This window comes from Muntiacus reevesi, chromosome 2 (assembly GCF_963930625.1).
Source record: "Muntiacus reevesi chromosome 2, mMunRee1.1, whole genome shotgun sequence".
Classification (NCBI taxonomy): Eukaryota; Metazoa; Chordata; class Mammalia; order Artiodactyla; family Cervidae; genus Muntiacus; species Muntiacus reevesi.
In genome coordinates, this window is record NC_089250.1 from 39,319,981 (window position 1) to 39,441,954 (window position 121,974).

The window sequence follows — 121,974 nt, forward strand, 5'->3', positions numbered from 1 at the left end:
TTTGTTCTTTAAATTTATTTTCTACAGACTTCCCCCCACCCCACTTTCAAATCTGTGAACAGGAATTTGGTAAAGTTATCAAGTTCTCTTTACTCTTTCTGAAACTGCTGGGTCCAGGCTTCCTGACAAATGACTAACTGAAAAGGCTGAACAAAGCCCCTTGTTTAGAGTGCTTTAGTTCCGTTAAAGAGTCAATGGAGAGATGTTTGCTCCACCAAGTGTTTAAGGACACTGCAAACTCTAGTGTCATCAACCAACAAATAGCCTAGGGAAGAGAAGATGATGGGAAAGATTACTCTGGATTTATATTTGGAGACATGATTGTATGTGGAAGAATTTGGGCAAGGGAAAAAGACAGAACAAGCAGGACTGTTTACCAAGGTTCCCATCTGAAGGGGTTTCCCTGGTGGCTCAGACAGTAAAGCATCTGCCTGGAAGGCAGGAGACCCGGGTTCAATCCCCGGGTCAGGAAGTTCCCCTGGAGACCCACTCCAGTACTGTTGCCTGAAAAATCCCATGGACAGAGGAGCTTCGTAGGCTACAGTCCATGGGGTTGCAAAGAGTCAGATACCGCTGAGCGACTTCACTTTCACATTCCCATCTGAAGAACAAATCTCAATGTGGTTGGGATTCAGAGGATGCCAGAAAGGGATGGCTCTTAATAATCAGAGTGATCCACCAGGAAAGGGTTTCTTTGCTCACTTAGAAGAGGTTGTAACAGTGAAGCAGTGTGAGTGACCAGTCAATGGGCGATTGGGAGTTGAATGTTCTAGACAGATGGAACAGCTTCATTCAGGGGCTTCTGCTAATTTTCATAACCAGCTCATTTCTTATTTCCACCATAAAAAGAATTCCTTTCTGTTATGGCTTTAACCCCTCATCCTCTCTGTGAATCCCCCAAATGGGCATCAAAATATTCCCTTCAATTAACAGGATGACCAGAAATCCTAGATCCTCTGAATTTCTCCCCCATCTTTAGGAATCACACATGCCTACATATTAACCATTTTCTGATGGTTAGCAGAAAATGCAGACACAGGCTGTAAGCACAGTGCCATGGTGAAATGATGAGATGGTAAATAACACAAAAAAAAAACCCTTGCTTTAAAAGTCATTTATTAAATATAGTTTTGAGCCAGGGAAAGTTCTAGAAACTTAACATACACTTACTCATTACTCACAACAATCCCGTGACTTGGGTGTGGCTATTCCCATTTTCCAGATGAGGAACACTTTTCCCACATTCAAGTTTCCAAATGTCCCAAGGTCACCAGGCTAGTGACAGAGGCAGAACTGAAACTCAGGTGTGACCCAAGTCCATGCTGTACTACTCTGCCTGTCCCAGAGTCGGTGTCCATGACAAAGTCACCAGGCCCATGAAAGTACATTTTCTGCGTGTCAGCCAACATCAACACACAAAAAACTGCTAGGCATGATAATGTACAGACACATCTGATATCCTTAGCCATGAGGTGGGCTGCAGCAAGCCTTCTTTAATTGACAGAACAGAGAAAGTTTTGATCCAAAAAGACAATTCAAGGCATTTAATTAAAAAATGACTTGAGGTTGCATATAGGAGCAACCATGAGAGTCTTATCAATTTTCAGCCCTGATGCCCACCCATCCCGGTGGTCTGCTGATCTTCTGTTAATGGTTCTACTAAAGGCCCGACTAAAACACAACAACATTTATTTCACTCACTGCAGACACGCTGAGTCAGTTTTCCCACAAGCTTCCCCTGCCTTTGGAAACCTAGTGACTAAGGGTCCTGTCACATCGTAGAAGATTGGATCCCAGAAATGGAGGGGTTGTCCACACGGCCATGTTCACAGGTTCTGGAATCTTCCTCCCACCCATATTCCCATTTTTCTCAGTTGTCCATGAGACCACTAGCCACTTTTGAATGCTCAGAAAGATGCATTATTCAGAATGTCTCCAGCACACCTGGCCTGGCTGATGTGAGCAAGGTGACTTGTCTGCAGGAACCTCCCTCCTTGGTTCTCCTTTCAGCATCAATGGCCTCCAATCTTCTAACACATTCATGCTGCTGTCCCAGCTTCTTCTGCAACAGAAAAAGAAACACGTTTATCCGATTTTATCAGATAATTTTCACTAAGACATCAGAGATTCAAATTTTCATCCCACTTCCCACCACTTCCCATCCATTGCCAACAGGTCATACTTGTATTTTTACAAGAGGGTAATGCTTCCCTGGTGGCTCAGTGGTAAAGAATCTGCCTGCAAAGCAGGAGATGCAGGTTCGATCCTGGATCGGAAAGATCCCCTGGAGAAGGAAATGGCAACCCGCTCCAATATCTTGCCTGGGAAATCCCACGAACAGAGGAACCTGGCAGGTTATAATCGTGGGGTAACAAAGAGTTGGGCATAACTTAGTGACTAAACAACAACAGCAGTGCTTGGGGCTTCCCTGGTGGTCCAGGGACTAAGACTCCAAGTTCCCAATGCAGGAGGCCTGGGTCCCATCCCTGGTCAGGGAACTAGATCCCACGAGCCACAACTGGAAGATTCCTCATGCCTCAGTGAAAATCAAAGATCCTGCGTGCCACAACTAAGACCAGGTACAGCCAAACAAAGACAATTTTTAAAAAAGGAGAGGGGGAATGCTTGACACAGGAAATATTGCCTCCCAGGGAGGGAAGTCTTCTAGGCACCTTCCACGTGATCCCGTCCAGTTACAGACCTGGTGATTTCTGCCTGCAGGGGTCTGTGTTACCAAAGCCTCATGTAAGCTGGGAGGAATTCAGAATGATTAGGTTTTCAGAATAAGCAGCTGAAGATTCTTGATTAATCGACTAGAAATGAGCTCTACTGATCAAGATCGTAACCTGAGGGGTACACATCACTGCCTCCATCCAGCCCCTACTTCTCCGTCCTCCCTTTGTCTCTGTACAAACACACATTGAAAGCCCATCATGTGCTCCCAATAGTACAAAGTGTTCTCGGACTCTAACCTGACTTCTCTGTCCTCAAAGAGCCCACGATAAGTAGTGACAAAGTCTCACAAGACAGTAAACAATTAAGGACAAAATAAAAAGTGTGTCTAACAAGAGGTGCCCTTAGTTGTTCGGGTGGACTAGTGTGATGGGAAAGGTTTCCTCCATAAGGCAGGAGTCTGACTTGGGGCTCTGAGTAAGTAGAAGAGGGAGAGGGCAGGATGGACCATATCCAGTTGTGGCCAGGTCAGCTCCTCCCACTCCCTAGAGGAGAAGCCTGTCTCCCACCTTCTTGAATCTGGGCATGCCATGCGAACTGCTTTAACCAACAGAAAAAGGCGGGAGTAACATCTGCAGACTTGCAGTGCACAGTTCTTACAAGGAGCAGCTTGCATCTCCTCCCCTGGGAGCCCAGCTGCCTCCTGTGGGCAAGTCCAGGCAGAGCTACTGAACAATCTGAGACCATATGGAGAGAGTCCTGGAAGATGAGCGGACACCTGGGTCATTCCACGTGAATAAGCCCAGCTGGCATTTCATGGAGATGTGCCCAGCAAGCCCTGCCTGAATTTCTGACTCACAAAGTTGTGAAAAAGAATAAATTGCTGTTGTGTTAAGCCCCTAAGTTTGGGGTGGTTCATTAGCAGCAATAAATAATGGACACAGGGACTTCTGTATCCCTTCTGTATTCACTACTGGTGGTTCAGGGGTTAAGACTCTTTACTTTCAATGCAGGAGGCATGGGTTTGATCCCCGATCAGAGAATGAAGATTCTGCATGCCCATGCAGTGCGGCCAAGAAAATTTTTTTTTAATAAATAACTAACAGGAAAAAAAAAAAAAAAAACTAACAGATACAGTGGGGGGAAAGGGGAGGACACAGTGCTGAGCTGTTTTCCACATATGAAGAGCACAAATAAAATGAGAATGAATGCACAGAGTGTTTGGGGGGTGCCCTAAATTGAGTAAACCAATCTGGCTAAAGCAGCCATTTCAGATCAGAAATTAGAAGAATGTAGATCCATAAACTGGGCCTGGGTAACTTTAATGTGGGAGGGGGATCTTCTAGGCCCTTCATCAATGCCCTCTGTAACAGATGCTGTCAATGCCCCATCGGCAGACCCCTGTCCTTACGCTTCATTGTGCACCAGCTCGACATTCAGCCACCAGTACCGGCATTTCATTACTTGTGTGTCTTTTTGTTGTTTGGTCCCTGAACCCTACCTGCTTGTGCAACAGGTCAGAAATACTGGGGAAAAGAGACCCTGTGAGATGAATGACTGATGGGAGTTGATACATAAACATCTCAACTCAGGTGGACTCACTCTAAGGCAGTATTCTACACTGGGTCCCAGAGTTCCCTTGGAAGAATTAAATCTCAGTTGTCCACAGTGGTAGCTTGGTTCATAATACACTCTAAGGGTTGTCTTTCCTTCCTTGTCATTCAACCCTGCTTCCTGCTAGTATTTCCTGAGATCATCTCCCAATAAACTGCTTGCCTTTGGAGAAAGTCAAATGAAGATACTCTCATTTTACAGTTAGGAAAAATAAAGCCAGGATGCAGATTCCTCTGAGTGAGTGCTATAACAAAGTGAACCAAAATATGCAGTTTTTCAAACCAAATAGAAATTTATTTCTTTCCAAGTAATAGTCCAGGGTGAGAGAGCTCACTCTGCTCTACAAAGTTATCTTACAAACCCAGACCATTGGCGGAGCTTGGTCACCCTCGATATGTGGCTTCCATTAGCATCATTCCCAGCCAGCCGGATAGAACAGGAAGGTGCAAGTATGAGATGATGACTATGCCCATCACTTCCGCTTGCCTTCCATTGGTGAGAACTTAGTCACATGGGCCAAGTGCAGCTGCAAGGGAAGCTGGGAAATGTAGTCCAGATGAGCAGCCATATGCCCAGCAAGAAGAGAATAAATTTGTGATTTGTAGCACACAGGAATCTCTGACAAAAGGGTATTGCGTGATTGCCCAAGTGCCTGCACCTAGTTAGTGGACAGCTAGAACTACAAGCCTCTGCCCTCCTTTCTTTTTTTTCCTTTCTGCCCCCACACTGATTCCAGCCCTGACTATGGCTGGTCTCAAATGTTCTGCTTAATAAGAGTCTGATGTGCTGCAGAGTCCACCTCCCCATGTCACAGAGTCAGGAAAGCAGAATAAGTTTTTGGAACCCCTCTCAAGTTCAGTCCATACTGGGCTGCTAGATTGAACTTTCAGGACAAGTCAATCGGCACAGGGTCCACAGTCTCTACTGCCTGTGACCCTCCCTTCTAAGCAGAGACAACCAGCCTCACTGTAAGTCCATGTTGGCCCTTAGTACAAGTTTTTTAAAATTAATTTTTATTGGAATATAATTGATTTATAATGTTGTATTAGTTTCAGGTGTGCAGCAAAGTGAATCAGTTATGCATATGCAAATATCCACTCTTCTTTAGATTCTTTTCCCATAGAGGTCATTACAGAGCACTGAGTCGAGTTCCCTGTGCTCTATAGTAGATTGCTCTTCGTTATCTATTTTATATATAGTAGTGTGTATATGTCAATCTCCCAATTTACCTGTCCCAAATTTCTAAAAGTAATGACAATGGTCCTCTCTCTTCCTCAAGGAAATTGATTGCCTGCCATTCAGCATAACAATGTCTTAAAAACCATAGAAGTCTGCAATGGCAGTGATGTGAAGAGCACCCCTGGAGTTAGGTGAGGTTTTTCAAACTGTCAGTTGAATCACAAGTCCAGGCTAGGGAGAGAAAAGAAATAACCGTGAGTCTGGCTGACATCCATGATGATCAGGGACATTTTACAGTCATCTCTGAAGAACTCAGACTTGTTCTTGGTTTGCCATTATCCACACACAAGCTAAGTGGTGAAGTTTTTTCCTCTTGAGCATAGTATCAGCTCATTGCAGCCCACCCAGCATCAACACCCAGCACAAGTCATTGAAATATTAAAACAGAAGAAAAATGAGAGGAGACGGTACTAAGTGAATGCTGTTCACAACTTTCACATGCTAACCTGTATTTTTTGAAATTCAGTTTTTCACTAGAATTGGGTCATATATGTAAAAATTTTCTCTTTTTTTAAGGGCAGTGGAAGCGAATGACTTGAAAGAATTTGTTTGATGGCTCCACGCTGTTCTTATCCCTCAAACTTAAAACGTAAACCTTTTATTCTTGATAGAGCTAGCACTGAGTTTTTAAATCATTAATCTGCCCCTTGGCCATTCTTTAAGTTCTCTTAAGAATATTATAAGAATATATATATAACATGAATATATTCATATTACAGTTAGGTTGGAAATAACCAGGGTGTGTGTTGTTTAAGTTATTGACCATCACCTGTTACTGTACATCCAATATTTTCAGTGCAAGTATACATGGGTGCAGTTACCTTTGAATTGAACTCTACAAAGTCAGGTGGTACTCTGGATTTTTTTTCCCCCCTAACAATTTCCCATGGTGCTCAGCAAAAGCCTCCAAATGCAAACCCCAGTCTCATTTGTGGTGAAAGTATGTGTCTAATCACCAAGAAGCCAAGCATTTATCAGGATAATCCTTCCAAACTCATCAACTTTAATGGTATACAGACGGCTTTTCTGGAGAGGGCTCATTAGTTTAAAAAAAAAAATTCTCAAAATGTCAGTGTTCTGTGGCTTTACTTAGAGAGTTAAAAACATAATCAGAGTTCCCTGCCTTCCTGTTTAATAGCCATTTTCTGCCTATATACTGCTTTGAAAAATAGTCAAACAAATGTAAAGAAGATAAATATCAGGCATAAACGAACTACCGCCAAAGCGGATAGGTTGGATGCATAAAAATGAGTAACATCAGAGCTACAGATTAAGAAACTGAATATGTTGGTGTTTAAAATTAGAATGGTTCCCCAAAGAATTGATAATGTTCCATTTAAGAAAAGAAATGTTTTCAAATCACTCCGCTGACTAGAGAAGTCTGAATCAAAGTCAGAAATTAATAAAAAAGATGCAGACAGAGACCCCTCCCCTCCAGTCATAAATAACAGAGCCGATTTGTATGCTTATAAAAAGCCTGCAAGGCCTGGAGGTGTCTATAGTTCTAAGAGGGAAAGAAATTAATGAAATGCAAGAAGAAAATGGTAAAAAAAGAAATGAAGGTACTTGGTAGTGGTGCTATTGTATTCTTGTGACACAATGACTTGTTTTCTTGGAAAGTAATTCCTCCATTGAGCCCAGGCAAGCATTGTATTCATTGTAAAGTTGTATATTTAGACCTATAATCTGAAGGGTTTGCCTGTATTTAAAGCTCAGTGCTACCCTAGGCTCATTAGAGTACAAGGACAAAGCTCTGTCATATTACTGCTTTGACACCACTCAGAACTTCAGAGTAGTTTTCAGTGGCTTTAAGTACTTATATGGTCAGCAATGCAGGAAATAGAAAGTAGAATACTGAATGGGTGCGGTGTATACATCAAATGTGTAGGAATGTATAGACAGAGATAAGGATCCTGGCAGAACACCCTGTTACAGTGAAGTTGGCGCAGAACAATTCCAGGATATAGACAGACATGGAGTAAATTGAGCTGCAATGCACAGCTTGCAAAAATTAGAGTAGTCTGGGTCCCATTCGAGATCAAAGGGTTCCTTTCTAGACCCTGTATCAGGAACAGGGCTCTGTGATGGGTGGCAGAAAGATAAAGGGACGTAATCACAGCCATGATATCTTTAGTGTAGAGACAGGGGAAGAGGAGGCAATGTGTCAGTTCAGGTTTGTTTCAACAAGATGGCATCATTCTGCAAGTGTTCTTTTTGTTGTCATTTGTTTTTTAATTATGGGCCAACTCAGTATTTTGGCTGACATGCTTGTGCCTTGTGGAAAACTGGTTTGGGAGGGGACTGGGATTGGATGTGGATGAAGGTAAGAAGAAGACAGTGTGGTCAGGAGGAGAAATGGGAAGAAGTCAGGTAAGGACTTACTCCAGTCAAAACAACTCACTCCTGCTGTGAAAACTCAATTTGTGGCTTATGTATTTTATTTTTGCAGTAAATAATATGCATAGATAAGGAGACCATTGAAAGGTACAAGAAGCGATATGGTGAAAACCTGTCCCCTTCCCACCCACCTTCCTGGTTCCCCCACCATGACTCTCCCCTGCCTTGTAAATATTTCCATGCACAAATCCAATTGCTCAGTTTCAATCCACGATATTAAAGGAAAACAGTCTCCACCACCAGCCTCCTCACCCCCCAGCCCCCCTCCAACACTCACATCCTCCCTTCACTCTATCCGCCTCCCCAGGACGTCTTTCCATCTCAGGGTCTTTAATACACGACCTACCCGTACCCTGACGACCCAGGCGTTTTTATTTTTTATTTTTTTTAAGGGGCAGGGTTATTACTTAATGATAATGACTTATTTTACACATTGTCGTCTGCTGATGTTTGAAAGATAAGAAGACATTTGTCTAGGCGGACGCCTGAAGCCCTTGGAGAACGCAGGAAGACCCTGCCAAAACGTTTCCAAACAATAGTCATTGGACTGCCAGATAATTCAGAAACTATTTGTATGAGCTGTTTATCAAATTATTAACCGCACAGATGTTGTTTGGCTGAAGACCAGCTGAATCCCCTCTCTGGCAGCCGCGGAGACAAAGGTCTCCAGGAATAATTGGAGATGTGCATGGAATATTAAATTAATTTACTGCTCTTAATTCTTATGCAAATTTTGACCTCCGATGGCGCCTATCAATTACCCTGCGCGCAATGAAAGCGAAGGCGACAGTTTCTTTTCTTCTCTTTGCTTTTTTTTTTTTAAGAACTCGAAAAAAGGAAATATTTGCAATAAGCAGGCGGTAGAAGCACCGCGTAACTGGAATTATTTAATTGAATCTCCAAGTTTTCAGGGTTGTCCGTAGAGGATAAAACCCCAGGACTCGGAGGAGAGGGACGGGAGGGATGCGAAGGGCGCAGGAATTTGTGGGTTTGGCTGCACAACTGCGAACGGCGGGAAACACGGCCATGGGTAGAGACGGGTGCTAGCAGATGAAACACGCGCCTGCAGGCGGACGCGGACCTTAGCGATTCCGCGTGAGCCCCACGCATTTGGCAAACCCGGGTCAGACATGGAAGCGCCCTTACGTCGGTGGACCGGTGGCTGCTAGGTCTCCATCTGAGTTCTGGCTTCCTTTTACTTATCTTGTAAAGGTTTTAACCCGTGTCTAACCCCCAACCAAAAAACAGACAAGCAAAATCAACCAACCATCCAAAAGCAAACAAACAAAATCAGATTTTATTCTTCGCTTGAAAAACCAAACCACCACGCGAAGCGCGCCCGTCCAACTCCTACTGAAATCCCGGGTGGGCCGAAACGCATTTAATTGTCTCCTGCGTGGAGAAGTGAGCTCACTTTTCTCTCTGAACTGAGCAAACGCCCAGGCTTTGTTTGCGCTTGTGGCTTCAGCTCTGTGCGGCTTCTCCGCCCGGGTGGTGGGTTGTAAACCTGGGGTCTCTGAGTCTTTCATCATCTTTCTAATAAGGAAAAACAAATCGGGCGCATAATGTCATCGGCCCCGGCTCGACCTCGCCGGGACCCCGGCGGCCCGACGATGTCGCCAGCGGCCCCCCGGCGCAGTCACGACGCGCCGCCTTTCAGCTCCTCACGGCCCCCACAAAAGCCAGACAACAATATCAATTAATCATGCAGCCGGCAAACAAGGAGATTTATCCCGCGACAAACAGCCCCACCGAGAGCCGCTGAATGGGCGTGATTAGCATGTGAAAAGACGAGCAAAACTCCGCGGTTCAACAGCTAAAGAGCAATTTGATGGGGCTGGGATGGGGAAATTACTTGATTAGCGTCCGTCGGAGGAGAGCACGGTGACAGCCCCTCGGCCCGGAATCCGAAGGGGAACAAAACGCGCTGGTAAACTCGGCGACGTGGAGGGACAGCGCGCGAGGGAGGGGAGCGCGGGGCCCCGCACTGCGGCCGTGAACCCGGCCGGGGCGGGCAGGGCTAGCGAGGGGATGACCCGCAAGACGCGGCCAGCACCCGAGGCCGGAGCCGAAGTGAGCCACGCGACGACGGGGGTCTCATCGCCCTCACCTCGGGCCCCCAAGCCGGCACAGGGAGGACTCCAGTCATCCCCACCCGGGGCTGGATGTCAACCGCGCTGCCTTGCTCGGGTCGGAAAGAGGTGCGCGCGGAGGGAAAGGCCCACCCACGCGGTCCCGGGGTCCCCTGGTCCCGGGAGTCCCCTGCGGGGGCCTCAGAGACACAACCCGCGGGCAGCAGCCTCCGCCAGCTCTAGGGCTCCGGCCCCGGGTCGGAGTGGCGCAGACCGTCCTGCGACCGTTCCCCGCAAGGCTCTCCGGTTCCATTCCCGCCGACCGCGAAGATGGGAGCCAGCCAAGACCTGTTTCCCGGCTGTTATGAATTTCATCACTTTGTTCCTGTCTACTCGAAAAGATGTCTCATTTGGGCGATTTTTTTTTTTTTTTTGGCCGAGAAAAGGGTTCCTTGGCTGCATTCCTTCGGGGAGGACGTGGGGAGCTGGGGCAGAGTGCCGCGCGCAGTGAGGACACGAGCGCCTCGGGGGAGGGACCTGGATGGAGCAGATCCGGGGGCTCTTCCTGGGCTCGGGTGGACAGCCCCGGGCCTGCCTTGGACCCGCACAGGCAGGGCCAGAGCTGGAGACGTGGGAAGCAGCTTCCGCGCGGCCTCCTCCCAGGCCTGGAGTGCTGGTCGGGAGGCCCACGGCCCATTCGCGGCCCGGGATCTGGGTTGGGTACACTCGGGCCTTTGGGGAGGCGCTTTTATTTTCTGAGGAGATGGGTGATTGGGTTACACACTAAGGAGCAGGTAGTCTCAGGGCTCGCAGGACAAGGACCAGTGCCAGGTGCCGGCAAACTCGGGCCCCCATCACTCTGTCAAGGGTGGGCGCCCACACTTCGCCCTCAACACCCCAGTCGGTTCCGGAGCTAAAGTCTGCACCAATCGCAGCGTTTCCCCTTAGCTTCCACTTTCTGGGCGCCCATAGCCTTCCCTTTAGACGCTGGCCCACAACCCCCTGCTCCTGGCTCCTCCCTGCGCCAGGGAAGGGAAAAAGTCCGACACCCCACCCGGGTCACCAGTCCCTAAAAGCCCAGACTAACTCCTTCTCCGTCCCAGGAACCCATCAAAGGTTCCTTCCAGCTCACGGCCCAGATCTCAGTGTACAGGTGTCTCTGGGCACTCCTGTGATGCGGCCTCCAATTTACCTGGGGGCGGGAGAATCTAATTCGGCCTTCGGTGAAGTACATTAACACAAAGGTATTAAAGACTTCAAAAGACAGATTCTCCAAGGCCCCGGCCGTATTAAATTCACCCTGTCCCTTGGCACAAATGAACCGAGCACCGAGGAGTCAAATCTTGTTGTATGTGAAAGGGTGGGGGCGTATCGCCCCCAACAAGCTGAACAATTGCCACCCAGTTGAACAGAGTGTCAATTAAACCGCAGCTCGTGGCCAACTTCAGAAAGCTCAATTCTTATTGAAACGTCTCCGGCGGCGGTGCGTGGGCAGCCAACTGGATCTCGCCCCCTTCTCCCATTTCCCTTCGTCCTCGCTCTCTCCCTCTCCACTCCGTGCTCAAGTCAGAAGAGGCCCCTTCTTCTTTCTGTCCCCAGTCGGACGCCGAAAGTCAAGGCTCCTAACTGAGGACAGAGAGAGGCGCCGCGGCGCGCAGGGCGCCCTAGGGACCAGGGCGCGGCGGCAGTGACGCTCCAGCCAGGACCCCTAGACCCGTGAAGCTAAGGGCGCACACCAGCCGCGAAGTCCCAGACCCCCGGCGTTCTCCCAGCACGTCGGGCCGGGCGAGCAGAGATCTGGGCTGTGCGCCTCTGCCGACCTTTCTCCGCTCGACACTATTGTGCCGCGTGGCCCGAAGCAGTTTCTCCGCGCGGCTAGGGATGCGCATTTTAATTCCAAAGCCAAGAGGTTGAACCATCTCTAAGTTGGCGGGCGGAGGGGGCGGCGGCCGGAGACCGGTGGCTACTGAATGCCTTTGCCTGCGAGGTGGCAGAGCTGTTGACACCAATAGTGACGGCTCCGGGCTGGCTCTATAGTTCTTTTTACGGGTTCTGCCCGGCGCCCAACATACTGCCCTGAAAAGCAAAAGAGGCCGCCGCAATTTATTCCAATGGGCGGCTTTTAAGAAGCTGGCAATTTGAACCGGCTGGGTGTTATTTAGTGCAATATGAAATCAAACGATCCTATTTCTCAAATAACAGTGTCTGTGTGGAGAAGCGAATCCTCTGAAAGGGTAATTGTCTGCTGATAGTGTGTCCCATTATACCCGATCTTGGCCTAAATGGTGTTCGGCAGCAGGGCTGAGAGCCAGGGGTGAAATGAATGCGCAAACTCGCCCTGGAGAGGCCGCGAAGAGGCCGCTAGACTCCCGTCCTGGCACGCTGGACCGACAACGGCCACCCGGTGCGCCACCAACTTAGACATCATTTTGCAGGTGGCCGACATCACTAGACACGAGTCGTCTTGTGGATGAAAGAATGAAAGTAACTTCCTCCTCTCGAACCTTGGGGAGTCGTTTGAAATTGGAGACTGCCCTCTCCCTCGCAGTGTCCTGGCTTCCTTTAGTCAGACAACAGATTGACCGTAATGTGCGAAGGAGAACCTAGCTTGGCTCTCCTCACCGCCACCACCACCCCCAGGTTAATATTAATACTGAGGATGCAGAGTCCTTCTTTCCAAGGACACACATGTCTAGGATCTTCTGAGTGGGGTTTCCAGAACTCAAATTTAATACCTGGGGATGATGAGGGTATCCAGGAAGTGCCCATTATTCACTTGGCATGTGGCCTCTTTTGGAGGAAAAAGTTGGCCCTGAGCTTTTAAACTGTTCTCTGTGGGCCCAGCCACTATGTTTGGTGGCAGCCAGATGCAGGGGTTCAGCATGTGTCTGAGAGACGCACGGACGAGGAACAGATTTAAGGAATGATTTTATGAACAGAGACAAAGGGCAGCCCACAACCTCCAGGTCCGACCTTGGAGCAGGTGGGTCCCTGGGCTGGAGCGCCAGGGCTCACACTGGTGGTACCTGAGGTCACCTCTCTGCAGAATGACTCCCGGTGGCAGAGGCAGGCACCTCTTTTTACTCATTAAGCCAGCCCTAGGAAGGCAGCAGCCTCCTCTGGAGAGCCTGGGGGGTCTGAAGAGAGAGCATTCAAGTCTGGACCAGTTCCACCCCAGAGGAAGGCACCTCCAGGGCCACGCCTGCAGCCAAGGAAGAGATAAAGCTTCTGGTCTATTCCTTCACCGCATCCCACCCTTTGGACTTTTTTTTCTTAAGGATTTTTTTTTGGGGGGGGGGTGTCCCAGATAACCAGGAATTGTAGGTACACTGTGCTAATAGAGGCGTTTCAGGCTGAGCCTACCAGAACCAATTTGTGGATTGTTTCTGCTCTGTGCTGCGCTGTGCTTAGTCCCACAGTCCTGCAAGACTCTTTGCAACCCCAAGGACGGTAGCCCACCAGGCTTCTCTGTCCATGGGTTTCTCCAGGCAAGAATACTGGAGCAGGTTGCCATGCCCTCCTCCCTGGGATCTTCCCAACCCAGGGATCGAACCCAGGTCTCCTGCATTGCAGGCGGATTCTTTACTGTCTGAGCCATCAGGGAAACCCAGGAACGCTGGAGTGGGTAGCTTACCCCTTCTCCAGGGGAACTTCCCGATCCAGGAATAGAGCCGGGGTCTCCTGCCTTGCAGGCGAATTCTTTACGAGCTGAGCTACCCGGGAAGTTTTGTTCGTTTTTGTGTTTTAATATTCTCTTGGGGTGTTTTGACACAAAATAGGTTATCTCCTTTCACCCACCCGGTCCTGTGATCTCTGTTTACACGTCCATTTGGTTGTTCATCATTCCCTCCCTTTCTTGGCGCTGCCTCCGAGTATCCTGAGAAGCTGAGGCCGGATGGCAATTCCGCAAGTCGGAGCAGCCACGCCGAGGAAGCTCCCACCCCATTCTGGGAGGCGGTTCGGCCACCGCACCTGGAGCCCGGGCCACCGGACCCCAGGCGGTCGTACTGGCGCAGTCTCGGGGCTCTCCGGCAGAAGGAAAGCGGGAGCCTGGGTTCAGCCCGCGGCGTCCTCTCCAGGATTCGTCGTGAGGCTGAAACTCCAGCCAGCACCGGTCCTCCGGCCAGGCCCCGGACACGACCTGGACGCCCGGGCCCTCCGGAGCCGGATCATGGGGCTACCTCCTCGCTCTCCTGCTCAGCGTCTGTATCGCCCCAGGTGGAGATTCCGAGGGGCTCCTGGGAACACACATCCCGCCTCTCGAGGGCCTCTCCCGGCTAAGCGTGAAGCCCCCACGACGCGATCGTGAAGTGAGAGGCCACGCTTCCAATGCCTGTCAGTGGCCTCTTGGGTCCCCCTCCGAGACCGCGGTCCCCGCTCAGCCCCCGGGCGCTCTGCCTGCCTGCAGCACTAGCAGCTCCTGCCTGGCTCGGGGCAGGACCCCGCCTGGGCGCCAGCGACAGCGCTAAGACCGCGGGCCCCTTCCCCGCGCAGGTCAACGCAGGCCGGTCGCCTCCAAACCTGCGCTCCCACTTCCCCCGCAGGTGAAGGGGGTGACAGAAACGAGTCCCCCCCCACCGCCCCCAGTAACCTCGAAGAAGGGGCTTAGATCTCATTTCCTCTCCTCCTTCCCAGTACGTGAAGCCAGGAACCCCGAGATGCGCCCTGCGTTTTTTGGTCAGCCTGGAGGGGGTCTCCTGCAGCAGAGGGCTCCTGCGCAGCGTGAAAGCCCATCTGTCCTGGACGCGCCTGGACCCAGGGGTGCGCACCCCGCCCGGTACGCGCGGGACGGCGCTGGGGGCCTCGGCTGGGGGAAGAGGAGGCTCCGATGGCTCAACCCGTCGTCCGCCACTGCCCCGCCGGCAGGGAAACCCTCCCCAAACCCAGGAGCCCGGGGCGGGGGGGCAGGAAGAGACCCCGCGGGGTCAGTCGCCACCCCCCCCCCCCTTTTCCCAGTGGTCGCGGAGTTCCAGGGACTCCCCAGGCCCCTGGGACCGAGGAGGCGGGAAGGTAAGAAACATCTCCGCTTGACTGGGGCCATTTCCCGACCCCTCCGCGCCTTTGACCGGGGAAGAGCAGCCTGCTCGCCCAGCTCTCCGGCTCAGACCCGGGCAGCCCGGGGCGCAAGCTCCCCTCCCCTCTACGAGCCACCCTCCCCCGAACCCCGCCCCTCCGCGCTCCCTCCCGAGACCCACTGACCTTGGGAAGGCGCGGACCAGCCTCTTGCCGAGCCTCGCCGGGCGCAGCGCGGAGGATAAACGCGGTTATGTGCGCAGCCGAGACCCGCTCGCTCGGCGGCGTCGGCCCAGACTCCCCTCCCCCACGCCTTATAATTTAATCACACGCGATATTAAATGATCAAGCCGCTCATTAATCATCTTGCGAGTTATTGGGACCCAACACGCCGCCGCGTGTTTTGCCAGCCTAGAGATCCTTTCGCGGGGTCGGGGTGTGTCTGTTTGGGGGACGGGGGAGGGTGTGGAATCACTCGAGAAACACTGCGAGCCCCACGCGGGCTGGTGGGGTCTCTTCTAGCCCCACGCGGCCTGGAAAAAGGTTTGGAAAAGCACCGGCTTGACTTCCGAGTTTGGTCGAGGGTTTGTTTAGAGCCCAAACGCAACCCTGCCGGGCCCCTTTCCTGACTATTTGGATTTTGATCACGACGATTAAGACAGCCGATGGCGTTATCAATCAACAGCATCTTAATTTGCAGTTTTTCCGGAGGGTGAATTTGACCTGAATCTATGCATCTTCATTACCTCCTGTGGACGGTCTGAAATTAATGCGTTTGAAATACAGATGAAATCATATCCCTGAAGTCATTTCAAAGAACAACTTTCTCTCCAACTCAAAGGGGGCTCTCTCTTGCCTTTTGCATGATTATAGTTGCGAAGAAAAGAAAATAAAGGATTTTTTTCAATTAAATCCTTAATTTGAGGTTTTCTTTTTAAAAATAATCCATGTGTTTCACGCTAAAGTTTTTAGAAACTGGTTTTATTTTCTAGTTTTCTTCCTCTTCCCCTATTTCTATTAGATGGATTTTTTTTTTCAAAGGAATAAACCAATTAAATGAGTTCATATGATTTGATTCCATACAATGAAAGAAAAAAAAGGCTCATAAGAAGTTGGCTTAGTGGCACAAAGGAGGGTAATTAGTTCTCAGCATTCAGGATCGAAAACACCCGCAGAACAAGAAACAAAAGAGCGCCCCCCTGCCTCTAGAGGGGGTGGTGTAGGTAGGAATCTGTCAACCAGCATTTAAAAATTTTTCAGTTTGAAACTAGTCTTTGAAAGAAAGGAAATTCCCGAATGAAGTCCTTCCCCCTGTGTTAGCATCAGCTAAGGCAAGTGTGTATCAAGAGAAGGCCAGTTTCTGTAGGAAATGGCTGTGAATATAGTTTAGTTGGCAATTTTCTAAACAAATCTTAGATACATGAAATTATTTCCCTTTTAAAAATATAAAAACAAATATCAAACGCAGGGCATGTTCAAAATCCTTAGCAGATAAATTGCGTTTCACTTTTTCTACCAGAATTTGTGATCAATTTAGTAAGCAAATATGTACATACATCTTGATCCTGCAGTTATATTTTACCATAGAATATTATCGATATTATTAAATGTGTCCACGACCTTTCTTGAGGTATTTTCTCTCCTGTTAATACATTGTCTGCACATTTCTACCCTACCAACATGAAGAGATAGGTATCAAAAACTCAACACACACCAACACATACACACACACACACACACACACACACACACACACACACACTGCTGGGTGAAATTCATAAATCTTAAAGAAACTAGTAAAGAGAAAAATGCACCATAATATGGTGAGAGTTTTTTTAAAAAATAAGCCAACAGAGGGAAAAATTGTCTTGAATATCTTTATTCAGAGAGTTCATGCCTACCTATATATTCTGCTATTGAGATAATTATTGTCCAGGCTGAAAGCTGGCCTTCTGATCCAGGAGCTCTTTCTAGCTAGAGTGGACCATTGGCAACTGCCTGCTGAAAATCAAATCTGAAGACTTGGTTTTAAAACTGGAGACTTCAGTATAACCTGAAATGATCCTGAAAGTGTGGACGGGTGGACTGGGCAATTGACTTACTTTTGAAACACAGCAGGTGATCAAAGAGTACATAGGAGCTTGCGAAAAAAAATTGAAACAAATATTTTCTTGAACGGACCCACCGGAAATGAGAAAAATGAATTCCTTCCATTTATTTGTGTATTTTTATTCACGAGAGCTCTTAGCTCAGTCTGTAAGGAATCTGCCTGCAATGCAGGAGACCTAGGTTTGATTCCTGGGTCAGGAAGATCCCCTGGAGAAAGAAATGGCAACCCACTCCAGTGTTCTTGCCTGGAGAATCCCATGGACAGAGGAGACAGTTCATGGGGTCGCAAGAGTTGGATACGACTTAAGGACTAAACCACCATTCACAAAACTGTTCTTGCAGACATGATCCCATTTGAATCCCATGGGAATGCACGGATGAGACTGGGTTCCTGCCCAGTCCCACCCACTCTCCAACCTCTGTGCATCCACCAAGTTCTTTCACCAAGACGGTGGCAGGGGTGGACGGGGGGGAGTTGAACAGTTTCCTTCTGAGCAGAGTCATGGATGATAAACCCTGTAATAAGTCCTGAAATCAGTCCGACTTCAAATTTCTTCTTTTTAAAGTTATTCTGGCTATTCTAGGTCCTTTGCCCTTCTATATGAATTTTAGAATCAGTTTGTCAATTTCTATTTTAAAAAAAAGCCCACTGGAATTTTGATTGGGATTCCACTGAATCCATAAATCAATTTGGGAAGAGTTAACATCTTAAAACTGTTGAGCCTCCTGACCCATATTTCTCTTCATTTCTTTAGATCTTCTTTAATGTCTTCTTGCAAAATATACAGTCTTCAGTCTACGGAACTTTCACATCAATTGTCAGATTCATCCCTAAGTATTTTATATTTTTATGCTGTTATAAAAGATTTTTTTCAATTTTTTATTTCCTATTATTTGTTGCTGGCATATAAAAATGCAATCATTTTTTGTTTATCGATCTTTTATTCTACAACTTTAATAAAGCTCACTTGTTAGTTGAGAGGCAGGAGAAACCAAAGATCAGACACAACCTTAGTCTGATGAGAGGGTATTTGTCATGTCGATGACCATGGGTGCACCTCTATTTCTCTATCAGCTGTAGGACAAGAGAATCAACCTCTCTGAGCTTCAGGATAATAATGCTTACCTTGCTATACTCTCTTAGGGTCCACGGATCATGTGTGTTAAAGGGCAAATACTCAGTGCCTGCTGCATATTCTAAGCTCTCTATGGAAACTTGCTTTGTGCCTCCAAGTGCTAAGCACTCCTTAGGCCCTAAGTAAGTGCTTGAAAAGTCCTTATTTATTTACCGATCAAGAAGTACTCTCCATTAAGAGCCAAAGGCTCAGTTCTTAGTCAATGTATATGCTGTTTCTAAACATGGAAGAGTCTGTCAGAGTCCATTTCCCCTTGGTCCACCCTGGAATTTACCTTTATGGTTTCTCTCCAGCCAAAGGCATCCTGCATCTCTTTACCTGAGGATGTTCTCTGGTTCAGGGGCTACTTGGAAGAGCTCATGGAAGATTGAAACTAATAGGCAGCTAACATCCCAGTGGCAACTCTATCTCCACCCAACAGCATGATTTTGTTCTATTCTACACAGTCCCTTAGGAGTCCCTGTTGAATTGTGCCCACAGTGGTTACTGGTTGATATAGGCACATAGACCTGATTTCTTCTCTCCTCTGTGTCACAACCTCTCTTTCTCAATCACTTCCAGGAATCAACTCCCAAATTAGCAAATTGTGCCCTAAAACATCACATGAGATCTGCTTTGGGGAATGGAACCAAGGCAGGTCATTTGACTAGTGAAGAAGCAAGTTAGAAGCAGAGCTAGAGTTAGGACCCAGGTCTTGTGAATCTAGACTGTATCCTCTAGTCCTAGTGGATATGCAGTAATACACTTGACACAATGATAACACAATGTCAAGACGCATTTACCTGGACACCGACAGAGCAGCACTGACTCCGTCTACTTGCCTCCTAAGGTTGATTTTACCAGGTATGAGCCTGACTGTATGTGGTTTCAAGCAGTAACATAAACAGTTAACAATTGAAGGAGGGGCTCAGGTTCCAGTCACTAAAGCTGAGGAGGGAAATTTCTCTGAGGGAAATTTCTCTAAGGTAATGGAATAGTTGTGGTAAGGGGTATTTTTTAAAATCTAATGAAAACTGAGAGAGGGGGCTTAAGACAGTAGAGCACATCTGGACATGTGACTTAATAATGCAGGTTTTCAAAATCCCAGAAGTAGGTATCAGCAGCATCTCCTGGAGCACATGTTTCCAAAAGCAGGGCACATGCACCCATCTGACTCATCAGTAACGGTGGGTGTGGAGTTTGGTGGTGTTCTGGGGTTCCAGAAAGATGCCTATCCCTATAACATTATTAAGTCAGTTTTTAGAAAGTAAACAGAAGGTGCTACATTAAATATCACCACTGTCAATATCATAGTATACTAAAAAAAGCAGGAGAGAAGTGATGGATTTGCTTCTTATGCAGTACCATATGGCTGCATATAGAATGAGGTAGAACTATGGTCCTATGGCTACTGATACAGAAAGATCTCTAAGACACATACTGAGCATAAAAAGAAGATGCAGAAATGTGAAAAGAATATTACCATTTATATATTAAGTGATACAGTAGCTAGAGATATAGAAATGGAGGTAGAGAATAGTATTAAAATTCCTGAAAAATATGAACATAGTTATGTATGATCCAGCAGCTCAACTCCTGGACACATATCCAGAAAAGACAAAAACTCTAATTTGAAAAGTTTCAGGCCTGATGTTCATAGCAGCACTGTTTGCAATAGCCAGGACATGGAGGTAATCTAAATGTCCATGGACAGGTGAATATATAAAGAAGATTGTATACACACACACACACACACACACACACACACAAATATATACAATGGGATATTACTCAGCCATTAAAAAGAACAAAATTCTGCCATTTGCAGCAACATGAATGGACGTAGAGATTATTATACTAAGTGAGGTAAGTCAGACAAAGACAAATATCATATGATATCACTTATATGTGAAATCTAAATATATATATAAATGAATTTAATTATAAAATAGAAATAGACTCATATACATAGGAAAACTTATAGTTACCAAAGAGGAAAAAAGGAGACAAGGGGATAAATGAGGAGTTTGGATTAACAGATACACACTACTATATATAACACACATAATCAACAAGGCCCTACTGTATAGCACAGGGAACTCTACTCAATATTCTGTAATAACCCACATGGTAAAAATCTAATAAAGAATGGATATATGTATAACTGAATCACTTTGCTGTATATCTGAAACTAACATAGCATTATAAGTCAACTATACTTCAATTTAGAAAAAGAAATACAGAAACATACGTGAGTTCCTGATGGAAAGGAACATGGAAACTGTTATGGGCTGAATTGTGTCTTCTAACATTCACATGTTGAAGCCCTAAGCCCTTATACCTCAGAACGTGACTGTATTTGGGGACAGAGTCTTTAAAGAGGTGATTGAGGGGCTTCCCTGGTGGCTCAGTGGTAAAGAATTCACCTGCCAATGCAGTGGACCCGGCTTTGACCCCTGATCCAGGAAGATCCCACAGGCCGTGGGGCAATGAAGCCGGTGCACCACGACTATTGAGCCCATGCTCGAGAGTCCAGGAACCACAACGAATGAGCCCACGTGCAGCAGCTGCTGAAGCCCGAGTGCCCTAGAACTGTGCTCAGGAAGCCACCTCGATGAGAAGCCCATGCATCCAACTAGAGAGTAGCCCTGCTAACCGCAACTAGAGAAAAGCCCGAGCAGCAGTGAAGACCTACTGCAGGTGACACTAGGTCAGGTGTCCTTATAAGAAAGGAGATTGGAATACAGATGTGCACAGATGGAAAATCACGTGAAGACACAGGGAGACTATGGCATGTCTGTGAGCCAAGGAGACAGGTCTTAGAATAAACCAACCCTGCCCAATCGTTGATCTCAGACTTCCAGGCTCCAGAACTGTGGGAAAAGAAAGTTCAGTTCTTTAAGCCACCCAGTCTATGGTACTTTGTTATGGGAGCCAGAGCAATTAATACAGGGCCACCAGACAAGCCAGCTTCCACATTGACCATCTAGTCACACGGAGAAAATAATATCTTCTTCAACAAAAGGTTCAATTCAGTTCAGTCGCTCAGTCATGTCTGACTCTTTACGGCCCCATGGACTACAGTACACCAGGATTCCCTGTCCATTACCAACTGCCAGAGCTTGCTCAAACTCATGTCCATCAAGTTGGTGATGCCTTTCAACCATCTTATCCTCTGTTGTCCCCTTCTCCTGCCTTCAATCTTTCCCAGCATCAGGGTCTTTTCAAATGAGTCAGTTCTTCGCATCAGATGGCCAAAGTATTGGAGTTGCAGCTTCAGTATCAGTCCTTCTAATGAATATTCAGGACTGATTCCTTGAGGACTGACTAGTTGGATCTCCTTGCAGTCCAAGGGACTCTCAAGAGTCTTCTCCAACACCACAGTAAGCATCAGTTCTTCAGCACTCAGGTTTCTTTATAGACCAACTCTCACATCCATACATGACGACTGGAAAAACCATAGCTTTGACTAGATGAACCTTTATTGCCAAAGTAACGTCTCTGCTTTTTAATATGCTGTTGAGGTTGATCATAGTTTTTCTTTCAAGGAGCAAGCATCTTTTAATATCATGGCTGCAGTCACCATCCTCAGTGATTTTAGAGTCCCCCAAAATAAAGTCTCTCACTGTTTTCATTGTTTCCCCATCTATTTGCCATGAGGTGATGGGACCAGATGCCATGATCTTAGTTTTCTGAAAGCTGACCTTTAAGCCAACTTTTTCACTCTCCTCTTTCACTTTCATCAAAGGGCTCTTTAGTTCCTCTTCGCTTTCTGCCATATAAGAGGTAACATCTGTGTATCTGAGGTTATTGATATTGTTCCCAGCAATCTTGATTCCAGCCTGTGTTTCATCCAGTCTGACATTTGGCATGATGTACTCTGCATAGAAGTTAAATAAGCAGGGTGACAATATACAGCCTTGATGGACTCCTTTCCCAATTTGGAACCAGTCTGTTGTTCCATGTCCAGTTCTAACTGTTGCTTCTTGATGTGCATACAGATTTCTCAGGAGGCAGGTCAGGTGATCTGGTATTCCTGTCTCTTGAAGAATTTTCCAGTTTGTTGTGATCCACACAGTGAAAGGCTTTGGTGTAGTCAATAAAGCAGAAGTAGATGTTTTTCTGGAGTGCTCTTGCTTTTTGATGATCCAACAGATGTTGACAATTTGATCGCTGGTTCCTCTGCCTTTTTAAAATCCATCTTGAACATCTGTAAGTTCACAGTTCATATACTGTTGAAGCCGGGCTTGGAGAATTTTGAGCGTTACTTTGCTAGGGTGTGAGATGGATGCAATTGTGTGGTAGTTTGAGCATTCTTTGGCACTGCCTTTCTTTGGGATTGGGATGAAAACTGACCTTTTCCAGTCCTGTGGCCACTGCTGAGTTTTCCAATTTTGCTGACATATTGAGTGCAGCACTCTCACAGCATCATCTTTCAGGATTTGAAGTATCTAGACTGGAATTCCATCACTTCCACTTGCTTTGTTCGTAGTGATGCTTCCACAAGGCTACAGATTGTGTAATTGTATTTACAGGAAATTTTCAACAATAGGCAAATCCACAGAGGCAGAAAGTAGGTTAGGGAAAACCAGGGACTGGGGGGCCCAGAGGAGGGAAGAGTAACTGCTGCTAATGGATAGAGTTTCTTTGTTGTTATTCAGTCACTCAGTTGTGTCCGACTCTTTATGACCCCATGGACTGCAGCATGCCAGGCTTCCCTGTCCTTCACCATCTCCTGGAGTTTGCTCAAACTCATGTCCATTGATTCAGTGATGCCATTCAACCAACTCATCCTCTGTCGAACCCTTCTCCTCCCACCTTCAATCTTTCCCAGAATCAGGATATTTTCCAATGAGTCAGTTCTTCACATCAAGTGGCCAAAAGTACTGGAGCTTCAACTTCAGCATCAGTCCTTCCGATGGACATTCAGGACTGATTTCCTTTAGGGTTTACTGGTTTGATCTCCTTGCTGTCCAAGGGACTCTCAAGAATCTTCTCCAACACCACAGTTCAAAAGCATCAATCTTTGATGCTCAACCTTCTTTATGGGCTCAATCCATGCATGACTATTGGAAAAACCATAGCTGTGACTAGATTGATCTTTGTTGGCAAAGTAACGTCTCTGCTTTTTAGTATGCTGTCTAGGTTTGTCATAGTTTTTCTTCCAAGAGGCAAGTGACTTGTCCCCACTCAACCAGAGTTTCTTTCAGTTCAGTTCAGTTGCTCAGTCGGGTCCTACTCTTTGCGACCCCATGGACCACAGCACGCCAGGCCTCCCTGTCCATTACCAACTACCAGAGTTTACTCAAACTCATGTCCATTGAATCAGTGATGCCATCCAACCATCTCATCCTCAGTTGTTCCCTTCACCTCCCACCTTCAATCTTCCCAGCATCAGGGTCTTTTCCAATGAGTCAACTCTTTGCCTTAGTGGCCAAAGTACTGGAGTTTCAGCTGCAGCATCAGTCCTTCCAATGAACACCCAGGACTGATCTCCTTTAGGATGGACTGGTTGGATCTCCTTGCAGTCCAAGGGACTCTCAAGAGTCTTCTCCAACACCATAGTTCAAAAGCAGCAATTCTTCAGTGCTCAGCTTTCTTTATAGTCCAACTGTCACATCCATACTTGACTACTGGAAAAACCATAGCCTTGACTAGATGGACCTTTGTTGGCAAAGTAATGTCTTTGCTTTTTAATATGCTATCTAGGTTGGTCATAACTTTCCTTCCAAGGAGTAAGCATCTTTACGGGGTGATAAATGTTCTAGAATTAGATAGTTGTGATGGTCGCACAACTTGATGGATATGCTAAACACCACTGAACTGTACACTTTCAAATGGTGAATTTTATCATCTGTAAATTATACCTCAATTTTTGGGAGGTTTTTATTTTTATTTTTAACTACTATTTTCTTATTGAAGTTGAGGTTATTTATTAATACAATGTTGTGTCAATCTCTGCTATGTAGCAAGATGACTCAGTTATACACCAATGTGTTATTTTCTTTAATATTCTTTTCCATTATGGTTTATCACAGGATACTGAATATAGTTCCCTGTGCTAATATACCTCAGTTTTTTACTCAATAAAAATTAAAGTAGAATTTAATTTTTAATTGTCTATTTCTAGGCTCTTTTTACATTAGAAATTAGTTTATTACTTATTAAATTATAGAATTTATTAAATAAAAATTCAGTACTCTCACTTTAAATCAGCAAACTGAAGTATTTAAGATATTAAGAAATGTCACAGAGCTGCATAGCTGATGGGAGGCAGTTGTTGTTTAGTTGCTAAGCCGTGTCTTTGCATCAGGTGGCCAAAGTATTGGAGTTTCAGCCTCAGTATCAGTCTTTCCAATGACTATTCAGGGTTTATTTCCTTTAGTATTGACTGGTTTGAGCTCCTTGCAGTCCAAGGGACTCTCAGAGTCTGTCACTATCACCATTTTGCAAATGAGGAATTTGAAGCACAGCAGGGTTAAGTAAGCTGCCTAAGGTCACACAGCTTTTAAGAGGAGGTGATAGTATACCACACAGAGGAGAGCCCAAATCCTCAGCCTCTGTATTTTGTGTCTTTTCTAGGACACAATAGCAAGTGTTTATTGGCTCAGGGAGGGTGTTCTGGGTGGTGGTCACCAGCCATGTGCCCCAGGAATGAATAAAGCTGACATTTCTATAAAGACACAAGCCATAGATAATTGCAGATGTTGTGAAAAGTAGAGCATTCTACACCCGGTGCTCTGTCATCTGGTAAACACGATCACATAGTCATCAAATTCAATGATATTTATTATGGAGAATCCTTTGGTTTCAACCTGTCTTCGAGTTTTAAGAGCAACGCACCCCTTTGTTTCCAATCCTTGTAGTTAGGAGTATTGTTGAACCTTGGCAAGAAGTGCATCCAAGTGGCATACAATTATGAAATTCACCAAATGAATTTTGAGGACATTCTCAGAATTCAAAGATAGTTTACATGCGCAACCAGGGATCCAGATAATCCTCGGCTAGGTGGAACCAAGCCACCATCCAGTCCTATGGTGCAGGGTTTGTCATTCCAAGTCTGTTGCCTCTGATGACTCATTTGTCAACAATGGGAGGATCCTAGAAACCTCATGGAAGCACAAATTCAGGGATTTCAGGGTAACGCTAGGTTCGCAAGTGCTATGGGGCAGAGGGAGCCCAGTTCCTTTAAGTACCAAGTCTCTAGTACAGCCATTCAGTGACTCTGTTTTTCTAATTTTCAGTTGTTATTTAATTTCCATAGGATTTACATAATTTAGAGATTTACACATTAATTGTTGGTTGACATAATATGAAGTCAAATGAGGAAATCTATGTTTTCACTTTACTGGAATTTGAACACAATTCTTATTTTTTTAAATTAGCTACTATGAATGCCTTAGAACCAAATGCTCTTACTAACTTCATGTCTTTCTGTATTAATTAGTCAGGCTTTTCCAGAGAAACAGACCCAGTATGATAAATATATAGATACACAGACATACTTCATTGTTTTGTGCTTCACTTTGTTGCACTTTGCAGATACTGGGTTTTTTACAAATCAAAGATTTGTGGCAGCCTTGCACCAAGTAAATCTATGGATGCTATTTTTCTAGTAGGACTTGCTTATTTCATGTCTCTGTGTTACATTTCAGTAATTCTCTCAATATTTCAAAATTTTAAATTATTGTATTTGTGATGGTGATCTGAAGTCAGTATTTATTCATGTTACTATTGAAAAAAATGACTCACTGAAGGTTCAGATGATGGCAAGCATTTTTTTTAGCAATAAGATATTTTTAATTAAGGTATGTACATTTTTTTAAAGATATAATGCTGCTGCACACTTAATAGACCCCAGTAAAGTGTAAACATATGTACTGGGAAACCAAAACATTTGTTTGACTTGCTTTATTGCGATATTTGCTTTATTGAGGTTGTCTGGAACTGAACTTGCAATGTCTCCAAGGTGCACTTAAATATATATCTAGACAGAGAGAGAGAGAGAGAGAGATGAATATATTTTAAGGAATTGGCCTATGCAGTTATCGGGACCAGAAAGAGCCAAGTCCATTGGGCAGGCCTGCAGGCTGGACATAACAACAGGAGATGATGTTGCAGTCTTGAGTCTGAACGCAAGCAGTCTGAAAGCAGAATTCCTTTTTATTCTGGGGCCTTCAGTCTTTTCTCTGAAGACCTTCAACTGATTTAGATGAGGCCCACCCACATTATTGGAGAAGGAAATGGCAACCCACTCCAGTATTCTTGCCTGGAAAACGTCATGGACAGCGGAGCCTGGCAGGCTACAGGGCATGGGGTCGCAAAGAATCAGGCACAATTGAGCAACTAACACTTTCACCCGCATTATGAAGAGCAATCTGTTTTACTCAAAATCTACAGATTGAAATCTAAAAAATACATGCACAGAAACATCTAGACTGGTATGTGACCAAACAAGGAGCACTACGGCCTAACCAAGTTGACATATAAAATTAATGACCACACTTCCCCTCTTGATCACTATTACCTTCCACCAAGGATGGCATCGCTCCTTCTACTTTCTACTTTCTGATGAGTTATGACCTCCACCTCTCCCCCACCATGCTTGACCATCTTTCTACTTTATTTCTAGATCTTTACTGTTCTATGTAGAAGCCATAGATACATGATCCCTAAAATATTAATTTTAACAAATTAAAATAAAATGAGATTCAAATTTCAGTCCCAGGTTTGCACTAGCTACATTCAAGTGCTCAATAGTCACATGTGACTGGTGGCTACCACATTAGACAGTACAGTGTAGAACATTTCCATCATTGCCAAAGGTCCCAGTAGGCAGAGCTGCTCTAGATGTTTCTTCATTCTACCTTTGCCTTTGCTATCTAAGCCTCTCTCCTCAGCCATTCACTCTCATTGAATCTCAGAGTTCTACTTTTGCCATCTCCTTTTTCATCTGGAGAGTCACATAAATTCTCATTGAGGATGTTGCAGAAAAATAGTTTGATGCCTTTGTGTAATTTTTGCATATGGAATGTTTGTGTATTGATCAGGATGAGTAATGCTAGCTGCTGAAACAAATAACCCCAAAAGATCAGTGACTCAACACAATAAAGGTTTACTTCTTGCCTAAGTTACAGTCCTATGCTCTTTATAGCCATTCACTCTTCTTCCAGGGCCTCTGATAGCTTCTTTTGCATCCAACTGTCCACCTAGTGAAAAGTGGGGAAGATAGTAGAGGATGTTCAGGTCTGGAGGTGGCTGCATCTCTTTTGCTCAGTTTTATTGCCCAGATTGGGTCAAATAGACCTAACTAACTTCTAGAAAGAATGAGAAATGTAGTCTTTCTGAAGGCTAAGGAGGAAAATTAACACAATAGCAACCACACAGTGATTTATCACAGTATGTAGAAGAAAGCATTCTACATCAAGGCATACTGCTTTCCCAAACAATAGACTATGTATATATAAAGACCCTTCTGGGTCACATAGTATATTCTTTACACACCTCTTTCAAGAAAAATTTAAAGAGACCAGTAACTAAGGTGAGTTTCAAGGCTATATAGAATGGAGGCTAAGAAAGGAAAGACTTGGGAATTGAAAAAAGTCTGTCTTTGAATTTCGACACTACCACTCTCTGGTCAAGAACATGGTGGCAGTGTGATGTTAGGCTAGTTGCTTAAACTTGCAGGACACTCAAAGGACTCTCATGGGGTTTAAATGAGGACTCTCATGGGTTTGCCCCTAATCCAACATGACTGGTATCCTTATAAGAGGGGAAATTTGGAAACACACATACACACAGGGGGAATGCCATGTGAAAATAAAGGCAGGGATTCAGTGATGCATCCACAAGCCAAGGAATGCAGAAGATGGTCAGCAAGCCACTGAAGCTAGAGGAATGGCATGGGATAGATGCTCCCTCCCTTCTCTCAGAAGGAATCACTCCTGCCAACACCCTGATCTCAGACTTCTTACCTCCAGAACTATGACACAATGAATTTCTGCTATTTAAGTCACCCAGTGTGTGGTACTCTTATCACAGTAGCCCTGGGAAACTAATATAATGTCCAAGCAGTTATTGACTCAAATACAGAGAATTTAATTTTAAAATGTTCGCATGGTGTTCACATTTTAAAATGTATAATGTTAATTTCAGCATATTTCTGAAATCAATTTTCCATCCATCAATTCAACCGTTTCAGAGCTACAAAAACGGCAACTTCCTGAGTCACTCTAAGATCCATATGACTAGCAGGATTAGAGAGTGGCTTTTTTTGCTGTTTGCTTAATGGGACTATTAGGGATCCATCTTTTGAACTAACTCATTAATATTACATAAGTGACTGACTACATCACCTTTGTCAAGTCCCTTATCTGATTCGTATCTTCCTCCTCCTCTGAAAAATAAGAACCTGAGGCTACATTCCTCAACTAATTTCCAACTAAGAAATTCTGTGGCTTTCCAACAAGCCATTCTGTGGCTTGTAAGAAACCTTGCCCATCTAGGAAGATATGATGGTCTGTGGTCCATGTAAGCTAAGAGCAGAGCTGCTCACAGAAATCAGCTCTCCTAATATAAAGGGACTTCAGAGCAATATTAAAGGAGAGTGCTCCAGAAAATTAAATATTCAAAGTGAAGAACGGTATATTAAAAGTCTGTCACCATTGAGAATGCAAAATTTTAGCATAAATACTCTAGAAATATTCATTTAGTTTGCTAGGTGTTATTGTTAATAAACAGATCCCGCACCTAGGTTTGTCATATGTCATTAATAAATCAACCCAAGAATGCAAATTACAATTATTTTGAATTATCTATTTACTGTTTAATTATATTTAATTTTAGACTCTCCTAAAATGGCCTAATAAAAATCTGGGATGCTAAAAGACTTCTTCATCTGCTTACTCTGTGTATTTGCTGAAAATACTTAATTATATTAATTGCTTGGGGACTTTTTTCCTTAAAAAACTATTATTGGTAGGGATGGACCTGCATAGAGTATTGTCAAACATGCATTTGGTTTTCACTAGAGTTGTAGTAGAAGATTGTTTGCAGTAAAATTTGTAAGGTAAACCTTTGTTCACTACCATGGGATCAACTTGGTATAATGATTTGCTCTAACAACTAAATAAAAGTACTACCCTTAGATTCAGGCAGAAGGCCCCTGCTCTGGCTTCTATATGTTACAGAGCCTGATCTGGCCTTTGTCTGTTCATGCCACTCCATCCAAGGTGAGGAGGCCCCAGGGCCAGGAGACATGCTTGCCTGGAGGTCTCATAAACACATATACACACACCTTTCTAGGACATATTCTAGGTGTCCACCACTCTGACATCTCCTGGTCAAGGGGCCTAAGCTTCTTTCCAAGGACTTAAAAGACCCTGCAGGAATTCTCCCTTTTATGAAAGGAACCTTGGATAAGGTAGGAGAGAACATATTTTATCTACAATTTGTCATCTTAATTTATAATTGGTTAGTATTTGGACAGATGGCATGAAGGTCTCCATTCATGCTCTTGCTCTGGACCTAACATATGTGAAAAGGAGGCTGAGTAACATCATCATTTTATTTTATTTATTTTTAAAATTTTATTGGAGTATAATTGCTTTACAATGTTGTGCTAGCTTCTACTGTACAGCAAAGTGAATCAGCCATACGTATACATATATCCCCTCTTTTATGGATTTCCTTGCAGACCTTGGAATGGTCCATCTCTTCTGCCGATGATTTATTTCCTAGTTTAAGTCACACCTGGCACACAAGTAAGTGAAATTAATGGGTGAGAAAAAAACAAAAGAAGTGAAGAATAAGAGACTAAAGAAATTCTACAGCTTCTTCTTTCCTGTGGGTTTTAGAGAACAGTTATTGTTCTTCAGGAAGCTTTCCCCCAAATGAGTGATGATGATGATAAAAATGGATTCTTCTTCCTAAGTCCTGGGCCCCCTTCTAAACACTTATACACACTAATGAATCTTATCATTATAGAAACAACACAGGCAGATCCTGCAGTAACGGCCTCCCAGTTTTACACATGAGGAACCCTGAGCATGAAGAGGTGATTTGTACGTGGTCACACAACTGGACAGTGGAAGAAGCAGCAGGCTCCAGAGTCCCAGATGAAGTATTGTCCACCCAGTTCTGTGCAGAAATGTCAACTTTGCAAGCAACTTGTTAGCAAGCTCCCGTCTTCACCAACCAGTAATGTGACCTGCAGCCTTTGCCACAGCCTGAGGGGCAGCACAGACTTTCAAGTAACAGAGTTTTACTGTCAGGGTTGAGCACGGTTGCTGAGGACTGAGCATTTTGTCTTTTTCTTGTTTTGTTCTGCATTTAAGTACTGGTATGGGAACAAACCCTTTCATGGATCACAGCCTTGTCATGGCAAAGGGGATTGTGTAATTCAGTGAAGCTATGAGCCATGCCGTGCAGGGTCATTCAAGACAGAGGCGTCATAGTGAAGAGTCCTGACAAAACACGGTCCACTGGAGGAGGAAACAGAAACCCACTCCAGTATTCTTGCTGTGAAAACCACGTGAACAGTATGAAAAGGCAAAAAGCTATGACAGTCACTAATAGCCCCAGGAAGAATGAAGCAACTAGGCCAAGGCAGAAACAACACTCAGTTGTGGATGTGTCTGGTGGTGATAAACAAAGCCTAATTTTGTAAAGAACAATACTGCATAGGAACCTAGAATGTTAGGTTCATGAATCAAGGTAAATTGGGCGTGGTCAGCAGGAAATGGCAAGAGCAAACATTGACATCTTAGGAATCAGCACACTAAAATGGACGGGAATGGACGAATTTAATTCAAATGACCATTATATCTACTACTGTGGGCAAGAATTCCTTAGAAGACATGGAGTAGTCAACAAGAGTTGATCCTTGTAGTCAACAACAGTCGGAAATGCAGTACTTGGTTGCAACCTCAAAAATGACAGAATGGTCTCAGTTCATTTCCAAGGCAAACCATTCAACAACACAGTAACCCAAGTCTGTGCCCGAACCACTGATGCCAAAGAAGCTAAAGTTGACCACTTCTATGAAGACCTACAACACCTTCCAGAACCAACACCAAAAAAAGACTTCCCTTTCATCACAGGGGATTGGAATGCAAAAGTAGGAAGTCAAGAGATATCTAGAATAACAGGCAAGTTTGACTTTGGGGTGCAAAATGAAGCAGGCAAAGGCTTACAGGGTTTTGTCAAAAGAACATTCTGATCATAGAAAACACCCTTTTCCGACAATACAAGAGATGACTCTACACATGGATATCACCCACTTATATTCTTTGCAGCTGTCTGTGGCTCAGAAAATTAGTTCTTTACTGCAAAATTCAGGCTTAAATTGAGAAAAGTAGGGAAAACCACTACGCCATTCAGTGAAAAAAGAGTCACTCAGTCCCATCTGACTCTTTGCTACCCCATGGACTACATAGCGTGCCAGGCTCCTCTGTCCATGCGACTTCCCAGGCAAGAAAAGTGGAGGGGGTAGCCATTCCTTTCTCCAGGGTATTTTCCTTACCCAGGGATCAAATCTGGATCCCTGCAATGCTGGTGGATTCTTTACCCGCTGCGCCCTTAGGGAAGCCAACACTCAGCAAATTCTGGGAAGAAGGGAGGGAAGGAGTGTATGCACCTAGTCAAATTAAAGCAGTTTGATGCCCACCCCCCAAAATACACCCATCACGGGATTACTCTAACCCAGCCTCCATCCTCTCTACCCATGGAGGGGCGAGGATCAGGGGTCATCCTCGGACCTGGCCTTCAGAGAAAGGCCCCGCCCGAAGGACTGCCAGGGTCTCTCCCACGAGAACTCCGAACGGTTAAGAGGAGAGGAAAGCCCCAGTCTCCCGGCGGGGAGGTGCGGGAGGAGGTGCAGTGAGGCCACGGACCCCAAGCTACAAGCCCACCTCTCCACCACCAGTGTGCAGACTCGGCCCGCCCTCTTCCGGGGCGTCCCGCCCCTACACAGCTCCGCGCCCCGCCCCTCTTGGCTGTCTGTCCCGCCCCTCTTGGCCGTCTTCCCCGCCCCTGCATGGCGTCCCGACCCCGAGGCGTGTGCCCCGCCCTCCACAGCTCCGCGCCCCGCCCCTCCTAGCCTCTGCCCCGCCCCTCCACGGAGCCGCGCCCCGCCCCCTGCGCGGCGTCGGGGCGCCGTATCGGCTCGCGGTGCATGTTGGGGCCGTCGCCTGGGACAACCAGGACCCTAGCCGTCCCATGGCGGAGCCAAGCGGCCGCGGCGGTTGGATGCGCTGGGCCTCCGCGCTGCCGAGCCCCGACTACTACGAGCGGGTGGCCCACCTCCAGCAAGGGCTGCGGGACAGGTACGGCCTAGCTGGGGCGGGGGCGGGGAGTCGCCCGGCCGGAGGGTCCGCGGGAGCCCCACCCCCGACCAAGGTTCCCATGGGCCGGAGTCCAGACCCACCCTGTCCCCCGAACTCCCGGAGGACGGAGTTTACCGGAGACACCTCCCGCCCCGTGGGAGGTCCCCCGCGGGAATGTCCCTGGATACGCTCAGAAGTGAGAGCCGGAGTCTCCTGCCTGTCACTCTCAATCAAAGCGTGCGAGTTTCTCTGGTCTCCTTCCACACGCCCCCTCCCCGGCCCTTCAGGTTGTCATCCCGCCCTGACAGCTGCGCTGCCTCGGTGATGACAGGCCCAGGAACGCAGGCGGGAGAGAGAGAGAGAGAGAGAGAGAGAGAGAGAGTGAGTGTGTGTGTGTGTGTGTGTGTGTGTGTGTGTGTGTGTGTGTGTGTGAAAAACATGTGCCCCGTTTAAAGGCACGAGACTTTTACAGGGCCAGATTTCCAGCGGGAGAAGTCCCAGCTTTCAGATGGTTCGTGATACCTTGCTTAAGACGTGAAAAGATGAGAACCACTGAAAACCGCTTTATCGCTGTAAGGAGAGAAAATTACAAAGCAATTTACTACAAATATCTACATAAAAGATTGGTTGTTGAAGCTATTATTTAGCTGCTAAGTTAATTGGAGTTGGAAATCTCATTAGTCGACAAGAAAGAAAATAGATTTTTGGATCTCTTGATAAATAGCACCTTTAATGAGTGTTTAAAAGTTACAGAGTTATTTTACTGAAGAGGGGTGCTGCACACCATGATGATTCTGAAATGACAATAGTTACATGTAAGATAAAGGTAGAAGTTACTGGATTTGAAAAGGAATTGTATTCATCCTATGCTAAATTTAATTCCTGTCAGATTGTTTATAGAGCATCTGCAACAGGCCTCCTTAATCTTCCTCACCTTTTAATTTATTATTATTTATTAATTTTGTTTAACTCTTAATCCTTTTCTACCTCCTGTTTTCTTTCTGACATACCACTGCTCACCCACCCACTCACCTCTCCTCCAAATTAAAAAAAGAAAAATCACTTCTTGCAGTGCCTTTCCTGTGCCAAATATGAATCAACCAATTCCTGATTTATGCACATTCTTTGAGACTTCTAGGTAATGCGTCAAGTGACTTGTATCCTGCCTACACTGAGAATTCCAGGAGGACAGGAACCATATAGCGCTGAACCTTCAGTTCATGTTAGAGTACCTGAAATGGCAGAGGGACTGGATACATGTTTATTGAATGAGTAGAAGTGTCACCCAGCTAGTGTCCCCCAGCTAGTATCCAAAGTCAACCAGCTAGTGTCCAGGAGTTGTGAATGTGTTATGTAGAACTGAGTAGCCACTCATTTACCATTAAATAATGACCATTTTCCGGTCAGTCAGGAAAACTGGCATCGTGATATTTCAAAAATGGTATTAAATGCACACAACTGACAATTAAGGGACAAAACATTGCTCTGTGCATCGTACACTTAAAGGGCTCATTGACTCTATTCTGTTAAAAGAGTGGCTTCCTTACCCCAGGCCTTGAGTTATTTGTATCTCTTAACCCATGTTCTAGTTTTATTTTATTTTAATTTTTTGGTCTTTCCATGTGGCAAGTGGGATCTTAGTTCCCTGACCAGGGATCAAACCTGCAACCCCTGCATTGGAAGTGCAGAGTCTTAACCATTGGACCACCAGGAAAGTCCCCCTTAACCCAGGCTCTAATTTTAAAATGTTACTAGTTTGAATGGTAGCATTAAAAAAAAAAAAAAGACGAAGTTAATTGTGAGTTATCATTCTTGTTTCCTGTGCTCAAAACACCTGGCTGTTTATAGTCCTTATGGTATAATAATTGTGCAATGATTATTACTCACTTTATGTTTAACACTTAATGCTTTCACTGTTAAGCAAGGTGAGGCTGTTGAAATTATATAAGGAATCTGAGTCAAGCTTTATAGCCTATTCATGGTTCTGCCTTTGGAGGTTATTTTCATTTTTGAGTCAGTACAAATCTGTTACTATGTGTATTCATTTTTCATTTTAAAAGTCCCTAACTAACTCTAATGCATAGGTAATAAACACAGAGGCAAATAACTTTGGATACAGAGAAAACTACAAGAGAAGTGTAGGAACCAAGATTCTAGTCCAGGAACAGTTTTGTGACCTTGAGCTGGTCATTCAGCTTCTCTGACATGTTCATCACCAGAGATAGGGGCCTTGAGGTAAAATAAGGCCAGGAATTTTTTTTTGTCTAGTAGAGCAGTGAGATTCTGTTTTGTCTAACAGAAGCAGAAGACATTAAGAAGAGGTGGCAGGAATACACAGAAGAACTATAGAAAAAAGATCTTCATGACCCAGATAATTGCAGTGGTGTGATCACCAGCCTGGAGCCAGACATCCTGGAATGCGAAGTCAAGCGGGCCTTAGGAAGCATCACTACGAACAAAGCTAGTGAAGGTGATGGAATTCCAGTTGAGCTATTTCAAATCCTAAAAGATGATGCTGTAAAAGTGCTACACTCAATATGCCAGCAAACTTGGAAAACTCAGCAGTGGCCACAAGACTGGAAAAAGTCGATTTTCATTCCGGTCCCAAAGAAAGGCAGTGCCAAAGAATGCTCAAACTACCGCACAGTTGCATTCATCTCACACACTAGTAGAGTAATGCTCAAAATTCTCCAAGCCAGGTTTCAACAGTACGTGAACTGTGAACTTCCAGATGTTCAAGCTGGATTTAGAAAAGGCAGAGGAACCAGAGATCAAATTGCCAACATCCGTCGGATCTTTGAAAAAGTGAGAGAGTTCCAGAAAAACATCTGTTTCATTGACTACACCAAAGCCTTTGACTGTGTGGACCACAATAAACTGGAAAATTCTTCAAGAGATGGGAATATCAAACCACCTGATCTGCTTCCTGAGAAATCTGTATGCAGGTCAGGAAGCAACAGTTAGAACTGGACATGGAACAACAGATTGGTTCCAAACTGGTAAAGGAGTATGTCAAGGCTGTATATTGTCACCCTGCTTATTTAACTTATATGCAGAGTACATCATGAGAAACGCTGGGCTGGATGAAGCACAAGCTGGAATCAAGATTGCCGGGAAAAATATCAATAACTCACATATGCAGGTGACACCACCCTTATGGCAGAAAGTGAAGAAGAACTAAAGAGCCTCTTGATGAAAGTGAAAGAGGAGAGTGAAGGAGTTGGCTTAAAACTCAACATTCAGAAAACTAAGATCATGGCATCTGGTCCCATCACTTCATGGCAAATAGATGGGGAAACAGTGGAAACAGTGACAGACTTTATTTTTTTGTGCTCCAAAATCACTACAGATAGTGACTGCAGCCATGAAATTAAAAGATGCTTGCTCCTCGTAAGAAAAGTTTTGACCAACCTAGACAGCATATTAAAAAGCAGAGACATTACTTTGCCAACAAAGGTCCATCTAGTCAAAGCTATGGTTTTTCCAGTAGTCATGTATGGATGTGAGAGTTGGACCGAGAAAGCTGAGCACTGAAGAATTGATGCTTTTGAACTGTGGTGTTGGAGAAGACTCTTGAGAATCCCTTGGACTGCAGGGAGATCCAACCAGTCAGTCCTAAAGGAAATCATTTATTCATTGGAAGGACTGATACTGAAGCTGAAACCCCAATACTTTGGCCACCTGATGTGAAGAACTGCCTCATTTGAAAAGACCTGATGCTGGGAAAGATTGAAGGCTGGAGGAGAAGGGGACAACAGAGGATGAGATGGTTGGATGGCATCACTGACTCAATGGACATGAGTTTGAGTAAACTCCTGGAGTTGGAAATGGATGCTAAGGAGGCCTGTTGTTTTGCAGTCCATGGGGTCTCAGCGTCAGACGTGACTGAGCAGCTGAACTGAACTAAGAGCAATGAGCCTTAAAGTAAAAGAAAGTTGAAAGCTGTTAGTTTTGCAAAGCAATGAGCAATGAATATTATTGTCTGTATCCTATTTGAGTGTTTGGCTGTACCTGTTTGACCAATCCCAGTGACCATGAGGACCTTTGTCTCCTAAAACTGGAGTCATTTTGATGTCTGCAACCCCAGGTAGTCACAGCTGGTTTGTCAGTCTGGAAATGTCCTGGGGATGGGAGAGAAAAACAACTTGCCTTTTCTCGGTCCCCTTAGTGGTGGGTCACTGCAGTGTTTAGTTCAGTTCAGTTGCTCAGTTGTGTCCAACTCTTTGCAACCCCATGGACTACAGCATGCCAGGCCTCCCTGTCCATCCCTGATTCCTGGCAGTTCACTTCATAAGTGGTGTATTTCTAACCCACATTGTCTTAGCTATTGTCACATAGAGATGTAATTTCATATTTTGAATTTTTTCCTTTTTGTATAAGGTGTTTTCTCAGCATTGTGATGAAAGCCAGTCACTGAATCTAAAAGAGCCTAATGCACTGATTTGTTACAAGGTATCTAGTGCCACAAGCATGGTAGCAGCATGAATGTGGAATCAACTCTTAGAATCCTATGAAAACATCCCTTTGAAAGGCTATTAACCAGCCCATTTTTTCAGTGCCAGTATTGATTCAGAGTGCGATGCCATAATAGTCTAGAAATTGATGCTAAGATATTTGTTGAGTAAAGCTGAAAACAGAATTACAAGTGGCTTATAAGGAGAAAACTAAAGCTCGTGGCTATGCTTTGAGGACCACCCAGGTGTGTAAAACTTCAAAAGGTCCAGGTCTGGGATGAGGTGATGGAAACTGAGACCTGTGAGTATATATCCCAGGGCTGGATATTTAAAGATTTTGAAATAGAGATTTAAGGTGCAGAAATTGCAAGATGATCCTCCCAATAAGCCTTTCTTTGGCTTTTTTGTTGGGGTAATATCTTAAGTCTGAGATTTAGAAGAACAGATAGGAAAGTCAGTGTCAGGAGTGCTGCCATGTGGATGGGTTTAGAAAAATGAGCCTGTGAGGAAGAGTTAATGAAATCGGCATCATTTTGTCTGGAATTAGAAGGCCAAGAGGTGGTTGACTGTGATTTTTCAGTTTTTGAAGTGTTACAGTAGAGAAGTGTGACCGGTGGATGTCTGTGGGTAGTGAAGATAGAGTACGAACAAGGAAGTTTTACATTCTTTATTGAAAAGAACTGGTTGTTTGAGACGTGATGGATTTCCATAAAGAATGTAGTCCTTTTCCATGTGAGGTCATAGGTGAATTTTTTACATTATTTTAAAAGAAGGTCAATCTTACAGAAAAGTTGCAGGTATTGGACAAAGACCTCTAATATTCCCCTCGCCCAGATCCCTCAGCTCTTAACATGTTATTACATTTTCTTTCCCCCTTTCTATTTGTCTCTCTGCCTGTCTAAAAGCACGAGACTTGTCCGAACCATTTGAAAACTGTAGGTATGTGATGCCCCTGACACGATTACCATATAACCCTTCTTGTCAGGAAACTAACATCGATACACCAATCCACAGACCCCAATCAGATTTCAGCAGCTGTCCTAACGCCATTTTTTCCCTGGTCCAGGATTCCACCTGTGAACCTGTGTTAATGTGTCTCTCCAACCTCTCCTGGAGAAGGCAATGGCAACCCACTCCAGTACTCTTGCCTGGAAAATCCCATGGACGGAGGAGCCTGGTGGGCTGCCATCTATGGGGTTGTACAGAGTTGGACATGACTGAAGTGACTTAGCAGCAGCAGCCAGCCTCTCCCAGTCTGGACTCATTCCTCTGTCTTAACCTGTCTTTTGTGTTCCTTGCAGTTTCATAGGATACACCTCTCATCCCAGAGGATAACCCTCTAGCTGGGCCCGTCTGATGGTTCCTCGCAGACAGACAATGATCACGCTTTCCTGGCAGGAGCACCACAGGCCTGAAGCAGGACATCAGGGACAAAAGTCATAGCCGTGTTTAAGGATCTTCTGCCCTCGTCATTTAGTGTCAGATTGCTTACACTGTCCAGTCAGCCACTCCTTGTTATCATGCTGATAGTGAAATCTTAGACGGGGAATAAAAATTTCTAAAATGGAAGTCGTTATTGCCATATTTATTACAAGTTCACTCTTAGTAATGAGAAAGTTAAAATCTGTTTGAAACTACTAGTTTAAAAATTTGTGATTCTATGACTTTTTTTCTTTTTTAAACATAGTTACTTCCCAGGTAAGGAATGGGTTGTATTCCACAAGCAGAGATTACGTGTTTGGATTTTGGACATCATTTTCCCTTTAAAAGGATTTTGGCTAAATGGTGGTTTTCATTCTAGATTACACTGAGCAGAGAAATTTACTTATAATAAAGCTAACAGTATAACCTTTGGGGGTTTTAAGGGAAAAAAATGACTGAAGGAAAATAGAAACTAGCAATCAAGGGCTCCCAAGTGACCGTGCCTCAGCCCTTTCCCACAGGAAGCCACTGAGCCCTTCCTTTGCCGGAATCCTTGTCTTTGATTCAGTCTTTTTTTCTTTTTAAAAGACATTATATGATTTCTTTTTCAGCCTTAGTTAATGTTAGCTTAAATTAGCAGCATGGCTTCAGTTGAAGCTGTTACTCTGGTGGTCATTGAGCAGAGTCTGCGGTTGAACCTCCCCAGGGCTCTTTTTGAGGCTGAAATGGCTTCCTGTCCAGCGGTTGTCCCCTCCAGCCACTGGGTTTTGGCCACTGCCAGCATTTCTGCTGCCCAGTTTCCCCTGCTTTTCACCAGGCCGGGTGTGCAGGTGGGCATGCCCGCTCTGTCCTCCAGCTTCCTGCCAGCACTCATCACAAGCTCAGAAGCCTGTGTGGCGTAGATCCTGGGAATGGCAGTCAGTGACCAGTCATGATGGTGTTTCCAGGTTATACAAGGATATGCCCCCAAATTACAGTCGTGGTGTCAGGGACTTGGTCTCCCCTAAACGTGAGTGAGGCAGGTCTGCTTCTCAGAGACCCCTTCCTGACTCAGCCATGAGGCCCTGCCCAGGCCCGTCTGGTGGAAAGCAGAATGAGTCCCCATCCTGCAGTCCAGGATGGATTTAGGGTAGCCTCGTGTCTAGACCTGACAGAATCCTCATAGCTCTCAGAGATGCTGGCCATGTTGTATTTTACATGTTTATCTTATGTGTTGTCTGTCCTTAACTCTTGAATGTCACTGCCTTAGGATAGGAGCCTTAGTTGGCTCATTCACCAAGTCAATCCCCAGGACTAGAGCAGAGCCTGGCTCATGAAGGCACTCAAGAAATAATACTTGTGGAGTGAATGAACCTGCTTTCCAGGCTTTTCTCACTGCATTTCCACATTTACTTCGAAAAGCTTGTTCATCTTGCTTCATACTGGTGTCCTTTCTGCTTTTTGACTTCCCTCGTGACTGCTAAGTTCTTTTGTGTCTTGAGTTTCAAATGCAGCTGGCATTTTCTGCTTCTTAGACCAGAGAGGGTTTCCCTAGTAGCTCAGCTGGTCAGGAAGATCCTCTGGAGAAGGGTTAGGCTACCCACTCCAGTATTCTTGGACTTCCCTGGCGGTTCAAACTATAAAGAATCTGCCTGCAATGCGGGATGCTTGGGTTCGACCCCTGGGTTGGGAGGATCCCTTGGAGAAGGGAATGGCTATCCATTTGAGTATTCTTGCCTGGAGAATTCCATAGACAAAGGCACCTGGCAGGCTACAGTCCATGGGGTCACAAAGAGTCAGACACGACTGAGCGACTTTCACTTTCTTTTCGCTTCAGACCAGAGAGGCATTTTCAAAAAGGAGATCATGTTCTAAATTTGACTGCCTGTTACTGATCAGTGTAATTTATTCATAAAATATTTCTTTATTATAGCGAAAAGAAGAGATTGGACCTGGAAAGGAAACTTTATGAATATCATCAGTCTGATATATTCAGGTAAGATATGACAGCAGAAAATTTTAAGACCAGTTTGCTTGGCTCAGATGGTAAAGAATCTGCAATGCAGGAGACCCGGGTTTGATCCCTCTATTGGGAAGGTACCATGGAGAAGGAAATTTCCAGTATTCTTGCCTGGAAAATCCTATGGACAGAGGAGTCTGGCAGGCTACAGTCCATGGGGTCTCAAAAAGTCGGACATGACTTAGTGACTAAACAACAATCAAAATTTAACCCTAATATATGTTACAAATACCATAGTTGTAGTCCTGTTACCATTCCTTATTTCTACTTTTTTTTTCATTCCTTATTTCTAATGTATAAATGTTTAAAGTAAATACTGCAATTTAGTATAATCACTATCAAGTCTAAGAATAAATTTGATTAAAGTAGATTTTAAAAACTATATTTCCATTATTTGGTATTTGTGTAATTTCAGTAATCTATTTTGCTTAAATATCTTAAAAATTAGACACATTATAGTCTTATCTTTTTTGATCACAATTTAAACATAGTGAATCTGTGAATGATTAAGGCATAGTTATTATAGCTGACCTTTCAACAAAATGGTAGGCAGGGTTATGTGGTATTTCATTTTGGAGTTTCCAAACATTTCTTTATTTTGGGGGGCTCCAAAATCACTGCAGATGGTGACTGCAGTCTTGAAATTAAAAGACACTTGCTCCTTGGAAGAAAAGCTGTGACCAACCTAGACAGCATATTAAAAAGCAGAACACTACTTTGCCAACAAAGGTCTGTCTAGTCAAAGCTGTGGTTTTTCCAGTAGTCCTATATGTGGATGTGAGAGTTGGACTGTAAAGAAAGCAGAATGCTGAAGAGTTGATGCTTTTGAATTGTGGTGTTGGAGAAGATTCTTGAGAGTCCCTTGGACTGCATGAAGATCCAACCAGTCGGTCCTAAAGGAAATCATCCCTGAATATTCATTGGAAGGACTGATGCTGAAGCTGAAACTCCAATACTGTGGTCACCTGATGCGAAGAACTGACTCATTTGAAAAGACCCTGATGCTGAGAAATATTGAAGGCAGGAGGAGAAGGGGACAACAGAGGGTGAGATGGTTGGGTGGACTTATGGACATGAGTTTGAGTAGGCTCCGAGAGTTGGTGATGGACAGAGAGGCTTGGCGTGCTGCAGTCCATGGGGTCGCAAAGAATCGGACACAACTGAGTGAGTGAACTGAACTGAAACATTTCTTCACAATTTGAGCAGAGTTACAATCCATATGCTGTTATAAAATATTTTCATAATACAGTGCATTGTTGCAATTTCTAACAAAAATTTAAAATATCTGAATGATATTTGGAGCATTTTAAATTTCTAAAATTTTTTTAATGTTTATGGGTTATAGTGTATAGTTTGATTCTATTTCTATATGAGCAAGTAGTTTTGAAGCTGTCACATAAAAGAATGCTGATGGGCTGTTCACCTGCACAGGGCCACATAGACCCTGCTGTTGACACCACACTTAATTTTGTGAAAGAAATCCAGGTAAGTCTTTATGTGTGAGTAGTGTAATGTGGTCTTGTATCCATTTCTCAGGAAAGTTATGCCTAGAGTTGATACTTTAGTGATGTTGCATTAATTTCCTCTCTAAAGATGCATATACATTCTGTCCTTTAGGCTGCAGCATTGGGTAAAATATCTTAGAATACACTGTCTCATTAACAATTTTGTTAAAGAAAATCCTTAGATTTCTCCAAGTGTAACTCCATTGTTTAAAAATCTGCTTTTACTTTTCTAGAGCTAAGCTGAAGTATACAAAACTAAAGAAATACCTGAAGGAAATATGTGAATCAGAAAAGAAGGCTCGTATTCGAAACCAAGAATGTTTAAAACAGTTCGAACGGATCCAAACTGACATTACCGCAAGTTTAGAGAAGGTGCAACAACTGAAGGTGGTGTTTTGTACTGTTTTTTGTTTATGTTTTTGGGTTTTTTTGTCCTTTTTTGCTAAGATTGGGAATGGTGAGCAATGTTTCAGATCTGTGACAGTCACTAATGTTAGGTTGTTTATCCAGAAGATTAACTGTCAGTTTTTTCTGGGAATTAATTACCATATGGTCACATTTTGATTAGACAAGTTGAAATTGCATGTTCTCAGATTTCTGCTTTGTGAGTAACTGGAATGTCTGTAATTTGTTATACTGCACAAGCGGTTAACTTAAATAGGCATGGCCACTAGCCATACCTGGCCCCTCACCTGGTACCTGGTGCCTCTTGGCATCATCAGGATATTTTGCAGAGACTGGTTCCTACTTCAGCGGGTTCTTTTTCTCTGGCGTGGGCCCCTCTGTTCTGGGCAGGCCAGGTGTCAGAAGGAAACTGAGGGGGAGAACTGGTCCAAGGACTTGGTCCTCATGTCCATCGACTCTGAGAGTCAGAATAGCCTCCCCGTCCCTGCCCTCTCTCACCCTGGCTTCCCACTCCCTTGGGCTGCTTGACAAACCGTGCCAAGTGTGGAGGGCGAGGCCTCATTTCTCACCATTTGTGCTGCTCAGGGCTTTTACCTGACTTAACTGACCTGCTTACTGGTTACAGGAGAAGTTGGCTTCAGCACTCCCTTCTTTTTTTTCCCCTCTCAAACTTTCCCCCTAGCCTTGTATTAATAGAAGTTTAAGTACACAGGAAAAGAATTATTATAATAAACATTCATGCTATGGTCTGAACATTTGTGTCCCCCTGCCCAAATTCACATGTTAAAATCCTAACCCCACAAAAGTGTTTTATTAGTGGGTGGGGTCTTTGTGAGGTGCTTAAGTCACAAGGGTGGGGCTCTCGTGAATGGGATTAGTGCCTCATAACAGAGTCTCCAGGGCACTCCCGGCCCCTTCCACCTGTGAGGACACAGTGAGAAGATGGTAGCTCCGAACCAGGATGGTGGCTCTCTCCAGAAGGCCACCTTGATCTTGGCTTCCAGCCTCCACAACTCATAAAGAATTCCAGTTGTTTATGAGCCACCCAACCAGTGCTATTTTACTATAGCAACCCAAATGGACTGACATCTTGTGATCTACCCAGTTATAAATATAAATATTTACAACAGTTACAAATATTTTGCTATATTTGCTTGGCCTGTGTCTGTGTATGTGTATTTATTCCTGAGCCATTGAAAGTAAGCTGCAGAAGCCATGACATTTCTCCCCTAAATATTTGAGTGTGAATTTCCCCCAAACAAGGACAGTCTCCTCCATAATCATACCATTATCACATCTAAGAAGATTACTAATGATTCTATAATATTTGATATTCAGTTGATATTTTAGTTTCTGCAGTTCCCTTCAAAAGTTTGGTTTTCCAGACCAGGAGCCAACCAAGGTCCACATGTTACATTTGTTATTGTGTCTTTTTTAATCTATTAATCTAATTTGGTCTCCTACCACTCTTCCTTTCTTGTTTGTTTTTTCCAAATGATACTGGCTTTTTGAAGAAGGCAGGCCAGTTGTTTGTAGAGTGACTTACATTCTGAGTTTGACGTGTCATCTCTTTGTGGTGCCATGTGACTTGTGTAGTGCTCCCTGCCTTCCTGTGACCTAGAAATTCAGCCGAGACTAGACCTCCCAGTAGGGCTTTGTGGCGAGGGGAACTTCCTCTCTGCAGATGCTGTCTCATACGGTTGCCACTAGCCACATGCGGTTGTTGAGCACTTAAAATGTACCTTGGGACACTGAGGACTGAGTTTTGGTGTTAGTTAAATTTAAATAGCCATGGCTGAAGTTATATACACCCGTCAGGAGGTATGCAGTCAGGGGGTACATGAGCTGTGATGTCGGGTGGTCCTGCTTGAGCGAGGCTGAGTTTGATGTCTTGGTTAATACAGTAGTTTCTGGGTCTCTCCACCATAAGGTACCTTTCTCCCCTTTGAAAATTAGTAAATAATCTGTGGAGTGGTGGCTTGGCATCTTGGAAATACCTTGTTCCTCAGCAGCCTTTTGCCTAGTGGTTTTAGGATCCATTAATGATGCCTGAATCAGTTATAGTGGAAATTGTGAAATGTTTCTAATTTCTTATCTTCTATCAATACCTTTGTTAGCTGGCATTTCTTGAAGACCTTCCTTTCCTCCTCCTTCTCCCTCCCACAATTCACTGTGGGCTTGTGAATTTTTATTTCATCATTACATTATCAGTTACTGTAATTATTCTTTTGCTGTTCACATTTTCGTGTCCTTTTGACAGGATATTCCAGGTTTACCTTCTACCTCCCTACCTCAGATGTGGAATTAGGCTCTTATCTGAGGAGCTCTGAGTACAGCTCACAGTGCAGCTCTGTACCACTTTGAGTGCAGAGGGTTACTTAGAAACCAAGATCTGGAGGCTGGCTGTGCTCAACTAATAGTCTTAACTACAGCCGTTCAGGTTTTCCCCTCTCAGTATTCAGGTAGAGTGCTTAAGGCTCAGTTCATAAATGTAAACCAGAGAATCAGCGGTGCTGTGAAGACATGCCCCCCCGCTCCCCTTCCTGCCCCCTTCATCCTCCCCCTCCACCCCAACTCCCCACCTTGGCAGCTTGTCATTTGGAGCATTTTTCCTCAGGTGCCCTTTGGTCTGTCTGTTTGGCTTTTCTCTGAAGCTGATCCTAAGACAGGGTCTGGCTGTAAGTGGCTTGCATGGGGAGTGCAAGGATGCTGCAGGTGGGTAGCTGAGACAAGCAAGGACAGGTGACCGAAACGGGGTGTTAAGTCAGCTCCAGTTGGCACATGGAGATTTATCCCACAGGGACACCCCACCGAGTGGTTCAGAGCATCTGGGAGACGCATCTCCAGGCTGCTAAGCATCACTGGTTTAGGGCTGATGGGGGAGGGGTACAGAGGGTGGGGTTTCATTACCCATGTGCTCCTGTGGGCAGAGCAGCCTCCCCAGGGGCTGAGGAGCCTTCAGCACAGAGACAGGGGTGCTGGAACCTAGGAGCACCCAGAAAGCTTCCAGGGTCATATGAGGAGCATTGCTAGCCTCCACTTTAGCCTCCTGCATTCAAGTGCCAGGCACGGGGCTGGCATGTCAGGGTTCAGGGAAGGCCTGCACGGTCGGGGAGCAAGTCCCCATCTGGTCCTGTGTCTCCTCCCCCTGAAATCCTTGAGCATAAGAAAACATTTGTAAGCCATAGGAAGAAAGAGTTTTTGCTTAAGACTTATTATTTAATAAACCTTTTTATTTTTGGGTGTTTATTTTGTAAACCACCCCTCATCTCTTTTTAAAGATATTTTCTTTTGGCATTTGTAGAGGATGCCTGCTTAAAGCTCTTGGTATTAAAAATCAAATATCTGTTGAGTTCAAAAGAGTAGATATAGAACAGAGAGAAGTAAATTGTATGTTCTTAATTGCCTTATTTCTTTATCTTTTCTTGGCTTATTTTGTCATTTTTACTGGCCTTATGAAACTTTGATTTAATTAGGTTTCTCTTTATATCATTACTGCCATCTATTGTGTTAATAGCACTGTGGTAGAGAAATACGAAGTCCCTGCTTAACTTGTTACTAAAAATGGGGCATCATGTAATACCTTTTAAGATATTTTGAGGGAGACAAGTCAATTTTGGTTATTATTATCTGCTCAGTTTTTGAGTGTCAAAACAAACAAACTTGGGCCCATTTTGTATTTAGACTGAGAACTGAGAAAACAATTTTCTAATTTTATTATCTCATAGGTGTGTTTCTAATTGCAAAGCATCACTGCCTCATTTGGAAAATGTTCTGTGATGGAAAATTATCTGTGATGACCAGAGTCAAGGACTTTTTAAGGCTTTAATTACTAACATATGAATCAAAGTGCTTTTTATGCCTTGCTTTTAAGGAAAAATCACTTCATAATGGAGTTACTTTCATCAGTTAGAGCGTGACAGTGATGCTGACATCTTTAAGTTATTAGGGCCGGAACAAACCTGATGCCTGCAGTGCTGATCACAGATGTCCACAGTGCACGTGTATCCCTAAGAAATGGCATGTGTTTCCAGCTGATGGTATAGCAAATAATGCACTCCCTGGCTGTGATACTATGTAGATATCATTCAGATAAGAAATCAGTAGGATTGCTTTCTTTTTTCTCTTTTTAAGTATAGAACTTTTCAGAGAACATCTAATGTGTTACTTTCATGATAAAATAACTGGATTTTCATGATAGCTTAATATCATCAAGGTTTTATTTCCTGAATTAATGAAAGGCTAAGTAAAACTTCCATCAATGTTATTTTATTTAAAATACATAACATTTTTCAGAATTCAGCTCTTGATATGTGTTGTTTGTGAAGTTGTGTGGTTTCTAAGATACCCTGAATTTCTCAGCTATATCAGCTTCTACTGTCTCTTCACTGTTCCTTTTATGTTGTAAAGACTGAAAAATATAGACAGGTGTTGGTTGTAATACTATCCTCCACAAAATCAAACTTTGTTTATTTTTAGATTGAATTTGAGACTCAAATTAAGAAGATGCAGCTATTCCCAAAAGATAGCCTGGGGAGAAAAGGTGAACTGAAAGATGAAGACAAAGAAAAGGTAGTAATTTAAAATGAGAAACTTTCTGTTAACAGAGGATTTTTGGAGTGTTCTTCTTTTAAGATACTTTTTAAAATATAATCATCTTATTATAAAGATTTTTTTGATTACACTCTTAAGTGATTATTTAAAAGCATTTGCTTATAGAGTATTGCTTTAGTGTATAATTCAATTAAACTTGCTGAAAGGCAGTCACCGTGGCTGCAAAAGAGATAGATCCCAAAGAAAACCTCAGTGTTGTTAGCGGATGAAATTGTGTTTCTATAATGCTTTGTAGCTGCTTTTTTCTTCATTCCAAAAATGTTTTAAATGAGCGGTAAACAAAATGGGCATTTTGCTGCTTTTCTTTGTATACATAATTTTGTACATTTTAACCTTTTCATAGATAAAGTGGAAGGAAAGGATTGCATATCTCAGCAGCAGACAAAAAAGAATGGCAAGGAATACTTAAATAAATTCTGCTATGTATCTGCCATAATGCAGGCTTCTAATCCTCCTCCCTATCTCCATATAAATGATTCTGTTCAAGACCATAGATGTTTTCTTCACTAAAAGCAGTAAAGCTCTTTTAGATGAAATGTCTAAAAACATCTTGTAATAACTTGGAGCATGCTGGCAAGAGTAGTCACTTGTGACTATGTGTGAAACCCCCTCAGCAAGTCGATATTGTAATAAGCAAAACCGGGAGCATCACTCCATTATTCAGAGAAGCCAACAGCGTGCTTGCTCCTTAGGCTGCAGCATTCATTAAGAAAAGCTTCCTGGGCTGAAAGCTGGAAACAGATGATAACGGGATATGATTTTCATATTTAATGCTTTCCTTGGAAGAGTATGTGTGCTACAGATTGATAGAAGAATCAACTGCTACTTTACTAAAAGACTTTCAGGTTTGCCCTATAGCTACCGATGGAATCATTCAGCCAAGAAATTAACTTTTTCTCCTTTTACCTGCTTTATATATCTGCTAAGCAGGCTGCCTGGCTGCCAGTAAATGTTATTATGCAGTTAACTGTTTGGTATTTAAGACTCTTATCAGAAAAGAAACAGAGGCCACACTATTTTGTTTTTATAGTAGGAGCAAGGTTTTAGTTTTTCTTTTTCTTCCGTGCATTAGCAGGCATTAATCTGAGTTTATAGAAAGTTTTAGTTTTCCTTCCCAAAGATTAAAAAGTTAAAAAACCTAGAATTTAGAACATTCTTTAAACTGTAAGATACAAAACACCAAGCCCCAGTAACCTTGACCTATATGAAAAGGCCTCTAATGATAAATGACTTCTCTGCCATTAGATGTACATCAAATGTGGTGTGATATGATAGACTTCTGAGCCATTCAGACAGTCTTTCTGTTTGACATTTTGTCGTGAAATAATTGACATGGTTTTAAATCTGTAATCCAGTTTGTTCTTTCTGTGCTGCTCCTGATAATCACAGTGTTAGTATGGCGGTGTCGATGGTACTTAAGCAAAATGGGAGGCTATTTTTTTTCTATTTGTACTACTGATTCCTTACCTTACATATAGTTATACAGTTTCCTTTTCAGTCATATTTAACATTAGGGCAAGAGACATATAGCAGCCAACACCCTAACATGTTATATAGAATAATTAGAAGTGATTCCTTTTTACTGGAAAGTGTTACCTCCTTAAAAGCTTTGACTGTTGGCGGTATGTAAGAATCAATTAGGTAACACTTTGAGACATTTACAGGTTTCCTTTTTCAATTTCCCATTGATGTTCCATCAATTAAAAGGTAAAGACATTACAGCAAAATCCCACAGTAGTTCAGTTAGTTCAGTTCAGTCGCTCAGTCGTGTCTGACTCTTTGCGACGCCATGGACTACAGCATGCCAGGCTTCCCTGTCCATCACCAACTCCTGGAGCCTACTCAAGCTCATGTCCATTGAGTCGGTGATGCCATCCAAACATCTCATCCTCTGTCGTCCCCTTCTCCTCCTGCCATCAGTCTTTCCCAGCATCAGGGTCTATTCAGATGAGTCAGTTCTTCACATCAGGTAGCCAAAGTATTAGAATTTCAGCTTCAGCTTCAGTTCTTCATATGAATATTCAGGGATGATTTCCTTTAAGACCAACTGGTTGGATCTCCATGCAGTCCAAGGGACTCTCAAGAGTCTTCTCCAGCACCACAGTTCAGAAGCATCAATTCTTCAGTGTTCTGCTTTCTTTATAGTCCAGCTCTCACATCCATACATGACTACTGGAAAAACGATATCTTTGACTAGAGAGACCTTTGTTGGCAAAATAATATCTCTGCTTTTTAATATGCTGTCTAGGCTGGTCATAACTTTTCTTCCAAGGAGCAAGCGTCTTCTAATTTCATGGCTGCAGTCACCATCTGCAGTGATTTTGGAGTCCAAAAAAATAAAAGTCTGTCATTGTTTCCAAAGTAGTTAATACTTACTAAATACTAAACTAGAACAATTCCTTATCATTTGGGGGTGTGTTTTATCTTTCATTGGAAACCTGTGCACCTCTTCTTTCAGCACCATATGAGTTAGTCTCTGTGCCCAGAGCACTGGTCTCCAGGGACTGACCTGAGTTGAATTCAGTGGATCGTTGTTGAGTGAGTGCTCTGTTTGAGAAGCCACAGCAGGTCCCTCTAGGAATGCCACAATGCTTGCCTTCCAGGTGTTCCCTGCAAAGTGCTGCTTTTTCCCAGGCCCGGGGTAGTGTGTGCTGAGGGCCAGCTCGATGGAGAAAAAGGGTTTATTTCCTCTGCAGTGTGTCCTCTGCGGCCTGGAGAGGAGGTGGCATGTGAGCTGACGTGAAGGGTGGGGCAGGTTCCAGTCCCCAGGGATGTGATAGACATTCTCCATTCTGGAAGTATTGTGAATGAGGGAGTGGAAGCTGAAATCCTGGTGGGTAGCTGTCAGCCTGGCTAAGGGCCAGTGTTCTTAGAGGAAGTGGGAGAAGATGAGCTTGGAAAGGATCATCGTGGAACTCCAGCCCAGGCTCAGTGATTGAGATCCCACGCCACCCCCGAATCAGTGTGTGTGCACGTGCGCAGTGGGGCAGGTGGAGGAAGCACTGGGGTGCAGAGCAGTTCCATCAGAGGTAGAGGAAGGCGGGGCTGGCAGGTGCCCTGGGGGAAGGAGCTCATGGAGTGGGGAAACCAGGCTTTGTTCAGATGCAAGGAATGAACCAGGAACCCTGAGTTGGGGTGGCCATTGAGATGGAAAACACCAATGAAGGGGAAAGGAGCTTTCAAATTCGTGATAATTCTGAGTTACAGAAGGATATCTTTAAAAAGTGGTTGTGCACCTTTCAACCAAAAGCAGTAACTTGGATGCTCTACTAAGGAAAATGATCAGATAGTAGTTGTCTGTTTTTTAGGGTAGAACTTTGGCTTGGTTTTATAATAAGGCACCCAGTGTGTCTGTGCATCCAGTGACTGCTCTTCAGAGTCGGTCATGTGTTCTCTTCAGTAGTGATTGGTCTGTTCATCCCCCACGCTTGTTTCTAGTATTAATCCACTTAGTAAACGCTCGTTGTTAATTAACAGGAAAGACAAAGTTCAGGTCCTAGCTTGAATCCTCACAAATTTTACTATCGTATAGTCATCCTGCTCTATTATACATTGTCATTTTTTACTTTGGGGTAGACTCTAATACCATTGGTCTCTGGGCATGTTCTTCTCCTTGCCCAGTTTTATTATGTATCAGCAGTAACTAGGACATGTACCTAAAAACTCATCAAAACATATGTACCCAGGAGAGGTGGAGATGGCATTTGTGAATGAGAGCATCAACTTTGAGGTGGGGTTTCTGAAGTTTCCAAACTATTACACTATAAAATATATGCCCCTAAAAGCAGAAGTGAACTGGGTACTTCACAGAAAAATTATACTCTTCCAGGGCTGAAGAATGTAAAGGACAAGAGAATTTCATCACAGGGCTGCAGGCTGGTTGAGGAGTTCCACTCCCACTATTGGAAAATTCCCTGCCAGGGTCACTTAGAAAATGGCTGTGCAGGTTGTTATTTCCGATTCTAATCCTAATAGTAAGAACAGGGAGCAGTCACTGCACATCTATTTTGTCAAGGCCTGCAGTAAGCACTTTATATTTATCAACTCATTTAATCCTGTTGACAGTTCTGGAAGTAGATACTATTGTTACCCTCATTTTAGAGGAAGGCTCAGAGAAGTTGGCTGACTTGCCAAAGATTGCTCTGCTTGCAGGAGCCCAAGTTCAAACTCAGACCATGTCCATCTTATTAGCCATCTTGCTGCCACTGCCTTCTAAGGTAGTCTGGGTGAAATGCTCTTCAAAAGTTAGGAGAAATCCCTAGTCGAATAAAAGCAGCCTCGTCACATGGTGCAAAATAATTCAGTTATCCATTTAGATGCCACATTTTCACCTAAGCATAGGAGAAACTGAGATGGTCTCCCTTGCTGCTGGAATAGTCCAGCTGGATCAGGTGAAATGGGATTCTGTACAGGTTGAAGTAGAATGAGAAATTAGACATACACTTCAGGTTCATTATGAGGAATTCTTGTGTTATTATGTAACCCAGTTTGAGTTTAACTCAGTTTTGAGTGTTGTGGCATAACGGATGGGCTATGGAGTCCTTGTATCTGGGTTTGAATCCTGTGACCAAGAGCAAATTGTCTGCCCTTGCTAAGTCTTCCTGGAGTGGGTATAACAAAAACGGTTGTTGCAAGGGTTCAAAAAGTAACCGATAGGAGTTGGCTTGACACCTGGTAAGTGCTTGGCACCTGTCCACTGATCTTTCTGTCACCATGGTCAGCCATCTTCCTGCTCCCCTGGGCTGGCCATACTGAGGAGTTCTGATGTCACACCCCTTACCTGTGGTAGTGGGGCCAGAGGTACCTCCCAATTAGGAAACGGAAAGGAAAGCCACCTGGTGGTAACAACACATATTAGATGATTTTAGCGTGATGACAGTACCAAAAAACTTACAAGATGTACCTTTGAAGCCTGAATTTAATGGACCCATTTTGAAATTTTGGTGGTTCCAACCTCTATTGGATTTAGTGACCTGAAACGTCTCCTTTTGGCTACAGTTGTGAAAATTTGGTTGAGTCTCTCATCGACCCCAGTGGCAAAATGAAAAGTTAAAAATTACATTGTCATGGAGTCTCAGTCTGCCTGGACTGCCATAACAAAACAGCCCAGACTGGGTAGCTTGAACAGCAAATCTATTTTGTCAGAGGCTGTACATCTGAGATCTAGGTGCCAGCTGGGATGGTTTCTGGTGCAAGCTCTGAGTTGCAGACTGTCTTCTCTCTCTGTCCTTGTGTGTCCTTTTCTCTGTGCATGTGTGTGGAGAGAAACAGATCTCTGGTCTGTTCCTCTTCTAAGCACAGCAGTCTCCTGGATTGATAGACCTCATTTAACCTTTATTATCTCCTTTGAAATCCTATCTCCACATACAGTCACATTGGAGGTTAGGACTTAAATATCATAATTTAGGGAAGGACACAGTGCAGTCTGACACATAATAAAGTGGAAGAATTTCTTCAGGATTGTTATATGTAAATTTTTATTAAGGGATTTTGGGAAGTCTCACTGTGACTTAAGGACTTGTTTACATAGAAACTAAGAGCAGTAATAGTACTGTGTGAAAAGATGGAAATTAGGTCTGACAGCTCCATTTTTCTGTTCTGCATTCATCATGATACTAATTTCCTTATCTGTGGGGAAAAATAATAAGAAAAATAAAGATTACCACCACATTCTGCAAAACATGCAGAATAACATAAATATATATTTCAAAGTGCAATAATGGTCAAGATCCACCTGCTTTAAAAACTGTAGTTGGTGATTATTAGCTGAGACATTGTTACAGTAATTCTAAATTTGCTGCTGTCTCCATCAGTGTGGCCTTTCCCCCTTCCCTCAGTAAAGACGAACTCCTGGTTTTAAAAGTTACCTTCTGTTCACTAATAAGTCTTTTCAGTTATATTCATTTACTTTGCTATAAGTTTCTCCATATACTTTCAGTTTATTTAAACGAAAAAAATTTTTCACCATTTCTTTTATTCCCCACTCATCCACCTCTGGCAACCATTAGTCTGTTCTCTGTCTCTGTGAACTTGGTTTGTATTTGTATTTGTTTTTGTTTTTTTAATCCAAATGTAAGAGAGATTGGGCTTTCCAGGTGGCTCAGTGGTAAAAAAAAAAAACATCCCCCTGTCATGCAGGAGATGCAGGTTTGATCCCTGGGTCGAGAAGATCCCCTGGAGGAAGGCATGGCAACCCACTCCAGTATTCTTGTCTGGAGAATCCCATGGACAGAGGAGCCTGACAGGCTACAATCCATAGGGTTGTAAAGAGTCAGATGCAACTTAGCAACTGAGCGTGCATGCACATAAGAGATTTTATACAGTATTTGTATGACTTATTTCACTTAGCATAATGCCTCAAAGTTTATTCACATTGTTGCAAATGACAGGATTTCCTTTTTTATAGCTGAATAATATGCCATTTTATATTTGTATCACTTCTTTACCCATTCAACCATTATTGGACTCTTAGATTGCTTCCATATCTTGGCTATTGTGAATAATGTTGCAGTGTACGTGGGGGTGCAGATATCTTTTCAAGTTAGTGCCTTTGTTTTATTGGAATTGCTAGATCATATGGTAGTTCTAGTTTTACCTTTTGAGGTATCTCCATACTGTTTTCATAGTAGCTGTACCAGTTACATTCCCACCAACAGTACACAGGGGTTTCCTTTTCTCCGCATCCTCACTAATACTTGCTATTTCTTGTTTTTAGTAATAGCCATTTTAACATGTGTAAGGTGATATCTAACTGTGGTTTTCATTTCCTTTTCCCTCATTATTAGTGAAGTTGAACGTTTTCCTATGCTTGTTGGCCATTTGTATGTCTTCTTTGGAAAAATGTCTATTCAGACTTTTCTGCCCATTTTCTTTGCTCTTGAGTTGTATGAGTTCTTTATACATTTTGGATATTGGCCCCTTATCGATATATCAAGACTTCCTGGTGGTTCCACTGGTAAAGAATCCACCTGCAATGCAGGAGACCTGGGTTCTATCCCTGGGTTAGGAAGATCCTCTAGAGAAGACAATGGCTACCCACTCCAGTATTCTGGCCTGGAGAAGTCCACGAACTGTATAGTCCAAGGAATTGCAAAGCGTCAGACATGACTGAGTGACTTTCACTTTCATCAATATATCATTTGCAAATATTCCCTCCCATTCGATAGTTTTCCTTTTTGTTGATGGTTTCCCTTGCTGTTCAGAAGCTTTTTAGTTTGAAGTAGTCTCTCTTGTTTGTTTCTGCTTTTGGTGTCAGATTCAAAAATCATTGCCATGGACTTACATTAAAGAGCTTACCACCTGTGTTTTCTTCTAAAAGTTTTATGTTTTTGTAAAACATTCAAGTCTTTAATTCATTTTGAGTTAATTTTTGTGTGGTATTAGCTAATGATCTCGGTTCATTTTTTTTCATGTGGCTGTCTCGTTTTCTCAATACCATTTATTGATGAGACTGTCCTTTTTCCATTGTATATTCTTGGCTACTTTGTTGTAAATTAATGACCATATGTATGGGTTTATTTCTGTGGTCTCTGTTCATTTCCATTGATCTATGTGTCTGTCTTTTTATGGCAGTACCATACTGTTTTAATTACTGTAGCTTTGTAATATATTTCAAAATAAAACCGCATGATGCCGCTAGCTTTGCTCTTCTTTCTCAAGATTGCTTTGGCTATTTGGGTCTTTTGTGTTTTCACAGAAATTTTAAGATTGCTCTGATTCTGTGAAAAATTCCGCTGGAGTTTTGATAAGGATTACATTGAATCTGTAGATTGCTTTGGGGAGTATGGCCCTCTTAATTCTTCTGATCCATGAGCACAGACTATCTTTCCACTTATTTGTGTCTTTCCCAGTTTTTTTCATTAAAGTTTTATAGTTTTCAACATGAAATCTTTCACTTCCTTCATTATGTTTATTCCTAGGTATTTTTATGTAGTTATGAATGGGATAGTTAATTTCCTTTTCTGATATTTCATTATTAATGCTTAGAAACCTTTTTTATGGTCCAACTCTCACATCCGTATATGACTACTGGGGGAACCATAGCTTTGACTATAGTGACTGAACAACAACAAAACACAATGAGTTTTCTAAAACATGGTAGGTGTTGATTTCATTGGTCATTCTTCCTTACCTCATTTTGTTCCTGAAAACAACCTAAATAACCTCATTGTTTACAGACAGCATGTTTAACTCTTACTTATGTTGTTTGGGGCTGCAGGTTGTAATGCTGGCAGAAATTAACTCAGGGACAGCCATGTCAAGAGGATTGTATCAACCAGCAACCATCTTTATGGGCCGCCAAATGTCAGCTTTCTCAGGCATTGGAGATTTCACTACAGAGCAGAAATCTCCCCAACCCACAAAGAACTTTTCAATTCCTGACCCACATTCACACTGGCAGACAGCCCAGAGCAGTGATGTGACAGACAGCCATGTAGTACAAACTCCTGGTGACACACCGTGCTTAAATAAGTCTGACAAAATAGATGGAAAGACATCTCTTCAGATTGGTGAGAAAACGCCAGTCACAGCCAGCGCATTGTCTGAGGAGGAACAAACTCATTGCTTCGAGATAGAAAGCAACGCACGTCAGGGCAAGAGTAATTTATCTGAAAGCAAAAAGTCGGCCGAACTCCATTCCCCGTTAGGGGAGAGATTAAGTCCAGAGAACAGAACCACTGATTTAAAGTATGACAGTTCCAGGAGATCAGAGAGATCAGAGGGAGAAATACTGACACTGGAGCATATTGAAGTCAAGGAAGAAAGAGCCAGACCGCCAGTCTCTCCGCTGTCAGACTCAGAATCCTGTGCATCTGAAAATGAGTGTCCTCAAGAGAAGCCCCCTGCTGGGGAAGCTTCCTCAGGTGGGGTGAGAGGCTAAGATGGTTTGCTGATTTTTGTCAGTATTTAGTTTTTCTGGGTGGTGATGGGTGTTAAAAATACAGAATACTGTCTTGTCGTATCTGTCCCAAAAGTAGTGACTGTGCCAATGAATTTCATTCTAATGCGTTCTTAAATATGTCCATAGAAGTACCTTTGTAAGCAGATTCTCTGATTTTTAAACCCACTGTGATATTTTAAAAATATTTTTAATGGGCTTTTAAAAACACCACAGTTACCTGTGGATCATTTCTGCGTGTTCCTAGCTGATGAGTAGTTCTGCTCTGGGAGGTAGAGTATTTTACCTCTCCCAGCTCCCTGAAGTCAGTGATCGGCCATCTGCTCATGTCCCCTTTACAGATCACCTTCCTTGCGGGGACCCACAGTCACAGGAGCCCTTCAGAAAAAGCCAGGAAGAGCAGGAGGAGGAGAGTTTGAGCAGCAGCAGTGACCTCACAGTTTCTATAAGCGAAGATGATCTGATTTTAAAGAGTCCAGAACCACAGCCAAATCTGGGAGGCATGATGGAGCAAGAAGATGGAACAGAGACCTTAAATGTAATCCACTCTGAGCAAGAAAGAGATGCCCCATCCACCAGAAAACCTAACTGTATTTTGCAAGCCCCAAGCACTCCTGATTCACCAAATGAATCCTTCACTAACTTGCCAGCAAGGGAGTAAGTCATTCATTTTTTTTCACTGTTCAGTTTTAATTATAGATATTTTTAGAGACCATTCCACTGGGAGTATATTATTGAACACTCAGCCATAAGTGTGTAAGTTCCTTAATTCTCATAAAGTCTTTTAGATAAGGGCTAGTTTCTCTATTTTTTTTTAATGAAATAGTTTTAAAAGTCTGAATATCATTGAAATCATGGTGACTGGCAGTTTATAATGATATCTAAAGAATCCCTGGTTAATTCATAAGTAATTCCCTCTACTTCTTACCCACCATTCTTTTAGAAAACCAGTCATTTTGGACTTGTAGTAACACAGGTGACAAACACTTAAACTTTTGAGAATTCAGTTTTTGAGACTGAGAACTTTGTACCTAATTAATTAATTTGCTTAATCCTTCTATCCCTTTCCCTTGTGTCATTTTTGTGATACAATTAAATATGCATTAATAAGTTTTAATAAGTATATATGTAAGGCAGCTTTCCTTTTCTGAGTGTAAATGTGAGGACATTGGAGACTTTAAGGTTCAAGAGGAGTGTCAGTGTTATATATTTTGAGCACTTATAAAATCCAAGTCATAAAAATTCATATGCAATTTTTTTAATTTGTACGAGCTCCCGTGGTAGCTCCGACAGTAAAGAAATCTGCCTGCAATGCAAGAAACCCAGGTTCACTGTTGATTGGAGATAGTGGAGTTGTAAGAAACATGAAAACAACATGTTGAGAATCAGTTCTGCAATAAGGGTAGCACTAATAACATCAAATATCTTAGGGGTACAAAGAACCTGAGTAAACAACCCGAAGTAGAGCTCACCGTCTAAGATGGGCCACTAGGACTTCCATGGCAATGCAGTGGTTAAGACTCCATGCTCCCGACACAGGGGGCTTGAGTTCTCAGGGGGCTTGAGTTCAATTGCTCATCAGGGAACCAAGATCCCCATGCCACACAGAGCGGCCTAAAAAATAAAATGAGGACACCAAGGCCGGGGAAATAGGAATGACACCTAGGTTGTGGGGACCAACCCTCCACGCAGCTTCCCTGCCCCCATCCCACCTTGGAACACGTGACACTGTGATGCCATCACTCGCTCTCCAGCATTCCCAGCAACAGTGAAAAGCCAAGTGGATTTCTTGCACATGAGGATGTATGTTCTCTTTAAAGTACCATTGTAGCTTTTAATATATTGCCTCTTACCACTCATTACCTATTTACAATGAAAAGTTTATAGTCTAATGGACTTCAAACTGATGTTTAAGAAATATTTATTAAGAGCACCTAAGTACAAAGTACTTATGCTGTAGATGGAAGAACCATTGTGGTTCCCATCCTTGGGAGATTGGCTTTATGGCAAGCCCAATGGGTTTTTCTAGTAATGGTATTTGTCTCTCATTAAGGAGGTATGGGTTATTATGTACTACATCATTAGGAACTTTATTACTAAGAAGAGAATGTTTCTATTTCAGGTAGTATTTGCCTTCTTTTTATAGCAGTTCTTGCACAAGTTGGTATTTCGGTAGGAGGAGTAGTGGACTTACTCAGGACTCGGTCCTTTTTTGAAATGAATAGGTTGAGTATGAGTGTAGAATTAAGGATGTTCTATCTCCTATTCTGTATGAATGACTGTTTCTTGTGACCCTAAAACCAATCTTCTTGAAATTTGGGGGTATATTTTACCAAAAATTGTTGAAAAATAAGTATTTGAGGAATTTTTGAAGGTTTATCATAATAGAATGCCCCCAGAATGAAAGATCAGTTGGTGATGCTGGTTTTCTGTGTCCATGTTATTAAATCTGAGCCTGTGATCTTCTGTGGTGAAACTCCTCCCCAAGCATAGATTGACAGTGGTTTTATTTTTTTCCTTACAGTGGTTTTAAGTGGTGCTGGTTAACTTGCAGACTTTCCATCTCTCTCGAGACCCTGCACTCTCTTCCTTTCTCTCCAGCCTTTGCTCTTCTCCTTTGCTCAGAGGGTTATTTATTAATCTGATCCTGTGGCTTCATATTTACAGAATACCGCCCTAACATCAGAGCTTCTCAGTTTATTTTAGTATCTGTTGGGGGCCTGAGAAAAGTTACTAGAATGAATTTTAGTTAACAAAGGTAAAGAGGTGGGACAAAGGAAGGCAGCAGGAGTTGAACAGGAAACCAGACCCTCCGATTTGCTGAGATTGGTGATGACGACTTCAGGCATGCCTCAGAGATACTGTGACATACAACAGAATGAGTCTCGCAAGAAAGCAAGTCACACATGTTTTTTGGTTTCCCTGTGGGTCCACGCTGTAGCATGTCTCAGTACTTCTTTTAGTCTTATGACTGAATTGTATTCCATTGTATGGATAAACCACATTCTGTTTATCCACTCACCTGTTGATGGACACTGGGTTTGCTTCCACCTTTAGAAGCTTCTCTGCCTTCTCTCACGGACACCTCCAGACGTAGTGCGCCATGCTATGATTCCTACACCTGAGCTGTAATTACAAGCTGTAATTAACAAGCACCCTTACTAGAATGAAGCTGGGTAAAAGAAATGTTAAAAAGGAGGACCTTGAATGTTACATTTTCTTAAGGAGTGAGCAGTTCACTACAAAGTTTGGCACAAAGCTCCAGGACTTTGAACACTAGATGTTCATTATTTGTCATGTGGCAGATGGTTGACCCTGTGTCATTTGGGGCTACAGGGATAACTTGGCCACTTGTCCCTCATTTGGGAGATTAGTTCAGCCTCAGTCACCTGGGAGAGGTAGCGGGGTTCCCAAGACAGCAAGAGAGAAGTCCACTGCACAGATGCTCTTTCAGTATCTGCTTGGATCTTGTTTGCTAACGTCTTCTTGTCTAAAGATGCCCACAGGGCCCAGCGCAGAGTCAAGAGGTGGGTAAAGACAGCCCATCTCATTGAGATGAGTGGCAGAGTTACATTGCAAAGGGTATGTACCCTGCAATGAGAAGTTTATGGTCAGTTTTTTTAACCCACCACAGTACTTTAAGACAAATTCAAATAGAGATAAGCTTGGTGTGAATCCAAAGTGTCAGGAGAGGTTTTATACAGGTGTTGATACAGCACCTTGAAGGATGTCCAGGCTTTGAGTACGGAAGAGGATGGTAAGGGGTGGAATGGGTCTGAAGAAAGAGTGCAGGTACAGAGAACACAAGCGGTGGGGCTGGGGGGCAGGCAGAGGGCCTGCCTGAAAGCTTGTCCAGGAGCAGCTGTCAGAGGGGAGATTTGGAATGTCGCCATGGTTGAGAAAGGCCTTCAATGTCCAGTTAGTGTACATATAGTTCATCTCTGTGTTCTGCAGAGCAGTTGAAAGCTATTTTGAGAGAAGGATAATATGGCGAATCACTTGATTCAGGAGAAACAGTGTCGTCAGGATGACTTACCCACAAGCTAGCCAGAATTCTGAGATGGCCCCTGAGATTCCTGCCCCCTGGTATACCCCTGTGTGATCCCCGCGCCTGCGATGTAGGCAGGACAGTGAGGGTGGTGGAGCGCCCTCCTGTGATCAGGCTGGCATATGATGGAGAGGAAGAATCTTGCAGATAAAATGGCTAAAGGTGTGTCCAATTTTTTTAAGGACCAGTTTTTTGTTTTGTTGATTTTCTTGTTTTCAATTTCATCGATTTCTCATCTAAATTTTATGATTCCCCTTGCTTGCTTTGGATTTAATTTGCTCTTTTCTTTCTCGTTCCCTAGGGTGGAAGCGTAGATTGTTTATTTTAGATCTTCCCTCATTTCTAAAACATCTATTCAGTGTTAAAAATTTCTTTGTAAACACTGTATTCACTCCATCTCATGAATTTTGGTAAGTTGTATTTTCATTCAAGATATTATAAAATTTCATTTAAGACTTCTTTGATTCATGTGTTATCTAGAAATGTGCTGTTTAATCTCTAAACACTTTTAGATTTCCTATAATCTTTGTTATTTTCTTTTGATCTGAGAGCATACTTTCTATGATTTTTGTTCTTTAAACTTTGTTGAGGTGTGTCTTATGACCCATAGTGTGGTTTGTCCTGGCAAATGTTCCATGCGCGCTTGAGAAGAATGTGTAATCTTACTGTTACTGGATGAAGTATCCTGTGCATGTAAGTTAGATCAGGTTAATTAATGGTGCTCTCCACTTCAGCTATGTCCTTGCTGACTCTTTACCTGCTGGATGTATCAGTTACTGATGGAGGTGTGTTAAAGTATTCAACTGTAATAGTGGGCTTATCTATTCCTCCTTGCAGTTCTGCCAGTTTCTGCCTGTGTATTTTGATGCTCTCTTATTACATGCGTACACATTAAGGATTTTTATAATATTCCTTGGTGTGCTGTTTTGGGTGTTTGTCCTGCTTGGTGTTCTCTGAGTTTCCTGGATCAGTGCTTTGGTTTCTTTGGAAAATTCTCAGCCGTTATTTCTTCAGATATTTCTTCTGCTCCTTTCTCTGTTTATTCTAGTATTCCCATTACTTTTTTTTTTTTTTTTGCAAAAACAATCGGAAAACATTTATTATACTGAAATGTGTACATCCTACTATAGTATTCCCATTACTTTTGTAAGTTTTTTTAGGAGACTTCCAAACTGTCTACCAGAATGGCTGGAGCATTTTGCATTCCTACCAGCAGTGAGTGGCAGTTCCTGTCACTGCCCATAATCACCAGCATTTGGTGTCATCAGTGTTCTGAATTCGGGGCATTCTTGTAGGTGTGCAGTGGCGTCTTATTGTTGTTTCACTTTTATTTATTGTTTGTTTACTGGCCATGCCACACATCATGTGGGAATCTTAGTTCCTGGACTAGGAATGGTACCAGCGCCTCCTGCAGTAGAAGCTCAGAGGCGTAACCACTGGACCGTCAGGGAATCCCAGTCATTGTTGTCTTAATTTGCATTTCCCTGGTGACATATGATGTGGGACATCTTTCCATATACTTATTTGCTATACATACATCGTCTTTGGTGAGATCTCTCTTAAAGTCTTTGGCCCACTTTTAATTGAGTTTCTGTATTTTCTTACTGTTGAATTTTGAGAGTTCTCTGTATATTTTGGATAACAGTCCTTTATCAAATATGTCTTTTGCTGCAAATATTTTTTCCTGGTGTATAGGTTGTCTTCTCATTCTCTTGATATTATCTTTTGCAGAATATAAATTTTTCATTTTAATATAAAGTCCAGCTTGTCAATTACTTGTCATTTCCATACCCAAAGTCATCTAGGTTTTCTCTTATGTTATCTCTTAGGAGTTTTATAGTTTGGTGTTTTACATTTAGAACTATGAACCATTTTGAGTAAATTTTTGTGAAGGATATAATGTCTGTGTTTAAGTTATTTTTTCCTTTTTGCACTGAATATCCACTTGTTCCAGCATGTTGATGAAAAGTTAACATTTGGGAGGCTCATCTTCCTTCATTTGAAGATATTTCTGTGTTTTTAAATTGAGATGCAATTGACACATAGCCTTCCATTAGTTTCAGGTGTCCAGAGTAGTGATGACATTTCTATGCATTGAAAATGATCATCACAGTAAGGCTAGTAAGATCCATCACCACACATAGTTAAAATTTTTTTCTTATTGTGAAAATTGTAAGGATTTACTCTCTCAGCAACTTTCATATATATAGTATTGTTAACTGTTGTCATCATGCTCTACATTACACCCCCCCGAACTTGTTTTATAGCTAGAAGTTTGTGCATTTTACTGCCTCCATCCATTTGGCCTCCTCTCAGCCTTTGCCCACCTCTGGCAACCACTAGACTGCCAGTCTGTTTTCTGTATCTATAAAATTCAGGGTTGTTTGTTTTTTTTTAAAGATTCTGTATGTAAGTAAGATCATATAGCATTTGTCTTTGCCTGACTGACTTATTTCATTTAGCATAATGCCCTCAAAGTTCATCCATGTTGTCACAAATTGCAGGTTTTCCTTCTTTTTGTTGCTGAATAATATTCCATTGTAAATATATACCAGTTTCTTTATCCATTCATTCATCAGTAGATACTTAAGTTTCTTCTGTATTTTGACTGTTGTAAATAATGCTTCAGTGAACGTGGGGGTGTATATATCTTTTTAAGGTAGTGTTTTCGTTTCCTTCAGATAAATACCCAGGATTGAAATTCCTGGGTCATATGATAGTTCTATTTTTAATTTTTTGAGGAGCTTCCATACTGTTTTCCATAGCAGCTGCACCAGTTTGTATTCAAACCAACAGTGCACAGAGGATTCCCTTTCATTTATGTCCTTGCCGACACTTATTATTTCTTGTCTTTTTGATGATAGCAGTTCTTACAGGTGCAAGAAGATACCTGATAGTGGTTTTGATTTGCATTTCCCTGATGATCAGTGATGTTGAGCACCTTTTCATGTACTTGTTGACTGATTGTTTATTTTCTTTGGAAGGATGCCTATTCAGATCTTCCACCCATTTTTTAAATCAGAAGCTTGGATTTTTTGCTATTAAGTTGTATGGGTTCTTTATATATTTTGGATATTGACCCCAATCAGCCATATGATTTGCAATTATTTTCTCCCATTCACTAGGTTGCCTTTTTATTTTGTTGCTGGCTTCCTTTGCTGTATAGAATATTTTTAGTTTGAAATAGTCCCGCTTGTCTAGTTTTGCTTTCATTGCCTGTGGTTTTGGTGTCATATCCAAGAAATCTTACTAAGACCAGTGTCAAGCTGCTTTCCCCCTGTGTTTTCTTCTAGGAGTTCTGTAGTTTTAGGTCTTACATTTAAGTCTCTAATTCATTTTGAGTTCATATTTATTTGGTGCAATATAAGGATCCAGTTTTTTTGTTTTTGGTCTGTAGCTATCCAGTTTTCCAGCACCCCTTGAAGAAGAGATTGTCTTTTCCCCATTGTGTATTTTCCCTATCTTGACACTTTTGTCAAGATAAGAGTGGCTGTATATGCATTGATTTATTCTGTTCCATTTATCTATGTCTGTATTTATGCCAGTACCATGCTGTTTTGACTTCTGTAGCTTTACAATATGTTTTAAAATGAGAACGTGTGTTTTCCTGCTTTGTTCTTTTTTTCTCAATATTATTTTGGTTACTCAGAGTCCTCTGTGGTTCCAATGAATTTTAGGATTGTTTGCTATTTTTCTGTTAAAAAAAAAAATGGTGCTGGGAGGTTGAGGAATTACATTGGATCTGTAGATCACTCTGGGTAGCATATACATTTTAACAATATTAGTCTTCTAATCCATGAATACGAGTTGTCTTTCTATTTATTTGTGTTTAATTTCTCTTAATAGTGTTTTGTAGTTTTCAGTGTACAAGTCTTTAGCTTCCTTGGTTAAGTTTATTTGTAAGTATTTTGTCCTTTTTGATGCTATTGTAAATGGGATTATTTTCTTAATGTTCCTTTTAGATTGTTCATTATATAGAAATGCAACTAATTTTTGCCTGTAGACTTTATATCCTGTAGCTGTACTAAAGCATCATAGCATAAATGCATTTTAAAGCCCCAGGGGCCCCAAGAGGAACATTAGGAAATAAACATGCATAGGAAAGCAGCCCAAGGCCTGGCTCCACATTCAGGAAGCTCAGAAGGAACCAGAAAAGGTGTCTGAGGAGAGTCTGCAGTGAAGAGTGCAGAGAACCGAGGGCCAGGCTTGTGCTACAGATGCCAAGCAGAGTGTTTCACGTGGGATTTAGAGAGATTAATAACCTTCCCAGGTCACACAGCTGGTTGGAGGTGCAGCTTACGTCCAGACTGACTGGCAGATGCCAGACTTATGCTCCCAGTTTCTGTGCTCTGACACATTAACCACAACCAGTATGATGATGTTCCCTTCAGTAGCACCAACTCTGTGCCAGGCACTGTTGTGAGAGCTTTATTTATAACAGTATGTTTATTCCTGTTGTCATCACCATCTTACAGAGGTGGAAACAGAGACACAGTGAGGTTGTGTTCAGGGTCACAGAGTGACTCAGTGTGCTTTGAACTCAACTGTCTGGGTCCAGAGTCTGCATTCATAACTGTCTGCTGATAACTCTCTCCACTGCCTACATAACTAGAGTGTCATCAAGGATAATATTTCTTAAGGTTGAGGGAGGACGCTCAAGAAGCAAATAGATTCTTTAATTAGAAAAAGGAAACCAAGCAGTGGCGTTTTGACCTTTGGCTCTGTCCATATTGATTATGGTGCTTCCCAGCCTCATATAAGCTGGTGAAGTGCTATATGCCTTTCTTCCAGCTTGAACAAAGTACTTGTAAAGTTGCTTTGTTCTTTCTCCCAATGGAGCATGCCTGAAAGCAAAATGTAACGCTGCTTTTTACGCTAAGTCAAATGAAAGGCTCGGTTTCTCAGGGTCAGAAAAATGCAGTCATATAGGTGGAGTCTCGTGCAGTGATTTTAATTTTGCTCCTTTCAGAAGTTAGGTATAGTAAGGAAGTTCTTGCATCTGAGAAAAGACTTGTTGCTGGAGTCATGTTGCCTGGAGTAATGGTTTACAACTGTTACAACTTTCGAATTGACCCAGAGTTTAAGAGGCACTGGAAGCATGTTAGTGAATGCAGTGTTCCTTCCATCATGATAAGACCTTCAGATGTCTGCTCTCTGTTGCTCCTTTGTCTTCATTATGCCTTGGTTTTCTTGGACATGACCTCTGCTCCTCAATTCAGGTGCTCACCTGAGCTTTTTCTCGCCACTCCACGTATTCTGGCATTTTTCCTCAAAGAAAGGTCCCTCGTTAACACTTACAGAAAAAATAACACAGTGCCAGGGTGGGGTTGGGGTGGGCAGTGCATCCCCTTCAAGTTCTACCTGGCATTTCATTCTCCAGTCTTGCCTGTGCCTCTCCTGTTAGCTCACCTGTTTTATTCTGACATAGCTGAGGCTTTTATCTTTATTTTGGTTTAAATTTTAAAAGTTCATAGCCAGGTTTTCAAGAGGACAGGAATCCTGAGACCCAATTGCCAGCAAAACAGGCAGTAATTACAGCCACTGTCACCTGGTGTGTGAGCAGACGTTGAAAAAACTGTCCATTGGCCAGCCTCAACCCAGTGTCCCACTTCTGCCAGCCATCTCATCGTAGGCTGCTGGCCTCAGTCAGAAGAGGTGGGGACCTGGAGTGGAGCCAGGGTAGGGGAAGCTGAGGGGCACTTGAAAGGCTACAGCGGGAGAGCTGCTTTCACCAGCAGAACAGGTCTGTTGATGAAAGTTCTCTCCATTTTTGTTTGATTACTTATTCTAATTCTTAAATGCTTATCTGTATGTTCAGGTTTTCATTTATTTTTGAGTCAATTTTGAAAATAATGTAGTACACTAGAAAGAGATCTATTTTTCTAAGTTTTCAAATTTGTGGGCATAAATTTGTATTTTAGAATTTCTGCTATGTCAATAATTATGTCCCCTTTTTTCTCTGTTCTTTTTTGTAATGACTTTTATTTTTTTTTAAGCTTTCATAATTTTTATTAAATCCTAGTCTAATGTAACAATATCTGATTTTATAGACATCATCCCATGGTGAGTATGTATAATAAGTGAAAGCAAATCAGACACCTAAGTTATTATTTTCTGCAGACTAAGCAATAAGATAACAACTACACAGAATACTATAGGTAATGACATACATTTACTTGCTCGGAGTTTTCAAACAAGCCATGTTGTTTATCAAACTATATCTCCTAATACTTAATACAGTAGAATTAGTGATTGTTGTTCTCATATATTTTACTTACAAGTACCTTGTTGAGATAACTAACATTTTGACAGTTTCAGACTTTCCAAATTAGCACAACATATTCGAGAGAAAGAGCAAAGACAAAATGAAAATTGAAAATGACAAGATAGTTCTTAGAAGGAAACAGAAGGGAAGAAAAAGGGGGAAAGTGAAATATCACTGAGATGGGGGAAAAAAATCAAACAAGTCCAGACATCTGATTAGAACAGATCAACTATGAATTTCACAAATCAAAAGTTTATAAATTCAATGCAAAGCAAACCCTTTTGAATGGAAAGGCTGAGCTGAAACTAAAAGGTAGATAATCTGTTATTTTTGGCCTTAAACAGTATCAACTCTTCTGATCAAAGAAGGCTACAACAGTTAAGATTGTATTACTTGATTTTATTTTACACTAGGTGGTGGACACAAAAGCAATCCTCCTTAATAAAATTGACAATTAGCTTCACTCAGAACATTTTAAATAATGCACATTTAAAAAAAAGTATTCATATTACAAATTGTTCTGCAATCCAAATATACAACAGCTTGGAAAACAATGTTTAGAAAACAAAAGCCAATGTAAAAAGCCAGATTAAAACAACTAGAACAGTACAGGTTTTATATGGCTCTGATTTTTCAGTTTTCTCACTGCATCATCAATGTCAGAAATCTGTTCCTTCAGCTGGCTCCATTGTTCAGGATTTAAAGATATACCTTTTCTTCCTGGTTTCATTTCACCTTCTGGATCCATCCAATATTCTCTAATATCAATTAAGACTTTCCCTTTAAAGTCCCGAACACTAACATACCTCATTTTCCCAATCTGAAACATGGTATCATCTCTGCTGCTGCTGCTCTGCTTGGAGGATTCACCAGTTTTTTGCTTCTTTACAGGTTTTTCTGGAGCAACTTGCTTTTTCCTCTTTAGCTTTTTGTCAACTTCACTGTCAGAATTGCTACCAGAAGAGCTTGAAGAAACAAGTTCCTTTGACTTAGGCATTGCTCCATTCCAGTAGCCGAACTGCCCCCAGCTCACTCAGTAGCAACTCTGGAATGACTTTTAGATATATAAAATACAAGTTTCAGGAAGAAACCTAAAGAGGATTTACATTTGCTCCTGGCAACATCTTGGGCAGAAGCAGTCCTGGGTCACATTCACCCAGGTCTGAGGAGTGAGTTGGGTTGAAGCCAGGCTTTGGTCCCTCTGAGGACCAGACTATGTCTGTTTCACCCTTATCTGTAGGAAGTAGCCCCAAGTATCCAGTTCCAAGTGTGAATCATTTATTAGGGTTCTCCTTCCTTGGTGGACCTGGACTTCCATTTTTATTCTCTTGCTCTCTAGGATTATCCAAAGATGACCCCACTATATCAGCTACCTTTTCAGAAATTGGCACATGCCCTTCAAAGAAAAGGTGCCCCAAACATTAGGCTCATCTCTCCGAATTTCCTTTTTCTCTAAATTTTGATCCTGCAGTTCTTTCCTAGAATTTCCTTTTTCTCTGAGGTTTGATCCTGTAGTTCCTTCCTACTTTGTGTCTCTAATGCCATCAAAGACATACTTTACACACACACACACACACACATATATTTTTTCTTACTGCAAGGATCAGCTTGCATTACCTTGATGGCACTACATGAGGCTGAAGTCCTTCTTGTATGTACTTTTTAAAGATAAGTGTTACTCTTGAAGTATAGCGTGCATGCAGAAAAGCAAGCAAATCTTGAGCATACTGCTCAGTTAATTATCACAGGTGACTACCTGGTCCCCCACCCAGTCAAGAAACAACATCAGCACCCAAGCCTGCCCCTCCCTTCCCCACCATGTCGCCTGCTCCTGTCTCCCTCATAATCACTTCTGCTTGGCCGCCTCTTCCTTCCTGAAAACCTGGGAAACCGGATCTCGTTTGTCCCCTCTCCTTTGTCATGAGGAAGTGCATAGCTTTGACCCAGTCCTTTCTCATTTGGTTTGCTCTTTACCTTTTCAATCTATTCCTGGGACGGCTTTCTCCCCTTGTATATCATGTTTCTCCCCTTGTGACAAGCCCGCTCAAGACTGTTAACAATTCATCCCTTTAGATTGTGCACAATACTTTGCTGTTTTCCTGAGTGTGATTTTTAGAAAGCCTTCCAAGCTCATGATTGTCTGCTGACACGTAGAATATGCTATTTCAGGCTGTGATTGTGTTTTGTACACATTTTGGAACAGTTACCCAGAGTACAAACCTGTTGCCTTATTTCTCGGGTTAGCCCTGCCCGTCACAGGAAACAAATCAGGAATTGTTTGGTTTGAGATGTTCTCTTGATCTCTCCTTGCTCGAGATGTGCTGTGGAATTGCAGGAAGAATTGCAGAGCAGTGACATTTTGCAGCTGTCATCTTGGATCTCTTTCTGGCAGGTATCACCATTGACTTATCGAGCTTGACTTCTCAGTTCTCATCACCCGCATCAGAGTCACATTTTTGGCACAAGCACCTGGCACAGTGGCTGGCATATGTTGGCACCTGATAACTAATTAGCTTGTGGTAATCTGATGTGAGGGATTCAGAAGTCAAGAATCAGGGACGTCCATGAGGTGAGACAGAAATGGCCAGCCTTTTTCTCTTCCTTCCAGCTTTATTGAAATATAATTGACATATACCACTGTATAAATTTAAGGTGTGCAACATATAGTGATTTGACTTATACACATCACAAAATGATTACCACAGTAAATTTAAAGAACATCCATCATCTCATATAGATACAAAATTAAAGAAATAGAAAAAAACTCTCCTTGTGATGAGAACACTTCAGATTTACCCTCTTAGGCTTTCATATATAACATGCAGCAGTGGGCCAGCCTTTTTTTTTTTTTTTTTTTTTCCAAGTTAGAAATGAACTTGACTTCTATCTCTCCCACTTCTGACTGTTGGCCATTTGGTAGATTTAATTTCTAGCATCAAAGAATCCGAATCCTGACAAAATGGGTGTTTTATTTTTCCTGGTCCTTTTCATTGAGAAGTGATGGGTATCAGTACAGAGTAAGCATAACTTGTCGCATCAGCACATAAGATCACAGTGAGCCCCCAGAACTCAGGGTTCAGCCAGGAGATAATCATACAAATGAATGTGATAAGTTTTCCCCAAAAAATGGGATCCCTTCCAGAACCAAGAGAATTAGAGCTGATAATGTATCATAAAGGAAAACCCTCATCTGAAACCCTGTGGGGTTCATTGAAGCCAGGATGTGTGAGCAGCTGGACCGAGGTTCACCTGCAGCCAGGAAGGGAAGGCGGAGGAGAACTGGGGAGTCACATTTCAGTCCTGTTCTTGGGGGATAAGCCTGAGCCCCAGCCTGGGCAGCTCTGAGGTTGTCGTCTGGGGTGGGACAGTAGTGTCTCACCACGCTGCACCTTCAATTCAGTTCACTCGCTCAGTTGTGTCCAACTGTGCGACCCCATGGACTGTAGCACGCCAGGCCTCCCTGTCCATCACCAACTCCTGGAGTTTACTCAAACTCATGCCTATTGAGTCGGTGATGCCATCCAGCCATCTCATCCTTTCTCGTCCCCTTCTCCTCCCATCTTCAGTCTTTCCCAGCATCAGGATCTTTTGCAGTGAATCAGCTCTTTGCATCAGGTGGCCAAAGTATTGGAGTTTCAGCTTCAGCATCAGTCCTTCCAGTGAACACCCAGGACTGATTTCCTTTAGGATGGACTGGTTGGATCTCCTTGCAGTCAAAGGGACTCTCAAGAGTCTTCTCCAACACCATAGTTCAAAAGCATCAATCAGTTCTTCAGCACTCAGCTTTCTTTATAGTCCAACTCTCACATCTCACGCTGCAGCTTGGCCTACCTGGAATCTTTAGTGTCTCATTAGGGATCAGCTTAGGCTGTTCTGTAAACTTGACATGCTAATACGTAGCATAGTGATGCACATCTCTGTCTTGGAGTGGGGCAGGGGGTGCCTGCCTCGTCTAGTGGCCCCAGAGCTCCCCCTCCTGTTGCTATCCCATCATGTTGCCAGGTGGCCTCTTCCTTTCTCTGGTCACTTCCCGCTTCCCCCTCCGCACTCCAAGTGGAAAGATCCCTTTCGCTGCCCTGATCCTCTCAGATCAGCTCCACTCAGAGCTCACACCTAGAGTTTGTCCTCAGGGTAGATGGCCCTGTACCCACTGCAGTCCCTTTCCCTCATCCTGAAGTGGACCAGGGACCCCCTTTCAGGTGGGCTGCCCAGCTCGGGCGGTGCCCCTCAATGACTTGGAGGTGCTTACACCTGAGCCCAGCAGTGGGGCTTCTGCCTCCATGGCTCTGACCACACTGTGTGGCCACGCTCTGAGCGTCCCTGGGCCAAGGCAGAGCCCACTGGCTCCCACCAGACCCTGCGCTTCGCTGTGAGTCCCTCTCGAGGTGGGTGGGTGACGGTGGGGAAGGCTCCTCAGGGCAAAACTGGGACCTGTCTCCAGTCATCGGGTGGCACACGTCAACACTTGGCTCCTCTCCATCTTGCCGCTGTTTTTTTCCCTCCTCTTCAGCTCCTCCCGGCTCAGCTCCCCTTTCACAGTCCCCCTAACTGATATTTCTCACCTCTGAAGAACAGTCTTTGAGCCACGGTGACAGGCTTCTGAAAAAAAACCAAATTCCTGTGAAGGTGGGATTAGAGAAGGGACACTGGAGCTGAGGACCTGAGTGAGAGGCTTTCCTTTGGGCGGGGTGGGGGGGCATTGTGGGGAGTGTATGCACATAAGACAGCTGAAAACCCAAAATGAAGCAGAAAGTGAGCTTTTAAAACATACAGGATATGTTTTCTTGTACCTTCACACTTAATCTCACCATTTGAGTCCTTGTTGAGCGACTCATTCTGTTAACTTAACCTCCAGGAGAGCCTGAACCCAGTTCAGGAGAACCTGAACTCCCGGGAAGAGTCCTGAACCCTGTCCTCCTTGGCGTCCAACTGACTCTCACTTTTTCTCACTGCTCTCCCTCATCAATGAATATCTGTTTTAATTTGCTTCTCATTTTGATGGACTGAATGTGTGTCTGAATCTGCTCCTTCAAGCAACTCTAGACTCATTTCCTCCATCACAGTGATGCTCAGATGTGTTCCACTAGAATTATCCTGCAGTGAGTTAAGTGCTTTTCTCCAGGTCTGTAGGAAAATGAATGTTTGTGATGTTGAGAACTTACTCAAAATTATTTTCCCTAAAACTTCGGTACTTGCTGTAGCTTGCCTACTAGAGGATGAAAAAATGTGTGAGAGCATCAAGTGAGTAAAGACAAATCTGTAGGAAGCCGCTGATCTCATTGGCTTTGATGGATTGGGTTTTTATCATGGATGTGTGATTGTTATATTGTACATGTATATTCACTGTCCACTCACAAAATTTTTTCAGATTTGTGTGATGAAAAGAAGTGCATCAGCACGCTGGTGTTCTGCACGAAGTGCTGAGAACTCCAGGTGTCCTGCCCCCTTAAACACTGAAAGTGAAAGGAAAATGAAGTCGCCCAGCTGTGTCCAACTCTTTGGGACCCCATGGACTGTAGCCCACAAGGCTCCTCCATCCATGGAATTTTCTAGGCAAGAGTACTGGAGTGGGTTGCCATTTCCTTCTCCAGGGGATCTTCCCAGCCAAGGGATTGAACCAGGTCTCCCGCATTGCGGGCAGACGCTTTACCATCTAAGTCAGCGGGGAATCCCAAAACACTGAAAAACACTGCTTTCTAGACCCTAAACAAATTTCTTATGGTATTGGCTCATGGCACTGACAGTCCTTACTGATCAGCTGAAGTACAGATCATGAGGACACATGCTGACCATGCTTGTTGGAGCATAATTACGTCTGTCATCATGAGCGTGGGCTTCCCCGGTGACTCAGCAATAAAGAACCCGAGTGCATTGCAGGAGACTCAGGTTCAATCCCTGGGTCAGGAAGATCCCCTGGAGAAGGGAGTGGCACCCACTCCAGTATTCCTGGAGAATCTCCTGGACAGAGGAGCCTGGTGGGCTACAGTCCCTGGGGTTGCAAAAGAGTTGGATACAACTTAGCGACTAAAACAGTAACAGTCACACACATACTTGGAATTGGTTTCCACTGTTTTGAAAGATGCAGTTACCCCGATTTAGGGATGTGTTTGTCTGACATCCTGTGAAGCCCAGCACTGACAGGAGATGCCATTTCGCCTGATTGCCAGCATCTACCCAGGAGGGCCAGTTAGCATGGACTGTTTCCTTGCTCGCATCCTGCCTGCCTTTCCTCCACAGTTAATTCATTTGTTCATTCACAATGATGATTTGGTATTGTCTGCTTTCTTGTTTCTTCTTTTTGTCTTTGGGATTCTTTTAGTAGCTGCTTAGGTGATTGTGCATTTGAATAGTAAAGTGATGGGTTTTTTCATTGTAGTACAGTGTTGCGAGGGCAGGTAGCAAGCATACACAGTCTTTCCCATGGTGCTCTGTTCTGTTTCTACTGTACTCCTGTGGGAGGGGACAAGCATCAATAGCCAAGTGTTCAGTCCCTTCTCGCTGGTCCCTCCCTGGGTGCTGCTTCTCCCATTTCAGTGTCATCACTGAGGTGGACCTGGAACACCGATTGCCCTGGACGGCACTTCCACTCATCAGACATAATTGGCTTCGTAAGAACATCACCTGTCCTGGAAAAGTGACTTAATATACTAACTTATTTCAGGGTCTGACCACTGCCTGAGCCTCAGTGAGCTAGTCCACCACCCGTCATGCCTTCTGGTCTTCCTCACGTGCTGGAACTGTGCCAGCCCAACCTGAGCCTCCTAGTCCTTTCTACAGATGCATGCACACACCCACCTCAGTGCATGCACACATGTGGAGACAGCTGTGTAATAGTGCAGCAGAAGTCTGGTGTTTGGTTTAGGGTCCTCCATCAGTCATTAATTATGCTGCAGCAAAGTTGCTACCCTGACAGTAAGATGCCCCTTTACCGAAAGCACCCACTCAGTTCAGTTCAGTTCAGTTGCTCAGTTGTGTTCAACTGTTTGCGACCCCATGGACTACAGCATACCAGGCTTCCCTGTCCATCACCAACTCCTGAAGCTTACTCCAACTCATGTCCATCACGTTGGTGATGCCATCCAACCATCTCATCCTCTGTCGTCCCCTTCTCCTCCCGCTTTCAATCTTTCCCAGCATCAGGGTCTTTTCAAATGAGTCACTTCTTCGCATCAGGGAATCAAAGTATTATAGTTTCAGCTTCAGCATCAGTCCTTCCAATGAATATTCAGGGATGACATGTCCTTTAGGATCGACTGCTTTAATCTCCTTGCAGTCCAAGGGACTCTCAAGAGTCTTCTCCAACACCACAGTTTAAAAGCATTGATTCTTCAGTGCTCAGCTTTCTTTATAGTCCAATTCTCACATCCATACGTGACTACTGGAAAAACCATAACTTTGAGTAGATGGACCTTTGTTGGCAAAGTAATGTCTCTGCTCTTTAATATGCTGTCTAGGTTGGTCCTAGCTTTTCTTCCAAGGAGCAAGCATCTTTTAATTTCATGGCTGCAGTCACCATCTTCAGTGATTTTGGAGCCCCCAAAAATAAAGTCTCTCACTGTTTCCATTGTTTCCCCATCTATTTGCCATGAAGTGATGGGACTGAATGTGATCTTAGTTTTCTGAATGTTGAGTTTTAAGCCAGCTTTTTCACTCGCCTCTTTTCACTTTCATCAAGAGGCTCTAGCGTTTAATTATAGAACCGATGATGATAACATCTAATAAAAATTCTTTACTATGTTCATAGTATTATATTTAAAAAAATTTTTCCAAAATATGTGGTATTAAGTTGGTATTAATTAAGATAGTATTAAGTTTCACAAAGACATCAAGTAGTCTGGTAAGTCATTCATCCTGCATGTTCATTTTTGCAGCAGGGATTTCAAGCCAGGCTCTGCGCACCTGTTGCGTGCACCTCTGATTGGAGAGCGCAGCCAGAACCCTAAGGGAGACACCCCCCCGTGACATGTCAGGGATGTAACAGACACCCCGGGAGCAAACGTGTTCAGCTTTCATTTCCTTTCCCCCGCCCCGGCAGGGCTGATTTTTATCAACCTGGGTGTGAACTTTGGGACCCCAGAAATTCTTGGCTGCTAAGAACTGGGTTCTGGGTTCAGACTGGTTCTCTCTATTGAAGGGTGAAAGGAGAACACCTGTTATAAATCAAGCCTTCCAGAATCTCATTAAGGAACCTAGGAGAACAGGTAGTCTGGGAGAGGCAGTAGTTCTGAAGACTGAAGTGGGGCCAAATAAGGTCTGTTTGGAGGCCAGCGAGAGGGAAAGGCAAAGGTTTTGTTTGTAAGGCCTCTGCTGCTTTAAAGAAAGAGCCGCCTCACAGGCGTGGGTGCCCCGGTCCCAGCTGTCAGCACCATCACCCGGCCTCCAGGTGAAGACAAGGAGCCTTGTTTCCCGGGTGAAGAGAGGAGCCTTGTTCGTGACCCCTGGCCCGCGGCACCACAGACCCCTGCCCCCCGCCCCCGCCCCAGCCTTTGTGCCGCCGCCCCTCCTCCCTTCCTCAGGCTTTGTGCGCCTTCAAGTGGCCCCCCGGAAGGGACCACCCAGGGGGCTGCACAATGGGGGCCGAGGTAGCCCCCCAAACCTAGGTTTCTTGAGACAGCCCGTGAAAAGAAAAGTACTGTTTAACTATGTACGTGTTTGTCCTTTCTATCACCGTTTTGTGTGGCCAACAAAACCCCCCCGCCCCCTCGCGTCCAGACTCCCCCAAGGCCATACCCCCAGCTGTTCTGGCTGCCTGGCATCAAGCCTGAGACCCTTGCTCCTAGTTCCTGCTCCCAAGGCATTGCTGCCTCAGTCTGCTTACATGCACGCCTTTGGATGGATGGTCAGGAAATTTGATACCAGAGCAAACAAATGATGCTTGCCTGATGAAACTGTTTTATCAGTCATCCTCAGAATCGGTGGCTTGGTGATGCTGCTGGATGAGATGTGTCTGTAGGACCACTCAACAAAAGCTGGCAGCCGGAATTCAGTTCTCAATAGCCATTCACACCTCTGTAAAAGGATTAGCTCCGGCCGATTGTTAGCCTGTTTAAATCTTAATTTGCATCTTTATGGAGGTAGGGCTTCTCCGGGCCTCTCTGATGCTCGGTGGTGGTGGTGGTGGTGGTGTGTGTGTGTGTGTGTGTGTACGTGTACGTGTACCTGTGGGTGGGTGGGTGGGCGTCAACGGGAGGTTTTCTCTTACTGGCGAAGGTGCTAAATTGCTTCAGGAGGACCTGTAAGCTATGCAGATTGAGTTAGCGACTTGGGTTTTGACTGACCTTAGTTGGGCTTTGGTTCATTAGTTACATTTGGTTTAGCCAAAAAGTCCAGTCGGGTTTTTCCTTACAGCTTACAGAAAAACCACCCAAACTCTTTGGCCAACCCAATAGTTTGCGGCAGTTGTGGGTTCAGAACATGAGGTGCATGAATGCATTCTGTTGCTTCTGTTAAAATCCAGGAACCTCATGGGTCTTAGGATTTTTCAGCGTTGTTCATTATAATCAACAGATTTCCTTGGGCTTTAAATGCAGAAAACCAGACCTAGGATCTGATGGAATGATGGTTTTAAAATAATATATTCTATCCAGACCATGTGTTCTTAGTGAAAAGATCAAAGCCACCTTATGTTTCAAAAGCAGAGTATGACCTACCAAAGCTGTGAGTTTCCAGGCGAAGTTTCTGCGAGCTCTGGAATCCGATAGAGACTAGCAGGCCGTGTTGCCTTCTTCCCACCCTCACGTGTGTGGGTTATTCCTCCATGACATGCTCACATCCCACCACCACCTCTGCGAGTGATGCCTGCTTGTTGTTGCTCTTTCTGAAATAATTTCCTCCCTAAAACTTCGTTCTGGATATAACCGTCTTCTGATTCTTCCATTTCCTTTAAGACACAGTAAACATCATCCATAAAACTTTAAACAAGTAACATTGTGTTGTGTAAATTGTGTAAGCAGACTCATCCCTGCCTGGAGTCTGGGCCCACACCATGCAAAGACTGCATCTCCTGGAGAGAATGAAACCCCAAAGTCAGGCTCCCATCACTGCAGCTGAAGCACATGCTCACCAAGTGCTCTGAAGACGGCAGCCAGGGCAGATGTGAAAGTCACGTGCTAGAGTTGAGGAGAAACTTATTTTCTCTTTGCCAAGAAGTAATTCTCAGTTTGTGATACTGAAAGAAAAAGCGTCTTTTCTCCTTTTATTTCTTTAAAAAAAAAAAAAAAAAAAAAAAAACCTCTACCTTGACTGCTCACATTAGCCTGGTATGAAGTTGCTTTCTTGTAAATTATGTCCTAAATTCTGTGTGACTGAAAATGAAGCTTTCTCAGAAACTTAATTACTTTAAATTTAGCCAAAACATAATTTATTGTGAGCTTAAGTATTATTGGATAAAATAAAATTTTGTTAAAGCATCAATTTGTGTTACTAGGTGTTGCTTGTCCTCAAGCAGGTTTGTCCTGTTGCTGAACCTCACAGAAAGCAAACAGATGGGGCCCAGTGCCTTGGTGCCTCTCTCCCCAGGAGAGAGACAGGCTGTCAGGCCGATGCTCTTCTAGCTGAAGTATTCTGGTAGGAATGCAAATAGAAGACATGGAAGAAACTGGGCTGTTGAATTTGAAAATGGTATTTTCATCACACATCATCTTTAATCTTTTAACTCTGTACATTGTGTGAATTATTTGAGTTGTTTGCAGGCAAGTGTTGATGGGTATTTTGCAAACTAAGGTCTGTCCCATGGGGAGATAAATGTTAGAAATCCTCAACTCAGAGCCACTCATCTTTCGGCACACAAGGTTAGGAGTTAATCTGGGGTGGGCCATGGCTCCGTGGGTACAGTGCTGGTGGCCATCTCACTGACCAACTTGTTGATCATTCCTTGCTGAGCCCTAGAAGCCCTGGTCCAGTGTGACACCACCGTGTAAAAACAAGCTGTAACAATACACATGTCATGAATTGTCTCATGTGGGTTTAAATCTTCTCCTGTCGTTCAGCACACAGTGTCCTTAAGAGTGTCGTCAGCATCCTGTGAAATCCCAAGTACCCTTGCTGTTCTCAACAGGCCTCTTAGTCATGTGGGGAAGACTTGTCAGACGGGGCGTAGCTGGAGGACAGCACAGTGTGGGGTGCTGTCTGCTTCATGCTGGAGGAGCTGAGGAGCTCAGGGCTGAGAAAGATCCTGTGAAGAAGGCAGCTGGTCTGAGCAGGCCTGACATCTGGACTCAGCAGACCGGCAAAGAGGGAAGGCATTCGGCGTGTGATTGCTCACTGGCCCTGCCGTGGTGGTACTTGGGATGGAGATGGGGGGAGGATGCTGGAGTCGGGGAGCATTGTCTGTAAGGAGTTTATAACAGTAACCAGACCCCACTGACCGGCTTTCTCTTCTCATCATTCCTAAGAGTGGCAGAGGTAAGATACTCGTCCTGGGGGGCACTGCCGCATTCCACCTTGGCACAGCAGCATGAGCTGATGTCTGCCAAGCTCCTCTACTGTACTCAGGTTTGCAAGGATACAGAGGCTCACCCCTGGTCCCCCTGGTTGGAAAGTGGGTCTAGAGGCCATCGAAGCTGGAGATCCCGAGCCGATAGCGTGGCTTTGTTTATCAAGCACAGTTTTTAACATTCTTCTGAATAGTTGCTGCATGTTAAAAATCTGAGAGATATCCTATAAAAATAAGCAATGGTGAATTTCCAGCTTCTCTTAAAAACTGGAAAGATCTAACCTCACTGAGACACTCTGCCATGGGAGCCTGGGGTGATCAGCCCTTTAAGGTTGACTTGTGCCCCAGCCTTTAGCATCCTCACCCCACCAGCGGTGGGCTTGTGGATCCTCCCCATCTGCCGCCCACCACTGTGCTCACATCTGCGAGCTTGTCCCCTGCCACCCAGAGCAGAGGGTCGGTCCCCTGGCCCGTCTCTCCCTCATCAGCCCTGTCCACAGCTACAGCTGCCAGGAAACCAACCATGACTCAAAAACCCATGATGTTTATCACTGTTTCCTTGCCAGAGTTTTATACTGAATCTTATTTCCTGTTACTATCCAGTCACCACCAAGGCTGGCTTATCTCCTTGCTAGTCCCCACCCCCTCTTACCCTGGCTTTCCCTCGCCTTTGCCTTGCTGCCTCCTGGCTTCAGCTATGGTCTCCCTCTGTCTGCATCCTGCCCAGCACAGGGCCCTGCCCCACCTTCCTGACCATCTTCCCCTCTACACATCATTACTGCTATGAAATTGGCTTATCTTCATCTTCTTAAGGGCAGGTCTCACTGTGAATTGGTTGATGACAAGATACAACCTTCTAGGGAGAATCGGGACCCAGAGTTTGCCTTCAAAAAAGCTGGTAGACATAGGTACTGCACATCCCACAGGCGAGGAGGTTTGGGGCCGCCGAGGTCCAACAATGAGGACCCAACATGGCATGAGTCACAGGCTCAGGAGCTGGGACTTGGCCTAGAGCTGGGGGTACCAACGGGAGACTCAGAGTCCAGAACAAGGCTTGAATCTGTGGACCCATTTCTGTTTCCTGCCCAGGGTGAAGGCCTGCTTTGGAGGGGGTGGGGGGACAAGCCTCCAGCGTACAGATGGAGCAGGTCTTTTTCATCCTTGTATCATCAGGCACATGGCCATCGAATAGATTGAGTAATTTAGCCCAACCATTAGATCTCTCCCAACCGTTAGACTGATTACAAATTAGTAATACTTTGCTATGAACATTGCTTTATAAGTTGCTTCGTTTTCCTCTTGGGGAATGTGTTGTATATTGCCAGCTACATATGTGATCAGTTTCTTTAAAGGAGAAGTATTTTGTCTTTGATATCTTCTCCCATGACTTTTTAGAATCATACAAACTGTCATTTTTTTTTAAAGGAAGTTACTAACCAAACTCTTTGGAGACTGTTGTGACCCTGACAGACCTAACCTAGAACAATTAACACTCCATCAGTGTCCCTGTGGACTGCAGAAAGATGACAAGGGCTAAATCCCTCTTTCCATTCCTTCCTGTTTTTCTAAAAATAAAGAAAATTTCATTGCAGTGAGATCTGAATGGAGAAATAATAGTCATTTTTTCTGCATTCAGAAATAGAGGACGTAACCTCTACTTCAGCCAGCAGTTTTCAATTTCTTAGCAGTGACAATTTAAGTAAATTTCATGTGAGTGGAGGAGATCTAACTTTGTTATGATTGACAATGTGAAATTAGCCTTTTCTGCTGTTCAGATTATCTGGCATTCCTATCAGTCAGGTGGGATGTGCAGTGAGATTGCACAGCTGTGGATGTGAACCTCATGAAGTCTGCGAAGGGTTAAAAGCCACTTCCTCTGATGGATTTAAAACAGCCACCTTCATGCAGACAAGTTTTTCAAACCACCCCATTTTACATCTTTGTCAAGAGACAGTCTAGTTGCTGCGTCTTTATGTTTAGATTATATTACAGATATATTTCAGTAAACCACGAAGAGCCACCATAGATTCTAGAAGCTGACCATCTGGGCTCAAATAAATGTCTCCTGCGACACCTGTTTTATTTTATAGGCTCTGTAACCACAGTGACATCCTACAAGAAGGCCCTCAAACCTGCGGAGCCGCTGTCCTTCACCAGCTCCCTCAACTCTGCCCCGGGGGTGGCAGTGACAACAAGCAAGTCAGGTGTGACAGTCTTCCAAGTTGCTGCTGTGATGGATAGGCCCTTCTTGTTCCCAGATAAGGGTGGAAAAACACAGCTGTACACAGTCAGTTCTGTGCTGGGCACCTGGAGCATCAATTTAACTGTGGCCTCACCATCTATCTTTGTGAATGTATTTGTTTCTAATTGTTAATCGGATACATCTGCTCAATCCCTGCTCCTATATCTTGCTCAGTCCCTGCACACGTATCTGCCGAGCCCCTGCCCATAGCAACATTTTAAGGCATACTCGTGGGGAGGGAACATCGGTAAGCTCAGTATCGCATGTTCACATGACTTGGTGAACACCCAGGTGGTAGTGCAGCAGAACTGCCCGCTGGACAGGTGTCCATGGCAGATGTCCCTGCGTTTTCTAGGTCATGCTGGTGATGCAGGCCTCTGATGAGTATAGTTCTTGTACCAACAGCATCCACAAATCCTGGAAGCTCGTTAGAAATGCACGTTCTTGGGTCCCACCCCAGATCCACTGAAACAGGAGTCTGGAGGTGGGGCCCTGCTATCCGGGCCTGAATGCATGCTTACCTCTGCTCCCTCAAGTGTGAGAGTGCCGCTCCAACCATGTGCCTTCAGTGGCTCAAAAATGCGGGTGAGTGAGCGAGGTTAATCGTTTGCAGGGTGGTTGGCACATGTGAGTCATGGTTGTTTCTGAATCAGTCAGAAATCTTATCCCTTCACGCACCTTCTTGACACTCTGGGTGTCTTGTCAGGGCCTCAGAAGCTTTGTGGCAATCTGGGCTTCTGAATTAAATTCACAGCATTACAGATAGATAATATGGGTAGTGGTTTGTCCACTGCTGCCCCTGGTAGATGCCTAATTCATGAGTGCATGAATGTTACCAGTGTCCTTACCCTGATTTTTATTTGGGGGACTGACTGAAGTGAAGTCCCCTCACTGAAGTCTGTCCACACCATTTTCCAGCAGAGAACAAATGGTTGCTCAGATGTGGTCAGCCCACCTGAACAGGCCTTGTCTGGCAGGGAGAGTGAGATGGCTTTCAGGTCTGGTTGTCTTAACATCTGGCATCTACTGTCCTTTCTGTGTGTCATGCAGACTCTTTTGTGTAAGGATATAAACAGGCAGGATAACATGGTTTTCAGAGTGGAATTCGGCATAAATCCAGTGTGTATCAGGTCCCATCAGGGCATGAGGAGCCGTCAGGGTAATGGTCTCTAAAAGGACCTTGTCCCAAGAAAACGTGGCTGGTCACAGGACTCCATCCCACAGACCGCAGGGTGAGAGTCACCAGTGCTGAACGTGTTTACAGCCGCTTCCGCATCGTGCTGTGATCTCCACACTACAGAGAAGGTGGGACCTGCCCGTCCTGGTCAGTAGCTTTTCAGCTTACAGCAGTGAAGGGCAATGCATGGAAATCCTCTTTCATGTTTTTTTATCATGCAAAGTGAAGATAAAGGCAGTCTTAAAATGCCCTTTCCAAGGGTGGGAGAAGCTGGCTGGAGAGGAGTCTCTCTGGCCATTTGGTGGTTGTGTGCACTGAGGCTCTTCAGCTGGACCCCCACTTCTTTCTCACCACCTCTGTGTCTGTTGATATATTGTTTGGCATAAACCACAGTGTTGGTATGTCGCATGAAGGCATATACGAATTTATAATTCTCTCTGTGGACTGAGTTGTTAGACTAGGTGATTCATCATGTGACTCTCTTAACCTGGGCTGCCAGACTGTGGCGTGGTGATAAGATATGCCATCTCCATCGACTCGGCCCGCGTTTGTTACAGTTTCTCAACATGCATAAATAGAGCGTCCGTTCCCATTATGAGAGGTTGCATTTTCCATGACTATTGATCTACAGTTATGTATAAATCAGCCTTCCAAGAAGAAATGATCTTTCTTTATGACCAACACAAATTTTAAAATTAATATCTGGAGCCTTCGGAACTGTGTCTCTGCCACAGTCATTTTTTAAAGCCAGATAAAGAAGTCAGGAATGGTTCCTGAAGTCACTGTTATGGTCTGTTACAATCAGAATTACCCTGTGTCATGACTGAGGATGCCGTTCCTTGCACACTGATTGCCACTGGTTCCCTCTCTAGCCTCAGAAAAAGCCCCAAGTGTCTGACCTTTGAGAGACAGGCAGTCAGGTCTTAGCTGCCAGTCCTTCCTAACAGGTCTTAGTCCCGGCATCATGCTCCCCTGCCCTCTGCATGTTCACCGCCTCCTGTGCCCTTAGCACCCAGGAGGTATTCCTAGTGCTGTGCTGTGCTTAGTCGCTCAGTCGTGTCCAGCTCTTTGCCACCCCATGGATTGTAGCCCACCAGGCTCCTCTTTCCATGGGATTCTCCAGGCAGGAATACTGGAGTACGTTGCCGTGCTCTCCTCCAGGGGATCTTTCCAACCCAGGGATTGAACCCAGGTCTCCTGCATTACAGGCAAGGTATTGCTAGGTATTTCCCTAAATGGGGTATTCCTGTCTGTCAGGGACAGCCCTTAGACCGAAGCTGTCTGCTGGTCATTCCAGAAACACAGATTTGAAGAGAATCATCTACTTCTGTTTCTCAGTTGTTAGTGACATTGATGTCAGCTGGGCAGAACGGGAAGGTTCTAACAGCTTATGGACTCCTGAAAGCCTGTGAACAGAGCCATGTTTTGTGTGGCCATGGCCCTGCTTGTGCCCCTGAGCAAACCTCAGCAAGTAACATCCGTCTCTTTGCTTCATTTCCATCCAGGAAATGGGACACCTGGTCCACAGCATAGATTGGAAAGATAGATTTCTGAATTCTCTATCACAAAATGAAGGCTCTTCAAAGAAAAAAGGACAAAATCATTCCTATCATTATTATTATTGTTTTTATTGATTTTTGTTATACCTGGGATTAAGTGTTGTAAGACCTTCCTTCATGTGAAAGGCTTACTGTTACTAGTAAGTTGTTATTTTAGACAATTCTGAGTTTTTAAAATATGATGCATGTCATTTGAGGCAGTCTATTTTTAAAAAATTGTTCTTTATTGCCTCCTGGAAAAATATATTTTAACATAAAAGTGATTATTTAATCGGTTTGTCTTCTGTGGAAACCGTAATGAGACCACCCATGATTTTGTGTCTTTTCCAGGTGCAATTGTCTCTATCCGTGGCTCCTTTCAGATACATTGCCCCATTGTGCTCTCAAACTAATGCTGAAAAATTGTCAGGTTTATAGTATGTGGAGTATAGTTTGTAGAAATCTATTTTATTCTGTTTATGTTCAGCATAAAATTCAAGATATTTATTATTTTGTCTGCATTTAAAACTTTGGTCAGATTACCCATCTGTTATAAATCAGTTGTAGTTAGGAAATGCTGGTACCTTTGCTTAAATTGCAGTTTTCTCATTGGAAACCATTATAAGTGTATGAAATTAATTATAGACTTTAAAATCTATTTTTAATTAGAGGAGTATATAATTGAACTGACATCATGCTTTGTTTTTTACTTTTTATTTTTTCTGTGTGACGTTGATACTAGAAACTTAGCAAAGTGAAGTGGACAAAAGAGGAAAAAACTCCTTTAAGTCCTCTGAACTGCTCCATAGATGTCCTGATTCTGTGTGTTTGTATAGAACCAGGGGCAGGACTCCACGCAGGGCCTGCCATGGCCCAAACCTTCCTGGTTGCCGGGTGTTGGCTCAGCCGCTCAGAAGTCACAGATTCTGATGCTGTCTCTCCTCCAGAAGTTCATTTGCTTTTTGAGCCTGTGGGTTTTCTCCTTTTATGAAGCAAGTGTAATAATTACAGGAAACCTCAGCTAGTGCTTTCATGTCAGGACACAAAGAATGGTCACAGTTAGAAGAGGTGTTAGTAACCAGAGTCTTGCCTTGGCTTTGCTTCTGCAGAAATCATGTGTCTCAGTCACCAGAAGGGCTGGTGTCTGATAAGTCAGTGCATCCCAACTAATTCATCCTCATTAAACTTGTTTTCAAGTTGAGTTCAACCTAACTAAACATCCTTTCTAGATAGAAACAATTGATTTTACTCATTTTGAGAAATATACCTGCTGACTGGACTAGAATTTGACAGTGGCCCATGTGTGCGTTTTCCTAGAAAGGAAATCGCTATAAACCCAGATGCAGATACAAAGAGTAACTCATTGACATAGAACAGAACAGAGGATTTGGAAGCTTTATGACGTCGGTGAGGTCTAGATGTTACCAGGAGAAACAAGTTGCTCAAGGGGCTTCCTTCCAGACCAGCCAGGAACCTTGGAATCATCTGGGGAAATTTTTAAATAAGTTCAAGGATTCCAGTGATGCATCCCACTTTATTCAAGTCTTGGGGAAAAGCAGGGGTTAGGTCAGGCCAAATCTTAAAACAATTAAGATTTCTTTTTAAAGATTCTGAATTACACCTAGACTTCTTTCCCATTTTATTATGAAAATTTCCAAACATATAGAAAAATGAGAAAAACTGTAACATTGACATACCTACCACCCAGCTTCTACCACTGACATTTTATTACACTCCCAAATCTATTTCCCATCCATCCATCCATCAATTCCAATCTTTTTATGCATTTCCAAGTAAGTTGCACATATTAGTACACAGATTTTTAGTATATACTTTGACATGTTTTGGAGAAGGAAATGGCAACCCACTCCGGTACTCTTCCCTGAAAAATCCCATGGGCGGAGAAGCCTGGTAGGCTGCAGTCCATGGGTTTACAAAGGGTCAGACACGACTGAGCGACTTCACTTTCACTTTGACATGTTTAAACATCTAGAAAAGTCGGCGTGAATATAATAAAGTCCCACATACCCTCTCCCAGACCCACAGTTGTCAACATTTTGCTAGTCTTATTTTATCTCTTTCCCTCGCCCACACTTTTTCTTCAGTAGTTTAAAACAGACAACATTTTTTCCTCTCACAAACACATCTCTAACGTACAAGTATTTAATACTTGACCACTTAAGAAAATTCTTTGTTACCTAGTCCTTGTCACTTTGCTTTGGTTTTCTCAAAAGCAGCCTGTCTACATTTGCTGTCTTTGAATCAGGATCCAAATGATGTTCCCCGTAAACTGCTGGTTGGATTGGGATCCAGAATTATATTCCAGGCAGGTTATTCTGGCAGAATGCCATCACAGGCAGTGCTGGTCCTTCTTACTTCACCTCCTCAGGTGGCACGTGACTGCTCGTCCCTTCGTGTGTGCTTCCAGGACTGGGCTAAGGACTTGAGCACTGGCAGACGGGTGCCTCTGATTCAAAGCTTCCATTATGCAGTTTCCTCAACATTATGATCATTTCCTAGGTGCACTCATTAATTTGGACTTAGAAAACAGTGACTTTTCTAATGCAGCCCTTTGTTTGCATCTATTAATTGAAAAAACTTTTCCCATCAACTACTTGGTAACTCTGAAGTTTTTTTTTGTTTGTGTTTTTTGTTGTTGACCACAAAGGCAGGACAAATGCTTGACTCCATCCCTTTCCTTAACCAGTTTCCAGAATAACAAATTGTTTCTCTAGCAGCATCCAAAGGTTGGTTTATTGATACTTTGGTGGTAAAAACACACATAAACATAAAATTTACCACCTTAACCCTTTGAAGTGTACAGTTCAGTAGCATTAAGTACATTCACATTTTTGTGCATCAGATCTCTAGAGCTTTGTCGTCTTACAGAACTGGAGCTCTGTCCCCATTAAACAAGTCCCCAGTCCTCCTTCCCCTAGCCCCTGGCAGCCACCACTCTACTCTGCTTCTGAATTTGACTATTCTCGGCATCTTATGTTAGTGGAATCATACTGCTTTTTTGTGAATGGCTTATATAACAGAGTAGAACGTCATGTTGTAGTACATCTATGTTGTAATCTGTGACAAAGATTTCCTTCCTTTTCAAGGCTGAATCCAAAGGTTTTTTATTATTTATCTTTTAAATGAAGTCATGTATTTTTATACATCCCCTGCGTTCCAGTCCATGTTAGTAACTGTTCTTTTGGCTCTCACGCTGTCTCATCTTTGGCCAGTGGGTGCCTCTTTGGCACAACTGCTGAGGCCTGTTCACACAACTCAGGGTCTGAGAGCTTCCTCCCTTCCTGGGACAAGGTGCTCTAGGCTCATCTGATGTGTTTCCTGCCCCCGGCCTAAAATACAGCACATTTTTCTTCCGTTTAGTATCTAAATATGATATTATAGGCAGCAATATAGGCTTACGTTGGACTTTTTCCTAATAGTAACTTATTTTAAAAAATGAAAGCAGTGCAAGAGTACAATAAGAATAAACTAATTGAGGTGGAGATATGAACTGTTGTTTTTCTTTACCTTTAAGAGGAGCCTGACCGCCTCTGCACTAGTTAGAAACAGTGACCAGACATCAGAATTGCTCTGAGAGCCTTAAAGAAAGTCTCAATTTGCTGGGTTCCCCGCCCCCCGCCAGACTAACTAGTTTTCCTGAACTCCGAAGCAATGGCATGAAGTACCTAGGTGATGCAAAACCCCCCAGGTGGTCCTAGGGTGCAGACAGAGTTGAGAATGCTCATCTATCAATGATATTGTAACTAAAATAAAATGAAAGTTACCCTGCAAAAAGAAACCTGAACTCTGGAAATACCCTTATCCCAGATTATATTATGTTCCAGACTTTTCTCTGTAAACTGTCTTCTAGCATGATTGTGGGGACCTTTAACAATACAGGAGACTCATAAGTCACCCAGCATTGCACTTGTCTAATGGGACTCCTAATTGTGTTTTATAGGTTTGAACAAGCACCAGCCTCAGACTTATTAAGGACACGATCGGGTCAGCATATTGCCGCCCTGAAAGGACATGATACTTCTGTCCAAGAAGAGAAAGTAGGGAAGCTGTCTGAAGTTTTCCTGGTCAATAGACTGGACCAGAGGACAAAGGTTAGTACTTTTTATTCTTTAAGTTTCAAATTGTACAAGTTAGTCATTTGAGGAAATAGTTAACATCCTTAACAATGATTAATATATTTGAAAAATGTAAATTGTAAGTGAGCTTTTGTGGTTAGTTGGATGAACTTTGATCTCAGACTTTTTGCGGAGTGTTTTGTCTAGGCATTTCAGGTCCTTTCTTATGTAAGGTTAGTTAACCCTGGGCCTGGAGGTAACCTAATTAAACATACCTACCGCAACATTTGTCCAGGGAACTTAGGAGCCTCTTGGAGAATTCTGATTTTCTTTCTCTACACCATCCTTTAAACATACTGTGTGGTCATTTTTGTCAACTCAGCAAATGTGTATTCGTCCACGTCTGTGGATTAGGCAGCAGCCCAGATCCACGGCGGGGGAGAGAGAAATCCCATGTGGCCCCTCTTCTGGGGAATGGCAGAGTGGGTGTCCGCAGTAGGAACATGGCAGAGGACTTAGACCCTCCAGAAGGGGAGCCAGGCATCTGGAGAAGCAGGGAAGGCAGACCTGATAACTGAGAGAGCTGAGGGGCATGCGAAGGTGACCCTGAAAAGCCCGGCAGGATTTCAGCAGGCTCCGAGGGGGTGGGTGACGGACTTAGGGGCCAAAGAACAGGTCAAGAAAGTGCACACTTTCCCGGGAAACGGAGCCATTGTCGTGGCTGAGGAGCAGACTACACCTGGGGACAGGGACCAGAAGTTGTACAGGGTCTGGCCCAGCTCAGGAGAGGTGTTCACGGGTTCAGCAGAGTTTGGGAAGCTGCAGAGCCCCTTGAGCTGGGCTGCAGGAGGGGCCTCGAGGAATTTAGTCCCCATGGACTGGGAAGGGGACAGCCAAGGATGCACCCAGCCGTGGTTCAGCAGGACAGTCGGGAGTGGACTGAGCACTTGGCACAGGTAGAGCGGGTCATGCTGGACCAGAGTCATGGAGCCAGTTCCCAGGGAGGTGCGGTGGGTGGGGCTCGAGGGCAGAAATTCAGGTCTAGAGTGGCCCATCTAGCTAGTGGATCTTATCCCTAACCAAGGATCCAACTTAGGCCGAGGCAGTGAGAGCATGGAGTCCCAACCTTTGCGCCACCAGGGAATTCCCTCCAAGTATGTGTTTTCATCCTTACACATGCTTAACTCGCTATATAACATAGAGTTTTCTGGCTTTAATACTTCTTTATTTTGATTATGTACAAAGTTCAGGATTCCACAGGAGCCCCCTCTGGAGGCAGTCCTTGCCCCTCTGTCCCAAAGCTACAGCCTGTTTTGCAGCGCTGTCCAGAGCCTGTGTTGCCCTCCAGCCTTTCAGAGCACCTTCAGCCCTGCCCAACACCCCCTCCCCCAGCTCTCTAAATTAGAAAAGAGTAGAAGGACTTTTTAAAAAGCATTTCACACACACACACATGGAGCAGCACAGTGAAGCCACCGACCCATGTCTGCATGGATGTTACCCCTGCACTCTGCAGTTCCCCACCCTTCACCCTCCCCTCTCCTCTGCTCCTGCCTCTGCTCCTACCCTTGCTCTTCTCTCCCTCCTGCCTCCTTTCTCCCCATTCTTCTCCTTCCAGAATGGATTATTGCAGGTAGAGATACAGCCCCTGGGCGCCCCTCACAGATCCTGCCCTTTGCAAAGGTAACCTTGTGCACATCCTTCCTGAACACATTTTCATTTTACTGTGCTGCATGTGACTCAGTAACTAACCCTCAGTTTTGTCTTGTTTGCGGTATGTCATTGTCCGTGTAAATGTTCTTGAAGAAAGAACTGTGTTCTTTAGGAAGAACAGAACCATTGCTTTTTAGATTCTTTTTCGTATCTATTGATAAATGTAGATCTTAGTAAGGATTTTGTTTTCAGGTTTTATTACCCATTGTATTTAGTTCTGTTTTGTAACAACATTGTTTTCCATTCATACTCACTGCAGATACGCTATATCTCAGTCACATCAAGGGCAAAATAAGCATTGGTCTACAGTATTGCCATTTACCATCTCCTTGTCTATTTTTTTAAGATGTTGTTTATATTAGAAAACATATTCCAAGTTCCAGACAACCAGTTCACTCATAATTTTTCAAATAATATACTCCATAATTAATAGGAAGAGGGGTGCCCAATTGATAGCTCATTAGTCAAATAACCTTCTACCTCCCCTAGTAGGTATTTTGTTCCTTTTTAAATCACCATCTAGTGACAACCATAAAAATTACCAATAAATAAATGACAAAATCCATCCTTATAAATAGAAGCAAGCAGGCAGTTTCTAAATAGGTTGTGACTGAAAAAAAGCACAGCCCTAAAGACTCGCCCACCCGAGTGACATGGGCAGGACAAGCCTGGCAGATGTGAGGACGGGATGCATTTCTGGGCTCTAGGACCGTTAGAGTCACAAATCGGCACAGTCAAGTGTCTCTGAGTTGTTGTCCTGTATTCACAGTTATATATTCAGTGAATAATGTGGTTAAATATTTCTCTGTAGATAAAATTCTTAAAAGTAAGAGATTTTCAAAATTTAAGAAAGCTCTAGTAGAAATCACTTGATTAAGAGTCTAATGAAGCTGAGAAATATTTACTTTGATCTCTTGGGTAAATGGCTAATTAAACAGCCATATGTAAATGATGTTTACCTGTGGGTCCCTTGCCATCAGCTGGAGTCAATCCCGTCTCTTGAGTAAATACATCATTAAAGCCGCCGAAACTCGGATTATGTCCTCCCGAGACCAGATAAGATCCACAGCACCCGCATAACCTATTAGGCAATTACATAATTGAGCTGCATGCTTTTAAATCAGGAAAATCTGTAATTACTCTATGTGGAAAAAAAAAATGAGTTGGGTGCTTCATTAAAATACCAAGTACCTTAATACTGCTTTTCTCCTAAGGGGTGCCTGCTTCCACCCAGGGAAGCATCCACAGGCAGAGCAGCCCAGCCACCAGTGTCACTCACAGAGCAGGTGGGTGCAGCCTCGAGAGTCCCTGCCCCCTCCCCAGATGGTGGCCTGGGCTTCCATCCTCCTCTCTTGACTACTCCTTCACTGGCTCCTGTGAATACTTCCCTTTCCCTCTCATTGCTACTTTGATACCATCTCCTTCCTGTCCTGTAACTCACATACAGCTTCAGTGATGACACTTGTACTTCTGTTTGGACACTGAGCAATTACTTCTGGTGTGCCAGGTTCTTGAGGAAGGGTCAGTTAAATCTGTGTATGAGGGGAACAGCCACGCTGTCACCTTCCCTGGTTTTTCATTCTCTTGCTCTTCTGTATCTGCATTAATAACACTGAATTCCATATGGAGGTTTTTTATTTTATTAAGTGTTTTCACATTCATTTTCTCTCTGTACCACCCATTGCAGAAACCATATTCTTGTAGAGTTAGCATATATTTTCTTTTTCTAAAAAACATAGCAGGAAAAAAACAAACTTGAAATATTAAGGTAAACAGAAAGAAGACAAGACAACTGCCTATTACTCAGCTTTCTGTATAGAACTTTGTTGACACTGAGATGTGTGGTCTTTAATATTTAATATATTGACAAACATGGGTTGTGCTGTGTGTGTGGACGGCCTCCATGACCTGCCCCCCACACCGTGTCACAGGGGAAACCTCCTTTCACACCATTACATGCTCTCCATCCTTTCTGACAGTTGCACAGAAACCCCTTCCACTGTCTCTTTAACCAGACTCCTGGTGTTGAACATTTTACGTTGTTTTTAATTTCTTCTCTAGTGAAAAAGTTTCAGAGAATATCTGAGAGCTCAGTTTTTTACAGATTCTCAGGCTGATTCCTGAGAATGAGTTCCTAGATGTAGATCTCTTAGGTCAGAGGGTCTGTGCATCTCCCAGCCTTCTGCTCTGCACTGCTAGAACTCACCCTGGCAGGGTCATAGCTTACCAGGAATGGATGAAAATATCAGTTTTCTGCACTGTTTATGAAACCGGATATCATCAACCTTTTTTGAACACCAAATTTAGAAGTGCAGATGACAGCCAATTTTTTTGTGTGTTCATTTTACACAAATGCAGTGACAAATAGATTCAAGGGATTAGATCTGATAGAGTGCCTAAAGAACCATGGACAGAGGTTCATGACATAGTACAGGAGGCAGTGATCAAGACCATCCCCAAGAAAAAGAAATGCAAAAAAGGCAAAATGGTTGTCTGAAGAGGCCTTACCAATAGCTGAGAAAAGAAGAGAGGCGAAAGGCAAGGGAGAAAAGGAAAGATAGACCCATTTGAATGCAGCGTTCCAAAGAATAGCAAGGAAAGATAAGAAAGCCTTCCTCAGTGATCAGTGCAAAGAAATAGAGGAAAACAGTAGAAAGGGAAAGACTAGAGATCTCTTCAAGAAAATTAGAGATACCAAGGGAACATTTCATGCAAAGATGGGCACAATAAAGGACAGAAATGGTATGAACCTAACAGAAGCAGAAGATATTAAGAAGAGGTGGCAAAAAAAAAAAAAAAAGAAGAGGTGGCAAGAATACACAGAAGAACTATACAAAAAAGATCTTCACGACCCAGATAACAATGATGGTGTGATCACTCACCTAGAGCCAGACATCCTGGAATGCAAAGTCAAGTGCGCCTTAGGAAGCATCACTACGAACAAAGCTGGTGGAGGTGAGGGAATTCCTTGAGCTATTTCAAATCCTAAAAGATGATGCTGTGAAAGTGCTGCATTCAGTATGCCAGCAAATTTGGAAAACTCAGCAGTGGCCACAGGACTGGAAAAGGTCAGTTTTCATTCCAATCTCAAAGAAAGGCAATGCCAAAGAATGCTCAAGCTACCACACAATTGCACTCATCTCACACTCTTGCAAAGTAATGCTCAAAATCTTCCAAGTCAGACTTCAACAGCACTTAAACCGTGAACTTCCAGGTTTTCAAGCTGGATTTAGAAAAGGCAGAGGAATTAGAGATCCAATTGCTAATATCCGTCAGATCATTGAAAAAGCAAGAGAGTTCCAGAAGTACATCTACTTCTGGTTTATTGACTATGCCAAAGCCTTTGTGTGTATCACAACAAACTGTGGAAAATTTTTCAAGAGATGGGAATACCAGACCACCTTACCTGCCTCCTGAGAAACCTGTGTGCAGGTCAAGAAGCAACAATTAGAACTGGACATGGAACAACAGACTGGTTCCAAACTGGGAAAGGAGTCCATCAAGGCTGTATATTGTCACCCTGCTTTTTTAACTTATATGCAGAGTACATCATGAGAAATGCTGGACTGGATAAAGCACAAGCTGGCGTCAAAATTGCTGGGAGAAATACCAATAACCTCAGATATGCAGATGACACCACCGATATGGCAGAAAGCAAGGAGAAACTAAAGAGCTCATCACTCTTTAGTGATCTTTCATCAATTTGTTGATGAAAGTGAAAGAGGAGAGTGGAAAAGTTGACTTAAAACTCAACATTCAGAAAATTAAGATCATGACATCTGGTCCTATCACTTCATAGCAAATAGATGGGGAAACAGTGGAAACAGTGACAGACTTTATTTTGGGGGGCTCCAAAATCACTGCAGATGGTGACTGCAGCCATGAAATTAAAAGGCACTTGCTCCTTGGAAAAAGTTATGACCAACGTAGAAAGCATATTAAAAAGCAGAGACATTACTTTGCCAACACAGGTCCATCTAGTCAAAGCTATGGTTTTTCCAGTTGTCATGTGTGGGTGTGAGAGTTGGACTATTAGGAAAGTTGAGCACTGAAAAGTTGATGCTTTTGAACTGTGGTATTGGAGAAGACTCTTGAGAGTCCCTTGGACAACAAAGAGATCCAACCAATCCATCCTAAAGGAAATCAGTCCTGAATATTCTTTGGAAGGACTGAAGCTGAAACTCCAATACTTTGCTTACCTGATGGAAAGAACTGACTCCTTAGAATAGACCCTGATGCTGGGAAAGATTGATGGTGGGAGGAGATGGGGATGACAGAGGATGAGATGGTTGGATGGCATCACTGACTCAATGGACATGAGTTTGAGTAAACTCTGGGAGTTGGTGATGGGCAGGGAGTGCAGCAGTCCATGGGGTCACAAAGAGTTGGACACAACTGAGCGACTGAACTGAACTGACCTTTATATTACAACTGAGATCAGACTTTTTCCCCTCTTTGTTTGTTAGCCTTTTGTATTTCTTCTTTTTTAATTTGCCAGTTCATGTTCTTTGTTCATTTTTCTATCAGGTTAGTCATATTTTTTCTTACTGAGAACTCCCTGTTCTTACTGAGAACTCTTTTGAGAACTCCCTGTATAAATTTTTGCTGTTTGTTATAATAGTTTGAGCAGTTTGATTTTCATCTTTCACTTTTCTTAATGGTGTTTGGATACAAGCCTCTTCCATTAATATCTTCATTTATTGATTTCTGCATTTGAATATCACAATTGCTAAGTTTGGGGATATAAATTTAGAGTTAGCCTAGGTGACTCTTAGGGTTCTAGACTTAGAAAGATCTGCATTTAAACTGAACTTTGAGAAAATCCTAGAAGAATTGAGGCAATTAACTCTAGGTGTCCTGCTGAATGTAATTCATAGGATGATTTATGTTCCTTGAGTTCTGAAATATGGAGATGTCTTCCTCACTCATCCTGCAGATAGTGAATACCTTGGCATTGAGTTTTTAAGTGCTTTCTCCTGGCTCCTGGGGAAGTTAGAACAGTGAGGAGCTAGTTCATTGGTATTGACTTAGGCTGCAGACTGCTAAAAACCATGAGACAGTATCTAGCCCCCACCCCACCCCTCCTCACTGTACCAGACTGGCTCCAAATGTATGAGAGGAGAGAAAGCCTTTATTGCCTAATGGATCAGATGGAACCCAAGCATGGGCCATTCATAAGCACCATCAGGAGATCCATCTATGGTGAAGTTTTCAGATAGAAGGTCTCACTTTGCAGAGCCCTTCAGTCCCAGGTGGCACATGCATGGCAGTTTGTTCACTTTCCTCTGGGCTTTGGTTCCTTTGCAGGTATGGGTTCATGTTGTCAGTGTCACTCTGCAAACTCCTTCTGTCTGGGGCCTTCTTAGAAATGCACCCTTTCAAAGATCTGCAAACAGTACATCTTGAGTAGGTATCACAGGTGTTCTTCCTGATTCTGCATAAGTTGTTTCTGACTGATCCTTTGAATGGACCTTCTGACCCATCCTGAGGCTGACTTGTTTCTGTCCCAGCTTGTCATGATTCCCTCCCTGTGAGGGCCTTATCTTGTGGATGCCCCTGCAGATGTCCCACTGGGCAGATCTGCTGCCCTCTCTGTTGGCCTCATGGTCCAGCAGAGTCAGATCAACCATTCTCATGCTGTGATTTGACCATCCATCGAAACCTGTATAGATATAAAGTACTTATCTCTGACGACTTACCTCTGGAATTATCTTTAAATGTTCCTATCAAAAAGCTAAGAGAAATCCCAGAGATATGAGTATGAAGTAGTAAAGATAAATGGGATAAAATATACAAAATAAATGAAACCTGTAGAGTGCCCAACACTTACCATGGTTAAAATTTTTAAAAAAGGGCTCCAGGTAGAGATGATGGCATTGATGGTCCTCTCACCAAGCTTACAAGGGGTTGTTAGAAAGATGTTTGTAGCTATAATACTTTAGTCTGTGTTCTTTTGAAGCCCAGGTGGAACCCAGTTGAAGCAAAAGAAGTTCTTGTAGGAAAGGGATGTGCAAAACAGATAGCTCATGTGTCATCAGCAGGCACTAGTGAGAAGTTGTCTCAGTCACTGACCATCCAGGATAGTCTCCTCTGTCTGCACATTGCACAATAGAAAGTGTAGATTTCTACCTTCAACAGGCTTTTAACAACTTTATTCTTAAACCATGGGTTCAGACAGTGGCTACTGTGAAGTCACACCAAGAAATTATCAGTTACAGCTATTGCGTGAGATAATACAAAGAAGAAATACATATTTGAGGCCCTGTTAGAATGTTTGGATTATTTTAAATATCAGGAAAAGGAAATTACAGCTTTAACTACAGAGACTAGGCCAATTCTTTTCATTCATCTTCTGAAATGCCTTCCATATAGCCAGGGTTATTGGGTGCACAGAGGAGGCTCCTGCTCCCTACAGGAACAGATTTGATTAGATCAGGATTGATGGAGATCTCGAAATGAGGGGAAGGCCAAAGGCAAGCGCCTCACTGGAATGTCCAGGCCAATAACAGTGGCCTTAGCCAAACTCACCACACTCAGTCGTTGAGGTTCTGCCTTAGTGGTTCTCCTTGTCAAAGCTTCACGTCCTTTCATGTTGATGACAAGCCAAGAGTAGAATCTTCCCCTTTGTTCAGTCGACACTAACATTGTTACCACTTCGCGCTTGGATAGAAGATGGCCCGAGAGGCTGTGCCCAGCTCCCTCTTCACATTCACTTGCAGGGTCTCAGGTGCATTCCCCACACGGTGGGTTTACTGCTGCTATCATGTCCCAGGGAGAGGTCAGCACCGCTAAGCAATCTTCCACTCCAAATGGGGGAGAGAGAGACATGTGCCTTGGCAGCCAGACAGTGACATTGTGTTGGTTGTTCAGCTCTAGTCACCAGTGTATTTTTAATTCTTGAGGGAGGAATGCTGACCCAGACGTGAAGTATTTCGATATTAACCTGTCCTATTTTTACCACATTTTCTCTACGTCTCACGTTGGCTGTGGTCAGATCTCTGCCCACCTCCCTGCCCCAGACACTTGGGGTGACACGGGTAAGACCGTTCCATGCCTGGAGGAAGCAGACAGGCTGTGTGGCCACTGAGTTTCCTGAGCTCCCTGGCAGACTTGGTGGCAAAGTGCAGAGCATCCATATCCTTGACTGAAGGTTACGGTTTCCAGCGAGGTCAGGTCTCTCTTTGCTTCAGTGTACCCTCCTCAGCCCCCAAGTCCTTCCACAATCCTCCTTTTGGGGAAAGTTTGGGGGTCATTTCTTGAAGTATGAGGATACTGTAAGGTCACATTTTTCCAAATCTCCTCAATCCAAACCAACTCTGTCTCATGTGCCTGAAAGACAGAATTCAGGCCATGAGAGAATGGATCTGGGATGTACCACCTGGATTAACCGAGTTAGTCACGGCTCACACACATCCTTCCCAAGGATCTTCCCTTACAGAAGATTCAGTCCCCAGAAAACATCTCCTTGTGAGTGTAAATTATCGTGAAGAATTCAATTATGCTGGAAAATAGCCTAGTGTTACTTTATCTTGAAGATATTTTCATTTAACCTACATGAAAATGTAGGAGACAAATCTCAAGTAAAGCTTGACGTAAAATAGTATTTGAAAGCTGATCTCTGAGACCAAGGAGAGTGTGACCACAGTTTGTTAATTTTTTGTACTTTTCTTTTAAACACTCCAGGCAACTGCGTTATTGAAAAAAGATCTCACAGAAGAGCATGACAACAGGTCGGCTGTTGACAGCAGCAAGTCATCTTGCAGTTTGCCATCTACTCAGAGTGATGAAAGTGGAATGAGGAATGGAAAACCCACTCTGTGGCCCAAAGGTGTTCCTACAAGGGAACAAGGTAGCTATTGTTAAGGGTTCATTCACAGCAAAACTGCACTCAGAATCAGCGTGCCACCCTCTTTCTCAAAGTGTGCCCATAAAATAAAGCTGCTGAGCAATGCCTGTGATTCAGTATGCATGATACATTACTCGTTTTATACCATCTTCCACTTCAGGAAAACACCTGAAGTATGAGAAGAATGGGAAACCTAATTGGAGGTCTTCAGTTCTGCTGAATTTGCAATAAAATTAGTTTTTATAAAGCTATGAAATATTAACAATTAACAGTTGACATTAGGTACTTTTTTGATCATCCTGCAAAGGTGGAGATGATTCCATTAAAATGAATTCCATGAAGTACTGTGAAGTTTTTTATATCACTTAATAGAATTTACTCATAATTAGTAAATATTCTTTTAAATTATAATACAGCCTTATAAAAGTCTAAACAAATGATTAGGAATCAATGAATTTATGACCCCCCCAAATTTTATTACCAGTTTTTAGTCTCTAGAAATGGTGATTATTTTAGTGTTACTGGTGAGATGTGCCAGGAAACCACTGTCAGCTGCCTGGGACGTGAGCTGCCCAGATGTGGTCAGAAGTCGATGACATGTGCTGGACCTGATGCCCACATATGTTAAGCCCCACCCAAATCTGATAGATGTCAGGCTAAATTATTTTGCATGAAAGCAGTGTAGAGACACCGTGGCTTTTGAATAGGCTTTCTTCTAGGCACAGTGTATTTCAGACAAGAAATAAACTAACCAAAAAGAGAAGGTGGGAAGCAGGGCAGTTAAAAGGAATGGCAACTAAAAAACCAAAGGCCAATTCCATCAGTATAACCTTGAAATACATTGTTATTATCACTTGTTCCGTTTTTAGAAGATGAGAGCACCCATGAGAGCACTGAAGAAAGCGTGGCAGCGAGGATGCCCATCACAGGTAAGTTCATGGCTGCCTGAGGACCTGGGCTTCTACTCTCTTCTGTAACCAAAACAGTTTAGGTTAGTGTTTGTGGACTCCGCCAAGAGCAGGCAGATTCAGTGACCATGTGCTGGAGCAGGGGCTCCAACCTGAGAGTGTGGTGAGCTTAGGTTAACACAAACGGAGGTGGAAAATACTCAGGTCTGCTGAGTCCTTCAGAATTGTTGCACATATATACTTGCGAGCGTCCCACCCCCACGAGCCTTTCAGCACCAGCCTCTGTGTGTAAAGGCCAGTCCCCATGGGGACACCAGTCATTAAATGGCCAACTACAGATGTGTCTGATTTCCTCTATTCTTTCCTGTTATAATTGACTGTATCATTATAAAAAAAAGCAGAAAAAAAAGTGCCAGACAGGAAGCTTGCCTGTGTCTCAGTTACAAAGCCCATCTGATCAATTACAAATTTTAGCAGTAAGGTTTCGTTAAGATCTGTTAAGATTTCTGCACATGTATTCGGCTTGTTTAGATGAAATCTGAATGTCATTACTTTTTTTAGTTTTAGAATATCAACAGCAGCAATTAGTATTCTGATCAGAATTCTATTTGTCATACATCTAAATTTACTAGTACCTTATTTTGTAAAGTGGTATGCTACTTCATTATAAATTCAAAGGTCTGACTTTAAATATTTATACAAGTAAATACACCATTGTACCGAGGTACTGAGGCATGCATCTGCATATGAGTTAGTTTTGTTGTTTATCAGCAAAGAGAACGGTTTCTTTTATGGCAGTAGGATTCATGGCCTGATGATGAATTCTGAACCCATGTGTCTGCAATGAACTCCGATTTTGAAAAAGGAGTTTATAGTGGAGCAATTATTGTATATGTTCTGCATCAGATAATATTTCACTCCAAAATACAGAGGTTTTCTTTTCCTTGAAATGTTTTCCCAGTGATATATTTATTGGATTTTTATTCTTCATTTTGAGAAAACTCTGATAGAGTTCTCTGTTTGTTTGTTTATTAGTAGAATTAATAAAAGCGTAGATGTTCCCAAACTACAGACATCCAAAAGGTCATTTGGGTACTTTTCTTTTGCATCTGCCTTTGAGTGCAGGATATCTCATGACCTCTGAATTTGCTTCAGATAGAATCAAAAGGACTTGTTGGGGAACCAGGAAGTCCCTTTGTCTCCTGTCGATCCCTGGTCTGCTCAGCATTCTTTCCAGACACCCCTTGTGGTGAGTCAGTATCCCCACATTAGTACTGGTGTGATTTTCCCAGAGGACTTTTTAACCGAGGGAGAGCTGGCACATAACATCATACCCATGTCAGGTGCAGAGCGTGATGAGTCACTGTGCGTAGACATTGCAGGATGTTGGGTCAGCCTCACGAGTGTCTGTCACCACATGTCATTACAGGTTTTCTTTCTTTTACTGAGAACTTTTAAGGTTTCCTCTCTCAGCAGTGTTTAGGTACACAGTCCTGTGGTGTTAGCTATAGTCACCTCGCTGTGCATTCGATCCCCGGGACTTACTGATTTTATAACCAGAAGTCTGCCCTTTCACCCCATCACCCGTGTCACTCACCCCCACCCCCGTAACTGCCAGTGTGTCCTCTGTATATCTCAGAATTTCCTAGTAAGAGAAGAGATAGTTAAGTATCAGTGTTTCACATATTTCTTCTCTTCACTTAAGAAGAGGTGTGATGTGCCTCAAAGGAATACAGGTTATTTGCCATGAAGATTTTTTTTTGTAAGAAATTATAATTTCAGCAATCTGTCATTGATCTGTCAATAGTTGGCAGCTAAAAAAATAAAAGCTTTGTGCCTATTATAGGCCAAAGAAGTAGACATAAAATAACCTGGAAAATGTGAGAAAGCTGTCCGAAGCATCTTCTTAGTGGGAACCTTGTGGTTCTGGCCCAGCCACCACACTCCCCTCCTCAGCTCCTCCCAGCACGTGCCTGCCGGAGGCCTTGGGCGCCTCAGCTCTGCTCTGCTGCGGTTGTGTCTATTGTTACAGTTACTTTGATCTCTGAGTTCTTGATCTTGATCTCTTTATTAATGTTTGTGTCTTGCCATGATTATTTGGAGATTTGGCCTTTGGTAAAGTAAGGCATTGGAAGGACTGATGGTGAAGCTGAAGCTCCAGTACTTTGGCCACCTGATGCGAAGAGCCAACTCATTGAAAAAGACCCTAGTGCTTGGAAAGATTGGAGGCAAAAGGAGAAGGGGATGACAGAGGTTGAGATGGTTAGATAACATCGCCAGCACAATGGACATGAACTTGGGCAAATTCCAGGAGATAGTGAGGGACAGGGAGGCCTGGCGTGCTGCAGTTCACAGGGTCACAGAGAGTCAGACATAGCTTATCAACTGAGCAGTAACAGAGTAAGGCAGGTGTATGAATTAAGACAGAATCCTCCCCCTTTGTAATAGTTCTGTTGAGGCTTCCTCATCTGTACAGGCTGCAGTCCTTCTAGAATATTCCAAAGAAAAGGAACATTTTCAGGGCTGCCCTCAGAGGGTTAAGAAAACGTGGTGGTGTTTGGCATCAGCCATTGCTGTCAGCCAGCTCTTTACTTCCTGCTGTTTCTTCACCCGCTGAGCCTCTGACCTAGGAAAGCAGACCTCCTGCCTAGCCAGATGGTGCGTGAGGTGAGGTGAGGAATGTGAAGGCACTAAGCCTGTACTGGACACGCAGCCCACATCGGCTGTGGTGTACACCAGTGATCTTTGTATGCATCTTATGTTGGTCTTCTGCACCGGCCCCACTGGCCGTAGCATTTTCATCCCAGTACATTTAGTTAAAAGGAACCTCACACGTGAAACTCAGAGGGGAGAAGTGGGAGGACTGGGGCAGTGCCACAGAGGGAGTAACCCTGAGACACTCCCAGAGGGGCGCCCGGGCACCTCTGGCCTGGGATCCTGACAGCCCCTCGCTTTCCTGGAGATGCAGTAGTTACTCGTGACCACCCAGCCTTGTGCTGCCACAGGTCCTCATGGACAGCACCTCCCACTGAATCCATTTCTGCCAGAAATTTCCACATCAGAAGGCAAATGAAAATTTGAATCCAAAGGACATTACTTCATCAGAAAGGAATCTTGAAGAGAGCTTCACAGACTTTGGGAACTTCTCATTATATTCATGAACAAACCTTCCAAGAAGAGGCCCAAACAGCAGCTGCAAGGGCTCCCGGCAGCCTCGCTGGTGAGGGCCCCACGTCCCCGTGCGGTGTGTGGTGGGTGCCTCTTGGTGGGGGCCAGGCAGATACCCTGGGGAGCTGGTGCAGAGCTGCACCCAGAGAACACAGACCCTCGGCTGCTCACATAGCACACATACCTGCTGAGGACTTGGAGGAGACATCCATCCATGAGCCAAAATAAGAGCGAACCTTTGATCTGTTTGCTAACACAGTCTACCCCTTTCATTAGTCTAGTTGTTCACCTTAAAGAATCCAGGTCGAAATCAAAGGTTAAGTGGATTATCTATGAGTGTCTGGGTTTCTGTATATAAGAATAGTATATAATCTGCATATATGTCACACCTCTACTTGAGCTGAATCCAGGGAAGGCCAGGGACAGCCAGAGTCTGGGTCCTCACCCTTCTAAGCCTCCAATGTCTCTAACCGTCATAACAACACTGCACGAACATAGACAGTTCTCCAGATGGCCCAGCAAACGGAAAGATTGAGAGTCCTTTTCAGGGCCATATAGCCAAAGTGTCGAGTCTTGAATCACACTCAAACTTCAGTATTTAAGCCCGAAAGTCCTTCCATCCCACCAGCCGGCCTCTCTTGTTTTATAAGAGAGGCACCTGCCTCAGGGCATCTGGATCAGTTAAATACCAATTTGTAACTTAACAAAAGATGAGCCCTGAAAGGATGCTCTTGAGAGCGATGAAGAACAAAGCCTGGAGAGGTGGGCAACTTGCGAGGATTTCTAAGTGCAGACTGTCCCAGGGTGGCCCTTGTAAAGTGGGGTGAGCCTGTACCCCTAGGTGAGCCTGAGACCACAAGAGGTACAGGGCCATCAGGTCAGTGTCTCCCTGGAGCACTTAGGCCAGGATTGAAGCCATGCTTGTCTAGATTAAGAAAGTCTTCCTCTGAACCACTCACACCCCCAAAGGGAAGTTTCCCCCATTGGTAATTTTATTGGTATTTATACTCAATTTACCTTGACAGTTTGGTGACTTTTAATTTTAGTAAATGATGCAGCTTACACTAAGTGTCAGAGAAAACAGAGCCCCTGTCACAATATCTGGCACACAGTGGGCACTCATTTTGTCAAACGAATGAAAATGAGAGTGTAAAGGAGTTCCCTTAAGCGTTTGTTGATTCAGGCAAGCACACCATCTCTTTCCATCAGTCACTCCACCAGTACTTTTCCCACCCACGTGCCCATCCTGGCAAAACTCATCTCCTTAAGCTCCATGTGAAAAGGGCTCTCAGCTTTTATCTCAAGAGGATTAAGCCTCTAAGAATGTCCATTCAGCCTCTCATTCTTTTGACACCAATTCTCTTGGTCAAGCTGTGTTGAAAGTGGTTGCCTGATTGTGCCATTTCTCACTGATATCCTTTGGCAAGCTGAAATATTCCAGGTCAGACTGTGGTCCGTCCCTTTAGAAGCTCTGTGGGAGGTCAGCCTAGGTTTGAAGGGCGCAGTCAGATTCTGGGCAGGGCTTCCCCAAACATCATTGCTCGAGCTTTACCACAGAGTGGGAGAAGGCTGGAAATGGACGATGGCCACGTCGTCACAGGAGACTGGCTCTATCCTGGGAGAGAAAACTGCAGTGACGACTTAGGACCGCGAAGACGAATGGCAAAGCGCTTGCACTCCGGAGCCTGTCTTGAGTCTGCACCGCACCTGTTCTGTCCTGGAGATGCCCAGTCAGGTCCGGATGCTGTACCCGGAGCAGCCAGGCAAGCACCATCTGCTGCTGGGTTGGCCCTGGCCCTGACCAGGTGGCCCCATGTCTGTGGCAGGAGTCAGGCTGCCACGCCTTCACCCTGGGGCCTGCTGTTCACGAGAACAGAGAGCTTCTTACTCCGGACACTGTAGGCTGGCAGCACCCGTTTACCGTGGCCGAGGAGGAATGGAGGGCACCTTCCGGGAGAGCTTCTGAGCAGATATGTTCCCAAGAATGAATTCAGAAGTGCTTAAGAAATTCTGCTCAGAGGCTGCCCAGCAGAAGCCCACGTGGGCCTTTAAAACAGACCCATGTGCCAACCACATCCTGAACTGGGTACCCCAGGCCCTCCAGGTGTGAGCCAAGGCCTCAGTCTGTGTGTGTAACACACCAGGCAACTCCCTAAGCTTGAGAACCATGGAGGCCTCAGTCTGTGTGTAACACACCAGGCAATTCCCTAAGCTTGAGAACCACGGAGCAGGGAGCCTCAGAGCTGAACCCTCCTTGTAGGTTATCCTGTGAACCACACTTCTTTTCTGCAAGAGACCCCAGTGGAAAGAGGGGGAGGTCGGCTCTAGTTGCTTCGATGAAGTCACGGCTCAGGGAGGGATTGACTTTCCGAAGGCTGCTGTGACAAAGCGTCACAGACAGAACCGCAGACCTGTTTGCTCTCACAGCTGTGGGTGCTAGAAGTCCAAAATCAAAGTGGCAGCCGTGCCCTCTGAAGGTGCTTGGAGCATCCTTCCAGGCCTGCTGCAGCCTCAGGTCTGTGATGGCACAACCTCAGTCCCTGCCTCCAGCCTCGTGTCGCCGCTGTCTCTGTGTCTGGGCCTCTGTGTCCTCTTCCCAGTGGGATAGCAGTCAGCGGAGTCAGTGCCCAGAGTGAATCCAGGATGAGTTCATCTTGAGATACTTCACTGAGTGCTTCTGCACAGATGCTGTTCACAGAGCAGGTCCCATTCTGAGCTACTGGGTGGACGTGAATTTGGGAGAAGGACTATTCAACCTGGCAGGGGAGGGGAGGGATTTGGTCCTATTTTACGTTGTCGCCTCTGGTTCATCACCTACGTGATTGCTCCTGGCCCAATTCTAGATGATGATAATGCTGATATTATAATATCATGATATTATGATAATAAAGAGTCTTCATCCCAACTCTTCTCATTTTATAAATCACTGAGTGCAAATGACTAAAAATATTGTTTTTAAGGACTATTAATTATGCCAGTAAGATATAACTTCCTGATCAAAATGACTCAAAAGTTAAATATTCCATGACCTCAAGAGTTGAAAATTCACCTCCCGTGACAGCTGTGTTATATGGCTGGCACCGTGATTATGAATTTTCGTGTGCAGTAGCATCAGCAAAACGGTTTCAGTTCAGTTTTTAAACATTCACTAAAGGTCAGTTCCCAGCCAGGCACTTATTTTCAGGTGTAACCATTGAGTTGTCCCATAAAAATTCAGGATGTGGTGGAAACACCTCTTTTCTGAAGCATCTCCAGGCAACTGGTTGGAAGGAGAAGCTTTTCCTTTTTCTGAGCATCAGCCATCTCGTGTGAGAACAGAGAAGAACCCCGGGTTGAGAGGTGCCCCGGCCCAGGACTGCTGGCAGTGTGGCAGTCTACATATGACAAGTGATTCTGGTTATGGAGCCAACCTGTGTACCTTACGTTCACATAGACAGGTGGTGTTTTGTTGTTTTTTCATTTTTAAATCCCTAAATATAGATGAGTTTTCTGTATTTTCAGAATTGTGAAAGCACCTTATCCTAATATTTTCTTGTTTTAATTTGAGATAACTGGACAAGTGATTTCTGGGTTTTCAGTAATAATCTTTACCTTTAGAATTAATTTTAGCATTCCATCCCACAATTTTTGTCTTTATTTAGCTGGGTTTGCTGCATCTAGCACGACGTGAGTGAAAAGTCAGCCTGGATGCAGAAACACATGAAAAGCAACAGCACTGGGGAACCCAGGGACATAAAATATTTTTTGAGTTTAAGTTTAGAATTTCTGCATGCTTCCTGCAGGAATCGCAATTATCTTCCCTGGCTCAGAGATGCCCCGTTCTTTCTCGATTCAAGGTTGCTTTTCTCACTGCACTAATAGCATTGTTCGCATCTCCTTTTGTTATTCCCTCTCTGGACCCAGCTCTTTCTTCACCGGGGATTTCCTCGAAAGCCAGGCCGACCCTCTGCCTTGGAGACACCCCTCAGAGTCTGGGGGACCAAGTGTTTATCTGGCTCTTGTAATGGGTTGTTAAAAGCACTTGTTCATCAGATATTTTCTTCTTCTTTTTATTTGTAGATTTAAAAGTATTTTAGCAGGTGTACATTTGCATATAAAAGAGAACGAAAGATAAGAAGTTGGGGCTTTTTCTCTCTTCCTCAGCGCCATCTCTCTCCTGCCTCTCTTTATTCAGCACATTTTCATTTTCTTGGTTCCCGTTTTCTAGACACAAAATGAATATCAAAAAGAAAAAAGAAAACAATCTCAGGGACCCTTCACCACTTTGTAAGAAGATAGATGATTGGGTTCAGCCAGCTTGTGTGACCAAGTAGGGAAAAATAATATTTATCTCGTGTGTCGTCAGCCTGGAATTGAGAGCCAGGGATAGATATTAACCCCCTGGACCCCTTGCCTTATTTTGTATATTAAGCTGCAATATTTTCTACTTTTGAAACTCCCCATCTCAACACAACTTTGAGTATGTGAGAGAAGCCTGACTGAGCGACTCAGAGCTGCAAGCTTGTGGATGCGTGTATGCTATTTCTCTGTGCATCTGAGTGTCATTGTGTTCTTAGAAACAGTTGTTTTATCAACTGTTTGCACTACTCAGTATTTTTTTATATTACTGACAGGAAGAAGTATCTCTCTGGAGTTGGGAGTTACAGGCTACAAAGTGAAGCCTTAAGGGGCCTCCCAGCCCTCAAATTTGTAGACATACAGTTTCTGTACAGTGGTGAAGACTCAGGTCTCAGGTCTTTGCACCTTGAAAAGGTACAAAGGACCCTCGTCCCGACCTTATTCATAACAGGCCAACTGGAACCTCCAGCTTTGTTCCCTTCGCTCCTGTGTCTGCGCGCTCATTCATTCAATAACTGAATATGCTTGGCTGCAGTGTGCAGCCTTCAACTGATTGATTCTTCACTGCCTTCTTCCAGAAAAACCTGGACTTGGATTGCCCCAAATTCAAGTCTGTACCTTTGCCTTATGATGTTGAAATCCTGGCCAAGTCTTCTAGGCTCTTCCAGAAGAGGGTCTGAATTGTTTGAGCATCCCTAGCAAAAACTGTTCTCTTGCTTCCAAGGATTCTGAAATCTGATTTGTTTGATACGGACAGCTCCCTCTAAATCCCCAGGGGACTGCTGCAGCCTCCCTGCTGCTGTGTTGTGGACTCTGCTGGGTCCTTCAGCGGAGAAAGCTGGCCCTGACATCCAGCTTGTGTCCCAGGGCCGAGGTTTGTCTCTAAGGGTGCTTGTGCCTCATTCAGTGAACACAAGAAACTTTCTCCCTGCCCTCTAGTTTCAGGGTTGCAGGTATGTTCTGAGTGGCCTGGGCAGTGATTTAATTTTTTTAGGGCAGAAATCTGGCAAGACTAGGCCCATTTTCTCACCTGGCAGCTGTCAGTTATGGCCAAAAGACAGCTGTCCCCGCGCCCCAAGACAGGACATGAACCCCCTCCCCTCCCCTTGCTGCCCCACGGCCACAGGACCCAACCTCCCTCCCCCCTTGTCTGACCAGTCACATGTGTGGTCCTGCCCGGCCCCCAAGAATCGGCATGTATACCCTGCCCTGTCCTCGCTGTCTGCGGCAGAATCTGTGATCCGGGTGCTGAAACTCCTCAGCCCTTATTTCTACACAGGCTGCATGGCCTTCAGCCTCTCCTGGTCATTTTTTTTTAAACCAAACCTTGATTTTGTTTTTCCTATCTGGGTCATCTCTCAGTGCTTGGTCTGCTGTTTTGTGCAGCTCTTCTGACTAAAGAATGAGGGGAGAAGGACTGGCATCCTGAGCTCTGCTCCAGCCCCTCCAGCTGCTTTGGGGGGCACTGGTCCTGCCTCAGTTAGTCTGTTCCTCCAGTGAGTGCAGCTAATCCTTTCACCTTTGAACCTCCCTCTGCCCTGAAACCATTAACAGAAGCTTTCACCAGAGGTAAGGGCAGGCGATGCCCCTGGAGGCCCTCAGCTAGCTTTGCCAACCCTGTATTACTCAGGTCCGGGCCGCCACATCCCAGATAAAAACTGTCCCAGGGGCCACCAGCGACTCTCCTTGGAGAAGGGCCCCAGGAGGTCTAAGGATCAAATGCCAGTGAGGAGCCGGGTTAGGAAGGAGGCAGGCTCAGTCTGAATGGGTGGGAAGGTGGAGTGAAATGATTCCCTTCAAACGGTTGACAGACGAGCCCAGCTTCCAGCTCCAGCCACCAGGGGCCTTTGTTCACCCAGAGGCTGCTCTCTTCTCTTTCTTCCTTTTTCTTTCTTTCTCTTTTAAAAAAAGTTCTTTCCATCTTTGCTGTCTTTTCCTTGCCCAAATAAGTTTAAATGAATGTAGAAATAGCATATAGTCATTAAAATCTGGACTTGTATCGTAAAAGCTGAAAAACCTTTTGGTTGATCTTCACAACAGCATGTTTATCTCCTTATCTTCTTTACCAATGCACTCCTGTCCCAGTCGCCCCAGGACAATGGGCCAGGCCACTGCTACACACACACACACACACACACACACACACACACACACACACACACACACACACACACACACACACACACACACACACACACACACACACACACACACACCCTCTCTCTGTCTCTGTCTCACAACAGCATGTTTATCTCCTTATCTTCTTTACCAATGCACTCCTGTCCCAGTCGCCCCAGGACAATGGGCCAGGCCACTGCTACACACACACACACACACACACACACACACACACACACACACACACACACACACACACACACACACACACACACACACACACACACCCTCTCTCTGTCTCTGTCTCACAACAGCATGTTTATCTCCTTATCTTCTTTACCAATGCACTCCTGTCCCAGTCGCCCCAGGACAATGGGCCAGGCCACTGCTACACACACACACACACACACACACACACACACACACACACACACACACACACACACACACACACACACACACACACACACACCCTCTCTCTGTCTCTGTCTCTCTCTCTCTCTTCCCCTCCTGCGTGTGCCGCATCTGGTGTTTTCTTTAGTAAAGTTTTCAGAATACACTAGATACACACTAGATGCACACTAGAACTAGTGTGCACTGATTTCGCAACCCAGCAATTTAAAAAAAAAGTTTCTTTAGAATTTATTATTTTCAAAATCGAATCCCTGATCTGTATTTTTTTAAATTAGAGAGCATTTACTACTCCAAAATAGGATGTTCATTTTAAATGCTTATTTTTTATCTCATGTGATTCTGAGTAGGTAAGTTATGTCTTTCTCCTTTCGGTGGTTTTTAACCAGTAACAAGGGCCTCGTGGTTCAGTTCCTAAACTGAACCAGCAGGAGCAGGAATGCAGCCAATGGCCAACCCCCATAGTCTGTGGCCCTGTGGGGAGCATGGCCTCGGGGGCCGTTTTGCTGTGTACTGCTGGAACTCTGTCTCCTTTCTCCACTTCACCCACGAGGCCTTGAGACCTGAGGGAGCAGGAAAGCCTGCGTCACTCAGGTCCTTCACGGGACCTCTCTGTATTGCTTTTCCCAGCAGTCTTCCCCACTTAGAGAAGGACCAAGGGGTCTGTGGGTTGTTTCCTGTTTGTCTGTATTTTGTTGACTGTGCTTTTGGTGCTGTATCCAAGAAATCACTGCCAAATCCTGGAGCTCTTCTACCTTTTCTTCGCGGAGCTGAATGGTTTTAGGTCTTACATTCAAGTCTTTAATCCTTTCTGAGTTGATTTCTGTGTGTGATGTAATGTAAGGGTCCAACTTCATTCTCGTGTCTGTGGGTGTCCTGTTATCTGCGCCTTTTTCTCACCTGTAGAAACGAAAGCCTACCAGAGGCTGAAGCAGTCTGCCCTCCAGGGCAGCACGCACCAGGCCAGAGAAGGATTCCAAGAGGCCGCGGCCCCCACGTCACAGCCTTCAGGTGAGCAGAGCGAGGCTGGGCGCCCCCAGCCACCGCCCGGGCTTGCGCAGGGAGCGGTGTGCCCTCTCTGGGGTTTGTTTTGTGACGTTCTCACCACCTTAGGATGAGCCGCGGCTCCATCGTCAACAGCAGGCTTTGGAAGCAGCTTCCTTCCAGGATGTGTGCTGCCCACAGCCTGCGGGCCCTTGGAGTCTGCCTGACGTGTCATGACAGTGCCATCAGAGACACCCCGAACTCCCTCTCTTCTCACACCTTCCAGTTTGTTAACCAGCGGTGGGGTGTGTCATCCGGGCTGTCTCCCTTGTCTGAATGCTGGGGGATTTGAGCTCCTTTAAGTAAAAAGACTGAATCCCAATAAAAGCTCAATTTTTAAACTTAAATGTAGTTCCTTTAATCCAGGATTTTTGTTTTAATTGTAGTCTTCCTTAGTTTTCTTGAAGGGAAAGGTTACCCACCCACTCCAGTATCCTGGCCTGGAGAATTCCATGAACTGTATAGTCCATGGGGTCGCAAAGAGTCGGACACAACTGAGCGACTTTCTCTTTCACTTAGTTTTCTTACATGTTATTATTGTATTTTTATTATTTTTCAGTGGTTTTTACTTTATTACATTTTATTTTTTAATGTAAGTCACTTCAGCTCCTATTGTGAAGGTAATGGATTAATAACAGAAGGAAGTTTACTTTAACAACTTTCTAATTTTGGGGGTGGGGGGTGGATACGTGCTGCATGGCTCATGGGATCTTAGTTCCCTGACCAGGGATCAAACCTGGGCCCTTGGTAGTGAAAGCACTGGGCCCTAACCACTGGACTGTCGGGAAATTCCCTCTAATTTTTATGTAAACCAGCACACTGGAATTCACCTGTAAGAATGATTTCTTAGCACCACATAATTCCTAGTTCATGTTTAGATTTCCCAGTTGTCTCAAGGATGTCTTTATCAAACAGACACTTAGGGGGGAATGTCAGACACAGTCCCAGGCAGTGCTGGGCGTGCACACCAATCTCAGAGCCACCCCAGACTGAATTGTGGACATGTGACGTGTCAGTTTGTGTACCCGTCTCTACGAGAAGCCACTTTGTTCTCATGTCTGAAAAGACCCAGTTCATTTAAGCAGGTGCAGACCGTCCAGGGCTGAACGTGGACACTTTGTTGACAGAACCACTGCCTCAGAGGTTACGAGCAGACACGCAGGTTACAGGTTAGGAAAACAGCACACGCCTTTTGAGGAAGTGCTCATGCACCCTGTAGCCACGATCTTAGGTGACTGCCAAACTCAGACTGGTAGCAGAAGCATCCAAGGCTGAGGGCTGGCAGAGGTCAGGGATCACCCCGGCGAGCTCCAGGGAAAGGGCTGGACAGTGTGTGTTCCCCATCAGCCTTTTCAGGCTAGTTAAGGAGTGGCCTCGATGGTTCTCTGCGGAGGTTTATTCTCCTCTGCAAGAAGGAAAAGTGAAGGGTCTGGCAGAAGGGCTTAAAGGTGGGTGGGCAGGCACTGTCATCTAGAATACCAGTTAACGCACGAGACTGTTCCCACCTCTCACTGTCTCAGTGACCTGTCGCTGCCCAAGTGTCACAACACGAATCGTCCAGAGCTTAGGGCCGCCGTGGAGACCCTGCTCGCACGTGCCTTGTGGCCATTTCAAATGGTGCTGTTTGAGCGACTTCACTTTCTACTCACTCTGTGTCAGTATCACAGGAAACCACCTGCGGTAGCAGGTTATCAGGGGAACTCCTTCCCTGTCATCCCCGCCTCACCTTCTGTGAACAGCTCTTTCTCTGCTGACACTTGTTTAACAGTTTGGGGCTTCTTCACCCCCACGGCGGCCAGGCTCACTGCACGTTTCTGCTTGCTTCTCTCAGGTTTGCAAACCGGCAGCAGGACATTCCAGACAAAGACAACTCACAAAATCGCTTCGGAAGCGAGTTTTTCATCCAGCAAAGGGAGTCCTTTGTCAAGGTAAAGTCGCGGAGCCTTTCTGAATCGCACCAGCAATATGAGAAATGTCACCCCGCTCAGGGTGAAACTCTTGGTGCACATGATTTTGTTGGGTGACTTGATGGAACATTATGGTTTGGGTTTTGTTTATCTGAAGTGACAGTTGAAACTTTAGTCTACCTTTGAAAATATTTGTCCCAGAGCCAGGTATTGTTTTGCAGCTGTTGTTTCCTTGGTTTAAGACTCCATTGACACCTCAGTGAACCACAAATTAGCGTCTACAGCTGCTCGCAGTAGGGCTGCTTAGAAACCACACAATGGAGGGTGTCGGGAGAGGGCAGAGAGAGAACGCAGGGCCTTAAAAGAAATAAAGTGGCCTGTTTCTTCTTTCGGAGACAGCGGGTATATATACAAGCAGTTGCTGGATATTTGTTTTTGTATTCCTCTTTTTTTTTTAAACCAAGTATTTGGGCTGGACTATTATTTCCCTTTCTGATATTTTCTTGCTTATTTTCAAACATGAAAATTTATCTTTTCACATTTTGTAAACTGTAGTTTAAAACTAAGTTTTTGGAGCAGTGATAAGTGAGTTGTATGCTAGCTTTGCAATCAACATAAAATACTGATCGAGCAGTGGCATTGAGTCACGGAAGACGAGTGGGGTGGGGGTAGAAGCAGCTGTCTGATGACAGACCTGCCTTTTCGCTTTGGGCGACATATCGTTTCAAACAATACAGGATTGCCTTTGCAACAACATTTCCCCTTAAAAGATGTCCTATAGATGATGACATTTGAAATAATTACTTGCCCTAGTGAAATTTTAAAACAGAAATTTTACATTTCTGATGTTCCATAAGATTTACTTGTTTAGAAATGTAGTATTTTTACAGTGAAAAAAAAATCTCATTTTCATTTGTGTTTTGAAAACTCTTACAGTATTTTTAGGACCTGGAATATATTTAAATGAGGTTGATTTTCTGAAATTAAGTTCTTGCTTTTAGAAACTTGATATGTTCAATTTTAGGGAATCACTCATTTAATTTTTAGAAGCTATTATTTTTAATACCTGCGTTTTTGTCTGTTTTTGAAGGAAGTGAGAGATAATGAATTATGGGATAAGAAGAGTTTTAAAGTATTATATTTTTATGATTTTACTATAAATTCAAGTTCTAGGTCTCCTGAAAGGAATTTTAAAAGAGAATAAATTCTACAGGTAGTTTTTAGGGATTAATGTCAACCTTGGCTTAATACATCCCTTTAGTTTTTAAAGATTGTTAGAAGTGTTTGTTTTAGAGGTCCTAAAAAAAAAAACAATTCTTAAATTTTTCCTATATATTCCCCACTTTGGGCAATGTTTAAACACATTCAGAAAGCAGTCAGATTCCGTAGAACATTTTCTCAGTCTGATCATTTAACATTTTACAGCTGGCATCAGTATTTCATTATAAAATCAAACTTCTTTTCCCTTCAGTTTGAGGCAGGGGCCTTTTGTTATTACTTCATTTCTGCATGAAATTTATTTCCTAAGTTACAAGTGATCACATCATCCTCTTTAAGGAGAAAAAAAAAAGAGTCCTTCAAGGAACCCTTGGTTCTCCACACTTGATAATAATCCAGTGATGAAAGTTCTGGGCTTGAAGTGTGTGGGTTTGGCTCACTGTTGGTCACGGTTGGTTCTTGTGCCGGGTTTGGTGTTCATATGCCGCCCCAGGCTCGCTCTTTGTGGCTGGATTCACTGAAATTTCTTAGAGGCTTACATTTAAGGACCCCACTTACTGCAGTCATTCCTCGTGCTTTATTGCTTTTACAAGTGGTCTCGAAACCCAGTACTCGAGAATAAACATAACAGTGCAGTGCCGTTGTAGCACTTTTAAAAATTCTTCTTTGCTCTATTTTGTCAGTGAGCTGATGAGCAACCTCAAAAAAAAAAAAAAAGGAAAAAAAGACCCTGCTGGACCTTTAAAAAAAAAAAAATGGCTTCCTCTGATGTCCTAGAGACAATAATTATGATGTGCTAGTTAAGCCCAAACTACAGCTGAGGGATTTTACTTTAAAGCAGCGGCTTGGGCGCAAAAATGCATTTATAGCTCTTTGTCTGCACCTCATTATGTGTGGGCCTGATTCATTAAGTAATTGGTTTGCAGTTGTTTACATGAGTATTAAGGCCTTCCTTTCAGCCGCCTTTGAGAGATACATTGTGCAAATGTTGCCTGTGATGAATGCAGAATGAGGGCCAGAGGGTCCGTCCTATTGGCTAAACAGTGCACTCTGTTGAAAAGCCAGAGAAAGGGATTGGGCGCTGCTTTGCATAGCAATGACTTTCTTAATAAGCGTTACAGATTAATACACACCAGCTATAAAAGATGCAAAGAGATACTCTTAGCACATTTATCCCTGCTCATTTCATTGTGATGGTGGTGGGGTCCCTGCGCTTTCATATTCCGTTTTCCCGAGCCACGGCTTCAGTGCCTGAGCCGTAATAGAATCCGATGTTTATTGTATTATAAATCACGGGCAAGTAGGCAGATCGGCAACAGTTTATTATTAAAGATTCTTTCAGTGTAAATCTTTTCTCCCATTGTATTTGCCTGAGCAAAATCATTTTGTGGTTGAGTGGGGATGAAAGGCATAATGTACGAAGGAGTGAGTCCTAATAGGAAGCTGTTCTCCGAGTAAAGACCACTTGTCCCCTTTTGTTCAGGGGTGCATGCCGGAGCTTCCTCTCCTCCGCAAACATTGTCTCGCCCCACCTTCCCCAGGAAGCCGTTTCCACTCTCCCGGATCCATGTATTCAACCGAGGAGTGTATTTTAACCGCCTACCACGTTAACTGCAGTTTACTGCCTGGATCGAGATAACCTTTACCAAAAGAAAAGGAAGTGTGCTTGTAACATAATTGCCTGGGGAAAAGGTAGCAGAAGTCACCCGGCTGCCCCACCCTGGCAGGGCCCGCTGTGGGTGGCTTTCAGGGCCAGCCCTGCGGCCCCGGGAGCGGCCGGTGGAGGGCGCCAGGCAGCAGCCGTGCTCCAGTGGGGCCCTCCTGGCTCTGCTTGCCTGGCCCTGGGGCCACTTCCCGTGGGATAATCTGAAGATCACAAGGAACCCGTAGTCCAGAGAAATAAACACGAGGTTTTCCTGGATGGCCTCGAGGTTCTAGGGTAAAAGCCGCCAGTCTCTGGCCTAGCAAATCTATATTCTCCTTAAATTCTACCAAAGTAGCAGCTTCCTAAAGATTCCACATGTTTCTCGTCATAAGCCCGCCTACTTTACCCCCACCCCCACCCCGCCATGGCATGAAAGAAGAGTCTTTGCTTGATTGGCTGAAGGGATGGAGTAAGGAAATTGACCCCTAAAAATGGCATCTGCTGCAGGGCCCCTGGTTGACCATCAGGGGGCACTCAGACTTTGTCTAATTAAAGCTCTCCGCCTTCAGTAGACCTCGAAAATTTATTTATTTATTATTATTTTTTTTTTACCTTTTTACCCTTTATTATTGCAGAGAGATTCTAAAGAAACTCAGAGACTACAACAGGAATAAAATAACCTATTTCATTAACTTCCATTCCTCTGGATTTTAGCATCATTTTATATTACTTAATTTTTGTGGACATGCAAATCATTTTTAGTTTGCACTATCCTACATGACAGACTAAAACTCAAGTTTCACATTAGTTTCACAGAAAACAACTCACTTTTTTTTTTTCTTTTCTGCTGTAATTTTACCTTATAAATTATACTGATCATGATTTTTCTCAGAGTCTAGTCCGGGTGAACCTTGGTAAACAACTTAAAATTTCAGAAGAAAGTTTAAGTAGCAGTAAGGGGAAAGGAAATATGGTATTTGTTATGCAACTATTATATAAGAGATGGTGCTGTGCTAGACATTTTAACATGCCTTAGAGCTCTTAGTTTTCATAACAAGTATACATTGTAGATATTCTAATCTACATTATTTGGGATGATTTGACTAAGACTCAACTATAGCTCACTGCTGCTACTGCTAAGTCGCTTCAGTCGTGTCCAACTCTGCGCGACCCCAGAGACGGCAGCCCACCAGGCTCCTCCATCCCTGGGATTATCCAGGCAAGAACACTGGAGTGGGTTGCCATTTCCTTCTCCAGACCTCGAAAATTTAAAATCAAGGATTCACAGTGGTTTGTTGGCACGGTGTTTGGGATTTTTTTTCCTTTGTTTCTGAGTTGTATTTTTGCCTTATATATTTCCAGAAACATGTCTGTTTGGAGGAAAATTCTAGCTGAAGATGCTATGTGAGAGATTTTAATACTGATTTTAGCCAGCAGTCAAGCTCATTAGAAGTTACAGAATTCAGAGTCTAGAGACCACATCTTCTCATAAGTCAGTTATTCTTTGCTGGCTTTTGATCAGACCCTAGGACTGCAAGGACTCTTCCCATGGGGGGCCCTTCCTCATCGTCCCCAGCACCAGAGCTCTTGGCAGGACCCTCGGAGTCTCACTGCCAAACTCGATGGACGTGGCCTCAAAGCCACAGTAACTTGTGTATGTTTGTTAACGGGCTATACATACATTTTTCTTTCAAAACTATGATACCATGAGGTTGAGAGTGTGGTACTAATGTTAGAACCTCCCCAGCCCCGAGGAGCTCCTGGGGCCTGTACCACCCCTGCCCCGCGCCCCAAGCCTGGGCCTGCCTCCCGGGACCCTGTGCACCTGACAGCCCTGACACCCTTTGCAAGCACAGTCTGTCATGAACCCTGGTGTGACTTAATAAGGAATCTCTTAGGAACCTGTAGAGCTTCCCTGATGGCTCAGATGGTAAAGAATCTGCCTGCAATGTGCGAGACCCAGGGTCAATTCCTGGGTTGGGAAGATCCCCTGAAGAAGGAAATGGCAACCCACTCCAGTACTCTTGCCTGAAGAATCCCGTGGACAAAGGAGCCTGGTGGGCTACAGTCCGTGGGGTCGCAAAGAGTCGGACACGACTGAGCGACTAATACACACTAGGAGCCCATAAGTTTTTCAGGTCTCCCTTCGTCTCTATTTGCTGGCCCCACAAACCTGAATCCTTACAGATGTCCTTGCCACCTCATTTTGTACCTATGTTGACTCTGGTAGTTCAGCTGGTAAAGAATCTGCCTGCAATGCAGGAGACCTGGGTTTGATCCCTGGGTTGGGAAGATCCCCTGGAGAAGGGAAAGGCTGCCCACTCCAGTATTTTGACCTGGAGAATTCCATGGACTGTATAGTCATGGAGTTGCAAAGAGTCGGACAGGACAGAGTGACTTTCACTTTCATGTTAACTATGTAGACTCTTTCTAGCAATGTTATTACCTTTTGTTCATATAACATGAATAGTCGACGCTCTCAATTTTGGCTGTTTTCTCTAGTACCCATGTCAGCAGGATCACATCCTAGGTGCTCACGAGATGCTGTGCTTAGAATAAGACCTGCTATTTAAGACGCTGGGCAACCTTAGCTTCCTACATGTAGCAGGGCTGAGAACAAAAGTGATTTTGATGAGAGTTGTCCCAGTCGTGTGTTCTAATCCCTTATCAACAGCAAGGGAATGTATAAACAACATGGGAAACTGAGATGGCTTGATGGACAGACAGAGGGAAGACATGCGATGAAGCCAGAGTGGTGGAATGTTGACCGGTGGGCACATGGTGCTCGCTGTGCAGAGGGGGCGGTGCCACCCTGCTGCGACACTGTGCGGAGACACTGTCCTGTTAGAATGAGACCAGTGGGGCGTGATCACACCCTAATCTAATCAGCTCTCCTGGTGTCTTACCTGAAAGAGCTCTGTTTGGAAATAGGATCTCCAGTCTAGTGGTGTACTTCTAGGGGGAAAAAAAAAAAAACCCACAGACCCTACCCTCTTGGACTGCAAGAGTCACCTACGAGGCCTGGGAGGGTGGACTCCCTGGTTTACTGCCTGGGCATCAGGTGATGGCCCTGCTTCATGAAGGCCTCAGTGGACCCAGCCCTGGGCCTCTGCCTGGTTCTGGGTGTAGCCTGCAGGCTGAGAGAAGTTTTACATTTTTTAACAGTTGAGAAAAATCCAAAGAAGAATAAAGCTGCCTGACACCTGAAAGTTATATGAAATTCAAGTTTCGGCGTCTCAACGTGAAGTTTGAGCAGAACACAGCCACATCCACTAGCTCACATACCGCCCTGGCTGTCTCTGTGCCGTGGCCAGAGTAGAGTAGTTGACCGAGACCACACACCTGCGCCGTTTACCCCCCACAGCTCACCTTTGCTGCTTCTGCCACACAGACTGGAGAGGTAACGTCCACACCGTCGGGGAGGTTCAGGCTGTCGGGGTCCAGATGCATTACATCTGATGGAACGCAGGGACCTAGCCCATGGCCTGTAACCTGAACTCTTGCTTTTGGGAGTGTGTTTGGTTTGGGTTTTTCTCTCACTTATGGTAATAGCCACATAATATGGCTCTGTCTACACCCAGGAGATTTCTCACACCATCCCCATTGGCCTTGACTTAGCTTTAGACGTTAGATGTAACCCAGAGAAAGAAATGTTGACCCTACAAATCACGTGTAATAAAAAAACAACCTTGCATTGAGTGTCACGTTGACTTGCAGGGATGACTTCCCAAAGGGAAAAATACTTGCTCCTAAGGGGTGAGAATGGTGTTGGAAACATCCAGAAGCATCTTCCACCTTCCTTGGTGAACACAGGTGTTTAGTTCTGAAATATGTTTCTGGGTAGACACTTGAACAACCTAATATGAACTCACATAGAAATAGAAACATGCAGATTAAATAATCTAACATCAAATATTGATCAAGTGCCTTTAGGCAAGGCCCTGTGATTATTGAGGCTGTGGCTCAGATGGTAAAGCTTCTGCTTACAATGTGGGATACCCAGGTTCGATCCCTGGGTTGGGAAGATCCCCTGGAGAAGGAAATGGCAACCCACTCCAGTACTCTTGCCTGGAAAATCCCATGGACGGAGGAGCCTGGTAGGCTACAGTCCTTGGGGTCTCAAAGAGTCGGACATGACTGAGTGACTTCACTTTCACTTTTTCTGTTCCTTCTGCATGTATTACTGAGCACCTGCTAAGGGCTGGACACTGGGTACCCAGGGGACTGAAACAGGTATAGTGGATGTTCTCATGGAGCTGACAGCCTAAGGGCAGTCACATGTCAGTTTGTAACAGATATGGCTGTGAAAGAGCAAATTTGATGAAAACTTGGGGATGGAGGATGGGGTGAAGGGAGTGGGGAGGCTATAGCAGGAAGCCCGATGAAGTCTAGGCATTAACCTTGGAGGTGCTGTTCAGGCTTCTTTTGCCAAAAGCAATGGGAAGGCATTGAAGAATTTTCGTTTTCCGCAGAGAGGCAGAGTAATCAGAGTTGTGTTTCAAAAGCTCATTCTTACTGCCGAGTGGAAAGTGGGCTGGAGGGAACGAGGTGGATGTGGTGTCACCAGTTAGGGGCTGTTAAAAGGCAGGTAAGAGATGCTACCTTGGCCAACCAAGTCGTAGCAGTGCCAGTGGGTAGGGGACGAGGGAGGACTTGAGAAGTGCAGGGAGGTGAGCTTGGTAGGACCTAGTGACTGATTGGGTGTTGGAGGGCAGAGGAGTTGCAAAGGGTTGGGAGGGAATCGAGGCTTGGGGTGCCGTTGGCCAAAACAAGAAAAGGGCCCAGGTTTGGTGGAGAAGCATGAGTTTGGTTGTGAGTGAACATGCTGACTGGCGTGCTGGCCATGAGATGCTTTGGAGACAGCCAAGTAGAGCCAGCCAGTGAGCTCTGGACATGAGTGTGGAGCTCAGAGCAGAGACCAGGCTGTAAGGACCTGGTGTGTGCTTACCTGCCTCTGTGCCCTTGTCTTGCCCTGGCCTGGAAATCCGTTCCAGCTGTCACAGTAGAATCCAGGGGGCGCCTTGCTTCCCTGGGATCTTGCAGCCACACCACCACCTACCCCATCATCCACTTGTTCTCTTATTCCTCCCTGTAGTGCTCCTGCCAGCCCCCCGCCAGCCAGGTGGCTCTTATTATTTGAATATCAACTGGCAAATTAGCCTCTCTCTGCATCTTTATAGCATCGTTATATCTGCTGACCCCCGCCCCACAGTGAGCCCCATGTCCTCATGAAGTGGGAGCCAGATAGATAGTAGACACAACCCACAACAATTTTTTGGGGGGATCTGTCTCCTAAAGCAAAGGAAATAAAAGCAAAAGTAAATGGAACCTAAAAAAAAAAATGAATGGAACCTAATTAGACTTAAAAACTTTTGCACAGGAGAGGAAACCATTGACAAACCGAAAGACAGTCTACAGACTAGGCGGAAATATTTGCTAATGATATGACTGATAAAGGGTTAATATCAAAAATAAATAAAGGGCTCATACAGCTAAATATTAAAAAAGAAAACCAACTAAAAAATGGGCAGAAGACCCAAATAGACAGTTTTTTTTCAGGGACATGGAGATGATCAATAAGAACATAGAAAGATGCTTCACATTGCTAATTGTTAGAGAAATGCTGATCAAAACCACAAAGAGGTCAGAATGGCCATCCTTATAAAAGACCACAAATAACAAATATTTGTGAGACTGTAGAGAAAAGGTAACACTTCATACATTGGTGGGAATGTAAATTGGTGCAGCCACTGTAGAAAACAGTATGGCGGTTTCTCAAAAAAACTAAAAATAGAGCTATCATATAACCCATCAATTCCACTCTTGGGTATATATCTGAAAGAAATGAAAATACTATTTGAAATGATATATGCACCCTGATGTTGCCAAGATATGGAAGTAACCTAAGGACCCATCAGCAGATGAGTGGATAAAGAAGATGTGGTCTCTATGTACAATGAAACACTGCTCAGCCACAAAAAGGATGAAATTTTATCATTTACAACAACATCGGTGGACTTGAAGGATTTTACACTAAGTGAAGTAAGTCAAAGAAAAATACTGTATGATATCCCTTAATGTGGAATCTAAAAAATACAATAAACCAGTGCATGTAATGAAAAAACAGGCTCATAGACACAGAGAACGCTATCAAGGACCTACTGTATAGCATAGGGGACTCTAGTCAATAACCTGTTAACGACCTATCTGGGAAAAGAATCTAAAAAAGGGTGGTTAGGAACTTCCCCAGTGGTCCTGTAGGTAAGACTTGGTGCTTCCAGTGCCAGGGGCCCAGGTTTAATCCCTGGCCAGGGAACTAGTTCCCACATACCTCAACTAAAAGTCCACGTGCCACAACTAAAGAACTCCTCAACTAAAGAACAGTGAAGACTGAAGATCTCACGTGCTGCCACTAAGACCCAGCACAGCCAAAAAATAAAAGTTTTTAAATAAATAAAAAGAGTGGAGGTATGTATATAACTGATTCACTTTGCTATACAACAGAAACTAATATGAAGTTCTAAATCAACTATACTCCAATAAGAATTTTTCAAAAGATACAATGAACAAACTAGTGGTTACCAGTAGGGCAGGCTACTGGAGGAGATTAAGAGGTACAGGTTTTATTGTACAACAGAGGGAATATAGCCAACATTTTATAATTATGAATGGAATATAACCTTTCAAAATTGTGAATCACTGTGTTGTATAAATGTAACATATAATACTGTATATCAGCTATATCTCAAAGCAAAGAAACAGGCACCAAGTTTAAAGGGAACATTGACAGATGTTGAGCCTAGAAAATTATGCCTTCATGGAGCTTCTTTTCTGGGGGAAAAAATGTAAATTATGGAAGCCATGGCAGAAGGCAGATTTTCAAGCCCTCGGTTAGCCCAAAGGAACAGAGGGGAGTCCCCAGGGTTTCCTGAGTCAGCAGGGCCAGGGTCCCACTGAGAGAGCAGCCTCACTGCTGCACAGTGGTCTTTTCTCAGCCCTCTTCCCAGCTAAAGGCCAGAATCCGCCCTCATGGAATGATCTCCAAATGTAAACTCGAGGGAACACTTCAACAGAAACGTGAGAAAAACATCGGAATGTCAAGCCATACACAAGCGACTGTTTGTTTAATATCCCCTTGACCATTTAGTATGAACCTTAAAGAATTTAAGTGTAATTTAAAGCTTGGATGGTGCTCCCAGAGATGACTCTCACATGCATGACAATTGGGAAAGCCCCAGAGAAGGTGATGGAGGTGGGAACCGCCTCTCACAGAGCCAGCTTCTCGGGCCAGCGACTTCGATAAGCATGTCATCCAGCGTCAGATGCATCCATGAACCCTCACATTTTCACATGTGTGACACACAGAAACCTGAACACAGGTGACAGGACACTTGAGTTTTTCTCCACCAGGAGTCAGTGTCCTTAATTAAGCACACACAGTTGATTCTGAACTCCTTGTTAAACGATGGAGTGTTGGTATCACTGGCTTGATGGAGGTAAGTTTTGTAACCTCCTGACTGACTTCTCGCTGTTCCTGGGTCATCTACTTCCAGCTGGACTGGCAGTGATGAGTTGTGCCCTCTTGTGTGCCCCCGGGCCTGCCTCTTGCCTCCCACCCAGAAGCCTTCCCAGCGAGCGTGAGACCAAGGCTCCTGCGACCCTTCCACCAGAGAGCATCAGTAGGTGCCTCTCGGCCAAGGGGACCCTGACACTTGCTTTCTGCTTTTAAAACTCAGGGAGTTTAACTTTCTGGCCTCCCAGTGAGTAACAAGTGCCTCTTTCCTCACTTACTCCTTGTAAAACTATTATCTTTTTTTCAAAATTTAGATTCTATTTCTTTATTTTACAGGCATGAAAATGAAGGGATGCTAACTACCAACTTAGAGTCTAAAGGTAAGAGAAACAGTTGGAGACCGGACTCTCATTTTGTGTTTTAACTAGAAGGGTGGTTTGTGACGTGTGGTGTCATTTGCACCCTTAAAGGAGATATGAGGGGGTGTAGAGCCTGCTCATGGACCCCGCAGGTCTCGCTGGAGGGACCCAGGGCTTCTCCTGAGAACAGGAGGCTTCTCCCGAGAACAGGAGGCTTCTCCCCGGGAAGGACCCGGAGGCTTCTCCTGTGGCCAGGGGCCACAGCGCACAGCGTTTTCTCTTGCAGGTGTGGGTTTGCCAGGGATCCTGACCTGTGCTCCGGGCACATCTGCTCCCAGGCACCACCTGGGGTCCCCAGGGAGCCCTTTGTGGGCAGGGCGGGTGAAGTCGAGCCAATCAGACCGTACAGATGCTGAGCTGCTCTCTGGTTTTCTCTTCCAGGCTTCTGGAGCGAATCTGATGAGAGCAACTCAGAAATCGAAGCTGCTTTACGTCCCAAGATACTATAACACATCCACCAATGATTTTGATGATATTTATGACTTATAAGCTGTAATATCTGTTAGAAATAAAGCCTTCAAACAAGCTAAGTCCCTGTGTTGAGACGTGATGTCCAAAATGAATGTGCCTTTTTAAGTTTTCTAATTGTTGTAACATGAAAAGTTGGTCCCTAACAATCTTAGGGACCATATTGTTATCCCAGTGAAATTTCATGATGTAAATATAAAGTGGCATATTTGTTTTGAAGCATTATCAAAAAGCACAGTGATGAATACAGTGCCCATCAAAACCCAGTTGGTTTCTCTGTAGAAGTTGACAGGCTAATTCTAAAATTCGTAACAAAATACAGGGGACCCAAAATAACCAAATCAGTCTTAAAAAAGTTGGAGGACTTGCACTTTGCAATTTTGAAACTTACTGAAATGCTGCAGTAAGTAAAGATAGGGTAAGTAAAGATGGTATAGTAGCTCAGATGATAAAGCATCTGCCTTCAATGCAGGAGATCTGGGTTGGATCCCTTGGTCAGGAAAATCCCCTGGAGAAGGGAATGGCAACCCACTTCAGTATTCTTGCCTGGAGCATCCCATGGACAGAGGAGCCTGGTGGGCTACAGTCCAAGGGTCAGACACGACTGAGCGACTTAACACACATACA

The 121,974-nt window shown here is 44.0% G+C and overlaps 1 protein-coding gene and 1 pseudogene across 5 annotated transcripts; one reads left to right on the top strand and one right to left on the bottom strand.

Moving 5' to 3' along the window:
- Positions 1 to 32,399: 32,399 nt before the first annotated feature.
- KIZ (kizuna centrosomal protein) lies at positions 32,400 to 121,400 on the top strand. Of its 5 annotated transcripts, XM_065921329.1 has the most exons (15): positions 32,419 to 32,556; positions 34,856 to 36,643; positions 40,345 to 40,407; positions 42,170 to 42,323; positions 46,821 to 46,913; positions 55,174 to 55,819; positions 56,196 to 56,511; positions 79,692 to 79,805; positions 86,520 to 86,670; positions 96,028 to 96,193; positions 97,060 to 97,119; positions 108,040 to 108,144; positions 110,009 to 110,105; positions 120,797 to 120,840; positions 121,261 to 121,400. In XM_065921329.1, exons 5-15 carry the CDS (start codon positions 46,848 to 46,850, stop codon positions 121,326 to 121,328), a joined length of 1,833 nt encoding a protein of 610 aa, XP_065777401.1. In that variant the 5' UTR covers positions 32,419 to 32,556; positions 34,856 to 36,643; positions 40,345 to 40,407; positions 42,170 to 42,323; positions 46,821 to 46,847; the 3' UTR covers positions 121,329 to 121,400. The 5 variants fall into 5 exon arrangements, with proteins under 5 accessions (XP_065777397.1, XP_065777400.1, XP_065777399.1 ...); XM_065921325.1 differs by lacking the exon at positions 34,856 to 36,643 and having other exon boundaries at positions 32,400 to 32,556; XM_065921328.1 differs by lacking the exons at positions 34,856 to 36,643; positions 79,692 to 79,805 and having other exon boundaries at positions 32,400 to 32,556.
- LOC136159283 (activated RNA polymerase II transcriptional coactivator p15 pseudogene) lies at positions 65,882 to 67,206 on the bottom strand (annotated as a pseudogene).
- Positions 121,401 to 121,974: the final 574 nt, after the last annotated feature.

What these genes read in the sequence shown, in the direction of transcription:
- KIZ (XM_065921325.1), top strand. Translation starts at nt 32,450, where the DNA reads ATGGCGGAGCCAAGCGGCCGCGGCGGTTGGATGCGCTGGGCCTCCGCG. An exon ending in AAGATGAAGACAAAGAAAAG is followed by an intron (nt 46,914 to 55,173) that starts GTAGTAATTTAA and finishes TTGGGGCTGCAG; the next exon opens with GTTGTAATGCTGGCAGAAAT. An exon ending in TGTTCCTACAAGGGAACAAG is followed by an intron (nt 96,194 to 97,059) that starts GTAGCTATTGTT and finishes TTCCGTTTTTAG; the next exon opens with AAGATGAGAGCACCCATGAG.